The sequence below is a fragment of the Crocodylus siamensis genome, chromosome 2, assembly GCF_052110815.1.
Source record: "Crocodylus siamensis isolate JL-2025a chromosome 2, ASM5211081v1, whole genome shotgun sequence".
Lineage (NCBI taxonomy): Eukaryota > Metazoa > Chordata > Crocodylia > Crocodylidae > Crocodylus > Crocodylus siamensis.
Genome location: NC_143396.1, coordinates 168,605,084 through 168,749,262, shown reverse-complemented (window position 1 = coordinate 168,749,262; position 144,179 = coordinate 168,605,084). Strand labels below are relative to the sequence as shown.

The window sequence follows — 144,179 nt, the reverse complement described above, 5'->3', positions numbered from 1 at the left end:
TTGAAGAATTGAAAAAAAATAAAGGGGTAAATATTATGACTCGTGGAGTTGGGAGAGGCTAAATCCCAAATGGGGAAAATGCTTTTACATCCATGTCCTGTTTTTCATGCTATCATATTATTAAACATTTAGAAAGGATTATTGTGTGTAAACATTCTTTGACATGACCATAATAGTGTGTTTAACTGAAAGATAAGAAGATGTCAGTTTTAGATTAAATAGGGGAAAAGACGGAAGCATTTGAGATAACTACCAAGAACATGTTTCTCCAGATAGCAGAATCACATTACAACTCATCTCTGACTCTCAGATAGTCACAATAGTATGGCGTGTCTTAGAAAAGTCTATTTTTCAATGTAAAACCCCTCTATAAAGGGGAATACATATACATATACACATTCCTGGTTCTCATAAACTTATTTTTTTTATTTGTTTGGGGTTATTTGCATTCAGAGGGGGCTATACCCAAGGAATCCTTCCCTCTTACTCCCCATGCTTTTTGCTTGTTCTAAACTTCTTAGATGACAAGGATTGCTAATTCCTGACAGCCAAGAATAACTTCTATTGTGTTTTTGTTAAGTCAATCCAGCCTGCAGATATGTGGTTCATCATCTGCCTTTTGGCTGTCCCTTAAGGCTATACCTTATGAGCCAACAGAATCAGGAGCCTATCTGGATGAAAAAAGCTTAGTTTATGGAATGAGGAGTCAAACCCCACTTAACCTTTCCCACCAGTCATAATGTCAAGGCAAGTACTGGTCCTACTTCCACGCCTTCCAAGAAGGTCCATTGGCTGGAGCTGTCAAGGGACACCTTGGCAGTGAACAGGGCTGACACTATCCCCTCATCTGTAGTTCCTTGCATCTGAACAACTGTACCAAACCTCTGTACCTTTTATTTAATATTCATTGGATAAAACTAAACGAGGGAGCAGTAGGGATTTTTTTGGGGCATAATTTGGAAAAAGAGTCCAAGCTAAAACCCATTAGGCCAGGAGCCATTTCACTGGACCAGAAGCCTATACATGGACCTACCCCACAGGACCAGAGGAGGACTTTAGAAGGCTCAGGATAATGTCCAGTCTGTGACCTGTTGGTTAAATGACTCTGCTAGCAAGTGAGGGAAATTTAAGACCAAATATCCTCTGAATGAGGAGGGGTATAGCCAGTGGGCTGCATCCAGGCCATTCTGTCTGGCCCACAGGGTCTCTAAAAATTTCAGAAAATATTTATCTGCTTCTGGCTGCCTATCAAAGATGACAGGAACCAGAGGCAGTAGGACCCAGGGGAAGCTGGCAGCAGTCCAGCCTTGCCCCACCCCACCCCTAGCCATTTCCCTGCTTCCTTGCCCCTGCACTGCTCCAGCACCACATGGCTCCTGGCTGCATGGCCAGACCATGGGAGCACGTGGCCCACGCCTGTACCCTAGTGTGTGTGTGTTTGTAGGGTGAGTCCCAAATGCACACCCCACCATACACATGCACCCACACCCACCTCACATTGCCATACACAGGACCCCACACCCCGTCATACACTCCATCCACCCTCCCCCCAACACAGCCTCCCACATAACCACCCAAACCCCACATATCTGTCCACACACACACCAACATGCTCCCTCACCCCACCCCATCCATCCCCAGACACACCTACACCCTCCACCACACCCCACATACCCACACTTGCACAGCCCCCCCACAATATACAATAAGACTTCTTTTTCAGCAATTACATACAATCACCTCTATGTACACTGCACAAACACATGTAAACCAGGACAAAAATATTTTTAAAAATAAATTAATGAATGTTGTAGATGTTTGTTTTTTAGAATATAATTTGTATTTTATGGTTCTGAGAAGGAAAAAACCCTTGCTGAAAGGAGTACTTCCAGGGACAAAGGGAGGGACTTCTGGTGGCAAAGGTCAGGGGTTAGGGGGTGGGACTTCCAGTCACAAGATGACAACCAGAGGGAGGAGCATCCGTCAATGGGCAGGGCTTCTCATGAGGCCCTCAATAGCTTGCAAAAACTCAGTAAGTGGCCCTCCACCTGAATTAACTGCCCATCCCTGGGTTAGAGCCTGGCTCTCTCACTTCCTAGGCAAGTGCCTGGAATATTCAACATCGCTCATATAGGAGGTGATAGATATTCTTTTTCATACTCTTAAGTTTAGAATAGCCCAATGGCTATTCTAGTCTATTCATCAAACCCTTCTGGTGCGCTTTTAAAGAGGCTCATTAGGGATCATACATGAAGTCATAGAATCGTAGAATCAGAAAATTAGGGTTGGAAGGGAACTCACAAGGTCATCTAGTCCAACTCCCTGCTCAAAGCAGAACCATCCCCAACTTGATCATCCCAGCAAAGCTTTGTCTAGCCAGGCCTTAAAAACCTCCAAAGATGGAAAATCCACAAACTCTCTAGGTAACCCATTCCAATGCTACACCACACTCCTAGTCAGAATTTTTTTCCTAATATCTAACTTAAACTTCCCTTGATGCAACTTCAGACCATTGATCCTTGATCTGTCATCTGCCATCACTAAGAATGGTTTAGCTCAGGGGTGGGCAAAATAGAGCCCACAGGCCACATGTGGCCTACCAACAGATTCAATCTGGCTCATGGGTGGATGGCCACCAACTCACTGGATCTCACCTGTGGGTAGCCACAGCTTCGGCTGCCATGTGATGCTGGGTGGGAAGGCTGCCCAGCAGAATCAGGCATCAGCTGTGGGCCCCAGACAGGGTTTCTGCCACAGCAGATGGGTGGCAATATCAGCTGTGGATGCTGAGGGCAGTTTCAGGAGCTCATATGCAGCCCACAGTTGACCCACTGCCTTCTGGGTACAGTGGAAGCTTAAGCTCAGAGCCTGGCACAGACCCTGTCAGCAGTGTCAGATGTGGCCCAAGGCAGGAGCTTCTGCTGTACCAGGTGGGAGGCAGCATCTCTTCTCTTCTCTTCTCTTCTCTCTCCCTTCCCCTTCCTGTAGACCAGGAGCTCTGATGATCAGCTGTGAACCCAGGCAGGAGCTGCTGCCATGTCATGTGGGAATCACTGTCAGCATCAACTGTGACACTACCAGCAGGTTCTGACGCTGCAGCCTGCCTGGCATGGCAGCTTCTTTTGCCTGGGTTCACAGCTGAGCATCAGGGTTCCTGGGAAACTGCAGTTTTGGCTGGATTCTGGAGGGACGGGGAGAAGAGGAGGAGAGAGAGTGACAGGGAAGGAGATACAGAGGGAGCATGACAGAGATGGATCTGGCCCTTGATAGGTCCCCAAAATTCATTAATTGGCCTTCCAACTGAAATAATTGCTCATCCCTGCTATAGCTCCATCCCATTTGGAACCCCTTTCAGTTAGCTAAAGGCTGCAATCAAATCCCCCTTCATCCCTCTCTTCTTCAGACTAAATAAGCCCAGTTCCCTCAGTCTCTCCTCATAAGTCATGTGCCCCAGCCCTCTAACCATTTTTGTTGCCATATGCTACAATCTCTTCAATTTGCCCACGTCTTTTTTTATAGTGGAGGCCCCAAAACTGGACACAGTACTGCAGATGTGTCCTCACCAGTACAGAATAGAGGGGAATAATTACTTCTCTCAATCTGCTGGCAACACTCCTACCAATGCAGTCTAATATACTGTTAGCCTTTGTGGCAACAAAAACATGCTGTTGGCTCATATCCATCTTATTGTCCACTGTAACCACTAGGTCATTTTATGCAGAGCTGCTGCTTAGCTGGTTGGTCCCAAGCCTGTAGTGGTGCATAAGATTCTTTTGCCCTAAATACAGGACTTTGCACTTGTCCTTGTTAAACCTCATGAGATTTATTTTGGCCCAATCCTCCAATCTGTCTAGGTCACTCTGAATCCTAGCCCTATCCTCCCATGTATCTACTATGCCCCCCAGCTTGGTGTAATCTGCAAACTTGCTGAGGGTGCACTGCATCCCATCTTCTAGATTGTTAATGAAGATATTGAACAAAACTGGCCCTAGGATCAATACCTGGGCCAGTCCATTTGATAACAGCTGCCAACTAGACATCAAGCCATTGGTCATTACCTGTTGAGCACAATGATCCAGCCAGTTTCCTATCCACCTTAAAGTCCATTCATCAAAATCATATGAATTTAGCTTGCTTGCAAGAATGCTGTGGGAGGCTGTATCAAAAGCCTTGCTAATGTTAAGTTATATCACATCCATTGCTTTCCCTGCATCCACAGAGCCAGTCATCTCATCATAGAAGGCAATCAGGTTGGTCAGGCATGACTTGCCTTGGTGAATCCATGCTGACTGCTCCTGATCAGATTCTTCTTCTCCAAGTGCTTAGAAATGGATTCCTTGAGGCCTTGCTTCCTGGTTTTTTTGGAGACTGAGGTGAAGCTGACTCGTCTGTAGTTTGCTGGATCTTCCTTCTTCTCTTTCTTAAAGATGGACACTATGTCGTTCTTTTCCTATCATCCAGGACCTCCCCCGATCACTACGAGTCTTCAAAGATAATGGCCAATGGATCAGTAATCACATCAGCCAAGTCCCTCAACACTGTCAGATGCATTACATTTGGCCCCATGGACTTCTACATGTCCAGCTTTTCTAAAGTTTCTAACCTGTTCTTTCATCACTGAGGGTTCCTCACTTCTTTTCCAAACTGTGCTGGCCAGTGTAGTAGTCTGGGAGCTGACCTTGCCTATGAAGACCCAGTTAAGAAAGACATTGAGTACTTCAGCCTTTACCTCATCATCTGTCACTAGGTTGCCTCCCCTATAAGGCAAGGGACCCACACTTTCCCCGACCTTTTTCTTGTTGCTAACATACTTTTAGAAACCCTTCTTGTTACCTTTTATGTCCCTTACTAGCTGCAACTCTAATTGCACTTTGGCCTTCCTAATTTCATCCATGCTGGAGCAATAGCTTTATACTCATCCCTAGTCATCTGTCCAAGCTTCCATTTCTTGCAAGCTTTCTTTTTGTGTTTAAGCTTACTGAAGCACACTCTGCTAAGCCAACCTGGTTGCCTGTGATATTTTCTATTCTTCCAGCACATCAGGGTCATATTTATATATGCTAGCATCACAGAACTGGGTGCTTTGAAAAGCGCCCTTGTGCTGTGATGCTTGCAGTTGTATAAGTGGCAAAATGCATGTCAGCACTCAGAAAATGGCAGTAGCATGCTTTTGAACTAAAACACCTTGGAGTTGGAGGTGCTTTAGTTCAAAAGTGCACGGCCTTAGGTGATGTGTAGGGAGGTTATGGGGGGGCACGAGCCCCCCCCGAGATCATCCCTTGCCAGCCTGGGAGAGGGGAGTGCCGGTGCTCCCCCTCCTCCCCCCAAGAAGCTCTGGTGGCACTTCTGGTTCTGCTGGCAGCACTTCCAGTTTTGCTGCCAGTGCTTCTGGGGTCAGCGGTTGGCCACTGGGAGATGCCCTCCCCAGTTAGTAATTGGGTGCTGGGGACCTTCCCGCTGGTCAGCAATCAGCCGCTGGTGTGCCCCCAGAGTCAGGAGGCACCAGTCTCCCATGTGCACTGCTGCCATTTTCTTAGCGCTGACACACATTTTATCACTTATACAACTGCACTCAGCGCAGCGTAGTTCACCTCATGCAGAGTAGACCTCTGGCACATTGTGGGACAGAAAAGTATGTGTATAAATGCCCCAGGATAATTAGTTCCTGCACCCTCAGAAAGGTTATTTTAAAATACAGCCAGCTCTCCTGGATTCCTTTCCCCCTCAGATTCACCTCCCAGGCAATGCTGCCCATAAGTTCACTGAGGCAGTCAAAATCCTCCAGGGAGGGCAGGCAAGATTATGCTTTGATAGACAGATGATGGCTTTTGCTAATGAAATTCAAGGTTAATTGGCAATGTCCAAGTCTCAGCAGGGGAAATGTGTCTGTGACAGACTATGGCATTGTTTGTCATATTTCTGGGTTGAATGTTATCATGACAGTGTTGCATAGCTTAGTTTTCCTGATACACAAGGAAAGAATGGGTTAATGGCATTTCAAGGAGACCTGCAATGTTGGCCTAAGTGCTCTTTTAGAGAAGAATGGGCCATGAAGCAAAAATGAAACAATTTACCTATGTTAACACACCAAGTGAAATCCACTCCCTGTATCTGAAAAGAATACTCACATATTCTTTTGATTCCAAGAATCACTTTAGAGAAGTGCTATGCAACAAAGCTTTATTGAAGTGGGGGACTCCCTGACAGAGGCCAGGCAGAAGAGAAAGGCAGAAGGAGAAGACACAGAGCTGTTGAATACAGAAAAGCAAGGGTGTTGTTCATGACAGAGACTGCCTGGAGTACGGGGCCCAAGGACTCTGTTTACTGTACTGCTCTGGACTAATACATATTGTTTGCGTTTTGGCATAGCTGTTGGAATGCTTGCACATAACTTTGGGTTCACTCTGTCTCCTTGAAGATATAAAGTCCATCTCCAGGAGCCAGAAAGTATCTGTCTGGGGAAGGCACAGTTATCAGGGAGCAACAAAAACTAGGTCCTAGAGCCCAAGGAGATAGGAGATCACCATGTCTAGATACTATATTTGAGTTTCCAGGGGTATTCCAAGAGGCTATAAATGGCCGGGGTTCCAAAAAAGTGTTCCCCTGGTCAATCTGTGACAGTGACCATATCTAAAGAATTATCTAGAATCCCAGCTGAATCCACCTGAGATACTTGCAACCTCTGGTAACTTCCTTTTTCTTCACATAGGTGTATTTCAGGGACCAATTACACTGTATAGAACCAGAACAAGAGGAAGGGATGGCTATCCAGCCACACTGCCTATACCTTTAGTGTCTATCTGTCACTATTAATATTGTCTAATGATTACACTCAGTAGGAAGCTGGGAAGGTTTTTTGTTTTGTTTTGTTTTTAATTACATAGAAACACAACAAATACAGGGATACATATATCCATGTTTATGATTATTTTTTTCTATTCTGTAATTCAGGGGTTGTCAATCAGGGGTATGCATACCCCTGGGGGTACTTTGAAAGATCCCAGGAGATATGTGGTGGTGGGTGGGAATGGAGCATTGCCATCCCATGCCACTGCCTCACAGAAGCAAGGCTGGGGTGGGGCAAGAGCAGGGCCACACAGATGCTACACTGCCACCACTTGGTTGCTCACTCTGCCACTCATCACGCCACTGCTTGGTGTCTGGCTTCCGCTCACTCCCCCCCACCCCACTTAGCGTCTGGAAGCTCATGACACTTCCCCCCTGGGGTTACACTTACTAAAAAGGGGGCCGCCAGACTTACACTTATTAAAAAAGCTTGAAAACCCCTGTTTTAGGTAGTTAGGCTTGTAATATTTTTCACCACCTTAATGTAAAACATATCTATAAGAAAGAACTATATATATATGGTGAATACATGTCTGGGGCTCGGGTTAGGGATATCACAGAGAGGATCCCAGCCTACATCTGACCTGCAGACCAGTTGATGATCTTTTCAAAGAGTTTCCCTAGGATTGAGGTATGGTTGTCATCCATGTGGGAATGAATGCCGCAGCCAGGGGCAACCCTGACTGCATTATGAAGGAATGTGGGGCTCTGGGGGACAAACTTGTCTTCTCTTCCAGGTTGGATGCATGGCAAGGTCTGGTTAGCTCTGCCAACCGTGACCTCGCATTGTCGGCCCATGTTCATCTTGGAGTCAATAATGAGGAGATTAGTGGAGGACCCAGGCAACTATAGGCCCATCAGTCTTACCTCAATCCTAGCGAAACTCTTTGAAAAGATCATCAAGGAGCACATCTGTGATGGGCTGGCTTCAGGGATGATGCTCAAGGGCAACCAGCACAGTTTCATTAGAGGTAGGTCATGTCAGACCAACCTGATTGCATCTCAAGTAAGGCCAAGGAGGTGATCCTCCCCCTCTACGCGACACTAGTCAGGCTACAGCTGGAGTACTGCATCCAGTTCTGTGCGCCCCACTTCAGAAGGGATGTGAACAACATTGAAAGGGTCCAGAGAAGGGCCGCCTCATGATCCAGGGACAACCGGGCAGACCCTACAACGAGAGACTGTGGGACCTGAACCTGTTCAGCCTTCACAAAAGAAGGCTGAGGGGGGACCTGGTGACTGTTTATAAACTCACTGGGGGGACCAGAAGGGTTTGGGAGAGACCTTGTTTCCCCTAGCGCCCTCTGGCATAACAAGGAATAACGGCCACAAGTTGTTGGAGAGTAGGTTTAGATTAGACATCCATAAGAACTACTTCATAGTCAGGGTGGCTAGGATCTGGAACCAGCTTCCAAGGGAAGTGGTGCTGGCTCCTACCCTGGGGGTCTTTAAGAAGAGGCTTGATGCCTACCTGGCTGCAGTCATTTAAGCTCAGTTTTTCTCCTGCCCAGGTGGAGGGTTGGACTTGAGGATCTACAAGGTCCCTTCTGACCCTACTTCTATGATTCTATGTCAAAGGTCTGGAAAACTCATTTTTTTGCACCAGATTTTTAAGGGAGACATAACACTGTAATCAAATATTATGGAGATAAGTGTTAATTGGGAAAAAAAGGAGAAAAAATAAGCAATTAAGAGGGAAGTTAGTTAATATGCTGGATTTCTCTTTTAAAATCAGCAGGAAGTTTTTACAGATAAATGGGCCTTTCTCTGATATCTATCACAAGATGCATCATCTTTGTCAAATAACTTCTTTTATACAGCATCAACCAGCAGAAATAAAACAGTGCTGTGATGCTGCAGATGGAAATACTTTTCTTTTATGGAAGAGAAGCCCTGCCTCTGTGACCTCTAGTTTGGAATTGTGACGCTTGTGGATTCCATTGCAAGCCGTTTCTGGACTGGCATTCCTATATGCTTGGTTGAGGGTGAAGGAAGGTAAGTGTTTGTTGTATGGATTGTAGTTGTTTGCTATCACCAATGATACCAAGAAAATATTTTGTTTCTCTCACTCTCGTTTCCTTACCAATTCACACAAGTTGTCTATTCCTCACGCCACTCCCTGTCTTCTAATGTAATTTTGTTTTATTTCACAACCTAGTGACCTTCTGAATCCAACTCATCAGTGATTTTATTGACTTACATTATTGGCATATATATCCCAACAGCCATCCACAAGTGACCTGCTTTCTATGACTAGGTCGCTAAATGCTTAGATGCAGGAGTTGAGGTAGATATCACCTACTTTGACTTTAAGAAGGCCTTTGACATGGTATCCCAAACTATTGCCATAAATGAATTGAAGGGCTGTGCCATAGACAATTACACAGTCATGAGGGTGGCAAATTGGGTCATAACCAGAGAGTGGTGGTGGATGGGTCGGTATTGACGTGGAAAGATGTGGGCTTTGGGTCCCCCAAGGCTCGGTCCTTGGGCCAGTTCTGTTTAATATCTTCATCAGGGACCTGGATGAGGATGTGGAAAGCACTCTGTCCAGATTTGCAGATGACACAAAACTATGGGGCCAAGTAAACACACTGATGGGAAGAAATTGAATCTAGGTGGACCTGGACAGGTTAGAGAAATGGGCAGGGAACAATAGGATGCAATTCAACAAGGACAAGTGCAAGGTGCCGCAGGAGAGGGAATTCCCAGTGCATCTATAGGCTGGGGAATGACCTCCTCAGCAGCACTGCAGCGTAAAGAGATCTTGGAGTCATTGTTGACTCCAAGATGTATATGAGTTGTCAACATGACAAAGTAATTAGCAGAGCTAGCCACACTTTGTCATGCATTAGTAGGTGCATCACGAACAGGTCCAGGGAGGTGACGCTTCCCCTTTATGTGGCACTGGTCAGACTGCAACTGGAGTACTGTGTCCAGTTCTGTGTGCCGCAATTCAAGAGGGATGTGGACAACCATGAGAGGGTCGAGAGGAGGGCCATTTGTATGGTTAGAGGCCTGAAGGAAAGGTCCTATGAGGAAAGACTGAGGGACCTGGACCTTTTCAGCATCTGCAAGAGAAGGCTGAGGGGGGGATCTTGTGGAAGTATGCAAATTCACCAGGTGGGGGCAACATGGAATAGGAGATGCTCTGTTTACCAGGGCACCCCTTGGAATAACCAGGAACAATGGCCATAAGCTGATAGAGAGCAGATTTAGGCTGGACATTAGAAAGAACTTCTTCACAGTTAGGGTTGCCAGAATCTGGAACAGGCTGCCAAGGGAGGTGGTGCTCTCTTCTACCTTGGGGGTATTCAAGAGGAAACTAGACAAACACCTGGCTGGGGTGACATCACCCGAGCACTTTTTCCTGCCTAGGCAGGGGGTCAGACTCAATGATTCATTAAGGTCCCTTCTGACCCTAGCATCTATGAATTTATGAACACTGAGGGTGCCTGTCCATCCTAAGCCTAATCAGGCACTGACTCTACTACCCAAAGCACTTGTCTGCCATGGTATTTGCATTGCTCTGGGCTCTCTGTTGTCTGTGGACTAGACTAGAGTTTTTTCTGTTTTCTTTCCCCACAAGAATCTTAACTTTGTAACAATCTTAAAATTGTTCTGTTATTTTTTTTAAAATGTACTCATTGTGGTGGTTCCCAATCCAGTTCTGTTCACCAAAAGTAACTGTGACTGATAGATCTGTCAGCCAGCTCAGCGCTACATTGTTAATATGCTAAGTGCCCTCTTTCTCCTCTTTCCATAAGTACCCAGGCCTGTCTCAATATTTTTTATTTTTTAACTACAAGAGACACATCTCCTAATGGTCTCTGTAAAGAATAGCATTAATTGCAGTTTGTATTTCCTAGTTGGAAGATACAGGGAGCAGTACTTCAAGGTCTCAGACAAGGATGCTTTTCAGAATGCCTGTGAAAAGAAGGCAGATACCAACAAAATTTTTGCCAAAAAAAAATAAATTCTTTAATTGCAAGTTTTTGGGCACAAACACCCTTCAGCCGGCATCAGAGAAAAGATTGTAAAAGTTCTCCTGGGTAGAAATGAAAGTTGATATTTCATAGGATTTCACAGAGGAGTCAATAGATGGAAAACTCTGGGCAGACAGTTCTTAGCTGGTCAGGAATCTCAGGTCTCCTGTGAGGCTGTGGTGATGCAAATTACCTTAGACAAAGGCAGCATCAGGATGTGGTTTCAGGTGGTCAAAGTTGTTTCCTGCTTGGGAGAATATGAAGATTTCATGCATTTTCTATATTATTATGCATATCAATATGGATATATGAAATAAGTATGTATTAATGTGATGTGTATAATTTTATGTTTATAATCATATTATATACTATTAATATTACATTGATAATTAATATTGTATTGATGATATATATATATATATTTATATATATAAAAAAATCATCAATACAATATTAATTGTATATAATTATAAACATACAATTTTATATTATATATATATAAATAAAATTGTATATAAAAAATTGGGCTGTTAAGGCCCTTAATATTCCCAGTTATCTACTCAATAAGAGTGGCCATTCTCAGAGACTTTGCCATTTATGTTGAATTTTGTATATAGTGGGCGATTTGTCAGTTTCGTTACAAATCAGATGAATAAAATTTATATTTATACTGCTACAGTTCACAATACTGACACTCTCCCACATTTCTAGAGTTCATTAGAACATACGCTTTCAAGCACACTTCTAAAAAGACAGGGAAGAGGAAAAGAAAGGAAAAAAGAAAATTAAAAAAAAAAGGAGCAAATACAAGAAAGCACCAGAAAGGTTCAGGTATATGTATTCCAAAGGTATTGTGACAATAATGAATGAAAATAATTGGTAAGCTGTGACTGACCAATGAAAAATCCCTACTCTCCCCCCCACCATTTTAAAAAAAATTCTTCTGTTAAATAAGTCTAAAAAATATTTAAGTAATTTTGGGAGTAAACCTCAAGTAACAGCCATAAATTACAATCTATATAGCATTCAAATATATTTAAAGTTTCCAAAAGCAAATTTATATCAATTGTATTAAGATTGTGGAGGAATATAAGAAATCTAAATGATTGTGCCCTTCTGAGAAAGTATTCCTACAAAAGTTTTCACATAGTTAAATCCATAGCTGCAGCTTCCCCAGAAAAGTCTGTGTCATATGGAGTGGGTGCAGGGGCGGCCGTGATCCCGCTAGCGCCCCCTGCTGTGTCAATTCAGGTGATCCAGCACCCTCTTCTCACCCGCCATGTTCTTGATCTTACAAAGTTCAGTAAGGGAGGCTGCCTACTCTCACCTTGACACCGCTCTGGTATTGCCTCCGTTCCAAGTGGGGTGCACCAACACCCCCAGCCTTATGGGCAATGCGTGCCTCCTACCTCCCCTTTAGCATGCCCCAAGCCTTGCAGCTCTTCATGGACGATATCTGGTCCTTCTGTCTCCCTGCGCCCTGCCTGGGGCCTCTGGGTTAGCCTCACAACCAGCGCCCCCTTGTCTGGCGGCTCTGGGCTTGCCTCGCCCAGGCTACGCCCCACTGGAGCTTGTCTTACTCTTTCTACACACCTCGCCCCCTCAGGTGGCCTCTTGCCCACCTCTAGGCTTTCCCACCCCTCTCGCATTTGCCGCCCTCTCTGGGGCCCTCGCCACCCTCTCTGGGGCTCTACTCCCACGCTTCCCGCAGTCATTGCTTGCTCTGGGGCCACGCTCATGCGTTTCCCACACTTGGGGCTCAGGTGGCCGCAGCTGTCCCTGGCCCCTTGACCCTTTCCTGGGTTGCTTGCCCCACCAGGCAAAATACCGCCCTCACGGGCTGGGGTCCGAAACCCCACACACCACGCCTCTCTGGTGCAAACAGCTGTGCCCCACTGGCACCCCTCACTGTGCCACTACTGGGCACCCGGGACCCCCAGGTTATTAGGGAGCTCCCATGAGGCCTCCTCACACCCCTACAGCCTCACCCGGTCCTCCGGTGTAACAATAACAAAACATAAGCCAAGCAGCTGCAACATAAACAAGAAGGCTACCAGCTCATCAGACAACCATAAGCCCCCGAGCTCATAAACCCAGCTCCGCTCTATACTGACTCTCTCTTATGTTTCTCAGGGCTCTCTCTCCCCTCGCATCATTGCAGCCAGTCAAACCACCACCATTGACTCTGCTGCTCAGCTCTCCCACAGAGCTCCAGCTCCTGCAGCTGCCAGAGGGGAACTACCACCTAGCCTTTGGCCTAGCTGTTTATAAAGGCCTGGCCCTGCCCCTTTTTGGTCATGTGACCAGCCTGGTTGCCCCAGCAACCCACATCTGTGCTGCTTCAGGGAGCTTCAGCAGCCCTATTCCTCCTGCTAGTAGCAGGCACCCTGGTGCCCTGCTACAGGCTGATTTACTGCAAACATGGGCAAATCTGGACTTTTGACAAGAGGATGCTGACAGTGTGGCACATCATCACATACAACAAAACATATTTTTCTCCAGTTAAAGAGAAACTAGAAACATTACTAATATGCTAGAAGTGTAGCCCAATATTATTCCATTTAAGATCAAAGCAAAAACAAATATAACTTCATTGGAATTTGCGCTGATTTGCTAGATTATGCATTTATTATAAAAAAATCAGAAATTAGGCAAAATAGTCAAGAGATATTGTTCATTAGTCCTGTAGTTATTATAATTAAAATAACTTCTCTTATTCAGATTCATAAAACAAAGTGTAGCTTTGAGTTTCTTGATAGTGCATCCAATACTTCACTGACACAGTTCTACACCTGAACTAGATATGGTAATATTAACTTGGGTGAACACTTAGCTAGGACTGAAAAAAGAAGTCTTCAGGGCTGTGAAACAGAAGATAGAAATTGCCAGGAATGGTTCCTGACAGGAAAATTACAGAAGAAAGAATAGTTTGAATGGTGGAACATCAAGACTATTAAGAAGGAGACAGAAGGTTGTTAAAACCTGTGTTGTGCACGGAGATTAGCAGGAATCAGATTGATAATACTGCACCATAAAGTCAATTGATTTCCTCAGTGCTGCCTGAATGGAAAATTCTGCTGTACCTCTCAGTCAGTTGGTTTTAAAGTTTGGGTGAAGCAGGAATCAAATGGGGGTGGAATTGCACCACTGCACCACTTGGATATTAGGGCTGTGCAAAACAGCAGCCTTCCACTTCAACGTCCGTTTTGACATTTCGAAAGAAAAGTGTTTCATTTCGAGTTTTGTTTTGATTTGAAAACACTGTTCCATTCTGATTTGTTGAAACAGATTTGCTGTTTTGATACTGTTTCAACATTTTGATCAGGCTAGGGAAGGGAACTCAGCTCAGCTGAACTTGTGTTCCCTTCCCCAGCCGGATCCTAGGACTGGGGAGGGGAACTCAGTTGGGCTGCTTTGAAACTCTCAAAATGTTTTGACTGCCCTTGCTTTGTTTTGAGGCTGTTTTGAAGCCCTTCTTTTCATTTTGATTTAGCTGTTTTGAGCTTGAAATGAGTTCGAAATGAAACAGCCGGAGAAATTTTGCACAGTCCTACTGGATATGTCCCTGCTGAAAGGGTCTTGCTTCTTTAGGGTTAAGAGAGTCTGACATCTTCCTCTAATATTTCACTCAAATTAGACACAGTATTACTCAGATTATTTCATAATGTTGCCCTCTCCTGATGGTATCAATGTAACAAAGGTTCTTGCTTTTTTAGGGTCAAATATACTTTAGATTTTCCCTTTGCAAAGCAGATTCAGGATGGCAGGGTAATTCACAAAGTCCATGGGGCTGCTTGACTCTAGCCTATTGTACTGCTGGTTTGAAAAGAGCCTGTTTTTCGACTGCCTCACAGGGAAGATCAGCATTATATAAATGCCAGGCTCACCCCATTTCAGCTTTCCTAGATGTATGACAGCTTTGAGCAATCCCTCTTTGGTAGAAAACCTCAGAAACTTAGCTATGAAGGCCAGGCTTCCTCCAGTGGGCTCCTCTATATCTAAATCAGTGTCTGAGGAGAGTTTTAAAACAATGAGATGCAGTTCTGTCACAAAGTCAATGGGATTCATTTTTTTGGGACCCCTCAGGCACTTGAGCAACATGGATGTTGTATCTCCTGGATCTTCTCTCCAAGTCCAGCACTTTGTCTCTCAAAGTCTGCAGCTCCCTGCTGCAAGAGCCCATGTGCCTGGTCATTTCCATAGTCTGATCCTCGTAGGCAGATGGGACATCCCATCCTGTATTCCTTAAATCCACTTCACCAGGGCATCTAACAAAGCCTGAATATTCCTTATAAATTCCTGAGTCTTATCCACTGTAATTTTGATGCTAGATATCCCTCTAGCTATGCTGTGCATCAAAGAAGCCGAGTCCTTCATTTCCCCCCTCATCTTATCAGAGAAGCCTCAATCTTGGAAACCGTGGGTCTCCTTGATTACCCATATTTTTGATGGCCTCCGGTAATGGAGGGTGTGAGGGTTTTTTCAAGCCATAGATGAAGATCAAATATTTACCTAAATATATTTTTGTAAGGGTTTGAAGAGTTTTAACAACTAAAAGTGTCAGTAAACACCACAAAATAGCACAAGCATGTTAGATGTATGTCTGCTTCACACCACAGTACACCCTGACTCCTCATAGTCAGCTGTTCTTAAACAAAAACAAGATTAATTTTGCAACAGCAGCACAGCAGTCAGAGGGCACATCTACATGTTTATTAATGCACTTTTGCTACTACACATTAAATTTAGTACCACTAATGTTGTGGTACTAAGCGAATGTACTTTGGGCTGTCCTAATGTGTAGTAGTGAAAGCACACATTTTTTAGTGACACTTAATGTGCAATAGCCTATTTTTACTGTGCATTAGTGTATTAGCACATTTTTGATGTGATGCTTTAGTACACAGTAAAATTGGCTACTGTGCATTAAAGTGCATGTGTGGACACATCTAGAGTCATTCTGCCCTGAAGCCCAAGCAGTGACTAGCAGAGAAAACCCCAAACTGTTATCTAGCAGCCCTCTCAGGTTCTTCTAGTTATGCCCATCTCTTTCCTCCTTGTCTCTGGCTATCCCCCTTTTCAGGACCTTCTCTCAGGTGTAGTCATTGCCTTACTCCATCTCTGCCTTTCCCCTAGAAGGTGTATCCTTGCCCACCTTCTGAGATTCTCCACTTTTCCAGAGTAGGGCAGGTAGCCAGCGAGGAATGTTGCCTCCAGCTAGCCCCAGAGGCCAAGGCCCAGATCCACTCCTTCTATGCATTTGCTCTGCTTCTCAGCTCCATGCATGGCTGAGGACCCAAGAACCCCTTCTTTTTTTTTAATTTTGCCCCCATCACTTTCTGTATTTACCTCTGTTTCTCCTCCCTCTCTGTCCAGGTTGCCTCTTCATGCCCCTTTCTTCACATCCCTCATGCCCCTTTCTTCACATCTCTTTCTTCACTTCCCTGCCATGGGGTGACAAGCTCCGCCCAATTTCTATTCTCTCCCTACCCTCTCCTCCTCGTCCTCCTTCTGCCCCTCTGTTAAACTCTCTCTCTCACTTTGTGCAGGCTTGTTCCAACTTACATGCTTTTCTCCATTTGTCTCTAGCATCTTTCCACAGTCATGATCTCCCTTTGTATTCCTTATTCACTCTTACTGAGATCCAGGAGTTTCAGGCCATGAGATTGGGAAGAGCAGGAATTACCAGGCATACACAGTGGTGTGGATATCAGTCACTAAGTCCCACTGGCTCCTTTTTTGCTCACAAGTGTGTGTACAGCAAAGACTCTCTATGCCTGAAGAAGGGTGACTGCACCCGAAAGCTTGCCAAGAACTTGCCTCCAACTGCTCAGTTGGTCTAATAAAAGATATTACATCTACACCATTGGCTCCTTAGGGCCAGGGGCCTGCCCTCCTCATGGTGTAATTATTTCCAGCTGCTCCTCCTTTTCCTTAACAACAGGGTCTCAATGAGAACCCTGTTACAGTCTCCATCATGAATTAATCTGTCACTGGCCTTTCGTTCCTGCTCTGCCTGGTACTATCATCATTCCTATGATTGAATATTGGGTTTTATTTTAATTTAAATTAGTCATCAGCAGAAAGACCACCATTGTGGTTATGTCCATATCTTTTCCATGGACCAGCTGAATGTCCTAATGAAAAGTAGACTTGCTTATTTGTCCTCACTCTGCATATGCTAAATTTGGAAAAGAGGTGCCCCATTTGGCTCTCAAAGGTTGAAAAGAGGAGCCCCATCTGACTTCCCCCTCCCATCCCGGTTTTGCTCAAGCATGTCAGAGCCTTTTGTGCAAAACAACAGGCAAATACTGAGCATACTTAGGGACAAGCAAAGTTATATACTATGGATCATGCCCATAGTGTATATCTCCAACCATCTGTCTCCTATTTATGCACTCATCCATCTACTCGGTCATATATCCAGTGTACTCACCTATTCACCCACTTCCCCATCCCTGCCTTTCTATCAACCTATCTGTTCAGTGTGAAGACCCAGGTGCGTTTGAGCACTTTCTAACCAGTGCCCAGGGCAATGGTTGCCGTTTCTACATAAGCCAATGAGATCATGTGTGGACACTGGTTAAACTTGTGCCACCTGAGTCAGGCACATTTCTAGCCCCACCAGAACAGCAGACACTAGCTGGACAAATGCGAACATCCTGCACTTGCTTCTGGAATTTCCTGTTCAGCCACTATCGCTTTGGCCACTGCCAAATTAAAATCCCTCCTTGGCCCTAGAAACAGCAGGGTTCTTCAGATGCTGCGACCTGGTGTTTTAATATATGCAGGTTGATTAATTTCTTGCTTTATGCCCCATTACCAATAGTAGAGCACTCAAACAGATCCTCTAGATCTACTTCAAATAACCTTAACCCGTTCTTTCCTGGCATAACACCCAGGCTGGGAAATTTGAGATTCACATCATTGTAACATAAGCACATTTAACCTAGGGGTATTAAGTACAATATCATGCTTTGTCACACTTTGACCTGGCTGATTGCTGAGGAGAGGTTGGAATCAGCAAGGAACTACAAAACAGAGGTTACCAAGCTCATGATTTCTCCTGTCTCACTTCTTGTTTAACAGGTCTCTGTAAAGGAGGCTGAAGGGAGAGCCCATCATTCTACAGTAGAAATTTTATAATGAAAGAGCTGGGAACAACACAGCTGTCTCCTATAGAAACTAGTTTGGACTACAGGGATGGATGCAACTGGACTACAGACAGAGCACAGACTTTAGACGAATTAAGCCTGAGCATTGTCACTATGGTCATTTGCCTGTTTGGCTTGGTGGGGAATGGGATTATTCTGTGCTTCCTTGGCTGCCACATAAAGAGGAACCCCTTCACCATTTACATCCTGAACTTGGCCGTTACTGACTTTGGTTTCCTGCTAATACTATTTGCTGTCCTCATAATTCATATCACTAGCAATGAAGCTTGTTTTGATTTACTCTATTTATTCATAAAGGAGACCTTTATCCTAGTTTCTTTCTATCCATACACCACTAGCTTATGTCTCCTGACTGCCATCAGTGTTGAGAGGTGTCTGTCTGTCCTCTTCCCAATCTGGTACCGAACACGTCGCTCAAAGCACTTGTCTTGTTATGTTTGTACTCTGCTCTGGATCTTTTCAACCCTTTTAAATGCAGTTAAGTTTTTTAATTCACATATATTTATCTGGATCATCTCTTTAATTTTGAATGTCATAATTATTCCTTGCATCATGGTTGTTTCCAATCTGATCCTGTTCATTAGGCTCCAGTGTGGCTCCCAGAGACATCAGACAGGAAGACTCTACATTGTTATCCTGTTTACTGTACTATTCTTCCTTCTTTTTGCTGTTCCCTTCAATTTCTTCATATTTGTCCATTTTAATAATATGGTGTATGGCAATATATTTCTCATTTTGGCTTCAGTTAATAGCAGCATCAACCCTGTTATCTATTTCCTAGTTGGGAGCTACAGGAAGCGGAAGCTCAGGGTCTCTGTGAAAGTTGCCCTCCAGAGGGTCTTTGAAGACAAAGTAGAGAAGTAGAAACCTCCAGGGATGAGTCAATGGAGACAACCACTTAAATAACTGCAGGAGCAAACATGACAGAAACATTTTTGGGAGTAGAAGTTTCCCGGAATCACAGAGTGCAAGAAATCAGTAATGTAAAGATCCTAGCAAGGTAGTTCCTACATTCCTCTGTCCCCAGCCAGAACAACTTCCATTCCTTGGGTGTATCAGGGGATGCTTTCCCGTTGTAATGTAAACTTATGCAAATGTTATAGGCCTGAATCTGTTTGCTTTGGATTCATAGAAAATTCCTACCAACTTCCCTAGCAGCAAGAGTAGCTCCATAAGAGTCTGATATAGCTTGTGAGACAAAAGCCACCAACATATAAATGCAGATTTTGTGTCAACTTTCACCCTGTAAAGACCTAATTATTATTCTAGACACTACTCTAAATTACTACATGTCCATGTGTCCTTGTAGCCTGGGGTTGTCCTTTTCAACTCTTGGTCCCACCATTGTTGCTCCATTCCTGCCTTTCTATGGCTCAGTCAAGGGTTTAGTTGGCAAGTTCCACTCAGCTGAGTGCTCTATTGAAAACTTTTCAAAAAGCAAATGTTGCAGCTAGAGAATGTACATAGGCCTCTTTGTCTTTTCCCAGCTGGAACATTTCTGTACACTGCAGCTTCCTCTAACACATGCAGGTATATTCTCAAGATTTTCTTTCTACTTTTCTGTCCCCTCAGAGGGATGGGTGATATGTTTGTGTGCATTTGTGATGGGGTGGAAAAACAGAAAACACAGAACAGAGTGCCACAATTCCCTCTTCTCATCTCCCCACTCTCAGCTTAGTAGAGAAATATTGCTAAATGGAGAAAATGCTGTCCTGTGGTAGAGATTTTATGACAGAGCTGAAAAACAATATCCCTATTTCTTACACATGCCAGCCTGGGGCACATGAATGGATACAAAAGCAGCCAATGCCAAATACACCATTTAACCAGAATGGCTATCAGCAACATTACTATACTTATTTGTCTGTTCAGGTTGCTGGGAAATGGAATTGACTTGGGGTACGTTGGCTTCCACATCCTGTTCACATACAGAACTGGTCTTTATTTTCTGATAACCATTAGTACTGAGAGGTGTCTGTCTGCCCTCTATTCCATCTGGCATGGGCTTTGTCCAAAGCACTTGCATAGTTGTTTGTGTGCCCTGCTGTGGACTCTCTCTTCCATTATGAATTGTAGAAGTAATTGGCTTACTTGACTAGGAAAAACAGAAAAAGACCAGACGTGCTGATACTGCTTAATTCAAATGTTCTGAGATAAGGAATCTGCATTCCTGCATGCCTTGGGATAGCCCTATGCATAGATAATTGTTTAAGTAAATGTTTTAAGTTTCTGTGTAATTTACTATTGTTTTGTTTCTCCAAGGTGTATTTTTTATCTCTTTCTCTGTCTTTAGTATAAATACGCTTGTAACCTTAGAGAGTCTGAGAAATCCTTTGAAACAGACAAGGGTGATTCCCCTTGCTGTGTGGAATTCTCCCTGTGATCACAGTATAGTCCTAAATAAAGAAAAGCTGGCTTTGTCAGTTCTGGTTCAACCACAATGCAAAGTTTGATTTTTTCCACAATTTGGTGCCGTGACTCGGATAGAGACGCCCGGAGTGATCAGTTGGGACACAGACATCTCTTCACTGAAGCCCTGGTGCCAAACCAAGGTAAAAGACCTTTTGAAATCTCTATTGGGGCTTTTCAGTGAGAGGCTGTCTCTGTGTCTTCCTGATTCACTACTTGAGGCTCACTCTATCTGAACTTTTGCTGCCAGAACTGTCAGACCCACTGTGTAAGTATTAACTGTGAATAGAAAGAGTCAAGGTTAAGAGTTAAGAGTTAAGACTCTGTGTTGCTGTTGTCAGTGAAAGTATTTCCCTGTATGAATTAAGTTCTGTAAAGAACTGTGAGGTCTTTCTGAGGCCAGAAGTAGAAACCTTGTGCAGCCGCCCCGAAGACATCAGATTTGTTCTGTGTGCTCTTTGAAAGCAAGGGTGCAAGGTGGAAACTCTTAGAGTGTGAATGTTTTTCCACGGTAAGTGTTGACCAAGGCTGAGACTAAAGAAATGCTCTTGAACCTCATGCCTCAACACAGAAATTCCCTTGTGTGAATTGAGAGTATGAATTGAGAAATATGAGCCACTGACCAGGTCTGAGACTAAGGTTGGGTTCAGCTGCCCCAAGGCTGTCCGGAAGGGCAGTTTTGAATGAAAGGGGGCCCAACTGGAACCTCGTGACCCAGTGGACAGATTTACCTTTTCCCCACCCTCATAAATGAGCCGTGTCTAACCGTGAGTAACTGCATTGTGTGCTGTTATTGCAGTGGAGTCTTGTCTTTGGACATTAGCCACAGCATCTCTGTGCCACTAGCAAATCTCACAACCTGACCGGACACCCTGAATAAGCCATGCCTGTATGAAGGACCTGTGTGAATTGAGTTTAAAGATATGCGGAATGGAGAGTCTAAAAGACATACCGGCTCTGCCAAAAGGGACTCCAGCATTGTACATGTACACACACTGTGGCCATAAAAGTTGTAAGTTTCTAGACAAATGGAATTGGTATACCAGAGATGATTTTAGCTGGCAGTTTCCCCTGGAGGGAACATTTGATTTAAGTAAAATTGTTCATCTCTGCAGAGACCTTGAGTTAAGAGGTAGAAATATACCACAGACTCAGTGGGACACATTTTTTTGATTAATATAAAGAAGCTTCCAAAATAAAATAAATAAATAAAATAGGGAAAAAAAAATCTCAAGTTCGGAGTCTTAAAGACTCCCAAGAGAAACTGAAATCTCAGATAAAGGAATTAAACAGAAAGGTGCACCAAAAGGGGGACCCCCATCAATAGTACCATCAGCACCAAAACAACTTTATCCACAAATAACTGAGAATGAATCTGCAGAAGATATAACTGATTTTCTTAATGTGCCACTCCCATATCAGTTCCAGGCACAATCTGAACCTGAAGAAGTCCAAAGTAACCAAATAGACTCTTCTGGCAGGAATAGCCCACCTCACCAAGAAACTATCACTCAACAATCGTCACCTGCCCCCAGGGCATGCCCATGTCCACCGAAGACATGGTGTCTGTCTCCTGAAATCTCAACTCCCTTCTCTTGTTTAAGGTCTGGTACCCAGTATGGTTCAGCCCCCTCTTTAAAATCTAAGAAGGCTCAGCATATGCCTTTACGCCAACTTCCAGGGCAAGGTCCAAATGAGGAAACTCAGGGAATCACAGTTCCTGTCCCCTGAACCCCAGGAGATCTCCTAAACCTTGTTAAACAATTTCCCAACATCAGAGAGGAGCCCCAGAAATTTAAAGATGAATTGGAAACTGTAATCCATTGTTATGATCCAACATGGGCAGATTTGAACCAATTAATGAGAAGTGTTCTGCCCTCTGAGGTCCACAACCGCCTCATCGCACAGGCTACTTGGCCTACTCAAGACCCCAGAATTGGAGATCACTTAGCAGATGCCCAAAGACGCCTCCTTGAGGCTGTGCTTAAAATTTGCCCCAGGAAAACTGACTGGGTCAAAATACATAACTGTAAACAAAATAAAGGAGAATCCCCAGCAGACTACATGGACTGCTTGAAACTAGTATTTGAAAGACATTCTGGTATTGAAAATGCAGCTGAAACTGCCCCAGAAGCAGTTGCTTCTGCTTTTGTCCATGGACTTCTTTCTAAAGTCCAGGAACAGTTGTGCACAATTGCTGTAGGTTGGCAGACTAAGCCACTTGCAGAACTAGTCACCATTGCAAATCATTGTACAACCTGCCCAGAAAAGAAAAAGGAATCCACAGAAACTAAGTTAATGTCATTGCAATTACAGACTTTAGACAGGGGCAGAAGCTGAGGTTTCCATCGAGGACAGTTCAGAGGCAGGGGACGTGGTCGTGGGATGGGACGAGGAGGATTTCAGTCCCAAAATAATGACAGTTGTCATTATTGTGGCCAACCAGGACACTGGAAGGCTCAATGTCCTCACCGGCCTGGCCAGCCGGGGATGATGTTTAAACCTCCACCACCTCCTCTCACTCAATTCTCTGTCCCGAATCAGGGAGCCTCCTGTTAGGCCAGCCAGAGAAATAGTAACATCATCACAGCCCCACTTCTCCCACTTAATCTTGTGCAATATGTTGATGATTTGCTCTTGGCATCTACCTCCTTAAAGCCTGTAAAAACAAAGAAGGCAGCACATCCCCCATGTTTGTAAATTTACAATTAGACTTTATTCAAATGCAGAAATGTTGTTCTTATGAATATATTCTTGTTATTGTATGTATGTTTAGAAGCCTACCTATGTGCAAAAGCTGACACCATAACTGTAAGCAAAAAGTTGCTCAGAGACTTTATTTCAAGGTTTGGTATTCCTTTATCCCTAAACTCTGATAGAGGAACTCATTTTACTGGACAGATAATGAAAGAAGCCTGCAAAGTCCTGCAGATCCAACAGAACTTTCATTGCCCATACCATCCGCAGGCCGCGGGTCAAGTAGAACGCCAAAATGGCATTCTGAAAAATAAACTGGCCAAAATTTGTGCTGAGACTCACCTAAAACGGCCAGATGCACTTCCCATAGCCCTTATGAGTATGAGATCTACTGCCAACCGAAGACTGGGCTTAGCCCACATGAAATTCTAATGGGAAGACCCATGAGGCTCCCTGCCTCACCACCTGTTGCCTCCCACTTTTGCGATATACATTCACTTGATGATACCATTCTAGACTATTGTAAAGCACTAATGAAGTGTGTTAAGGCTTTTCATTCACAGGTACAGGCAGCTCTCCCCAAAGAACCAGATGAGCTGTGCCATTCTATCCTGCCTGGAGATTGGGTCCATGTAAAAGTCCATCAACAAAAGTCATCGCTGGAACCTTGCTGGAAAGGCCCATTCCAGATACCCCTGACCACCAACACTGCAATAAAGTGTCAAGGACTCCAGACATGGGTCCATGCTTCACACAGTAAGAAAACATCAGCCCCATTAGACCTAGAGTCTCCTCTATATCAATCTTGTAATCAGCCTCCACAGACTGGTAGTGAGCCTAGTGCCTGCCAGCAGGAGAGCTCAAGGCCAGTGGTGAGCCAAGCGCCTACTGGTGAAGAGGATTTGCCACTACAGAGCAAAGAGGATGTGCCCCAACGACACCACTATGCCCTTCGGGACAGGAAGAAGGCCTCTACCTAGTTCCTGGTTCCCGAGGTGAAGTTGGTTAGTCATGATTTGGATAGTTCTCAGTATTTCTTTTTGGGCCATCTTATATGAATTTGACTCATCAGTTATAAGAAACTCTGTAAACCAAACTACATGTCTGCACCGACAAAGAAGATCACTTCATGAAAATGTGTTCTTGTTTTTAGTTAATCAAATTGGAATAGATTTAAATGTCTCTCATTGTTGGATATGTAGTCATGTCCCTATCTATTCTACTGGAGGAATACTCATGATACCGGTACCCTTGAATGCAACTCAGATGTTAGCCCCTTACTATTCAAATTTTCATGGGAACGAAACCTGGCAGAATGTAAGTTGCAACTGGTCTGAATATGTACGATTAGGTTATGCCACCCCTGGAAAGTTCTGTTGGACCTGTAATGGATCTCGTGTTGCAGTAGGAGTCAGTAAATGTGAGGTAGAATTTAAAATAAATGATGCTTGGTTTTCTAATAATTTCTGGATATCTAACTACTCCCTGCAGGTCAATTTTCAGGCTATTATTCGCAATGGATGATGTCCCCACACTGTAATACAGGTGGATATACTGCATTAGCTGGTCACTATTTTGTATGTGGAGATAAGGTCTGTAAAAATCTTTCCTCTGGTTGGAGAGGAACGTGCTATGTCTGCGCAGCGTATCCTGCTTTTACTATGAGATCTCGTTTACCTAAAGGGAGAATTCGCAATGTTCGTGAAATTACAGAAAATCAAAGATTTTGGAGTATAATGTTCCCCAGCTATGGCACAAGCTTAGCTATGTCCGAGATAAAGAAAGTTGCAGCATCTCTGGAAAAGATTGCTAATGCTACTGCTGATAGTTTTGATAAAATAAATACAGAAATGAAGGAAATAAGGCAAATGACATTGCAAAACCAACTTGCGTTAGATTATATACTAGCCAGCAAAGGAAGAGTCTGTGCTTTAATAGGTAAAGAATGCTGTACTTATATTCCCGATAATTCAAAAGAAATCCAGGATTTAAGTAAACATATTTGAAAAGAAGCAGCTAAATTGCATAAGTCAGATAACTGGAATTTGAATTCTTGGTTTAGCTCTATTTTTAGTTCCTTAGGCTCTACTGTCATTCATAGTTTGTTGATATTGTTTGTTGTTTTTATTGGAGTATACCTAGTGTTTATGATAATACAATGTTGCATAAGCCATGCTGCTAAGCCAATGAAGAATAGACCATCAACCAGAAATGAGGTATATAATTTGTATGTTGAAATAGCAGAAAGTAAAGAGAAAGAAAAACTAGAAGTTGAAAGGCTAATGGCTATAAATATCTAACTTGTAGAAAAAAAAAATTAGGGAATGTAGAAGTAATTGGCTTACTTGACTAGAAAAAACAGACAAAGACCAGACGTGCTGATACTGCTTAATTCAAATGTTCTGAGGTAAGGAATCCGCATTCCTGCATGCCTTGGGATAGTAGCCCTATGCATAGATAATTGTTTAAGTAAATGTTCTAAGTTTCTGTGTAATTTACTATTGTTTTGTGTCTCCAAGGTGTATTTTTTATCTCTTTCTCTGTCTTTAGTATAAATACGCTTGTAAACTTAGAGAGTCTGAGAAATCCTTTGAAACAGACAAGTGGGTGATTCCCCTTGCTGTATGGAATTCTCCCTGTGATCACAGTATAGCCTTAAATAAAGAAAAGCTGGCTCTGTCAGTTCTGATTCAACCACAACGTGAAGTTTGATTTCTTCCACAGAATGAATCAAGGATTTTTCTCCTGTTCCTGTCATTTAGTAAAAAGCTGTTTGGTGGCCATATTGAGTATGAATTTCTTGCTTTTTTTGTTTTTTTCCCCCTTCCCCCATGATTGTTTCCAGTCTGATCTTGATCTTTAAGGCCCAGTGTGTTTCACACAAACATCGACCATCAAGTTTCTGCATTGTTATTCTGCACACCATCTGCTTCTTACTTTTAGCTGATCCCATTTGTGCCTAGACATGATGAAGAATGGTTTACTTGTCTAAATCTATCCCAACTATGCAGTTGATCCAAGTAAAAATGTCACCCTAAGCTGTCGTCTGTCTAGAGCAGGGCCCTCCTCTCAAATGTGTCCACAGTGCTCTGGAAAATTATTATAAAACAAATATATTATGCTGAAGTTAAATTTGCTCCCTTTAGAAACAACAGAGAAGCTACTTATTTCCTTCACTGGTAAAAGAATCAGGTCTGTACTGGAACTGTACTAGATCCATTTCTGCCTCTGTGCTAACAAGAATGCACACCAGCACTGCTGGTGCCTGTGTTCCTGCATGGGGCCCACAAGGGCCTCATAGATTTGGGAGTTGGAGTGCCTACCCCAGGCAAATTGGCTCTGCACCTCAGCATAGCTCAACAGCGCAATCAGGTCCACAGTCTTGCCCTAGGACCAGCTGGGACCCTGGGATGCTGTGTGTGGCATCAGGGAGGATGCTGTCGTGTTCTTGGGGGCTCTGTCTGAGATTCTGGGTGCTGTTGGGCCTGGGCACGTGCCTGCAGCACAGGGATGTGGCATGTGGGAGGAAGCCAGGTAGTGGGGCTGTCCCTGGCAGCCACTGCAGGCTTCATGAACCTGCTGTGGCTGGCATGGGGCCACTGCTGTGGGACCATATGGCCAGAGGCAGGCAGCAGGTGGCACAGACCCCAGGGTCATGCCAGGGTTATTAGAGGACTTTAAGGCCCATGCTGTGGCAGGAAGAGAGCCATCCAAGCCCTTGTGCTGGAGAAATTCCAAGTCCCATGCCTCTGAAGCAAGCCTGAGGGTGCTCCCGATCAGCATCTACAAAGGCACTACTGTGCAGTAGACTAATTTACTGTGCAGTAGCTGCCTGCATGTGTAGACAGTGATAATTTACTGCACACTAAATTAATCTACTAAACAGTAAAATGTCTTGTGTAGATGTGCCCCTTCTCTCTCTTAGAAGGGAGCTTTAGTCAAAACCCTGTTTTATTATTTTATGCCTAATGTTCCCAGAATGCTTTGTATTCTTGCTAAGCTTCCAAATCTATTAGTTGGATGAACTACTGAAGGCTCTACACTGGTTGCAGTGTCATGACTGTGGTACCCAAAGAACATACTGCTAAGTCAAAGGCAAGATGTATGGATGCTTTTCGCAATGTGCTCATCATTTGCTGTACTAAATAAGGACAGAAATGTACAGAATCCAGATAGAAGTTTCCAGATGTTGTAAATAAGTGGAGTATAAATGCCAGTCTTAAGGTACAGATAAACCTCATTCTGTCCCATGAGGTTCTGACAATCGCAGCAGCAGGCCACTCCTTTATGTCTTTCTGCTTGGTGTTGGTTTTGATAGTTCTAACCAATAAGCCAATTGATCTTTCAGTTTGGTCACTCAAGCTATTATTTAAAGCAACACAGAGCTCACAAAGGATTGGTCAAGGTCAGTGTGTAAGTAATGCCTATCACCGGTTTATAAACATAAGCACTCCCTGTTAAGAATGGATATAAGCACTATGGGTATACAGGAACTTGGGAATTATTTCAGAAATGGATGCTTCTATTTTGCCTCCCAGTGAGTAGCTGAATCAGAGTGTAACAGGAAACCATTTTTTGCCTGCTCCCCCTCCAATGTGAAGCCCCTCCATATGGCAAAAAGCCCCTTTTGCGGTCTTTGCCACCTTTTGGGGATGGTTTCTCTTTTCCACCTTTTCTTCCTTCCTCCCTCTTCTTCTTTTCTTATATCATTATTATTTTTATAGAATATAAGGTGTACTTGTAATAAAAATACAGTTTGTAGATCATTTTATGGGTATAAAATAGTATTCTGCATCAGTATGTGTCGTCCCCCCTCCATTGTATGTGGTCTATTTGTTGCAGGTGCCATGGCATTTCACCCTTTTATGTTTTATATTCTGTGCTTTTTAACTTTGTAACAAATGTACTTTAAGTTTAAAAATAAGGTGTACCATGTAACACTGTTAGCAAGGGCAGGAATCAAACCACAGCTTCTCTGTATGGACCGGATCCCTGAATGAATCTTGATTGATTGAATAATACAGTAGCTAGACAGGATAACAAGCTAATGACTGGCAATTAACACCTGCAAAACCACAGACTAAGGAGAGGAAAGAATCAATACAGAGCCAGGAACTCCCTGAAACTTCACTGTTAAATGTACAAAAGCCCCAGTTTGAACTAATCACAGCAGTGAATGAATCAAACTTCAACAGACTCCCAAGCCTGCACGTACCTGTGGATGTGACCCATGGGGCTGACAGCTGCCATCCAGCAACCATTAAGGGGATGTCCCACGAGGTCAATGACCGTTGGATTGGGTAAGCCTGAAAATTGGGGAGTTACCAAAGTCTGCCAGAGAGGGATAAAAGGCAGCGAAGAATGACCCCCAATGGCACCCTCTTTGACCTGATCAGCACCCTGCCTGCCCAGCCAGAAGGACCAGCTGGCAACCCCCTTCTGAAGCAACACTGCACTGAAAGAAGCCATGACTGGCCATCAACGGTGGACTCCAGCACTTGGGGATAGGTATATCTTGACATCGGTGCTAAGTGTTCTTAGCTAGCTACTGTGAGTGTGTGTATGTGCATGAATGTGTGTCTGTTTGAGGGGAACAGCCCCAAGGTTTATGATCTGACTTTTGCATCCATCTAATAAACTAGAATTTTATGATGATTCTGTGAGTTGGTCCTCTGTAGCCAACAACAGTCCAATGTTGTATATGAGCTACAGAATAAAAAGACCATCCATACTCAACACAGACTAAGAACACAGATGGAAAGACTAGTGGGACAGCACAAAAAAATCAAGAGGCAGGCTGCCTCTTCAGGCCCCTCAATAAATCTCATCCTCCCTCTATAGCCAGGCTAGTTCTACAGTGACTAATCACGGTCTCCCTTTGCCACGTTTCTTTGCCCAGTCAGTCCCAGTCCTCTCCCATGCCTCTGATCTGTCTCATGATTCTTTGGGATCTAATTGAGTTTTGACTTTTGCAAGATGGGAGTACTGAAATTTCAAGAGCAGTGGGTGCAGCAAATTTACATAGCCTGGGGAACACAGACACATACATAAACCAGTTACCTCTGGGGGAAACAGAGCACTTTAAATGTAATTCTACACTGAAGTGGCAGCATGCTGAATTATGGGAGGCTCAGACTTTCCCCACCTACCTGGTCCTGCTTATACACGCTAAACCTGGAAATACACCACAGAGCCCATAGTGACAATTGTCTGTGGTTATTCTTGAGACCTTGAATGCCAGTATACTGATGAATCTGGAACCTGGAACAGTTTCACTGGAATATTCTGGGTTTGGAGTTTCTGAGTGCAAGCAGCTGGGTAGGGTTTTCTCTGCAGTATCCTCTCTAGGGCACCAGTGTATGTGGGAAGTGCTTTTCTGGAGGGGACTGATCTCATAGAAAGATTTCATAGGATTTCACAGGAAAAAATTCTGATTTCACAAGAGATGTTCCAGTGGCTGTTGCATAGCTTGGTGTCCAGCCATTTGGGTGAAGTGCTGTTTGAGTTATTTTTCTATGTTTGGGTCATTCTTGTAGCTGATTTGCCAGGGCACCCTACTTTTTTCATAGGTGTGGGGAGGTGGAGGGAGCTTTTCCCACTGCTCCAGGTTTTTTCCCTTTATTTTTCCCTAATATTTTGGGAAAGTTCAAGATATTCATCCTTCAATGTTAATATCAAGTGATATTTCCTCTTATGCAGACACTGAGAAAATGCATTGAAAAAAACCCCTTTCTTTAGAGTGATGTTTACAGCAAGAAAAAAAAAGATGTATTGCTATGTAAATGTTTATTGAATGAAACCTTTTTTAGAGGATACATGAAATACATTTCCTTAACTCTCATAAAGATAAGAGTTTTTAAGATAGATTTGTAACCACATGTTCTAGAGCTATCCTATGAGTGTAATATGTCAAAATTAAGAAGGGTACTAATTTGGGGTGGAAAGAAGTATTTAACTTATTCAGTTTACATGTAGAGTACACCTGGAATTTTCCATAGTTGAGAACAGTTGTCTCTCATGTCAATTCTGGGAGACTTAAATATATAATAAATTATTTCCTTTGCATTTAGAAGTTCAGAAACAATGACAGCCTGGATGCTGCCAGATATGGAAAATTGTTCAGTACTCATGAGAGGCCCTGAGCCCTGCCCTCTGAACTTGGCTCCACCTTGTCATGGAAGGAGATTGGCAGGGATTACTTATTTTCTGGTTGAAAAATAGTACATTTCTAACAGTAATGTCAATTTCAGTGGGAATAGCTGTTAGAGATGGGGATTATGTTGCAGAATTATTCGAGCCCAACTCTGCTCAATGCTTGGATCAAACACCTGGGATGCAAGTGATGGGATGTAAGTGTCTGTGTTAAGGGCTTCCTCCCTTCCCAGCAGGGGTAGGTGAGTAACCCACATGTCACACGCCAGGTAAAAACCAAGTGTTACTCTATATTTTGAAGAAAAAATCAATAACACACTTAGAAATCATTATAACAAGCCTCTGAGCTGCAAGCGCGTTGGGCTGGAGGAAAGGCACTCCACACCCTATCCCCTGTTATTACCTGATAGGTCTTGAGAACCCCATCCTGTGTTCAGGGTGGCAAGACTACCTTCTTTATTGGGTCCTCAGCCTTGTCTTCCCCAAAGTAGTTTCACTTGGGACCTGTCTCTTCTCATCTTATGTACTTTTCCTCCCCCGTTATCTTCCCCAGGAGGGGGAGTTCACTTTTAGCCTTACTGCCTTTTCTGGGATCAAAGCCAAACCATTATCTCATTTTGCAAGCTGTTATTTTCTAATTTAGAATTGCTATCTTTGCACTCTGCTAGGCCCGGGACTTTCCAGGGCAGAGGGTTGGTTTAGGGCAGTTCCCCTTTTCTCTTCTTTATTACCTAGCGGCAGCAGATGTATTAAGTCATGGCCTCTGGGTTGTGTGAAACTGATCTCCCCTTCAGGCCTCCTCCCAGGAGCCTCTCCAGGTTAGGCCTGGTTTGGGCCTGAGAGTCTGCTGGATGTTGCTTTGTTCTTTGCATTAGTTATATATAAAGCTTTCCCCTCTCTGACTCTCTTTTCTTTTTCCCTCTCCCTTCATCTCTCATTTTACACTTCCAGTTACCAGATACGTTTTCCCTGACATTCCCTGTGTCCCTCTCCATATATAGCAGATGATACAAATTATCCCAAATTATCCCCTTCCCTCTCTTTCACTCTAAGCTTGTCTCTGGCTGTCAATTGATCCCTGTGTCTGTTCTCTGTTTTTGGCATTACCCTTGGCTTGTGCCTCCTTTGGTATTTTTCACTGAGGTCAAGAGACTTGAGAAGCTCTGTAATACCGAAGGACACACAGAACTTCTGGATGTCAGTCACTAATTCAGAGGTAGGCAATTATTTGGGCTGGAGGGCCACTTAGGGAGTTTTGGTGAGCTGTCATGGGCTGGGTAGGCATCCCACCCTCCCCACCAGCAGCTCACCAGAACTCCTTAAGTAGCTCTGCTCCACACTTGGCTGGGCAGCTGGGATGGGGCTGCAGATAGGCAGGGAGTGTCATCCAGGACAGGGATGGGCAGATGGGTTTGGAGCTGGGATCATGGGGCCATGACAACATAGGGCAGAGCCATGATCTGCTGCCTGCTTGCTCCTGTTATGGGCGCCAGTTCCCTGGGCAGGGGCATGCTGGAAGTGATTGCAGTTCTTCCCCAGGCCCTGGCCCCACACTGTCATTGCCCTGTGATCCTGGGGTCCCCATGGAGACTGGCTGGGACCCATGTGGGCAGGGCGCATGGCCAGGTGGATGGGATGGGCCCATGTGCATATGGGGAGCTGCGTCTGGGAGTGGGACAAATGAGCAGGGCTGGGGCTGAGATCCTGGGGTGGCTGCAGTGTGTGGCCAGAGCCTGGGCAGAGCTGCGATCCACTCCTCATGTTCCCCTTCCTAAAGAACTGGCACTCATCACAGAGGCAGGTGGGCAGCAGATTGTGGCTCTGCCCTAGGCCCCAGCCCTCCACTGTCACTGTCCTGTGATCCCAGCATTGCCCATCTGTCCTGCTCCCAGATGCCACTCCCCGCTCATCTGCAGCCCCATCCTATCTGCCTGGTCAGGCACCCTGCCCATGTGGGTTCCACTCCTGGTGGTGGGGGGTGAACAGGTTGGGTGCCTGGGAAGTGGGGCCAGGCCCAGTGGTGGTGACAGGAGGAAAGAGCTGCAGCCACTAAGCGGAAAGCAAGTCCAGCCACTGTGCTGCCCCAGCTCTGCTGAATGCCTGAGAATAGCAGGACTGGCCACATGCATCATGGCCCAAGCTGCCCTCTGAAACTGGGCTGGGCAGGGCTGATGGACCTGCCACAGGCTGGACAAAATCCTGTGACTGGCTAGATCTGGCCCACAGGCTGTATTTTGCCCACCCCTGCACTAATTCTTATTCATCTTGCTTTTATTGCTAGGATTTCATGTGACCAGGAGAGGACAAGACGGAAAGTCCAGGATTTATCCCAAAGCTTTGCAATGACAGAAGTGAACACAGTCTCCCTGCGTCCTACAAAGACCAGCCTGAACAGCAGTCAGAATCAGACAGAATGCCAGATGGATGATTTAGCTGAAGTGGTCCTGGATAGCATCACTCTGCTGATCTGCCTGTTTGGACTGGTGGGGAATGGGATCATCCTCTGGATTCTTGGCTGCCACATCAAGAGGAGTCCCTTTTCTGTCTACATCCTGAATTTGGCCATTGCTGACTTTGGTTTCCTGCTCTGTCTGCCTGTTTTCATCGCAATGTATTATATTTATTGTTTTACTTTACATTTTCCCATCATACTAGACACATTTTTCCTACTTTCACTACTGACATATAACACCAGCCTGTTTCTTCTGACAGCCATAAGCACTGAGAGATGTCTGTCTGTCCTCTGCCCAATCTGGCAACATACTCACCGCCCAAAGTATCTGTCTGCCACAGTGTGTGCCCTGCTCTGGGGTCTTTCCTGTCTCACAACTGGACTAATATCATTTTTCTGTCTGTTTGAAGAATCTGACTATTGTACTGTTACACTCAAGGTCATGTGCATTTTAAGTTTCTTAATTTTCCCTCCTGTTATGATTATTTTCAATCTGATCCTTTTCATCAGGATTCAATGTGGCTCACAGCGACATCACCCCAGAAGGCTCTATGTTGTTATCCTGCTCACCATCATCTTCTTCCTCCTCTTTGCTGTTCCCTTCAGTGCCCAGATTTTTCTTAATATTTTTCAATATTTTGATTTGAAATTTGAGACATGTACTATGCTGGCCTCTGTAAACAGCAGCATCAACCCTGTTATTTACTTCTTGGTGGGAAACTATAGGAAGCGCTTGTTTAGGGGTTCTGTCAAACTTGCACTCCAGAGAGTTTTTCAAGAGACGATAGATCCCAGGGGCATAAATGAGATTCCTACAGCAGACATAATGGATACAACCATTTAAATCCCTATGGGAACAAGTCTGGGAGAAGCAGTTCTGAGCCTAGATGTTTTCATTAGTCATAGATTTCATAGACATTAGGGCTGGAAGGGACCTTGGAAGATCATCGAGTCCAGCCCCCCCGGCCCAAAGGGCAGAAAGTCAGCTGGGGTCATAGGATCCCAGCAAGATAAGCATCAAAATTGCTCTTGAAGGTGTTCAGTGTAGGTGCTTGAACCACCTCTGATGCAGGATGTTCCAGACCTTGGGGGTTCAGACAGTAAAGAAATTCTTAGAAGAACAGTCTCAACACTTGTCCTTACCCACCCACATGGAGCAGACCCACTCCCTACTGCATAACCCTAAGGTTCTAAGCATGTACAAAGAGTCAAATGAGTCATACAAGGTCTAAATCTGATCCCTTTGGACCCAATGGAGAAGTTGTATTGGCTTTACTGAGAGCAGAAGTGGATCCAAAATGGTCCAATTGATTTGTTGTATAAGAAAGCAGGTAAATCTCATTTCAAGAGGAGATTTTCTCTCCAGGTCAAGCTATTTCCTGTTCCTGTCTTTTACTTAAGTACCACTGTCAGGCAGTACATGAACCTATATACCAAGGGACACAATGCCAAAATACCACTGAGCATTTGGTGAGTTTGATCTCAGCTATTAATTATGACTTTCAGCGATTTGCAAAAGTCACTACAGTAACTGGATGTTATTCCTCTGTAAAGCTCTTTTGTTCTGTGATTTTATTTGCATATGTTCATTTTACATTTTTCTGAATGGGAGGCTTTTTAAATTGGAAAGGCGGGACACATGCCTGCCTTTCCTCCCCAACACTGGAAGCATAGCCGGAGCAGAGCCAAGCAGGATGTGGGTGGGTGCAGACTCCCCACCCTGCTGCCTTTCCCCTGGGACCCCACACCAGCCATATGCCCCCTGCCTACCTGGCAGCAGTAGAGGACACAATTCCACACCACTGCCACTACCCTGACAGCTGCAGGCAGACAGGGGGTGCATCACCAAGGTGGTGCCAGAGAAAATGCAGCAGGGCAGGGAACCCAGAGCCCATAGTGGGCAGCCAGCATATGCCCCCACCCCATGCACAAATACGGGGGGCATGTGCCCACCAATGCCCCCCTTCCTGGCGGGGGGTGCATGCAGTGGCAGGAAGCTGACCCCCTGGATGAGTTGTCTGTGGATCTGTCTCACTCCTTTCCATGGCCCCAGGGCCTTATTCACCACCCTGGCTGGGCAGCACCCCTAGGACCTCCCCCACTCCCTCCCTCACTGTGTGGGCTTTGTTCCCCCCTTACCTCCTCCCTCCCAAAGGCATATCTGCAAGGAGTTGCTTTCCATGCTGCCCAGGTCTTTCCTGGCCATGTGCATGTGTGCAAGTGTGCACATACACTTGCTACCCTCTGCATCCTGCTCCCAGCAGCCCCAAGCAGCTCCTTGTAGGCTGGAACACAGCCAGCCTCCAAGGGGAGAACCAGATCCCTGCAGGATTCTGTGCAACCAGACAAATGCTGTCCTGGAGTTGTGCAGCCTGGGAGTGAAACTTGATCTGATTCTGGGACTAACCCACCCAATTAGGGACCGGTGGTCACCCAACACATGTGGCCCTATTAGGCCACAGGAAACTAATAAACTCTGCAGCAGGTTAGTACTTGTATATGCAAGTACTATCCTCCTGAGGAGTTTTTGTATGCCGCAACATATGTGTAGATGCTGATCTGGCTGGCTGGGGCATGAAGGTGCTTCAGTGCGAGGACTGCCTGCCAACTAGCCCCACACTGGAGCACCCTTATGCCCCAGCCAGCTTCCCCTCACCCCCCGCAGTACATTGTGTTGGGTTGGATGAGCCCTGGGTTGGCAGGCTGACCCTTCGAGTCCCCTGCTAGCCGTTCTTGCTCCAACCCAGCTCAATGTTCTGCTGTTCTGGGCACTCATTCAAATACTGCATCTGGGAGCAATGAACTCTGGCGTGATCTGTGCTGCAGTTTCTTGCTACATGTTAATAGCATGTGTAGATGCACCAGTGAGACTAAAGTAATCCACAGGAAATAATCTGATACTACCTAAAAACTGTGTTATGGTTATCTGTAGCAAACAGAAAAAGAATGGCCACAGTAATTTATGGACCAAGTTTCCTACATCTGAAAATAACAGTGTCGTTACATGTTATGATCAGGACATGCTGAAGCTAGGTGGCATTAAAATTATAATGTTGTCCAAGCAGTCACTTAATAAGGGTTATTTTTTTCTTTCCTCTGTATTGCTTACACCAGCTGTTAGAAGGCTGGTGAGCAGGGCTATAGCTAAAAACTGCCAAGCTTCCCTTGTTAGCTAAATCTCCAGCAGCACTACTCTGTCTCTCCCTGACCCTTGAGGCTTATCCCTTACCCCAGGTTTCCTCTCATTCCCTGGGGATCACTGCTGACACCTCCCTTGGGGCTCACCTTTGTCTCCTGCATCATTGCTCACCTGCAGCTGGTGGTGTTGTCCTGGAGGTGAGGAAAGCTTCTGTCCCAATCCAGGGCCTGGCCTCAGCCTAGAGAACAAAAGCAGTGTTTGTGGCCAGATGGATTCCTCCTCCCTGCCTACTCCATGGCTGGGGAGAAATAGGGGATTCAGGTAGGGAGACCCTTCAATCAGTGCCTCAAACCTGGAGGAGGAGAACTCCCAGATGAAATGGAGCCCTGAGTGAGGACAGACCAATCAGTCCAGGACATGCCGGAGGCAGTGTTTATCATACAGTGGGTGTATCTACACAAGACTTTTAACTTTGCATTAGCATAGTTTATTGTGAAATAAGTATGTGTGTCTACATGTGCACATGCTTACTTTGTCGTAAACTTCACTAAGACTGAGTAAATTTTCTACCTGCAAATGCAAGTAGCAAATTTACTTAGCATTAGTAATGGTACAAGAGTACTCGTGTAGACACCTGACCATGAGCAAAATCTGCTCCTGGTCAGCCATCCATCAGTGAATGGGAGATTGCTCCCTGCCCCTGGCAGCTACCTGCTGCCAGGGTAGGCGCCGCCATAGGATCCTGGTTGGGGACTATGTCCCCCTGCTCTGGCAGCAGGGAGCTCCAAGTCCCCTGCTCCAAGATTGTGATTGGGGAGTGGGGGCTGTGAGACCCTTATCTCTCAGTCTGAGCTCTGTGATCACAGGTTTTGGGCTGGGAGATTCTTATCCCTCAGCAGCAATTCCACAACTGTGGGGCCAGTGCTCTGTGGTCATAGGGCTCTGACTGGGAGACCCTTGTCTCCCAGCAGTGGCTCTATGACTGTGGAGCTGCTTCTGGGATATGCTTATCTCCTAGCCCAAGCCCCATGGTCATGGGACTCAAGCTGAGAGATAAGGGTCTCCCAGCTGAGTCCCATGACCACAGAGCTCAAGCTGGGAGATAAACATCTCCCAGTAGTGTCCCCGTGGTTGTGGACCCACTGCTAGGAGATATGTGTTTCCCAGCCTGAGCCCTGCAACCATGGAGCCAGTGCAGGCAGCCAGCTGCTGGTGGGGACAGGGGTGCCTATTCCCCTGTTGGATGAAAGACTAACACACAGGTACAGCAACCAAGGTCTTTATTGAGTAACACACATAGATTAAGTGGGGAAAAGCAATGCTCTATCTAAAATCATTCATACTTACACACACACATACACAAGCCAATCCACTGGTGTTCAGGTTGAGTCACAATGGCTACTTGTCACAGGAGCACCGAGGTGTCCTGTGCCAGGTAATGTAACTTGGGGTGGGGGTGTGTCACAGGAGCACCAAGGTGTCCTGTGCCACGTAAGTGAAAGTATCAGAGCTGTCAATCAGCAGGGCAGCTCAGCTGTTGGTTGCCATCACAACCAAGCAGGTCAGGTGGCCAGAAGGGGGCAGGGCTGGGCCTTTATAAACAGCCCAGGCTGGAGCCTGAGCAGCAGTTCTTCTGCGGTAGCTGCAGTTCTGTGGGAGGGCTGAGCAGCAGAGTCAATGGTGGTGGTTTGACCAGCTGCAATGATGCAAGGGGAGAGCAAACCCTAAAGGGTGTATGGTTTGAGAGCCAGCAGGGCACGGAGGGTATGTTATGAGCCAGGAGGCTCCTTGGTGTTTGGGTATAGCCGTTTGGCTTGAGCTTGAGTTATAGTTACGCCGGAGGACTGGGTGAGGCTGTAGGGCATGAGGCGGCCTCACAGGAGCGCTCCAGTGGCTTGGGGGGCTCCTGGTGCCCAGCGGGGGGCATGGAGTGTGTGACGCAGTCGGCACAGTGGATGAGTGTTTGGAGAGGCGCTCGGTGAGTGGGGGTTGTAGCCTCAGCGCGCGAGGCGCGGCACAGGCCCCAGAAGGGGGCAGCAGGCGCGCGAGGCGCGGCACAGGCCCCGGAAGGGGGCAGCGGGCTTTGTGGTAAGCCCAGGGGTGCCAGAGAGGGGCACCAGGGTGTGATAGGCCCAGGGGCACCAGAGAGGGTGCCAGAGGGCAAGGGACCAAACAACATCCAGAGAACAGCTGCGAGGCTTGGGGCGTGCTAAAGGGGAGGTAGGAGGCATGCATAGCCCTTAAGGCAGGGGTGTGCAGAGGCACCCCATATGGAGTAGGGTTAGGAACACACGCACCGTTCACCAGGGGATAAAGGCAGCCTCCCATACAAAACTTATTACCAGCAAAGATGTGGCGGGCGAGAAACAGAGGGTGCTGAGTCCACCTTAAGTGACGGTAGGGGGGCGCTAGGGAGTTCATGGCCGCTCCTAGGCCCCACTCTCCCTCACACTACTCATGGTGCCTTTGGACATGATGATCTTATGGGAAGGATGTCAGCAGTTTTCTCCTGATGGGATGTGGATGGCATATAGTGTCATTGGGGCCTGGTCTTCACTGTCCTCTTATCAGACTTTTGTGGTGCCCCTGACAACCCACTCAGCCAATCACTTTGTTGTTGTTGTTGAGTTGAGTCGCTCAGTTGCTGAGATGGCTTTATCAAAACTCACAGTCCTTCAGTCATATACACCATGGCTTAGGCATACAGATGGCATAAAATCCTGAGACAGGGTGTTTATTCTTGCTCCTTATCTTGTAGGTTGTTTGTTGTTTTTCTAATATTCCTGTTCTCAAGGCTGCTTCTTCAGCAGACATTATATGCTTGAAAAACATATTCACTGACTCGTTCATGCATTTATAGTACAAAATTAACTTTAAATATTCTTAACACCTTGCCCAGCTCTGCAAGTGTGCAGCTGGGTGGGGAATAGGCTGGGGAGCTTGTCCCCTCCCCCCCAGCTGCACTGTCAGGGAGCTGGATGGGGATTAAGCTCCCCAGCCCCTGCCTTGCATGCCCAGGTGGGGGCAATGTCCCCCTGCCCCAGCAGCAGGGAGCTTCCAGCTCTCACTCCCCACTCTCCAATCATGAAGCTGTTGCTGGCAAGAGGCTAGGAGCTTGCTCCCAGACCCCACTGTGATCATGGGACAGTTCCCTGCCTAACCTAGCACTGGCTGGGACCTGCCCTTGGTTGGGACGGTTCCCAGTCAGCCCCAGGCTGCTTAGGGGAGCATGCGCAGCCTGGAGGTATCTGGGGACTGTCCCATTTTGGGCAGTCCCCAGCCAGTTCTGGGCTGCCCATGCAGACTTCCCTTTCCAGCTCAGGGATGTTCAGGAACTGTCCTAGTTAGGGGAAGGTCCTAGCCCCCAGCCCTGTGCCCTGATTGGGTGCTTGGCAAGAGCCCATTGCAGGGCTGCAGGTGCTTGGGAGCAAATTTTCTCCCTCAACCCGCATGTGTGCCAAAACCAACCAAAACCCCTTACTGGGTATGTCTACACATGTATTTTTGCATGCCTAAACTTAATGTACCTTTCCTTAAGGTGCTTTAAGATGATTTAGACATGCATCTACATGTGGACACACTAATGCACATTAAGGCACATTAAATTTAGGCACTGTCACTGAGTCGCAGTCACTGCCTGTGAAAGATTAATAAGTCTCGGTGACTGGGTAGTTCCAGGTCTCTGACCAGGGCAAAGTTTGACTCACTCTGTCCTCCAAGACAAACTGCTTCTGCCTTTCCTCTAATGTCACCCGCCACAACTTTGATGTAAAATTAATAGGCGGTGATGTTAGGTTTGAGACTAGTCAATCCACAGGCAAGGTCAGAGTACCAAGAATGATCCTAACTTTGTGACGTATTGTGTTCTTTGGGACAAGCCGACTGGCCTTAAGGTCCATGTTCTGGGAGCTCTACCAAGCCCTACCCTCCTGCCTTGTACCTTTAAATACTTAAAGTCCTATCTGCCTCCAGCCTTGTTGCTGTAGGCACCATACTTAGCTCCTGGGATGCCTGACAGTCCATCCTTTATAAGGATTAAAAAAAAGGTGAGCAGCTCAGCTGCTCCTCAGTTGTCCAGTGCTTGGCTCACTCTGATATCCGCTCATGGCTGAGCCTGAGTTCCTGGGGATTTTTGGGCTCTCCCACCAGCTCTGTGCTCCAAGCAGTTTCGATCTTGACTGCACAGCTGAGGCTCATGATCCTTGTGGAAGAAACAGCCGAGCTTTGATCAGTTGGCTCCTGGCTCAACTGCAGAGCCAGTGTGGGGCTCTGGCATCAGCCTTGCTGCCCATGAGGCTTCCCATTTCAGCTGGGGCTGGGTAAGGTACTCACCTCAACCATCCCAACTCCACACCAGTCCGAGCATCTAGGTAAGTCCCAGGTGCTTACAGGATTTAGGTCGGGGTGCAAGCCAGGTTTCATTTTTTTTCATTTCTTTTCATTTCCAGTTCTGCTATAGGCACAAATAGCTAAGTTGCATTACTGCATGTGCAGACATGTTAATGTGCATTAACGTGATGTGTGTCCTTGGCCGCACACTGCATTAATGTGCATTAGCGCATCTACACATATGCTGATATGACTTGGCTATTGACATCTAAATTTGATACCTGCTTTATGCAGGTATCATATTTAGGCTCCCATAGCCTTAAATTGCCTTTTTAAAGGAACCTTACAAGTGCACACATGTAGACACATGCCCTTAATGTGCCTTAATATGTAACAGTTGCATGTGTGAGTGAGATGGAGACAAAGAGACCAAATCTCAACCCAAAACTTTCAGAAGTACTGAGATGAACACACTAACCTTGACTTCTACTGAGACTAGCTGGGACTATGGGAACAAATATAATTGGGCAGAAACAGAAACAAATAATTTTAAAGAGGTATTGACAGTGTTCCTCTGATCACCCCTGTGTGCTTGCAGAAAATGCGTTAAATCTGGTATTTTTCAGTTTCCATAATCAGAAGAACTCACCTGTTGGGTAGAATGATGTTTTCAGAACTCTTATGTATCAAAGGCCAGCGCTGAATGGAACAGACCAAACATATGTAGATAGCTATAACCTAAGGAGAAAGAATGGATGTTAGAACAGGGAAGATCCCAGGTTTCTGAAAGGACACTGAGGAAAGTATGCATTGTTTAGCACTGGAAAGAAAAGTGAGCTACATACCCTCCCCTCCACCCATACCAATTATAATTCTTATAGACCCTATAGCTAAGGGTCTGACCCCAAATACTCAGATTGCTCTTTTGATTCTTTATGGCCTAATTTATGATTTTTGGAGATGAAAATACTGTAATCCTTTGAGCAGATCCTCCCTACATATACCTGCAGAGTAAATAGAAGAGCTAAGAGGTATGAACAGAGAACCGCAACTTTGGAGGAGGGACAGTCACTCTAAAAGTCACTTCCCTGAAGGAACATATGGCCATGGCTCAACTTATCCACTAATACCTCTAAGTTTTGTTTATGAAAGCTCAGTTAATCAACATTCTGGATTTCCTGATGACCCTCAGAACTCTTTCACCCTTTTTTCTTCTTGAGTCCATAGCCTTTATCATGGCTTTTACCCTGGGGAGACCTCAGAAGTCTCTGTTTTTATAATTTGGGTCCTTCTTTCCTCCTCTGGATAAGACATGGAAACAGACACCAAGTACCCACCTCAGAAAGAAAAGGGTATTCATTACTCTGGTATGACACGTATTCATTAGGGCTGTGTGAAACGGCACTGTTCCATTCTGACTTCAGTTTTGAGGTCTGGACGAAACAGTGTTTTATACTGAATTTCATTTTGAGTTGAAACAGCCTCACTGTTTCGCTTCATCAAAACACTGAGCCTGTTTTGTCGCTGTTTCAATGTTTTGCCTGACCATGGGGCTGGTAAAAGGAACTCAGCCCAGCTGGGCTGACTGCCCCCCATGATAGATCACGCTAGAAGTGGGAAGGCAGCTCAGCTGGGCTGAGTCCTGGATATTGCGCTGGGGATGGGAAGTCAGCCCAGCTGGACTGACTTCCCATCCCCAGCACTATGGTTGAAATGTTTTGACTTTCAAAATGTTTTGAATAGCCTCATTTTATTTCAAGGCTATTTTGATGCCCTTTGTTTCACTTTGATATTGCTGTTTTGACCTCAAAATAATTCAAAACAGTGTCAAAATGATACAGCCAGCGAAATTTCTCACAGCCCTTGTATTCATCATGAATATGATATTTGTGATGCATGCACAGATATTAACTTTAGTCCCATATTACCTTTAGTGCCTCTAATTAACTTACAATAACTACATGTGGCTTAGTCCTAGTGGCTTTCTGAGCCTCCATTCTGTCTCCAACCTCTCCTATCCTTGCACACAACAGGCTCTAATAACTTTGATTCCTACTCCATAGTTCCTGCTATATTATAGTGATCTGCTTCTTGCCACTTTCTCCCTCCTCCATCAATGAAGAGACTTGGGTGAGGTTGATATGTGAGACTTCTCTCTAAGCAGCTAACAAGGAAAACATTTCCTCCACTCTAGAGGGAAAACACTCACCAGCAGGCAGTATTGGCTTGCAGAAACCTTGGAATCACCATAGACACCAACAGCTCTTCTCTTTGGTCTGAATAAGTATCACTTCCCTGTGACTGCAGCTTCTGTTTTATTGGGCGCCTATACATGAGCAGTGAGGCTGCTCTGAAGAGCTGTAATTAAAGCATATCAGAGCAGACTCACTCTTAAATCTGGAGCATGGTTATTTTTGTGCTCCAGTGGACTCCAGTGTCTCGTGTATCAGCATCTCTGCACTGAAAAATCATGGCAAGGGCACTTTAACTAAAGCTTGTTTGACAAGCTTTAGTTAAAGCACTCTTTCTGCCATTGTTCAGTGCAGGGATGCTGATACATGAGACACTGGAGTCTTTTGGTGCATAGTAATTACCACACTCCCACAGACTCGATTAATCGAGTCTGCTATGATGTGCTGTAATTACAGTGCATCAGAGCAGCCTCGCTCTACATGTATAGGTACTGTCAGAGCTGCTCTAATTAAAGTGCTCCCCCCCCACTCCCAGAGCATGTGTATAAATGCTCATTATCATTTTCAGGACTCCTGCATTAACCCCCTCTGTTCCTGCACAGGATGCCTCCTTGGTCTGCACTTGCTGGGTGCGTCACTCCACTAATGGCACAAACAATTGTAAGGAACCTCACAGGCCTTACTCTTTTGACTTCTTTTAATTTTCTTTGTTACTCTATATTAACATTAACACTGTTCTGTGTTCAGCAAGGAGGCATCTGCAACCACAAGTGGTAAAATGTTATGGAAACCATTATCCATTGTAATAATATTTGTAGAATTCAATGTGGTCCAGGTTTTCCTCTCAATTTTGTGTCCTCTCTAGTCTCTCTCTTTTGCTCTCCTGCATCTCTTTCACCAATTTTCACTCCTCATGATTGCCCTTTGCTATTTTTTGTTCTTCCAAGTTCTCTGTATCCCTTAGCCCCCTCTCTCACGATCTCTCTCTGTTTATCTCCTTCTGTCCAGGCTGATCCTCACCTATCTGCTTTATTCTATGTCTCTGTGTTCCTAGCTTTCTCCACAGCCACTCTCTCCCTATTTCTTACTCAAATTCATTGGAATCTGGTGGTTCTAGGCTGTCTGACTGGGGAGGGTCTGGAATTATTGGGACAATGCAGCACTGTGTATACAAGTCTATTTACCCTTTACACCACAATACTAATTATCCTACTGCAGCACTATAAAAAGGGAAGTAATCTGCTTCATAGAATCATAGAAGCAGGGTTGGAAGGGACCTTGTAGCTCTTCAAGTCCGACCCCCTGCTTGGGCAGGAGAAAAACTGGGCTCAAATGACTCCAGCCAGGTAGGCATCAAGCCTCCTCTTAAAGACCCCCAGGATAGGAGCCAGCACCACTTCCCTTGGAAGTTGGTTCCAGATCCTAACCACCCTGACTGTGAAGTAGTTCTTATGGATGTCTAATCTAAACCTACTCTCCAACAACTTGTGGCTGTTATTCCTTGTTATGCCAGGGGGTGCTAGGGGAAACAAGGTCTCTCCCAAACCCTGCTCATCCCTGCTAGTGAGTTTATAGACCAGATTCCCCCTCAGCCTTCCCTTGTGAAGGCTGAACAGGTTCAGGTCCCGCAGTTTCTCATGGTGGGGTCTGCCCTGTTGTCCCCGGATCATGCGAGTGGCCCTCCTCTGGACAATTTAGGACAGTAATTCTCAACCAAGATGCCATGACACCTTGGGTGTCATGAGATCTGTTCAAAGGTGCCACAGGGTGTCCCACAATTTCAGCACTGTCAGGTGTGTAAACACCTACACATTATTCACAAGTTAAAGCCAGAGATTTCAAACAGGAATCCACAATGTTAAAAACTTTCCCCCATGTTGTCTTTTTGAGTTCCTTGCAACAGACAAATTGCTCTATTTTTTTTTTACCACTGTCAAAAAATGAGTGAAAACCATGAATTGACATTTTGTATGGGTGCCTTAATTTTAAGAAGTTTGAGAATTATTGGTTAAAGAGAGAGCACTTGCAGAACAGTGCACAATACCATTTCAATACATAGCATAAAAATTTTGAGGTTTAGAGACATCCTCTGAGTCACTGTTTCACTTCTCTCTCTTTTCTATTAACAGGAATGTGTGTGAGAGACCAACTTTCACAGCAAAGGATGCATGGTGAGTGAGCTGGGCACAATGTCTCTTCCTTTTACAGAGTCCAGCTGGGATACTGGAAATAGATACAACAGGACTGAATGACAAATATAAGATCTAACTGACATGGCATTATCAGGGTTATTCTCATCATATGTCTGCTTGAAATGGGAGGGTAACAGGATCATTCTGTTTCCTTGGCTTCTGCATAAAGAGGCACTTTTTCACTATCCTGGATGTGGCCATCATTGATTTTCATTTCCTGCTCCTCACAGCGGTTTCTTCACAGTATTTAATCTCCTAATATACAGGTTTCAGGTTTACATGTTTTTCCTCCCTTAGGAGGAAATATGCTTCTCACATATTTCCTGGATCATCCTAGCTACAACTATTCATTCCTTTTTTAAAACAGCCCCTTTGCATGGAAATCTCACCCTCTACATCCTGAACTTGGCTGTAGTTGATGCTGGATTCTAGTTGTGTCTGTTCGCTTGCACTACAGCACACACTGTCCAAATGTATTTTGTTTTTATATCACATTTTTTGCAACACAATCCAAACTTTACTGTTAATGCCAAGTTCACATTTAGGACCAGCCTGTGTCTCCTGACAGCTGCAAGCATTGAGAGGTGTCTGTCTGTATTCTGGCTGATTTGGCACTGACTCCATCACCAAAATCACTTATCTGCTGTTGTGTGTGCCCTGCTTTGGGGTCTCTCCTGCCTGATGATGAGACTAAAATGCTTTTCTGGTGTATTTGTAGTACCTGTCAATTGTATGGCAATACTCATGGCCGCTGTTGCTCTAAATTTCCTGATTTTCCCTCTAATCGTGTTAGTTTCCAATCTGATACTGTTTATCAAGGTTCGATGTGATTCACAATGATGTAAGCCAGGAAGACTCTTAAGTATCCTCTTCTTCCTCCTCTTTGCTGCTCCCTTTGTTGTCCAGAGCCTTCCTTCTTTTTCTCCATCTTGATTTTTCCCTTCAAGTGTGTCTCATGCTGGCCACTGTGAACAGTAGCATGAATCCTTGTTTACTTCCTAGTTGGGAGATACAGGAAATGACAGTTTAGGCAATCAGTCAAGGTTGCAATCCAGAAGGTTTTTGAAGAGGAGGAAGACCCTAGAGAGGAAGGAGAAGCCCCCAGGGTTGAGGCAATGGAGACAGCCACTGAAATCCCTATAGGCTGTTCTGTGGGAAGAGTTTTTCTTAGAAGATAGAGTCAAAGAAATCAGAAATGAAAAGGGCTGACTGGAGGTGAGTCCCTATGAGGTCAGTCCTCTATTTTTGCACCCTACCATGCAGGATTGTTCTTTAGAATCTGTCCCGCCGGAACTGGGTGTTCTCAAAGAAAATGCATGGGTCACATTAGTCCTGAACTTGTTCCATTAGGAATCAGTGAGCAAAGTCCTAGTGACTTCAATGAAAGAAGAATAGAGCCATAGTGACCTAAAGGATTCCATTTTTATAAAATCCATAGCAAATTGAAGCTTTTGTTTGGTAATTTTATCTTTGTGTCAACTTAGTTACCAGGATTTTCCATAAAAATATGTTGAGTAAAAGGTTTGTAGTCAGGAAAAATAATGATGGAAAACTATTTCTGTGCAAGTCATTTATTCTTATGCATGCAAAAGGCTATTCTTTATATGACTTTCATTCATGTAAGTCTGTGTTTGAGTCATCCTCCCCTTCCCCCCACAACCAAAAAATACAACACAATTAGTAAGAAACTGTTGTGTTTGGACTCTTCTATGGAAGATAATCACCACAATGATTCTTTGTACCTACTTTCCTTTGTGTTTTCTTAAAAGTCACCATGAATGAAAAGTCTCACAATTGCTGTCTTGTGTGTTTGTGTGCCCTTACCCTAAACAGGAGCCATGAATGCCCCAAGTTCTAGGAGGACAAGACAAAATGGGTTTTCCACTCCTTTGGGTCCCCATGACATCTCAAGAACATCGGTGTCATTAGTCCAAGACATGCAGAATGCCCAGGGTGGAGACAGGAGATGAACTACTCATAGGCCAATATATGAGGAAGGCCAAAGGACTGGTGGCTGATTTTTCAAAAGCGTATTCACATTTTATTCCCATTTGCCTGTGCAGTTGGTAGTAGCATAATAGAGGGAGGGAGAAGTGTGACCAGGACCACCACTGTGAATAGCCCAGAACAGAAGTGACAATTTTCACCTGATCTGGCCACAGAAAGTGGTTTACAAACCTAACCAAACACAAACGCATGACTGCAGACAGCTTTAAAAAATGGCTTATTGGATTAAAATCAAAACCTTTATTGCATGAGGGGTCAGGTGAAGATGTTTCAAAATACAGCATCTTCTGTAACTTTGGTCTGTGCTGCCTCCCAGCCTGACACTGCTTTTATAATGGGAGTGGGGAAAGGGAGTAGAGGGAGTTTGGTTTGGGGGTTTTTCAGCTCCTGCTGGAGGGTGATATGGGTGTACTAGAGCCCTACCCCGAGGTGGTGGTGAGGGGCCCCAATTCACCTATCCCTACCTTCTATCACTGGCTGGGGGGCCCTAGAATGTGCTCCCTTTGCACTCTTTCCCTGCTCCCATTCTGAAATCTTTGCAGATTCACAGGAAGGAGGGGCCATTGCTAGGAGAAACCAACTCTAGGTTGCAGCCAGAAGCTAAATTCCCCTCTCCCCTGGAGCCAATGGTGAACATCTATTTGTTCCAAGGGACTGTTGTAATTCAGAATGCTTCCTGCAAAGCATTCTTAGTTACAGTGAGGAGCTCCACTTCTATCTGTACCCTATGTTTTCTGTGAATTTCATCAAGTACTGTTCTCCTTCAGTGGAGGTAACCTACAATATTGAAGGGCAGAACTGTTTAGCAGCTAAATGTATAGTGTCTGTATATAGAGACCTCACCTGTGATGGCACTCTTCCAAATAGCTGTTGTACTTTACAGGCATGAAGCATTACTAGTTCAACAGACATCATGACCCAATTCCCTCTACTCCTTAGGTGAGTGATGTCTGTGTAGGGCTTTGGGACAAACAAGGCTAAGAGCGTCTTCCACCTAGTGAAGATATCCTACTGGATAGCCAAAAAGATAAGATATGTGGAGGCAGAAGAAATGGCACACAACAAATCAAGGGTGGCTCAGTGAATGAGACACTGCCCTAGAAGAAAGGTGCCCTAGGTTTTTCACCTATTGGGGCTGAATTCCTACACCTACACCTATTTCTACCGCTGTCTATTTAGTCCAAGGACTATTAAATGTAAAATGAAGAGCACCATTGTGGGCAGAAGCAGGGACAGAGGCCAAAGCCCCCTTACTTCCAGAACACTGCCCAACAACCTGAGCCCATGTTGCACATACACCTAACACTGAAAGGGAAAACTCTAGATTACACTGGGTCATCACCATAGATACCCAAAGTCCCATTTTTAATTAAAAACAAGCCACATCAGTGGCTGGAGTGTGTGTTTCATTTTTGCTCCATCTCTGCTTTCACTGTGTATCCAAATAAGTTTGTGGCTTAAATCTGTTCCTTGTCACTACTCATTGGGTGATTCACTCTGACTCAATAAAGCTAATTTGAAGGAACCCCAGAGAACTCCTCTTTTAGCTCCCCTAATCTCTTTCCTTGAATTATCAAAAATGAAAAGCTGGAGTCATTCAAAATTTTGTGGTCTTAAGAAGGAGGGGGCTGGAGATGGGGTTAAAACAGATTTAATTTAATGCCCACAGTTGCACTTATAAAGAGTTCAAGGAGGCTCAGGGTTTTACATGAGTTTATTAGGGGTGGCAGAAACACCATTAGAAATCTCCTAGACATTTTTGTTAAAGACACAAAAATGGAAGGAAGACCAGCATTAACAAGGCAAAAGGATATATCAGCATGATATATGATGCACTTTATTTCCTTTTCTTGAGATGTATAGAGGTGAAAAGACATTTTGGACAATGAAGCCTCTGCACTAATTCCCATGCCATAGAGGTGATCTATATCAGTATTTACAAATTATCAGGGATCCTGGTTTTCTCTGATTAAAAACCCCCAACAAACCCAATTTTTGGATTCAAAAAAGTAACCCAGAATCCACATTTTCCATAGTTAAAATGAAACACCACATACAAACACACATACATATGTCTGTCTGTCTGTATGTGTGCGTGTGTCTATACACACACACATCTATCTATCTATCTATGTGATGTTTCATTTTAACTATGGAAAATATATATATTAGGCCTGTGTGAATCAGCTAGTATTCGCTTCAGATTCTGCCAATTCAGGGGACAGTGAATTGATTTGGTGATTTGAATTACTGTTCTGAATCGATTCTGAATCAGGCAAGCCCATCCCCTGCCCATTCCTCCAGGCTAGCAATGGCTGCCCTGCCTGCACCACCTCCTGGCACTTGAAAAAAAAAACCCTAGCTCACCAGGTGCTGCTGGGCAAGGGGGCAATCCCTACTGCCCCCCACTGTGTGGGGGGCTTTGCACAAGCCCCCCGACTCCCTCCTTGCCCCCCCAGCCCTTCCACGGCTGCCCTGCCAACCGCAGCTCCAGCCCTTTAGGAAAAAAACCCCGAGAAAACCCCCCAACTCACCGTTCCTGCTGGGTGTGGGGTTCTTGCTGCCCCCCACTGCCCCATGCTGCCTGGGGATCTCTGTATGAGCCCCCTGAAGCCTTCAGGCCGCTGTAGGAGCCATGAATCCTGAGGTTTTCTCAGCTTTTTTTTTTTTCATAAAGAGCCAGAGATAGGGCAGCTGGGGCAGCAGTGGGGGACTTGGGGGAGTGAAGGGGGGTCAAGGGGCTCATGGAAGAGCCCCCGCATGGGGCAGTGGGGGGGCAGCAGGGATCGCCATCCTTCCACCCAACAGCACCCGGTGAGTGGGGCTTTTTTTCAAGTTGCGGTAGGGGAAGTTCAGGTTAGATAGGAAGAACTTTCTCATGAGAAGGGTAGTAAAACACTGGAACAGGTTACCCAGTGACATTGCTGAATCTCCATCTTTGGAGGTTTTTAAGTCCTGCCTAGACAAAGCTTTGGCTGGGATGATCTAGTTGTGGATGGTCCTACTTTGAACAGCAGGATGGACTAGATGACATCCTGAGATCCCTTCCAATTCTAATTTTCTACATTGCTATGATTCTATAATCTTATTATCAACTCCTTGATTAAGTAATGTCATGAAATTGCAAAGATATGTACAGCAAAAGCTGTGCTATCCAGGACTTTATTAATTGGCATGTTCTATTAACTGGCATGCCAATCAATGAGACAAAAGCAAAACTGGAAGTCCCACTGTGACATTTCCAGTTTCGCTGAGTCCCACTTTGTCACTACCCAGGGCAAAGAAGCCTGCACAGGGCCCCCCTCCCTGTGCCTTGGCACACTGACACTAGAAAGTGAAAGTCCTGGTGCACTGGAGGCAACAGATGTGGCAGCCTGAACAGGCAAAGATACCTCTCAGGTAACTGGCATATTTGATTAACCGGCACTCCCCATTCCCCAAGGATGCCAGTTAACACAGCTTTTACTGTACATCAGAATAAAATGATCCACACCCCAATAAAAGTGATAAAAATGAACTTAACTTATCATGAGCTTTTGAAAAACACCAAACAAGAAGGTGGTTAAATCAACTTGAAAGAACATCTATGCATGGGGAAATAATGCTCCCTGAAATTAATTCTATGAATAATTGTGACAGTTCATATAATGTATCTTCTTTCCAGGAAGATTATAATTATGCTTTGTGGTAACCCCAGAACTGAAAGCACCATCTGTAAACTTGAGCAACATTGGTACAGAATAAGGAGAGTCAAGATAGTCAGTCAGTCCCCTGGGAACACTGCAACTAGACAAAAAAGGCTGGAAGGAATCCAGTAGCAACAGTGGGTGGATAAGCACCAGAATAGGGAACAGGGTATAATTCTTGAGGGAGATGTGGGTATGAGGTGTCCGAAAATCTTAACACACATACCCTTGTAGAGCCACTCTTGGCTTCTGCTCAGGTCATGTCTTAACTGTGGATAAAGCCAGAGCAGCCTCATCAGGTTTGGAGGAAGCCTATTGATATGAGTGGATGGAGTGTGGATGGCCCATCCTGGCTGGAACACATCACTGCTGCAGTGCAGATAATCCCTGGGGAAGCCCAGACCCTCATAAGAATGTAAGAACTGTCATTTACTGTGTCAGACCATAGGTCAGGGCTGGGCAACTATTTTGTCTGAAGGGCCACTTAACACATTTTGGTGAGCTGCTGAGGGTTGCAAAAGTACACCTCTTGTCAAACTGTTAAGCCCCACCCCCGACAGGTGCCTTGCCCCCTGGCTGCCATCTTGGGACTGGAAGTCCCACTCCTAACCCCTCACTTTTGCTGCTGGAAGGGTCTAGGAAGAGGCTCTCTTGGCTTTTTCCTAGACCCTCCTGGGCTCTGTTCCAGCTCCTTCTCCACAGGAAACCAGTGCTGGGCTGGCTCCAGATGCCTAGTTTTCTTACAGATCTCCAGTTCTATGGCTCTTGGGCTTTTATCATAATTTCCTCCAGGCAGGAACACACCCTGGGCTTGCTGAATTATGAGCTTCATTCCTTTCCCAGCATTATTTTCTCCTTAGTCTCAGAATACATTCAGAATGTAAGGCCTTAATAGGGCCAAGACCTGATCATGTGGATACTGGCCATGCTTTGATTGTTTCCCAGGTTTCCCAGGGGGGCATTTTCTTGGAAACCTAGCCTTGTACACTCTTTTTAACTCCCTGAAGCCAGCTGAGGAATATTTTCTAGAGTATTATAGAATCACAGAATCATAGAAAGGGTTGGAAAGGAACTCAGGAGGTCATATAGTCCAACCCCTTGATCAAAGCAGGGCCATCCCCAACTAAATCATTCCAGGTAGGGCTTTGAGATGAGTCTTAAACAGGGGTGGGCAAAATTGTGGATCAGGACAGCAGCCGGACTCCATTTCCCTGCAGCTCCTGCCTGTATCATTGTGGCTGATTTCCATTGAGACCACAGAAGCAGCAGGGTAGTGGCAGTGTGGGGCTAGGATTTCCATGGAGACTGGCCCAAAGAGTAATGGTAGGGCATGCATCTGGGTGAAGAGCTGCTCCAGAGCTGGGGCTGGGATCTTGTGGTGGTTACAATGTGGTCTGGAGCCAGGGCAGAGCCATGATCTGCTGCCTGCATGCCCCTGCCTGGGGCATATGGGCAGCAGATCACAGCTCTGCCCTGGCTCTGGACCACATTGTCACTATCACAAGATCCCAGCCCCAGAGCAGTTCCTTGCCCAGCCATGCACCCTGCCAATACTGGTGGGGCCTGTCCCCATGGAAACTCTGCCCCCTGCACTGTCACATCACAGCTGCTGCTGGGGTCTCCATAGAAATAGGCCACAGAAATGTGGGCAGGGGTTGCTGGGAAATGGAGTCCACATGGGCCTGATACAGCCCATGGACTGGACTTTGCCTGCCCTTGGCCTTAAAAACCTTCAAGGATGGAGATTCCACAACATCTCTAGGTAACCCATTCCAGTGCTTCAGCAGCCTCCTACTGAAAAAGTTTCTTTCTAATATCCAACCTAAACTTTCTTTGCTTCAACTTGAGACCATTGCTCCTTGTTCTGTCACATGCTACCACTGAGAACAGTCTAGCTCCATCCTCTTTATAACTCCTCTTAAGGTAGTTAAAGGCTGCTATGAAATCCCAGCTTAGTCTTCTCTTCTGCAGACTAAATAAGCCCAGTTCCCTCAGCTTCTCCTCATAAGTCATATACCAACCCCCTAACCATTGTTGTTGCCCTCTGCTGGACTCTCTCCAATTTATCCACATCCTTTCTGTAGAGGGGTGCCCAAAACTCAACACAGTATTCCAAGTGTAGCCTTACCAGTGTAGAGTAGGTAACCCCCTGGCTCATTGGACTTCTAGACCTGGTATTTTGGTTCCTCAGACCCTCTCTCCTACCCCTTGCAGGAGTATACATAATAATCTGGAGTTATACATAGCTCTTCCTTAAACAGCTATCTTCTGGTTCAGCTCCTGTAAAAGGAGTTTCCTTCTTCAAGGGGATGGAGTACACCTGAAGCCCCAAACAATAAAGGAGGTGGCTCTTCTTAAAACAAAACAACCTTTATCAGTGGACAGCAATACAAGAGGCAGAGTCCTTCTACACTGAAGCCCACACAGTCTCTATCAGGAAAAACATACAGCTTTTTTCTCTTAAACTGCTTACATCTAACCTTTCTCTTCCCTCTCCTTTGTTTCTGGGAACCTATCCTTCTGGGCAATTGGCTAGTTACGTCAGATGTCTATATAAAAATGCATGGAGCCTGAGAAACAAGCAGCAAGAATTGGAAGTTCGTGCACAGTCATGGAACTATGATGTGATTGGAATAACAGAGACTTGGTGGGATAGCTCACATGACTGGAGCACTGTCATAGATGGGTACAAACTGTTCAGGTAGGGCAGGCAGAAGACAAGAGAAGGAGTTGTGCTGTATGTAAAAGAGCAGTATGATTATTCAGAGATTTGTTATGAAATTGGAGATAGGTCTGTTGAAATGCTCTGATTTATGGTCAGAAGGAGAGTGACAAGGGTGATGTGACAGGTTTTTGCTATAGACTACCAGGACAGGAGAATGAGGTAGATGAGTCTGTCTTCAAGAAGCTAGCCAAATTTTCCAGATCAGAGGCCCTTGTTCTCATGGGGCACTTCAATCATCCTGACAGCTGTTGGGAGATCAATACAGCAGTGTGCAAGCAATCCAGGAAGTTTTTGGAGAGTACTGGGGACACCTTCCCGGTGCAAGTACTGAAGCGGCCAACGAGGGGCCATGCTTTTCTTGACCTCCTGCTCACAAAGGAGGAAGAATTGATAGGGAATGTAGTAGTGGATGGCAATTTGGGAATCAGTGACCACGAGATGATTGAGTTCAGGATCCCAAGGACAGGAAAGAAGGAGAGCATTAAAGACTCTGCATTTCAGAAAAGCAGACTTTAATTTATTCAGGGAACTGATGGTCAGGATATCCTAGAAGGCCAGTCTGAGGAGGAAAGGAGTCCAGGAAAGCTGGTTTCAAGAAACCTTACTGAGGGCACAGGATGCACAGAAAGAATAGCAAGTATGGTAGAAGACCCTCTTGGCTTAGCAGAGAACTATTTGGTGAGATAAAACACAAAAAGGAAGCTTGAAAGAATGTAAACTTGGACAAATGACTGTGGAGTAGTATAAAAATATTGCTCAGGCATGCGGGGTGAAATGAGGAAGGCTAAAATGCAATTGCAGTTGCAGCTAGCAAGGGATATGAAGGGCAACAAGAAGGGTTTCTACAAGTGTCAGCAACAAGTGGATCAGGAAAAGTGTGGGTCCCTTAATGAATGGGAAAGGTAACCTAGTGGAGGCTTGAAGTACTCAATGTCTTTTTCACCTTGGTCTTTATAGGTTAGGGGCTGACCCTCTCAGCAGCACAGAGGCAGAGAGGGATCTTGGAGTCAGGATTGACTCCAGGATGAATATGAGTCGCCAATGTGACGAAGCCATAGGCAGAGCCAACCACACCCTGTCATACATCAACAGGGGCATCACTAACAGGTCCAGAGAGGTCTCCACTAGCTTGATGAGCAGACCCCACTGGATTTTTGCGTGTTATAGGAATCTTTGGCTTCAGTAAGAGGAGCACTGCTGCAGAGCAAATGGGGAAGTCGAGGAAAAGAAAGAGTAAACAAGGTTCAGAGAGAGTATGGCAACCAGTGCGACCAGAACAGTTACTTTATTGCCAGGTATATGAAACTTACAATGATACTAGTAGCAATAGCTATACAAGGAGAGATAACCAAAGGAAACATTTACAATATTACATGGTTTCAATTGGGTATTTGGGAAATCTAGCTGAAGTTTGATCAATAAGAGTCAGGTTTAGAACTCTGTGCCTGGAATAAGAGAGAAATGGGGAGAGAGCTTAAATCAGGTCTGAGGTTTAGAAAGTGGGCTTAAACAGAGAGAGAGAGAGAGTTAGGGTCTCACCACTCAGTGAAGCTTGAACCGGTTGAGGTTTATTAGAGCTCATAGACATGCTGTTCAGTTTAGGGTCTGAGGTGCTTGAGACAGGCAGAGCCCCAAGCACGATCAGTGAAGGTATTCCAGGCAGAAAAAAGAGATGGTGAAGTCCTGGAGGAACTGGTGCAGTTTTTGGATCCAAGCACCAGAACCGTCACTCCAGCTTGGTTTTGGTAGGGAAATGACAATGGTTCAAGGGTGAACATGATGGTTGTTTATGGGTAAATGATGCCTCAAGGGAGTATACCAGAGTTGTTCTGTTTATGCTGAACAAGAGGAACTGATCATTCCTGGCTATGGGCGGTGTAACTCCGAAGGACCTCACAATGCAATCAGCCAAATTCAGTATTTTGGATACCAATAAAGGATTAATCACTAGAATCGGTCTGATAAATGCTGAGCTGGGTGTGTGCAGGCATGGGCTGATAAACATCTGGAGCAAAGATCCCCCATCATGCAGTGCTCCCCTGCTTCTCTGGTTCCAGAGTTCAGTATGGTCCTTGCCCTGGAATTTCTGTCTTCCACTCTGATTGCTAATGGAGATGCCTCCCTGTCCCATCTTTGATGTAAATGAGACTAGGGGAGTTGCCTTAATCCTGTCACCCTTGTCCAGAGGGGCTTAGGTGTGTTTCCCACAGCATCTTCATTGCCTTTTGTAAGTCCTTCTTCTGAACTTCAGGCAGAAGTTGGGGGGTGGTGGTGGAGGGGGAGTCCTTTATGAGTCAGACAGGCTGGGTACTACTCCAGGCTTCCCCAGGAATACAGAGGTTACAGGTAAAAAGTCTCCCCCATTGATGGGGTGCTTGCCTTGAGTAAGTTCCCCATCACATCCTTACTCTGTGGTACAGGGTCAGATCTTCAATCCATTGCAGCTGCCACATCAGTTGCCAATCCAGTACCTCTCCTACTGTCACCGCTCCTACTGTCCCAGCCTTGGCCAGAAGACAGTTGTCTCCTGGTGTGGTGCTCTCTGCCAGCCCCTGGACTACTACCCTGGGGGAGCCTAGAGATCTTGACATATGTGTTAAGCCCCTCCTTTCATTCCACTAAATCATATACTGGGTGCATGTGCACAAGTGGGAGACTGTGCAATTGTTACTGTGCAGTTATTTAGTACTTGCATAAGCAAGTACTACATGACTGTGCAGTAACTAGCATTACTGCATAGTACCATCCCCACACATTATTTTTCCTATGCTGCTGTGCAGTAGCAGTGAGCTACTGTGCAGTGGCTTGTTCCTACTGCACAGTAGCATTGCATCACAGTTAGTACCCAGCAACACTGCTGTGTGGTAGCAATTAACCACTGTGCAGTAGCTTCTTGCTATTGCACAGTAGTGTCTTATGTAGACCACCCATCGATGAACAAGGGACAAGTGTCTTGAATGATTGAGTTACGCTGAGGGTTTTCCTCTCCATGTTTAAATCTGACATGCATTGTTGACCGAGATTTTGTGATAACTTAACATAAAAATCATTGACCTGTTTCCACATGCACAAAAAGGTCTCTCTCAGAAAGAACCTTCTCTATCTCCACCAATTTTATCCTGCAGGGGATGTTCATACTTGCAGAGTCTGTCAGAGTGAGTCAATGAACAGACAGACAAAATGAGACATTTAACCTGAAGGAAAGTAAGGGCCCTAGATGGAATCTCCCCTCCTCCCACCCCCTTTCCTTGCTTTGATATAAACACTGTGTTTGTGTCACAATTCCTAGCACTCAGGAGACCTGAACAACATTTTAATGATCTCCTTTGGGATAACTTCAAGAATCAGGGCTCCTAATGACCTTCCAAGATGTCTATAAGCCTAGTTAATCCAAGCGTGATTCTTTGGACCGAGGAAGGAAAGATGTCTCCAATGCAAATGTAAGTCTGAGAAGGCAGTTTCCTTTGGGTAAAAGACATAATGTGAATTTTGATCCTGAAATCCCCATGCATCTGGGACCTTTGAAAGTGCAGAGTAAGTCTTTCTTGCCGTCTATCATTTCTCTACTTGATCTAGGAAATTTAATTACCTACAGGCAAGAATTTATTATAGGGGATATTTTTTATTGGACTGGCTATGTAGTTGGGTAAAGTTAGACAGGTTTTGAATGCAAAAGACTCTTCTTCAGGTCTTGGATCATAGGTAGGCAGGGACACACATAGTGAAAAATGGAAGATGGAGAAATTATCAAGGGTAGCAGGTGTGGTGGGCCAGTAGAAGGTGGTCCCACATTTAGCCACCCACCTCACTGTGCCTGACCACCTTCCAGGCTCTGAGTGCTTCTCTGGGGGTGCCTCACATCTGGCCACCCCCTTCCTGGAGCATACCTGCAAGCCTGGGGGTAATGCAACCACCACCCAGAGTCTAGACTGATCTTGGACCTGTGCCATCTGGGAAACACAGGCATAGTAGTCCTCAAGGGTACCTGACCCACTGCAAGAACTTGGGGTGCTTCCTTCAGTCTGAAGCACAAATAGTGGTGTCCCTTAGTCAGGCAAACCAAGGAGACCTCAAGGCATAATCTAAGTCCTTCTCCCAATAAGTCTCCCATGCTAAGTGAATAGGAAAACTTTATTGGTTACAAGGAATATGTTTGGAATATGGTACAGTGTAGAGTAATATCAGAGAAATACCTTAGAGCAAACAGTGGCATGTAGCCTTTGATGACACATCTGAGTTACTGCAAGCTATGTATTTAGTTAGATCTCAGGTAGTTTACTCACGAGTATCATCCAGAGAAAGGTAGAGATTTCCTCTGGAGGCAGGCAGTTTTTTGTTCATGAGTTTCGAGAGAGAGAGAGAGCTTCAGATGGTTTAGCTTCTCTGTAAGTTTTCATCATAGCTATTGCCCCCTCCCCCTCCCCGCAGCCCTTCACTTATATAGCCTTTATGACTAGGCCTGTGTGAGTTAGCAGCAATCTGATCAGGCTTCAGATCCGGCTGTTTTGGATGGCAGTGATCCAATCCAGAGCTCCAGATCAGGTTTCCGCCTCGATCTGGCTGAAACAGCTCCGAAGCTGCCTTGGAGATCCGGCCATGGGGTATAATGGGGAAATCAATGAAATATCTATAACTTTGTTGTTTTTGAACAATTTGGATAAAACTTACAGGGATGGTAGCCTCTGCTGAGAGCATGAGACCTACCAATCTTCAAGAAGATCGGTGCAGGGGTTTGGGAGGAACTGTACCCCAAATTCTTGAAAGCCAAACTCATGTCATGTCTAAGTGTTACAACACAGGGGGGTCAAAACTGGAGTAGTAGCTCTTACTGAGGCTACAAAACCTGCCAAGTTTCAAGGAGATCGGTGCAGGGATTTGGGGGCAACTGAACCTCAAGCTGTGGACAAGCAAAACTCGTGCCATGGGTGACCCTGCATGTGTTCAGGCGCAGGGGGGTGACAGCTGCAGGGATGGTGGCCCCTGCTGTGACACCTGCCAGCTGTGAAGGAGATCGGCGCAGGGGGGCTCTGGGGCCCTGCACCCCTGGCTGCTGACAGACAAAACCCGTGCCAAGACTGCGTCTGTCTTGGGACAGTTGATTGCCTGTATTGATTGTTTCCTCTCCTTAGCCTGGTTTTGTAGGTGCTAATTGATGATCATTAAGTCCTTATGAAGTAGCCAGGTCCTGTGTATTGAGCGGGTACCTGAGTCCTTGACTCCTGAGTGAATCAGGATTGATTGATTGGTAACTGGGAACCCAGCAGCTTAGCAGCCAGGCCTGCAGCAGTGTCTCCCCTCTCTGCCCCAAGACAGACACAGTCCCACAAGCACCCATGACACCAGTTTTGCTTGTCCACAGCTTGCTGGGCACTTCCCCTTAAACACCTGCACCGATCTTCTTGAAACTTGGTAGACTTTGTGGCCACAGTAAGAGCTACCAGCCCTGCAGTTTTGACCCCCCTGTGTTGTAACACATAGATGTGATAGGAGTTTTACTTTCAAGAATTTGAGGTACAGTTGCCCCAAAACCCCTACACCAATCTTCTTGAAACTTGGCAGGCTTTGTGATCTTGTCATAAGCTATCATTCCTACAGTTTTTAGCCTGCTATATTGTAACACCTAGATGTGACATGAGTTTTGCTTTCAAGAATTTGGGGTGCCATTTCCCTCCAAGCCCCTGCACTGATCTTCTTGAAACTTGGCAGAATTCATCCTCTCTGCAGAGTCTACCATTCCTGAAAATTTCATCCAAATCAGACAAAAAAACCAAAGTTATAGGTATTTTATTGTTTCCTCATTACACCCTGTGGCTGGATCTCGGAGGTGGCTCCCAGGTGGCTCTGAACCACTTCAGGAAGCCAAACAAGGTCAGTGCTCCAACCTGGATGTGCTGTTTTGGACCTTGAAGTGTCTGAAGCTTCTCTGGATCCTAAGCTCTGTCCGAAGCCTCAAACAGCCTTACTTATGACCTCAGTTACCTGATCCAATGAAGCCCAGCATCTGTTGGCTGCCAGCCAACCAATTTGAAATGCATCACTGGTTTCTGGGTATACTGGCAGGGTCTTTAGCCCCCTCCCAGTCATGTTGGAATTTTCTAGAACAATAGAGAGCTTAAACCCCCCACCCAGGTGTGTGAGGCCAATCATGTAGACAGGCAGAGGGAGTAGGTTTCCCTCTCCCACCAGCTCAGGTTACTTGGAGCTGATGGGGTCAGAGGTGTCTGCCCTCTGCAGTGACCATGGCAACCAAATTGTCTTTGACAATGTCAGAGATGGTATTCTGCCATAGCAGGCACACAATTATCACAAAAAAGTTTATTACTCGGAGATCGAGGCCTATCAAAAGCGTGGAGGGTCATTCTCGCCATCCTTCTGTGGAAAGAATTCAGGAGTTGGGTAAAATATACTGTACAACTAAAAAATCAAGCTATAATTCTTATTTTTAGTGTCTTAACAGCTTTTAAAGAGGTTAGGTGGATTTCTTTTGAGCACAAGGACAGTGAGGTCAGAGTGGGAGTGGTTGTCCTGTCAGAAGTGTGCTCCAAAGCATGTGCTTCTGTTTTCATCCTGATTTTTCTCTGAGAGTTCATTATAGCACATAGTTACTGTGTCGTTTTAGCTACATAGTGTCTAAGTGAAGGCACTTAGTGAACTGGATTAGGTATATTATGTTTTGGGAAAGGCATGTCCAGGAACCGTGCATGTGGATTTTTTTTTCACAGAAGTTGATCATAGTGGTAGTAGATAGGCTGACGGGTTTAGCATTTCTTGTCAAGGCAGGAAACTTGTGTTCCAGAATGCTTAACCTTTCAGCACATATCTGTATCTAAGGAACAAGGGACAAGACATTGATATTGGGTGTCTGCAAAGGGAGTTGCCCCAGTGTGGCTGCATTGTAATTGTAACATTGATACATTTGGCAGTGGAGGCAACTAGTAACTGCCTTGTCTTGGTTTCAAATTAAGCCTTCTTCCATACTGAGAATTCTCAGTCATCTTGCACACATTGAGCAGCTGATAAGCAGAGATCCAGGTTTCCCATTTGCCATGGAAAAACAAAGTAAAACTCAGATTTTATCATTTTAAAGAGAAAAATGTGGGAAACAGTAGGCTGGCAGAATTCCAGCCTGCAAGGGGCTGGGTGGAGCAGGAGGAGTGCGATTGGGCAGGGGGCACCATATGCATGTGCATGTGTAGACATGCACATGGAGAGCAGCTCTCTGCATGTACATTCTGTAGGAAGGCAAGACTGAGGACCCCATAGGAAGGGAGGGAGAGAGAGAGTAGGGCAGGGCTGAGGCTGCTGCCCAGCTGGGGTGGGGCTTGGGGCTTGAGGCTGGAGTGCACCCTGCAAGACCCAGGCAGAGAGTGGGACAGAGCTGCAGTTTCCAGGGGAAGGTAGTGGGGGCTGGATGCCAGTCACCACATACACTCCTGGGGTGGGGCACAAGGGTCACGTGCCCCCCAGATTTGTGCACGGGCAGGACTGGATGTAGGCTGGTGGCTGCAAGCTCATGGCTCCCTGCCTACTTCTCCCCTCCAAGGGTCTCCCTGGCCAAGCAGGAGGCACCCAGCATGGCAGGGTAGAGCAGGGTGGGGATGCTCAGTGCCAGGAGCCTGTGCTACCATGGCAAAGTGCCCGCTGCCTGCCTGGCAGCTACAGAAGGCACAACTTGCACCACCACCCTGCTACTGCCTGGTGGGCAGGGAGCATCTTGCCTTCCTGCCATGCCCCAGTCTGCCCTACCACACTGGGTCTTGCCTGCTGGGCCACAGAGGCTCCTGGGGGGGAGGGCAGTAGGGAAAGGATCTCCAAGCCAAGAGCAGAGAACCCACAACTGCCCCCACCTCAGCTTCACTCTGTGTTGCCTGTGGGAGAGGTGGAGCCAGACTCCATGCTTCACTGTGCCGCAGCAGCCACCACCTCCCACTGGTGGCAGCTGGGGCTTGGGTGCTGTTGGTGGGACAGGGGTTTGCAGACATGGGTTCCTGGCCTCATAGCCCTAGCAGCTGTGGGCCCCTCCACCAGGGCTGGAGGGAGTGGGGGGCTGTAGATATGGAGTGAGGGCCACCAGCAGGACTGTGGGGCTGTGGGTGAGGACTGGGGGCAATAGCATGGGTGGGGCACTGGCATATCAGGGCTGCTTGGCACCACAGAGCTATAGGAGGTGGGAGTGGGGCAGGGACAGCCACAGCTAGATCTGCATGCCAGTGAGCAAAGGAGTCAGGGGGAGACCTGATTTTCCATGATAAAAAACCAAAAATCAAACACCAAAATGTATAGGTATTTAGAATTTATGTTAGTAATTTATTATAGGGATTAAGGCACTGGCAGGCTTCCAAATTGCTTAAAAATTGTAAATACATCAATCCCCACTGACATCCTGCCACACTTTTAGCTTCTCTCATTCCTTGGAGTCTCAGAACAGTAAAGACTCTCTGTGCCTGAAGAAGGGTGATTGTACCCAAAAGCTTGCTAAGAACTTTTTTTCAACTATTCAGCTGGTCTAGTAAAAGATATCAGATCTATTCAAAAAACCTTGCCTGCCTATGTCCTTAGACCAACACGGCTACAACCAAAAACCCATGACAGTAAATTTGTTTTGTTTTTTTATCTTTAAGCATCTTTTCTCTAGATGAAAGTGAACCTCCATTTACAACAATTTAAGTGTTCTCACCAAGAAAACAATTTGAAGGAAGGCTATGACTTCATTGCTTGTGAATAAAAGGAGTGTACATTTTGTAAATATTTCTTTTAAATCTGGTGCAACAATATTCTCTGAAAGGGAAAGAGGTCCCCTATTTTCCCAATTTTCTTGAATAAGAGAGTCAGAAAACAAAGATAAGCTCTTTCATGTAACAACACCACAGTGTGCAGGAACATAGGTGTTGCTGCAGTGGTTCAGGCCAGTCATCGGTGGAGGAGAGGCTCCTGTCTGACATTGTCCAGGAACACATGCATTAGAGGAAAGAGTAAAGGCCCTTAAGCAATCAGATGTGGGAATTGCCCCCATCCCTGTGCAGCAGTTCATTCTAACCCCTAAGGTCACCTATACATGTGCCAGATGCTTGCTCCAATGCATGCTAATTAGCACACATTGGAACAGATTCAATTAATCAAGTCTGCATCCTCGACATCATGGGTGTTCAGCATCCTGGAGCTTCAAAGTAGCAGTGGGCATGCTTTAATCAATGCTCAGCAAATGAGCTTTAGTTAAAGCTCCACCCCCACACCATTTTGAAGGGTGGGATGTTGAATACATGAGACACTCTCTAATTAAAGCCTCTCCTTCCTACCTCTTACCCCACCCCAGAGCATGTGTAAAGACTCCTTAAGAGACTTTGGCTAATTTTAAGCCTGGAAACATGAGGATTCATTTTCATTCCAATATTTGCTTGATTGGAATTCATTCTCATTAATTGACTACTTTTTTGTCAGTTGCTTGTGGGTATAGTGTTTAATAATTTGCCTTTAATCAAATAATTTATTTCAGGGAACTATTTTGTTTTCATCCAAGGACAGCAAGCCTACCAGTTCTCTTGGCTGCCATTAATTCCCATGTTAGTTCACTACACTGAAGAGTTTATGCCTAATTTTTGCTCAAATTGCAAGGCTTCATTCTTCTGATTAAACCTTTCTTTTTTTAATACTAGAGAGTCCTTCAGTATTATTTCATCATAACTTAAAAAGAGTGCTTTACATGAAGAGCACATCAGTTTGACCCAGATCCCCAGCATCTCTATTGATCAGGCACTTTAGCAGGGTTTTTTGGTACTTGTATCCAAAGCTGATTCAATCTGCTATTAGAATAAAGCACCAAAACCCCCCACTGAAGCATATAATCTATACAGATTTTGGGCAAGCCAGGTCAAACTACTGTGATGCCTCTTCTGGGCATGTGCTGCACTCTGGGTGGGGGTACACCAAGCTGAAAGTAAAGCACTGTTTTTCCCCCCACATCTGTACACAGCCTATGGCTTAAGTCTTGCAATTCATAGGTTTAGCCGGGTTCTAACTAAAATGGACTTCAGAGAGCTAATATATGAAGAAAACTATGTAGACTTTGTATTTCTGTTGACCTAATTAAGTGGATAACTGGTTTATCAATATTATTGCAGCATATATATATATCAACTGATTAAATGCCTGGCAAAAATCAAAGCACAGTGACTGAATTTTTTTTTGTTGGATTCACTGATGTTCCAGACCTTCAATATGTCCTCTTCCTGGTGTTCCTGGTGATTTATGTGGCCACTGCAATGGGGAATCTCGGGCTGATCATATTAATCAGGTCTGAATCTTGCCTCCACACTCCCATGTACTTCTTCCTCAGCCACTTGGCTTTCATGGACTTCTGCTATTCTTCAGTGACTGCTCCAAAGATCCTGAGAGACTTGGTGGAGAAGACATCCATTCCGTATGAGGCCTGCATTGCTCAATATTTTTTCTTCACCATGTTTTTAGCAGGAGAGTTCCTTCTTCTGGTTGTGATGGCCTATGATCGTTACATTGCAATTAGTAACCCTTTGCTTTATACAGTAGTCATGACCAAGAGGCTGTCCTTCTCACTGATGGTGGGAGTATATATTTGGGGCATTGTGAACTCCTTGGTTCAGACAGGTGGCTTGCTCCGATTGTCCTTCTGTGGTCCAAATCTTGTCAACCATTACTTCTGTGACCTCCCTGCACTTCTTTTGCTGTCCTGTACTGACACCTTTATCAGTGAGATGCTACTTTTCACCGTGGGGACCGTGTTTGAAATCTCCATCCTGCTCCTCCTCATCACCAACTATGTTTTCATCATTGTAGCCGTGCTGAGGATTCCATCCACTGAGGGCAGACGCAAAGCCTTCAGCACCTGTGCCTCCCATCTAACCTCCATTGCCCTATTACATGGCACAATTATATTCATGTATTTCAGACCTACCTCCAGTTATTCCTTAGATACAGATAAATTTTCTTCTGTCTTCTATACATCCATCATCCCCATGCTGAACCCTGTGATCTATAGCCTGAGGAACAAGGATGTGAAATACGCCTTTTCTAAAGTGATGGCGAAGAAATTTCTTTTTTACTAAGACCAGATCACACCAGCCATTATCCTTCAACAAGTGACAGCATGCTGAATGCGATGTGTGCTTTCTACTCTGTTTGCCAATTTGAACCATTGCCTGTCCTAAAGTCCCATTTTAACTTTTGTAAGGAAATTATAGTCTCTTGTCCTGCAGGAACCCTCAGCTGAAATGTAGAGCTGGATTTCTGACACTCCAATGAAAGAAGAAGCATTTAGAGTGACTGATGAAGATGTGAATCAAAGGGACAGAGAAGACTACATTTTTTACAAAGGACTTTCTTCACTCTCTCTTTTGGGCTATCTTTGCCATAGGAAGGGAAGAAAAAATCCTCTGCATGAGAATATCTCTGTGTATATTTCAAGTGGTTTCACTTGCAGGTTACCTTATGCATTGTGCCCCTACAGCTCTCTTGATTAGGTTGGGCAATAATGTAGGAAAGGTGCCCTGACACAAAGCTGCTAACTTGGCATTATTTAAGGAGCACTGGATACTGTTGCAGGAGCTGCCATGCTGAACATGCCTGGTATGCTCCAGAGGGTTGGAAGAAAGCCTTGGCAGTAATTCTAAGGGTTCCAAATTATCACATATGAGGCTTCATGCCAACCAAACTGGAGAGTTTTAAAGCACTGTGTTGGGAGACATGCACCTGGACTGTCTACATTCAAATCACCTCTAGTCACCACTGAGAAATGGACAAAAAAGTTCAGAAGAGGTCCCAACTCTCAGCCATATGATCTTATACCTTTGTCAGCCTATGTATAAAAATAATTATTATTCTGCCCTTGTGTTGTGAAGGAGGATTTGAAAACATTATTTGAAGGTAACTCATGCAGAGGCATCTGCTTGGGCTTGCCAGCAAACTGAAACATTGCTTCTAGTAGTCATATAGTACCTCATTCCATTCCAGAGTTTCCTGCTTCAAAGCCTACCAGGGTGAGACTATCAAGGAACTTATATAAACCAGAGTGTAAGGAGAATGGAAAATAAATTGTACCTAATATATGCAGAACAGCGCAGGAGCCATTTTGTGGTACTTAGCTTTCTGCCAGTGATCCTGAGGTTGCCTAGAGATTTTTTAGAATCATAGAAAATTAGGGTTGGAGGGGACATCAAGAAGTCATTTAGTCTAACTCCCTGCTCAAAGCAGGAGCATCCCCAACTAGATCACTCCAGCCAAAGCTTTTTCTAGCCAGTTCTTAAAAACATTCAAGGATGGAGATACCACCACCTCTCTAGGTAACTTGTTCCAGTGCTCCACCACTGTCCTAATCAGAAAGTTTTTCTCAATATTGAAACAAAGCCTCCCTTGCTGCAACTTGAGACCATTGCTCCTTGTTCTGTCATGTGTCACCATTAAGAACAATCTAGCTTTATGCTCTTTGGAACCACCCTTCAGGTAGTTAAGGCTGTTATGAAATCCTCTCTTTGCTTTCTCTTCAGCAGACTAAATAAGGCCAGTTCCTTCAGCCTCTTCATACAACTCATGTACCCCAGCCCTCGAACCATTTCCATTGCCCCCCACTGCACTCTTTCTAACTTGTCCATGTCCTTTCTATAGTGTGAGGCCCAAAACTGGACACAGTACTCCAGATGTGGTCTCACCAGTGTAGAATAGAGCTGAATAATTACTTCCCATGATCTGCTAGTAACACTCCTACTAATGCAGCCCAGAATGCTGTTAGCCTCCTTGGCCACAAGGGCACGGGGCTCGCTCATATTCAACTTATTGTCCACGGTGACCCCAAGGTCCTTTTCTGCAGAGCTATTTCCCAGCCCATGAGTCCCCAGGCTGTAGGGTGTGTGGGATTGCTCTGTACTAAGTGCAGGATTTTGCACTTGTCCTTGTTGAACCTCATGACATTTCTTTTGACTCAATCTTCCAATTTGTCTAGGGAACTCTGAATTGTATTCCTACCTTCCAGCATATCTACTACACCTCCAATCTTTTGTCATCTGTGAACTTGCTCTGAGGGTGCACTTCATCCCATCTTCCAGATTGTTAACGAAAATTTTGAACAAAACTGAGTCCAGGACCGACCCTTGGGGCACTCCACTTGATATGGGCTGCGAGCTAGACGTTGAGTCATAGATTTCTATCCATTGAGCCCAACAATCCAGCCACCTTTCTATCCACCTTAAAGTCCATTCATCCAACCCCTACTCCCTCAGCTTGCTTGCAAGAATTCTGTGTAAGATGGTATCAAAAGCCTTGCTAAAATCAGGATATATTATGTCCATGGATTTCCCTGCATACACAGATCCAGTTATCTCACTACAGAATTTCTCTAAACCTGTGTTGTTTTTTATGGTTTATGTTACAGCTTATACCCATTTCTCAGATGGACAGGCTATCTGTAAAAAAGTAACCAAACTAAAATGCCAGAAAGTATAGCTTTTTAAAGGAAAATAAGCTATGGGTATGTTTTGATTTTTTGTGAAACATTTTTGTGACTTCCTTGTTACATCTGCCCAAATGAGACACTTGGAGAAATCACTATAAAACTATTAAAATAAAATGGATGAATTCAAAATTAGGTAAAATGTATAGGATGGAAGAAAAAGATAAAAGCACTAATAAATCTTATGCCACCAGATGGAGTGCCTTGAAAGCAGCACATTGTAAGTGTAGGATGGGTCCTCCTCCTTACTATGCAGTGGAATAGGATCTGGCCACAACTTAGTCCCTGATTTTGATAACTGGAGTGTGGGAAGTGATAAGTGCTGTAGTGCTGACCATAACTTGCCTTCTGGCATTTGATTTGCCAGAACATAAGCTCTGGCAAAATGAATGTAAAACCATACATAGTAAGACAAGCTAAGAAAGAATTTAAGGAAAAACTGAGAAACACAAGAGGCATGAAAGACCTGCCAGGGAGTCAGTTGGGCTTTTGAATGACCAGGGTAAAAAGTATGCTGCAGGCTGACTGGAACATTGCCAAGAAACTAAATGAATTCTTTACATTTGTTCTGACTGTGGAAGATTTTAGGGAGATTCCCTCACCAGATTCACTTCACAAGTAACTAAGTTAGATATCCCTTTAATAGCAGTGCACCACCACTACATGAGCTCCAGCACATTGTGAAACAGCACATTAACTTGGAACAGTCTCTATGTTCATGTGACATTGAGTTGCTCCAAATCAAAGCATTTGTAATGGGGGCTGAATTTCTAGTGTTTCACATATACATTTATCCACACCTATAGAGGTGTACCTCTGTGACTCTTAAATATTTTGAGTGATCACACTGCACAGCACATACCTTCTTGTTTTGTTCTTTTAGGGGACGAGTGTGTCAATTTTTACATCAAACAAGTACAACAGATGCAGATAAATGCACTCATGTATTTCTGCTTATCTTTTCCTTACCACTGTGTAAACAAGTCCCCATAAAATGGTAATTGCTATATGCATGATAATATCCTAAGTAAATGGGCTTGTAGCATATAAGGATAATGTTTTGAAATGTCTACATTTGACCACGTCATGCAAGGAGGGTTCAGATTTTCACTCGATTGGCCATTTTTGAAGATATCTGCATCTGTACACTTCAGTTTGCTCATGGCTATAGACTGCTCCTGAGGCCAGATCAGGTGAAAACTATCACTTCTGTCTGGGCCCTTCACCACCATCATCTTGAACTTTGTAATTGCTTGTTTGGTTTCTTGTTTTGCCTACTTGTTGTGGAAGTGTACTTGCAGTGCCTACCACTTTAAGGGCTGAGTCAGGCAGACAGCAGGTGCTTGATTGCAGCAGCCATTTTAACACTGGCTGCCTATATAAACATAGCAGTTTGCTGCTGCTGTTAATCTAGATAGAAGCATTGTTTGGTTGAGCTGCATGGACTATCTAGATGGTCGGAACTAAAGGTTTATGGATTACATAAAATTGCACCCTGCTGGGGAAGGGTGGTATAGGAGTCCCCAGGAAATACCAGGCCAGTTACCTTCCTGGGGCAAGGAGAGGATGGGTATCTTAACCCCAGCCCCCCATCTTTGGAGGGTGTAGTGGGGCTGGGCATAGCAAGCAGAGTGCTACCTGAACCCAGCAGGGATGTGAAATCCTGGATAACCCAGAGGGGGGGAGCATGGGGAATGTAGTTGTGTGGACTTGCATAGAGTAGAGCTGAATGGGCGTAGGCCTGAAGGACAGTACAAGGGTCAGCCCTGTGAATAGTTAATCGTGGAGATGAGAAGACCCCAGGGTAGGGTATGGTGTGAAGGCCCTAGAGGGGGCATAGTAGGACCCCCATGTGTGCCAAAGAGACCAAAGTACAGTTGTGGATGCCTGAGGCCATGGTTTGGGTCACAGGCAGAGTAGGGGGCTCAGCCAGTGAGTTAGGGGTGAGTCCTGACCCTAGTAAGTCCTCAGCTGCAAGGAGTCTGAGTGTGGGATGAAAGTAAGACTGGAAGTTTGAGCACAATGACCTACTGTTCCAGGTGGGGAATGAGTCCCTGTGAGACCTAGGAGCGCCAGTCATGGTGTGGGTTTCAAACATGTGGATGCCATCTGAGAGGCATGGGCTGTAGGGGAGATCTAGGCTGCAGATGGATGTCCCTGGCATTAGGGCAGTTTCCTGCATTGACCACCAGTTCATGGAAACAACAGTTGTGGCAGATGAGACTGGGCAGACAGCCCCATAGGGACAGGTGGGTGGGCTGGCATGAGATGTGGCCCAGTGTGCCCGTTGTCACACCTGTTCTCTGTGTATGTCTCTCTCTCACTTTGATTAATGATCAAGTAGATTTCTGAATCTCTTTTTCATCTCTTCCTGTTCATGTACAGAACCAGTATATTTTTCTTGATGGTCATCAACACTGAGTGGTATACACCTGTACACTGCCCCATATGGTACTGACTCCACTACCCAAAGTACTCATTTGCCATTGAGCGTGGTCTAGTTTGGTCTTTCTCCTACAGGATAAATGGTCTACTTTTTCCTTTGTATTTGATAGATGTAAACATTCTTGAAATAATCACTGCTGTTTTATTTTAATGTAATGGCCTTACTTTCTTTAATGCTTATTTCCAGTAGGATCCTGTCCATCAGGGTCTGATGTGGTTCATGGCAAGATCAGTCCAGAAGACCATATGTTGTCATTCTGCTCACTATCCTCCCTCTTCTTTCTCTTCCATCCAGTTCCCTGAGCCTCCTTAAGAAAATGGATGTGTTTTTCATTTTAGATTTGTGGTATGCCTCTTGCTCATCCCACTAAAAAGCTCTGACAACCCCAGTATTTACTTTGTAGTTGGGAGCTTCCGGAAGTGGTGCTTCAGGAGCTCTGGCAAAATTGCCCTGCAGAGGGTCTTTGAAGAGAAGGAATGTTGGGGCTAGAAGGGACCTCAAAGATTATCATCTATGACTTTACAAGTCCTGCCCCAGTTTCTTTTGATCAGATGCAAAAAAACCAACCAAAAAATCAGAAATTTAAAAGATGTAGTAGTCCAATTCTTATCTTCCCCTCCCCAGAGGCTCAGAGGAGGCTATTTTTCCTCTAGTGTGTTCCCAGGATTATGAAGAATCACCTAGGAAACACAAGTCCCAACCTGGTCCCTTTAGCACTTGTAGGGAAAGCCCTGTTCCCCTTTTTGGAAAAGGGGAAACATTAGATTAGATTATAACATGACTAGTTTAGGAGTCCTGTTCCATATCCCTGGCAACTATCTAAAGCCTTACTCTCAGGAATTGGTTACAGCCTCACGACTTCCTCTGGAAACAAACCAAGTAGAAGTTACAGAATCAGCCAGTGGTGTTGGGAAGACCATAACAAGACTAGTGCAATATCTTTTCCTGTACAAATAACTGTAGTAGTCTGTCCTTTGCCTAGAAAATGCAGTAGAATATGCAGGGTCATTTTCTTTTCCAATTCTAGGTATGGGAATGAGAGACCCCTAACCCCATTCCTAGAAAGTGAGTGAGGGTCTTTAAGGCCAGACTGCTTTGTCTGGAAAGGTTGTTCTCTGGATTTATATAAAGCTTGGCTGGGGGAGGCTAGGCTGGGCTGATGCTGGGGAGAACTGTGTCTTGTCATAAGCTGCAGAAGCCCAAACAGGACTTGGAGAAGTCTGGGGAGGGCCTGGAGGGAAAGCACCCAGGAAAGGCACAGGACCCTAAGCAGGAAAGCTTGAGGTAGCTGAATGGACATCAGAAAAGCCAGTGACAGCAAGTCCATTAAGGGTTTGTCTGGTGTAGTGGTAACAAGCCATAAGTTGACTGAGTAGACTTAGGCTAGATATCAGGAGGCACTACTTCACAGTCAGGATAGCTAGGATCTGGAACCAACTTCCAAGGGAAGTGGTGCTCACTCCCACCCTGGGGGTCTTCAAAAGGAGGCTAGATGTATACCTTGCCAAGGGTGTTTGACCCCAGCATCAAGTCCAACCTCCTGCCATGGGAAGGAAAGGATCTGCTCGGGTCCCTTCTGACCCTACCAGTTATGACCCAGTGGCCAGTTATGACCCAGGTTAGGTTGACTCAAGAATGGAAGGGCAGGTTCTGTTAGGTAGAAGCTATTGGTCTGAATACTCCAACATATCCAAAGTCCATACCTTCCCAGTCAAAATACAGTTTTGGAACCAGTATAAATAGAAGTGGACTGAATTAGGCCAACAAAATTTTACTGAAGTCACCTAAAAATTTTTTTAAAACCAGGGTGTTGACCAAAAGGAAAATGTTAATATTAGGCCTAATTTGCAGTCAAAGAAGTGTTGGGAAATAAAGTAAAAATAGAACTGGGAAAATAAAGAAGGAATATGGCTCAAGCAGTTTGTAGAATTTGTTTACCTATTTCAGCTTAAGGCCATCTATATATATTTCTTGATGTATATGTCTCTTGAAGGCGTACACATCTGGATGTTTATCTTGCTGGGATCCTATGATCCCTGCTGACTTCCTGCCCCTGGGGCAGGGGCTGGACTCCATGATCATTTAGAGTCTTTTCCAGCCCTAATGTCTATGAAATTTATAATGTGCAGTAGCAATGGCGTGCATTCTTTTTGTGATGCTTAATGCACAGTAGATTAATTCTACAGTTCATTAGTGCATTAGCACGCTTTTTTGTTGCGACTGCCAATGCACAGTAGAATTAGTCATCTGCACATCAAGCATCTTGTGTAGATACATCCACTGGGCGCACACATGCCTCTTGCAGTGTCTCAAACCCCTTTGAGACACTGCAAGAAGCACATGTGGGAACAAAAAAAAAAAAGTGCAGTGACAAAATTAGATCCCTGGCTATCCAGGGATCAAAAAATACCCCAGGGGAAACGAGCAAGGTAGGGCACAGTCCCAGACAAACATGGGGAAGGGCATGGTCCCTGAGGCACCCAGAGGATCAGCCCCCCAGGAAGATGCTCTGGTAACCATCCAGGGAGTCTATGGGTGGTCCTTGCCCTGATACTGAAGCACACTGCCTGCCCATGTGGGGCAAGCAGTGGAGCAGGCTGCAGAGACCTGGACGTGGCTTCCTGACAGGTAAGTAGAAGGTTGGTGGAGCTGGAGAAGGGGTGCCTGGCCCCAGTCCCCCATCCATTCCCCCAACTTCCCATGCACTCCCTCTGCTCATCCTGCCCCTTGTGGAGACAAGCCCCTGGAGATGAGCTGGAGCCATTTCCCTGCTCATTTTCATCCTCAGGAGGCTGGAGACCAGCCAGGGAATGTGCAGGAGGCTGGAGACAAGCAGGGGAACATCTCCAGGGGCTTGTCTCCAGCCCCCTGCCTGTTCCCCTGCTCTCCTTGTCTTCCCTGCTCCCCAGCTGTTTCCCCTGCTGTCTCCTCCTTCCCCTGTTTTTCCCTGCATCCCCCCCCAGCTCTCCGATCACTTCACTGCCTGGCTTCACCCCGCTGCGTGGCATAGGGCAAGTAGTTTGGAGAAGTTGTTTGATACTGGTTTACCTATTTCAACTTAAGACGAGCCATATTTTACATATTTTATATAAAAATATGGCTGGTCTTAAGTTGAAATGGGTAAGCCAGTATCAAACAACATCTCCAAAGTGAGTGTGAGTGTGTGATATTTGTTCTCGAGAACAGTATATTCAGTTGAAGGTTTGGGAGAAGATAACAGCTTTAGACTGAAAAGTCAAGAGAAGAGAGAGAACGATGTGAGATGACTATTGGGGTCACATTTCTTCAGATAGCATAGACAGATTGTAGACCTTTATCTCTGTCACACAGTTACAAGTTTACAAAGTGTCTTTTAAAAGTTTAGTATTTTTGTTGTAGAAACTGTCTGTAAAATGGACAGAAATGGATGGCTGATGTTTGGACAACAAAGGGGGGTGTGTGTGTGTGTGTGTGTGGAATATACATTCTGTAAGTATTCCTTATCTGAGTAAACACAAGATACTCTTAATGAGGTTAAGTTGTGTTTTTTCCTGTTTGTTCATTTGTTTGTTTGGGGATTTGTATTTTATAGTAATACTTTGATGGGGGGAAAAGAAAATGGTACATACAAGCCAATAGTATTCTTTCCAGGTAGGGCTCTATTTTGTTTTTAGTTTTACTAAACCTCTTAATCTTTCACAGGGAGAAAAACAAAATGATTATAATTTATGAGGGAGAGAGAGAGAGGGCCATACTCAAAGAATTCTTCCTCAATTTCCACATGATCCTTTAATCGTTATATAAACTTTTTGAATTTAATAGCTGATGGGCCCACTGGTTCCCCTCTGAAAACATTAAGACTCCCCACATTGCCTTCTCTTTCTTGGCTCTCTTTCCTAGTCCCCCATCTTTTAATATTGGCTTTTTTCTCTGTATCTCTGAGGCTTGTTTAAAACCTGTCACTAAGTCAGCAAGCCTATATATGAAGATACTTTTCCCTTGCTTGATAAGGTAGCCCTCATCTCTGCCCGGGAGTCCTCCTTCTGAAACTGTACCACATGGTAAAGGAATTTCAACTTCTGTGAAAAGTGACCTCTAAATGGCCAAATCTTTTGTCTACAAACTCCATATTATCCTGTTAATTTTGGATATCTAGGTTGCTGTGTATTGCATTTCCATTTTGTATCTTTCTGTATGCTATAGTCAATTAAAGGACAAAAGATTGCCTGCTAAAATATTTAAGATGTATTGACCCTTCAGAAGAACATTTTAGTGGTGCCTCCTTGTCTTGGAGAAGTAGAATGTCCCATCACCCATTACAGCGTGCCTCTGCAGTCATAAGTGTCACTATATTTCAAATCTGGTGCAGAAATTAACTTCTCCACTTAAGATGTATCCCAATTTTGGAAGGCTGATTTACTGGTGAAAAGGTCTGTGTGCTATGTAAGCACATACACTATTATGAAGAATGGCACTTTTGCTGCAACCTTAACGGAAACAATAACTGAAGGAAAAATATCTGGCGAATTTTAGATAATTCAGGTTTTTCTGATCTCTTTCAGAGAGCCTACTCTCATATCCAAATGTTACAGTGACAGACACTTATTAGAAAAAAAAGAAAAATAAATGGTTATTACAGGAATTGTTAATTTCATGCAAGTTAACCTGGTGTATTTATTACCTAGGGTCAGTGGGAACTTTTCAGAGAAGTAAGCCTTTCTCTGATGTCTATCACATGATGCGTGATCTTCAAAAATCCATTTATTCTTCTGATTAGTGATGCATAGAGGAAAAGAGAGGTTCTGGCGCAGTGTATGTTAAAATACTTTCCCCATACTGAGAAGTCCCAGGTCAGTCATCTCTGGGTTCAGGCCTCTTCATGAGAAGACCTTCCTCTCATGGAACTGGCAAGGCTGCAGCGGTCAGGCACTGCTCAGGAATCAGCAGCAAATAGTTTGGGGATGAGAGATTTAAAATGCAGAATACTTTTCTTTATGGAAATCCTATGATAAATACTGAACTCTGCAAATGTAGGTATTGGGAATGGAGTGAGAAATCAGTTCAAGCCTGGCTTTCCTAACTATTAAGTTCCAAAATGCTAAGTCTGTGGGGTGAGAAGAGTAACTTTCTGTCTCCTTCAACAAAGGAACTGTTTGGGTGGATGAAGAGAATGTGGATATCATGCATCTGATCTTCAAAAAGACTTCTGACAAAGTTCTACATGACCCTCTTATAATGAAACTAGAGAAATCGGTGAATCGCAGATTCCATATAATTTTGCAGTTTAATACAGCTGCACAAGAGCAGAATGTAATTTTGGGTTGCATCATTAGTGTAACAGGGAATCCTAGCCCTGTTACTAGAAAGCAATGCCAGCTCCTTTAAGAGTAGAACCTTCAGGGCACAGCCTGCTGGCATAGCAGGGGTTAAAAGATAAGCCCAGCAGGGTACATCAGCTGACTGGGGGCTCACAGGTGACTGTGAGAGGGCTCAGATCAGAACTATATAAGCCCTGGTCTGAGCTAGCCAGAGGGCCCAGGTTGGAGAGAAGTTGGCCTCCTAGTGAATCTGCAGCAGCCCTGCAAGAGAGACTGCACCAGGTGTGGGGACCCAGAGATGTGGAGCCAATGGACAGAGTAAGCAGGCTAACTGCCTTTGTTCACCTTCCTTTGTTCATAGCCTAGGGGCTTATGGTTTATGTTCTAGTTTTACTCTGGTGGTTTGTGGATGAGGCTGTAGGAGAGGTGGAGATCTCATTAGCAGGGATCCTGGCTTTGTGATAATAAAATAAATAAATAGTCAAAAATTCTCTGAAAAATTGAAAATTCTCTGATAAAACTTCCCAAATCCATGGTTAAAATAAAATGTTCCCCCACAGCCCTGCAGAGGGGCACCTAGCTGCCAGGGCTATGGGGACAGGGACCCAGGTCCACAGGCCCCTGCCCACAACAGAAGGCAGTGCCTGTTGCAGCAGTGGCATGAGTTGGCTTTCCCCCCCTCCCCGCCTGTTTCCTGCCTGCTGTGGGTTTGGGTGGAGCTGGCTCCTAGAAGCAGCGTGCACGCTCAGGAGGCGGGGCGGGGGGGAACCTGTGTGCCCCCCCCCCGATCTATGTGGGGGGCAGAGGCAGGGCGGGTGTGTGCTGTGGGCTCATGCTCCATGCCTTGCCACCCTCCCCCAGGCCATCTGGAGTGCAGCATGTTCAACCTGGCATGGCAGAACACAGAGGGGGGGGATGTGCATGAAAGCTGCCTGTTACTGCAAGCTCCATGCTGCCCTGACCACTCTTCCCCTGCAGGCAGGGGCACCAGTGTGGGGTGCAACCCTGCACTGACCCTGTGCACACAGTGGAAGCATAGCCAAGCAGTGCGGAACTTGCAGTGGCTTTCCTGCATGGCCCTGCTGTGCCATGCCAGTCACATATGCTGCACTCCGGAAAGCCTGGGGGAGGTTGGCAGGGTGGGGAGCAGAGTGTTTGTGACCCATGGCTTGCAGGAGTCTGGGCACTCTGGCATAGCATGGAGGGTGTTTCCAGCCTCCCTGCTCCTGGCTAGACTGCCTGGCCATCTGCAAACACCTCCCCTTTCTCTCTTTTCCCCACCCCCCCAGCCAGAGTGCCCAAGCTGGCTGAGGACTGAGAGAGCAGGGGAAGGCGGGGGGGGGGGGGGGGAGGTTTGCAGCTGGCTGGGCACTCTGACCAAGAGTGGGGAGGCTGAAAACCCATCTGCCTCCTGGCTGGAGTGCCCAGATGGCTGCAAAAATCCCTGCTCCCTCGGTCCCAAGCCCCACTTACCTCTAGCAAGAAGACTGAGCCTGAAGCATCGTCCAGTAAGTGCAAGTGTTGGGACCTGCCCTTCCCCCTCTCTGTTTCCCTCTAGGCAGGGCTGGGGGTTTCCCTGCCCCTTTTGCAAACAGCTTTTGCAGGCTGGAGCTCAGCCAGGCTGCAGTGCTTTTTGCAAAAAGGGGGAAATCCATGCGTTTCTCTTCTAAAAGGGAAAATCATGTTTTCCCTAATTTTAAAAATGATCCATGTTTGTGGTTCTCCCCCCCCTCCTCCCCCCACAAGCAAAATGGAAAATCTGGATCCCTGCTCATTAGCACCCATGGGGTGCAGCTATAGGGGCCAGAGACCCAACTCATAGTGGGCAGAGCTATACAGGGCCAGGGGCTCAGAGCAGAGGGAGTGAAGCTAGTACCTCAAAGCTGGGTCCAATCCAGTGGGCCTAGGTTGGCAGGCCTAGCTAGAGTGAAGGGGCATGGGCTGAGGAGGCTGAGGCCCCAAAGTGACACCATACAGAAAACACCTGCGAGGCATGGGACATGGTAAGGGAAGGTCAAAGCATGCAAACAGCCCTTAAGGCAGAGGTTTCTCAGTGTCAGGTGTTTGTGAGCATAGACCATACCTGGGAAGCCCTGGGCCAGTCTCCTTTTTGAGAACTAAAGAAATATCAAGACATGGCAGGATAGTGAAAGGGAGTCGCTTTCCAGCAGAAAAGTAAAAGGTAAAGGGACTTGAGAGTGTACTCGGGCATTTCCAAAATGTCACTGGGGATGGCACCCTATTACAACTAGAACTGTTCAGTTCAAGACATAGTATGTGAGTGACTCATTACTGGGTACTAGTTAGGCCTCATTTAGAGTACTTGTGCATTTTCTAGATGCCAAAAGTGAGGCAGGCTGAAGGGACCTGGACTTGGCTCTGTGAAAAGTAAGCAGGGAGGGGAGGGTCCTCTGCCCACCCTTAGACCGCTCCTCACATGCCTGCCTGAGCCCAGCCCCTGGTCTCTCCCCCACTTGTTCAGCTGCCCAGCTCAACCCCCCCCAGTTGCTCCCCAGCCACTGATCTCACCTCAGCCCTTTCACTTACTGTGAGCTCTAAGGCCCACCCAGCTAACTAGTAGTGAATGAAAGGGAAAACCAAATTCTTGGGACAATTAAAGCAAAAACTGGATAGGAATGATGAGGGAGTCAAAGGGTCAAAATGCACAAATAAGTGCTTTGGAGGAGAACACTGAGCAGAGCCCCCCAGGCTGCAACCACTGGTCCACAAAGGAGCTGAGGAATGCTGCCCACTGGTGCTTTGCTGGAAACATGTATGGACAAGGGAGAGGAAAGCAGCCTCACTGTCTCTGGGTGCCTTCCTGGCCAGAGCCTCCTTCCTGGTCTAATACAGGAGAAGGCTGATGAGGAGGTCCTGGGGCTTGGTGGGGCCATGGATGAGGTGATCAAAAGCAAAAAGTTTGGGGGGGTGAAATTCAACCAGAACCTCAAGAGGAGCTCTGGAGGTGGAGGGGCTGCAGCATGGTGCACTTGAAGGTCATGTGCGCCAGGGTCTCCCTCTGCCCATAGAAGGGGCAGGAGACCAGGGTGTCCATGAAGCTGTAGTAAACTAATTGAGAAATTTGAAAAATTAATTGACAAATTGAGTTGGAGTAAACTAATCCTGACTTTCATCCCTTCCTCATATGTTTAAGCACAGTAATTTACTACATCTGTGTCTGACAGGACTATCCTACACCAAAGTAAACTAATCTACTGCAGTGTAATTGGGGTGGACATGTAGGCAGTGACTCTTTTTACTGCATAGTAAATTAGCCCACTGAGCAGTAAACCACATGCATAGATGGCCCTCAAGGATACCTTCTGACTCAGCTCCTAGAGAAGAGGATGTGATGGAATGCACCTGATGTCACAAGCAGCATAGAAAGACACTCTTTTTGAAGCAAATGAACTTTCACTGATCCAGTGAAACATGCTATTCAGAGTACTTCTTCCCTGGGGCCTAAGCAATCTGTCAAGGACCATAGCATTGGCTGTTTTCTTTTAAGCTTCTCAGGCTCCTCTTGTCTAGTTTCTCTCTCTCCTCCTTTGCCCACCTACCCCTGTTTTGTCTTTGGGTTGCTCCCATTTCAGGACCTTCTCCCAAGAGCACAGTTCTTCTCTGAAATGCCATCTGGATTCCAGAAACACCAGGACCTGAGAATACCTCCTCCTTCTAGATGTCAAATGTAGACAACTTCAGAAGGAACCCTGGAGTGTGCATTGGTTATCATCTGACCAGTAGTGTGGTGGTTAAAAGATTTGGCTGGAAAATCAGAGAGGTGCACAATAATAACTCCTTTGCATGAGGGAAGGCAGTGGAATAGATTACTGTATTGTTGCTCAATAATCATAGAAGTTATACCAGAGCTTAATAGCATGCAAGAGTCCAACTCCTATATCTTTATGCACCTAAGTGCCTTTTACAGTCACACAAGTAATGTTTTTGGCAATTACGCAAGTTTTCAATTCCATTACCACTAGCATAGTTATGCTTGCCCTGTGCAACCCTTCAGAGAATATAGAGAATGATCCAGTGTGACTCCAAGTTGGAAGAGAAAAATTGTGATTAGAGACTGTTTGACATGGGGGGTGGAGGGAAGGAAGAGGAAGGATGTGGCCTTTCTGCCTTTTGCCCCAATAGCTTGATTATTAAGATACTTACCAAGGGAGCAGGAGACCCAGCTTCTAATTCCCTATCCATCCAAAAATCCAGTGGTGTTTTAAACTGCTGTATTAACTTTAAAATATTACTGCTTGATGTATAGGGAAGATATTTGAGGGCAGAGGGGAAGCATAGAAGTGGTTATTCTGTATATCAGTTTACTATTTCTTGGATAAAGTGAATAAACTGCAGTAGGTAACTTCTGCCTAATTGGAAGGAAGGATAAGGACCAAGACCTTTTCCATGGCAGTGCTACTTTATCTAAACAACACTCCCTTTCCCTTGCTCTCTTCCAGTCTGCACATACCTCCCTCTCGAGTGTACAGTGGATGGTTCATAAGCTGGATAAATGACCTAACTAGTGGTATTCAGGAGCCCCATCACTGCCCATTCCTCCTTCCTTGTTTAGTCAAATAGGGCATGTCCACACAAGCCTGTGCATGCCTCATGCAGAATCTCAAACTCCTTTGAGATGCTGCAAGAAGCACATGCAGAAACGAAACAAAAAAATGTTCCCCATGCTGCAAATTTGCAGTGCAGAGGCAAAATTAGACCCCTGGCTATCCAGGGGTCAAAAAATACCCCAGGGGGAAAAAGTGGGGCAGGGCATGATCCTGGACCATGCCCTGAGGCAACCGGAGGCTTGGTTATCCACAGACATGCTCTGGTAGCCAGCCAGAGCATCTCTATGGCTGGCCCTTGCCCTGATGCTGAAGCATGCTGCCTGCCTGTGTGGGGCAAGCAGCAATGCAGGCTGCAGGAACCTGGACCTGGCTTTGTGGCAGGTAAGTAGTGGGTTGGGAAGGCTGGAGAGGGGAGGGACCATGGGAGGGCCTCACCTGGCCCCAGTCCCCTGATCATTCCTCCCATCCCTGTTTGTTCCTCCAACTCATGAGGTCTACTGCCTGCCTGGAGCAAAGATTCACGACGTGAAAGGGATGCTCCAAACCGTGATCCAGCCCACTGATTACTACCGCATGGTCCTAGTCCATGTGGGTACTAATGATGTGGCCAGGAGAAGCCCTGTCGCCTGACGGAGGACTACCATGCTCTGGGGTGCGTGCTGAAGGAGATGGGCGCACAGCTGGTTTTCTCTTCTATCCTACCAGTGAGTGGACATGGAAGACGGCATGCAACATGCATTGCGGAGACCAACTGGAGGCTTCAGGAATGGTGTCTCGAGGCAGGCTTTGGCTTTCTCAACCGTGACCAGCACATCATGATGAAGAGACATGTGTGGATGGGATGGGCTCCACCTTTCCCCTAAAGGTAAGCGTGTGTTTTTCTTCTAGGTTAGCGGACCTCCTCCAGTGGGCTTTAAACTAGGCTTGTCAGGGGGGAAGGGGAAGATGAGGGTGGAGGAATCATCGGACTGCCAGACCAAGCAACGTCCACAAGTACAGCCCAGCCTAGATGAATGAGCAAAATGTATACACAGGTAAGCAACAGGGGCCAGGGCAATGCTGTGATTAGGGGGTTAGTACACACATCCACAGGAGGCCTCAAATGCCTCTACACAAATGCTCGTAGTATGGGAAACGAGCAGGAGGAACTCACCCTCCTGCTAGCTGACACCAACCCGGATATAGTGGGGGATCACTGAAACATGGTGGGACTCAACACGTGACTGGGTGGTGAATATCAAGGGCTATAGGCTGTACAGGAGGGACAGGATAGGAAGGAAAGGTGGGGGCATAGCACTCTACATTAAGGAGGAATACCCATCCTCATCAATTAATAAGGAATCAGAGGAAGGGCACTCTGAAGTGCTTTGGGTTGGATTATAAGGCAGTCAAGGGGAAAGAGACTTAACAGTGGGGGTCTACTACAGACCTCCCAACCAAGGGGAAGAGCTTGACCAGGAATTCTTAGGTCAGCTCACGGAGGTAGTGAAATCTAAGGATGCGGTAGTCATGGGGGACCTGAACTTCCTGGACATCTGCTGGGAAGAGCAGTCAGCAAGAACTGACCGCTCACGTAGGTTCTTAGTCAGAATGCAGGATCTCCATCTAACCCAGGAGGTGCACAGGCCCCACCAGGGGAGATGCCTTGTTGAACCTGGTGTTGGCCACAGGAGATGACCTGGTGAGGGGGCTATGGGTGCTCGACCACCTGGGTTACAGTGATCATCACCTGCTGGAATTCACCATCCAGGGCAAGGTGGCAAAGGCCTGCAGCAAGGCAGCAACCCTAGATTTCAGGAGTGCAAACTTCAATGAGCTAAGGAGAATAGTCAGGGAAGCACTGAGGTCCCAGAGGGGATGGGAGCCAGGGGTCCAAGAAGAGTGGTTGGTCCTCAAGGAGACGATCCTCCAAATCCAAAGGGAGGTAATCCCAACGAGGATCAAAGGGAGCAGGAGGGCATAAAAGCCCCCATAGCTCACCAAAAGCATCCGGGAATGTCTCCTAGCTAAAAGGCGTACACCCAGTGGAAAGGAGGGGACATCACCAGGGATGACTATACTGCAGTTGCTCAAGGATGTAGTGGGGCAGTCAGGAAGGCCAAGGCAGAGATGGAACTGGGACTAGCTTCCTGGATTAAGGACAATAAGAAGTCCTGCTTTAAATACATAGGGGGTAAAAAGAAGGTTCCAGGTAATGTGGGGCCCCTGCAGGACACATTAGGAAATTTGGTCGTCACACCAGATGACAAAGCCAACATATTTAACTATTTCTTTGCCTCCATCTTCTGAAGCAGGGACAGGAACAGCTGCCCCTCTCAGGCCCCAGGGGAGACGCACCTAGGCCAAGGGTTAGTGAGGAACTAGTTAGGGAGCTTCTGGAGGGACTGGACGTATTCAAGTCAGCTGGTCCAGACGATCTCCACCCTAGAGTACTAAAGGAATTGGCTGAGGTCATTGCAGGACCCCTGGCACAGCTTTATGAGCACTCGTGGTGCTCTGGTGAGGTGCCAGAGGACTGGAAGAGGGCCAACATGGTTCCCATCTTCAAAAAGGGTAAGAAGGAGGACCCGGGAAACTATAGGCCAGTTAGTCTTATGTCAATCCTAAGCAAGCTGTTCGAGAAAATTATGCTGGCACACATCCACGAGGGCGCAGCAGGGGATTTCATGCTTAGGGACAACAAACACGGGTTCATCAGTGGCAGGTCCTGTCAGACCAACCTGGTGGCCTTCTATGATCAGATCACCAAATCCATTAGATGCAGAGGTAGCAGTGGACATAGTTTTCCTGGACTTTTGGAAGGCCTTTGAATACTGTCTCTCACCCTGTTCTCATTAAGAAACTGGGGGACTGTGGTGTTGACACCTGCACAGTCAATTGGGTTGCCAACTGGTGGGAGGGCAGCACCCAGAGAGTGGTGATGGATGGGTCATTTTCAACCTGGAGGGATGTGGGCAGTGGGGTCCCCCAGGGTTTGGTCCTCGGGCCCGCACTGTTCAACATCTTCATCAGTGACTTGGACGAGGGGGGAAAAAAGCACCCTGTTCAAATTTGCTGATGACACTAAGATGTGGGGGGATGTGGGCATGCTAGAGTGGAGGAATAGACTACAATTGGACCTAGACAGGCTACAAGGGTGGGTGGATGACAGTGTTGAATCCTATCCTGTTCTCAAGTGCAAAGTGATGCACCTGGGGAGGAACAACTGGCACCATACCTACAGGTTGGGGAACTCCCTTCTTGTCAGTGCAGAGGCAGAAAAAGATCTTGGAGTCATCCTTGATGCCAAGATGAACATGGGTCGGCAGTGTAGGGATGCAGCCAGGAAGGCCAATGGTACCTTGTCATGCATCCACAGATGCATCTCAAGCAGGTCCAAGGAGGTGATCCTCCCCCTCTATGCGGCACTGGTCAGGCCGCAGTTGGAGTACTTCAAGAGGGATGTGGACAACATGGAGAGGGTTCAGAGGAGGGCCACACATATGATCAGGGAGCAGCAGGGCAGGCCTTATGAGGAGAGGCTACAGGACCTGAACCTGTTCAGTCCCCACAAGAGAAGGCTGAGGGGGGATCTAGTGGCCTGTTACAAACTAGTCAGGGGGGATCAGCAGGCACTGGGGAAGTCCCTGTTCCCCCAAGCACTGCCAGGAGTGACTAGGAATAACGGTCACAAGCTGGTAGAGGGAAGATTTAGGCTAGATATCAGGAGGCGCTACTTCATGGTCAGGGCGGCTAGTATCTGGAACCAACTTCCAAGAGAAGTGGTGCTGGCTCCTACCCTGGGGGTCTTTAAGAGGAGGCTAGATGTACACCTTGCTGGGGTCCATCCCACCATCGGGCCAAAGCTCTTGACCCAGTGAACCCAGGCAGAGGAGGCCACTGAGTAGAATGCCCAGCAAGTCTGTACCTGTGCCAGGTCACCTGAGTCCTGGACCATGAGGAGTACATCATCAGCATACGCTGACAGGACCAGCTGCACCATCAGCTCCTGGAACATCAACCCTGCCACTCGCTTCCACAGGAGAACGAGTAAAGGCTCTAGGGCCATGGCGTATAGGTAGCCCTACAGAGGGCAGCCTTGATGCACCCCTCTCCTGAATGGGATGTGCTCCATCAGGGTCCAGTTGAGCTTGACCAACTATTCTGCAGAAGTGTACAGCACCTGGAGAGCCCGTATGAAGTGAGGCCCAAAGCCAAAGGCCCAAAGCATGCCTGTGAGTTACCCATGATCCACTCTGTCACACGCTTTCTCTTGGTCCAAGGATAGGAAGGTGAAAGACAGGCCCTCCATGTGCACTAGCTCTAGAAGTTCCTGAACCAGATACAGGTTGTTGAAGATGGAACATCTGGGAACCAGGTATGTCTAATCGGGATAGATCACATCTGCGTGCATGGACCACAGGCACAGTGAGATGGCCCTTGCTACAACCTGGTAAAGGAGGGACACGGGACGCCAACTCCTTAGGTCATGGGGATCTCCTGTCTTTGGCAGGTGGGTCAGCATGGCACAACAGGGGAAGCTCCCCACTTCCCTTGGATTTGGCTCAGACCAAAGCAAGTTCTGGGCTGAGGATGTCCCAGAAAGTCCTGTAGAACTCCAAGGTCATCCCATCAATGCCTGGGAAGAAGGCACCAGGCATCAGGTGGAGGGTTGCCAAAAAATCAACCAGAGTGTGAGGAGCTTTCAGCTGGTCTTGGTCACCCATGCTGACCTGTGGGAGTCCCTCCTACAGGGTCTGACAGGCCTTGGCATCGGTGAGATCCAGGGAGAAGAGCTCTTCATAGAAGGCATGCTGGTGCATCTCACCTGGATCTGTGAGGGGGGTGTCGTCATCCACCAGAAGGCAGGTGATGCATTTCTTGGCCCTCCGCCTCTTCTCCAGGGCATAGAAGAAGCGGGCGTGGTGGTCATCTAGAACACAAAGCTGTTCCTGCCTCTCCCAACACTCTCTGCAGAGGGAGATGTTGGTTGGGTTGTCAGCCAGGTGCCTCTCCAGCTCTAGCACTTCATGCTTAAGCTGATCCCAGTCTGCCTCTCTCTGCTGGGTGTGCTCCCGAGTGTAGCTGTGGCAAAAAAGCTGGATGTGAACCATCCCCACATCCTACCATCTCCTGAGACACAGGGAAAAGTTGCCCGTTGCTTCTGCCAGGTCAGAACTCCCAGAAAGCCTCCCTGAAGCCTACATTCTTCAGCAGGCTGGCATTGAAATGCCAGTAGGTTGACCCCAGATGTCTGGGCCTAGGCCATGCTGGGGCCTGGGCAAGGTGGTGATTGCTGAAGGGGTCAGCTGGATGCCAGAGGAGTGGGCCTGGGCAAAGTACAGCAAAGAGATATAAATCTGGTCTAACCAGGAGTAGCATGCCTGTTCCTCTCCCACCCTCAGACAGGTGAAGGTACAGGGTTCAGTGGGGTGACAGGCATGCCAGACATCCACCAGGAAGTAGTCCATCAGGATCTCCCTGAGGACACCAACGGTTCTGGTTCCACTCATTGCCTGACTAGTCTCGCACCAAGGACCAGGCACTCATGAGGGTTGAGGGTCCTGATGTATGCAGCTGTCTGGCAGAAGAAATCTGCCCCGGCGAAGGACCTGGAGTAGGAATACACATTCAGAAGGTTCAGGACCAGCACCCACACCTGGACCCAAAGGTGCAGCAGGCGGCCTGGCACCACCTCAACAGCCTGGAGAACCTCTGGCTGAATGCCTGGGAAGAACAGGGTGGCCACCCCGCATGAGGTGGCTGAAAGGTGACTAAAAAAGACCCTGCCTTCCACCAATTTGGTTCATTGGCTGGAGGCATAGAGGCCTCCTGCAAGAATACCATGAGGTACCCTCCCTCCTAAAGAAAGGAGAGCACCTGGCACCTCTGGAGACCCTTCCTGCAGCCATGGACACTGAGGGTCGTGAGCTTAAATGACCACAGGATTTGGGGAGGGTGGAGTAAATGGTTCAGCAGGGGCCTCATGCATCACAACGCCTCATGTGGGGCCTGCCAGTTTATACGTATGGGAAGGTGCTATGCAGAGGGCATCTATGAAACTGCAAGCCCACCTATAGATCTGGGTGTTGCGGCTTTTGGGCCCCTTACCTTCTCCCGCCAGTGCCCTTGCAGTGGCGAGGACACTGTCATAATCTCCCCAGTGGTCCAAGGCTAGCTGTACCTTACTGGTAGAGTGGTGGGTATAGTCATGGTCAAGAAATGCAAGTAGCTCATCCCTGGGGACTGCTGGGACTGAGAGGTCTGCAGGCTCCATGGAGCCTGCTGGTTTTCAGGCATCCTCCTCATGGTCCTGGAGCTTAGAATGCTCCTTTGGAACCATCTGAACCCCCTGGTTTGCTAAGATCCTGGACTCTGGTTGGGATTGGGAGAGCTCTGCAGCCCTCTAGGAGAGGGGTGGGGGTAAGGGTTGGGTGGGGCTCCTTCACAAAATGGTGGGAAAGAGCTGGAGCCCTGGGGAGTCTGTGCAGGGTCCCCAGTGAAATTGGCCCATTGATTAGGGGACCCCACTGTGACCCCCTCTGGTGCAGGACTATGGGGCAGGCTGGAGGTGAGAGGTAAGAGACCCATCAGGCATCAGGTTGGCTCTGGTATCTGCCTCAGGGTCCTGGGATAGGGGACCTCCTCCCTCAGGACTCACTGGGGTGAGCCCCAGGGCCTGTGTATCCTCGAGATCAGAGGGAGGAGGCTCTGCCAGCAGGCCTTCCTTTGGGCAGGCCTCAGCCTAGGTGCCTGGTTTCGGGAGTAGGCCTTGGTCAGCAGAATGAAGGGTTCCACCCATTGGCTCCTGTCTGGGACTATCCAGCATCCCTGAAACCTCCTCCATGGAGGCCCATTTGATCTTTCCTAGGGGTGGGGTGCCAGGCACAGCTGGGGAGGCCCCTTCCCATGATACAGGTGTTCTGGAGCATGGCACTGGAAGCACTGCAGGTCCCCAGCATATATAAAATCCTCACCAGGGCTCCCTGATAAGGAATTACCAGGTACCCGTCGTCTCCAGCCATGCTTCGACCACCAGCTGAATCATGACCCTGTGACAGAAAGAGTGCATGTGGCAGAGGCTAGGGTCTCAGCACACCAGTAAGAGGGCCACCACTGGGGAGATAACACTTCTCAGTGTTTGGAGCTGGGGGAGCAAGGCCCAATGAGGGATATAGGGATAGATGGAGCTGAGGACCACCCTGGTCCCTAGCTCTTCTAGAGGCTCAAGGGGGACCTACTTGCCCCCTACCATGAGCCCCCTTTCCACTGCCTTTTGTGCAGTGGCCTCTGAGGCAAGGAAAAAGACCCCCTTGCCATGAAAGCAGGAGACCACCACAATCTTGGGGGCCCTCACTACCCAAGGCAGGGCCTGTACCCAGGTCTCAAAGTGCAGGTTCTCCCATTTGGGTAGACTGACAGCCAAGTTTGCTGATGACACCAAACTTCGGGGCAAAACATCCACACCAGAAGACAGGCAGGTGATTCAGGCTGACCTGGACAGGCTCAGCAAATGGGTGGATGAGAACATGACGGTGTTTAACACTGAAAAATGCAAGGTTTTCCACCTTGGGAGGAAAAACCTGCAGCATCCTTATAGACTTGGCAGTGGTACATTGGCTAGCACTACGGAAGAAAGAGACTTGGGGGTCATCATTGACCACAAGATGAACATGAGCCTGCAATGCAATGTTGCAGCTACTAAAGCAACCAAAATGCTGGCTTGCATCCAGAGATGCTTCTCAAGCACATCCTGGGATGTCATTCTCCCCTTGTACTCAGCCTTGGTGAGGCCGCAGCTGGAGAAGGCAGGGAAGACAATAAAGAAAAACAAAATATCCCATGGGGATGGTGAATCTAGTAGGGGCAGGCTGGGGTTGTGGGGAAGAAGGGGCATAGGGAGGAAGGGGGCTGAAGCTCACTGAGCCACAGCCCCACAGGAAAAGAAACAGAGGCCTATGCTTTGAGAATTTTTGGTGCAGAGGTAGAGCACACACACAAGGGCTGGGGACATCCCCAAGTCCAATAAGGCATTCCCCCTAGTGGGACCGTATACCTCCTGTGTTAGGTGAAGGTCCTGCATGCAGGTTATGAACCTATGTGAATGGTTGGATTTGGCTGACTGCTCCTCCCAGCAGATGCCAGGATAGTTTAGGTCCCCCATGATGGCCATGTCTCTAAACTGTACAGACTCTGAGAGCTGCCTCAAGAATTCCAGATTGTGGTGGCTGTGGGGCTTGGTGGCATTGGCCGTGGTGGAGGAGGAAGATGAGGAGGGCTTGGTCACTGCTGCTTTCCTTGTCACTGCACTCATGATGACACTTGCTGGGCTGCTTGTGGGAGCAATTGCTGCCACCACGGTGCTCCCACCACACTCAGCTGCTGTGCTCTGCCTCCCTGTGCAGCTGCCACTGCTAGCCCTTCACCCACGTCTGCAGTTGCTGCCACTGTTGCTGCAATTACTGTTGTTGTGGCCACCTTGGACTGCTGTGGAGATGGCACTGAGTGCAAGGGGTGCTCAGCCATGGAGTCAGGGGTGCAGCAGCAGTCCAGAATTGTTGCCCAGTAGCAGTTGCCTGCTCCGATAGCAGCAGCCACACAGAGGTCAGAGTGCAGCACCACAAGCACAGCAACAAGGAAAAGGCAGCAGTGGCCGATTCCACCTTGTCCTTCACCTCCACTGCAACTGCCACAACCACACTGGTGGCCCTGAGGGGTGCTAAAAGGGCCTTGATGCCTCTGGCATGCCCTTTCTGCCATGGCCCTGCTGTCTCAGCTGAGCACCACTTGCACTTGGTGCCATCCCTGCAGCAGACCAAGGTGTCTGTGGTAGTCAGAATAACATCAATTGTGGCTGTAGTGGCTGCAGAAGTGGGTGAGGGGCTGGCAGCGGCAGCTGCATGGGGAGATGGAACACAGCTGCTGGATGCAGTGGGAGCTCTGTGGTGGAAGTGGATGTTTCTGCGAGTGGCCCTGGGAGCAGTGCTGTGAGTGTGGCAACAAGGAGAAGGCCGCAGCAGCCAAGCCTGCCTCATCCTCCTCTTCCTCCACTTCTGCCGCCAAGTTCTGCAGCTGCTACAACCGCAGTGGCAGCCCTGAGGGGTGCCACAAGGGCTATTCCATCTTGCATGAGAGGCCAAGGCGTACCACAGCTGGCTCAAAGCCACTGACCAACTCCCCTCTCTCTCTGCTGGTAGCCCAGCCCAGTTCCATGGGCCTCTGCCAGCCCCCGCCTGGTTCTGGTCCCTGGCACACTGGCATTGGCCCTATACTCTCGCAAGCCACTTGCTTTCACTCCCCTTGCCTCCTGCCACCGCTTTCTCTACTTTGCTGCCCACTTTCTAGTTGCCCTGCACCATGTGGCTCCCAGCTGCATGGCTGAACCGTGGAACTCGGCAGGTCTGGGGTGATCATTGTGGTCCTCCCTCCCCCTCCTTCTTACCTGAATTTTCCACACCAGTGCAGGCATGAACAGCCCCATGGTCCCGTGCCAGAAGCCTCTGCTAGGCAGGGGCTTCTGGGTGGCAGGGGGAAGGGGTGGGTGGGCCCTGATGTTGCAGGAGCCTGCCGTGGCTTCCCTTGGGTCCTACTGCCCCTGACTCCTGTCATCTATGACAGGAGCCAGGGGAAGATAAATAATAATTTTATAAATTTTTTAGGGGCCACACAGGCCATATAGACTGTCCTGGTGGGCCAGATCTGGCCCATGGGACATATTTTGTCCATCCCTGCCTTAGGCTCTATGATTACCATTTTCTATGTTACTGGGCTTCATTGGATGCCACATGGGGACAGGAAAGAAGTTTCTTCCTTTCTGTTATTATACATGCCAGGGGAAGGAGATTGGGGACAGCGGGTCACCTTTCTCTGAAGCTTTGGGTTTTGGCTGCAGCCAAGGCTGGGGATATTGACTATGGTGTGCCAGTGTTTAAACCAAGAAGTTTCTGGCTAGAAGAACTTTCTGCTCCACTTAAGTCGGACTGATTGCAATAGTTAGGGTCAGGAAAGAATTTTATATCAAGTTTAGAATGCTATGGACTGTAGGGATTCTTCCCTTCTTCTGTAGGCAAGGGCATGGTTCTCTTCCTTGGATCTCTTTAGCATATTTTAACTACCTCACAGCAGCAGGACATTAGCCACCGTAGTCTCTGGGATTTAGCTGGGGCAGGTTAGGGTGTTATGCTTTGTGTTCTGTCAAGGTTGATTGTGTAGTTTTGTTAAGTGGTTAGACAGTGGTTTTGCATAGGAAGGCATGTACAATGATGATCCTGTGTCTGGAACTAGGTTGGACTAGATGACCTTTTGAAGGTCTCTTCCAGCCCTACTTTTCTATAATTTTCTGGATGGAATGTAGTTCTTACTTATCACTATGCAAGGAGTCATCATTTATGTTTCTCTCCCTCTCCCCTCCCTTCCCTTTCCCTCTCAGCTTCAATAAATAATCTTTTCCTCTTCCCACTCCCTGTCCATACCTGATGGATAGTACATCCTAATTTATCCCTTCCTTTGGCTCACTCAGAATACTTTTTTTTTTTTGCATCAGGCTGGTCCTAGCACCTCTCTGCCTTTTTCTATAGCTTCTCTGTCCCAAGTAACTGCCAGACTCATTCTTCATTCTTACTCACTAGGATCTGCCTGCTCCAAACCATGAAGCTGAAATAACTGGGGAGGGAAAAGTTTGGGATAATGACACCATTAGTTCTTCTTGTCTCCTCTCTTTTGACAGGTGTGAATGAGAAAGTGAAAGAAAGACATGGCATCGAGTCCCATTGAAGGATTCAGAATCACAGACATCAGCTCTGGATGTCTTACGGAGTCTCTTAATGAACTTGTGATTATCTGTATCACTCTCCTCATCTGCTTGTTTGGACATGTGGAGAATGGAATTGTCACATGGCTCCTTGGCTTTCATATCAAGAAGAGCACTTTCACCATCTATATCCTGAACCTGGCCATTGCTGACTGTGGGTTCCTTCTCGGCCTGATAATTTTGCTCATTCTATTAATTCTGGAAATGTACAACTGTTTTATTTCAGATTTTCCAATGCATCTGCATATATTTGAGGCACTTGTTATATTGACATACAGCACCAGCCTGTATCTTCTGACAGCTGTCAGTGCTGAAAGGTATTTATCTGTCCTCTGTCCCATCTGGTATCGACTTCACTGGCCAACATATTTGTCTGCCTTGATGTGTGCCCTGCTCTGGGCTGTCTCAGTCCTCCTGACAGGACTAACTTTTTCTTACTGCTTTCCTTCTACATATAGTTGTATGTGTTATTACATGATCATAAGTTTCTGCATTGTGAATTTTGGTATTTTCCCACTCATCATGATTATTTCCAGTCTGACCTTGCTCATCAAGGTCCATTACAGATCACAGAGACATCAGCCACAAAGGTTCTACATCGCTATCTTGCTTAGTATCCTTTTCTTCCTTGGCTTGGCTGGTCCTATAAGTGCCCAGTACATGTTCAGTTTTTTAAACTTTACTTCTTTTGCAGGATTTTTTGAATGGTGTGTATGTCTCATGCTGGCCTCTGTCAACAGCAGTATTAATCCCATGATTTACTTCCTAGTTGTGAACTACAGGAAGCAGTGGCTCAGGGGCTCTGTCAAGCTTGCACTCCAGAGGGTCTTTGAAGAGAAGACAGATCCCCTTGAGGGAAATGAGAGCCTCAGGTCTGAGGCAGTGGAGACAACTGCTTCAGTCTCAGCAGGACTCATTCTGGGAAAGGCTGCCCTGGAGACACAGGTTTCCCTTGATCACAGAGCCCCTTGATCCAAGTTATAGGATCATAGGAAAGTAGGGTTGGAAGGCAGAAAGGCCTGACTTTTTATTTTTTTATATATAAATCATTCAAAAGTAAGTTTAGTTTTGTTGACATGCTTCTCCCGTGGTTGAGCCAATTAGCATTCTTGCCTCATACATACCTTACTGCATTTAGCTCTGGACTCTCATTCATGCAAATTTGTGTTTGTAACCTTCCCCTGTGTTTCAGAGGAAACATAACAGAATTACTAACATAAATAAATCACATCTTCCCATGATACATCTAAGGCCTCTGTCTATTCATGGGTGCTAGGGTTGGAAGGGACCTCAACAGATCATCAAGTCTGACCCCCTGCCTAGGCAGGAAACAGTGCTGGGGACAGATGACCCCAGCCAGATGCCTGTCCAGCCTTCTCTTAAAGACCCCCAAGGTAGGGGAGAGCACCACCTCCCCTGGAAGCCTGTTCCAAATTTTGGCCACCTTTACCATGAAGAAGTTTTTCCTGATATCCAGCCTAAATCTGCTCTCTGTCAGTTTGTGAGCATTGTTACTTGTTACCCCAAGAGGCGCCCTGGTGAACAGAACATCTCCAGTTCCTTGCTGTACGCCCTCTAATGAATTTGTAGGCAGCCACAAGATCACCTCTCAGCCTTCTGTTGCGAAGCCTGAAGAGGTCCAGGTCCCCCAGTCTCTCCCCATAGGGCTTGTTCTGTAAGCCCCTAACCACATGAGTGGCCCCCCTTTGGACCCTCTTAAGTCTATTAACATCCTTCTTGAAGTACAGTGCCCAAAACTGGATGCAATCCTCCAACTGTGGTCTGCCCAATGGCACATAGAGAGGAAGTATCACCTCTTCGGTTCTATTTGTCATGCATCTGCTGATGTCATGTATGCCCCATGCTGGCCTCTGTCAACAGCAGTATTAATCCCATGATTTACTTCCTAGCTGGGAACTACAGGAAGCAGTGGCTCAGGGGCTCTGTCAAGCTTGCACTCCAGAGGGTCTTTGAAGAGACCTTTCCTTTCCTTTGATGATAAGATTCCTTTTCCTTTGCTTTGTGTAAGAAGGGATATGCCCAGTTACTGATAGTAGAGCTGGCCAGTAGAGTTATCAAGCTCCAGAGCCCCAGATAATAAGCAGCTGAGAGCTTAGTAAGTAATGGCATATAGAGGAGACCAAGATGAGACCCCTGCTTCCTTGTGAGATCCCAAGTTAGGTGATGACTAGGGATCCTGATTTTCCCTGATAAAAAAAAAAAATGCCAATTTTCTGATAAAACCCCTCACAAGTTATGTGATTAAAAACCCAAAATTCATGATTAAAATGAAATGCCACTATATGTATAGGTATCAGTTCAACAGAATATTTTCTTGGTATAATTTGAAAGCTATTTTGAAGCCTACCAGTGCCTTAACCACAATAATAAAGTAAATTCTAAATAACTACACATTTTGGTATTAGATTTTGGTGTTTTTATCATGGAGAATCAGAGCTCCCCCTGCTCCCTTCAGTCACAAAACACAGGTACAGGCCCCTCACTCCCAAACCCCAGCCTTGCAGCCCTGCTGGTGCCCTCACTCCCCACCCACAGCTGTGTGGCCCTGCTGGTACCCCTCACTCCCTGCCCATTCCCCCATCCCTGCTGATGCCCTTTGACCCCACCCACAGCCTTTTGTCCCCCCCCCAGCCCTGCTGCCATGGCTACAGGCTAGGTATCCAGCTCTGCAGCCCCCTGCCCCCCACAGTAGTGCCTGATCCCAACTGCTACTTGCAGGAGATGGCAGCTGCTGCAGTGTAGCAGAGTGTGGAGCCTGGGTCCTCCCCTGCTGCTGCCTGCCTGCTGTGGGCTTGGAGTCCCCACCCTCCTACCATCCCCCAGGGTCTCTGCAGGGCAGTAGGTGCAACTCAGCATTGCAGGGCAGAATAAAACCATGTGGGGGAAGCTTCTTGCTTCTGGGAGCTCTGTACTTCCCTGGTGACATGAACACTGCATGCCCTTAGAGGAAGGGGGGAACCGTGAGCTCCCGCAGGTGGCACTATCAGCACTGGGAGGGGGAGTGGTGAGTGACAACCAGTAGTTGGCAACCACCCACAGATGCTGCCAGCAGCATTGGCGGTGGCCAGTGGTGATCAGGGACCACCCTCAGATGCCCCTGGCGATGCTGGCAGTGGGAGGTGGGGGGGTGCCGACTGCCTGCAGGCACCTCTGGTAGCATCGGCAGCACTTTTTCCAGGGGGTTCACTGCCAAGCTCAGGGGGTGCACATGCACTCCCTATGCTTCACCAATGCCTGGCGAGTTTCCTCTGCTGAAGAGATCTAAGCTGGGGAACTGGAGTATGTACATGCCTCTGTGAATGCTGGCCAATCTTCAGCCTGCTAGTGTGAAGCCCCAGAGAGTGGAGACACAGGGAGTGTGCTCCATGGAGACAGCAGCTGAAAAGAGTGGGGCAATGTAGCAGAAGCAATGTGCTGAGGGCTAGCAGAAAATCTGAGACTTCTGGAGGCAAGGAGGAGTTCACTGCAGACAGTGAGAAATCCTGCCCGACACTGGAACCAGCTGTGGACTGTTAAGCAAGCTGTAGCCATGGGTGGTGGTGAAAAGTGTTAGGAGACAGAAAACAAAATGTTTAAATCACACTGGCTGCATCTACATGTGATGCTGACTGTGCAGTAGCCCAGCACTACCGAGCAGCAGCATCACATGGCACCAACCATGTTGTGACACTACTGTGCAATAGTTTTATTCTTCTGCACAGTATCATCACAAAAAAGGCAGACACCTGGGCCATCCTGTGCATGGGTTTGGCAGCATAGCCCCCCCAATCCAGCCATCTGGTAGAGGAGGGAGCCCTACAGCTCACTTCAGTGATCCCTAATGGGGAAGAGCCCCTTTCCTAAAGCTGCAGGGACAGCACTAAAGCCACCACTGCACCTGGTGGATCTCATCCAGTGTTCCTGAAAACCACCCTTGAAATAAACTGAGACCTACGCTGTGGTCCCAACAAAGATGGAGTTGAAGAAGGGTACCCCAACAATGAAAAGAACCATAAGGTGGATGCCACACAGATCCCACTGTATTCTATGCTGCCACCCCCTAAGCCATGCCCACTTCTGCCCCAAGGGCCTGCACTGCTCCCTTGGGTAGATCTGGGAGAAGTAGCAGACTGGGTTCTTCAGATGATGCTCCACTGGCCTCCACCCTCATGGAGGTGGAGAAGGGAAAACAACCACCCCCACCACCAGGCAGCAAAGAGAACCCCTCCTGAAACACAAGACCAAGAGGAGGATGATTGGGAGTCCGTGCACTCTGTGGAACCCATGTATTTCTCAGCTTTGGTGTTATACAGGTAGTAGCTGCTCCAGTTCCTAGAGAGCATGTAGTACTTCAAGAACAAGGTGGAGCTCACCTCACATCACTTGGGGGACTTCCACCTTGTCCTAAATGTTGTGAGGGTGCTGGTCAGGGAAGACAAGGGTCCAAAGCAACACAAAGCCAGGAACTACACATGGGCTGACAGCTTCCACAACACCCTCTATGTGTACAGTAGGCTGATGGGGTTGCTGCAGGGCCCTGCATCTGGTGTTGCCACCCACAAGGCTCCTGCTAATCCAGCCAACACCTCTAACACTGAGGTCACTTGCCATCCTGACCCTCAACATCTGCAGCTGCAAGACAGGTCTTCTCTCATGCCAGGTACTCTCCTTCCTTATGGAGGTATGGTACTTTGTGCTCTTCCTACAGGAGAACCATATGACCGGCCACCGAAGCCAGCTGGTGGATGGAGGGGGGTGACAAAGTGTACTTCAGCCACCTCACAGAGGAATTTTGTGAGGTGGTCACCCCATTCTCCCCATGCCTACAGCCAGAAATCCACCAGGCTGTTTAGGTGGTAGGCCAACTGAAAAATCTCTGGGTCTAGGCACAGGGGCTTGTCCTGAACCTCCTAAACACCCTTGTGCATGACTTGGAGATGGCCCAGTTCTACCAGCCAGCAGCCAGCTACCTTGGCACTCCCAAACCTCACAAATACCTGGTCCTCAGTGGTACTTTAATGTCACCCTTGAGATGTGGGACTGTATGAGCAAGGAGTGGAGCCAGGCTACCACCAACGTTCTTCAGGGTCCTCTGAAACCACCCCCTGATGGATGTCTGGTGTGCCTGCCACCATGGTGACACCACCATCTTCACCTTCATCAGGGTGGAGTAGGATCAGCTACATCACTCCCAGATGGACCACATTGACATCTATGGGCTGAGTACTTCCCAAGTCCATGCCTCCAGCATTAGGCCAGCCCCTTCAGTGACCACCATCTCATCTGTGTTTGGGTCATGCTGTTGCTTGATCATCCAGGGCCAACTTACTGGCACTTCAACGACAGCCTGATGGAAGATGTGAACTTCATGGCAACCTTCCAGGAGTTTTGGCTGGCCTAGCACAAGCAATGGCCAGCCATCTCCTCAGCTCAGAGATGTTGGGACATGGGGAGGGTGCGTTTCCAGTTCTTTTGCTACAGCTACACTGGGTCACACTAAGCAGAGTGTTACCAGATTTGCCCATCACTTTGGGGTGTGCTCATTTATTAGGGGTATGTTTCTGGGGTCTCTGTAATTCTATCAATGTGCTGCTTGTGTCAGTTATGTTTCTATATGGAGCTGTATCTCTCCCTTCTGCAAGTCCTCACTCCCAATGGAGCTATCTTGCAAGACTTGGTTTCAACGGGGCTCGGTTCCTCCAACCACCAAATCAGTCAAACACATATAGACACATACACACACAGATTAACAGGGCATGCCTGAGCCAGTCAAGGTTATTCAGCACTGATAGGCTAACACCCTCATATGCCTTGAACTCAGTTTATCAGGGTAACAATAAAATGCAGTCAGACACAAGCACATGGGTTAACAGAGTGCATCCGAGTCAGGCTGGATTATTCAGCATTGACAGGCTGACACCCTCATGTGCATTGAACTCAGTTCATCCCTTATTTCAGTAGAACAATAATAAATGCAGTTAGACACATGTATGCATACTAACAGAGTACATATGAGCAGGCTGGGCCCAATCAGCACTTTCAGCTGATACCCTCATGCGCCTCAAAACTCAGCACGTCTCAATCTCTTGTCACAATGGTCCTAGTAGTAACTCCCTTGATGAGCGGACCTCACTGTAGTTTTGGGCATTACAGGGATCTTTGGTTTAGGTAAAAGAAGCGTTGCTGCAGGGCAAATGGGGAGGTCAAGGGGAAGGAAGAATAAGTGAGGTTCAGAGAGACAGTATAGCAACAGCTTGACCATAAAAGTTATTTATTACCAGATATGAACTTATCATGATATCAGTAGTAATAGCCATGCAAAAGAGACAAATAACACAGTTATAATATTACAGTTTCAATTAGGTATTTGGGGAAGTCTAGCTCAAATTTGATCAGCAAAAGTCAGGTTTAGAAAGCTGTTCCTTGAGTAAGAGAAAGAGAGAGTGATCATCAGGAAAAATCTGGTTTAGAAAGCTGTGCCTGGAGTAAGGAAGCAAAAGTCAGGTTCCTAGAGTCAGAGAGAGAGAGAGAAAGAGAAAGAGTTGGGATTTCACCCCGCAGCAAAGCTTGAATCAGTCGAAGTTCCCAGGTGTTTGTTGGAGCTTGCAGACAGGCAGAGCCCTCAGCCTGACTAGTGAAGATATTCCAGGCAGAAAAGTGGAACTGGTGAAGTTTTTGGATCCAAGCATCAGGACAGAAACTTGACCTTAGGCAGGGTTTTTTGTAGAGAACTAGCAATGGCTCAAGGGAGAACATTAGGCTTGTTTCTGGGTAAATGATGGCTCATATGCTGGATAATAGGAACTGATCACTCCTGGTTATGGGTGGCATTACTCTGAGGGAGCTCACAATACAGACAGACAGATTCAGTGTTTTGGGTACCAATAAAGGAGCATTACTAGAATTGGTCTGATAAATGCTGAGCTGGGTGTGTATAGATGTGGGGTGATTAGAATTTGGAGCAGGCATCTATCATCATGCAGTGCTCCTCTGCTTCTCTGGTCCCAGAGTTCAGTGCAGTCCTTGCCTTGGAATTTCTGTTCTCCATCCTGAATGCTAATGAAGGTGCTTTCCTGTCCCATCTCCCATGTAAAAGAGACCAGGGGAGTTGCTTCACTCCTATCACCTTTGTCTGGAGGCCTTTAGATGCATCTCCTACTGCATATCCATTGTCTTTTGTAATTTCTTCCTCTAATCAGTTCTTGTTCAGAAAGAGGTGGGGAAGGGGTGAGTCCTTTGTAAGTCAGACAGGCTATGTATTGTGCCAGGGTTCTTCAAGACCACAGAGCTGAGAGGTAACAAGAGGGAAGCAGTCAGGAAGCAGCTCAAGATGGAGGTGCTGGAGCTGCAGAGGTGCTGCCACTGTCCTGCACAACCCATCCCTCTGTGGAGATTATTGGGAGATGTGGGAGGAGCTCTGAATGACTGCTGCAGGGGTAGTGCATTTGTCTGCTTGTGGATCCAGCTCCTCCAGAAGGTGGACCACAGCTTGCACTTCTTCTACACCCAGAAGAAGAGAATGGGTGCCAAGAAGTAAATTTCCTTCCTCCTGGCAGACAATGGCATTCCCCTCAATGATCCTGGTAAGCTGTGAGAAAGGGCTTTCTATGCAGAGCTCTTTTCACTCAGTCCAACCAACCCCAATGCCTGTCAGGTCATTTGGAAGGGACAGCCACAGGTTACGCAGTCTGGTTTCACTCTGAAGTGGACAGGGGGCTCCCCTTTCAAGCAGGAGGGTAATTCTGATCCTCATTCCCAAGAAGGGGGACTTCCAGGACCTGAGGAACTCATGTCCCATCTGCCTCTAGATGGCCTACAAAGTGGTAGTGAAGGCCATCTCATGGTACCTGAAGTCCATGCTGGAGAATGTTGTCCATCCCAACCTGACATACATAGTGCCAGGGAGAATCATCTTCAACAACCTCTGTCTGGTGTGTGACCTCCTCGAGCTCACTCACCAGGTGGGCCTATCATTCACTTTCCTGTCTCTCAACCAGAAGAAGTTTGACAGGGTGGGACGTGGGACTTCACTGGAACTCTGGGTACCTCACAGGCTTCAGTCCCTACTTTGTGCAGTTTCTCTGGGTGCTATACATCACTGCAGAGTTCATGGTCAAACTCAACTGCGTGCTGACATAGCCCATCCTGTTTGGACAGGGAGTGCATCAAGGTTGACCATTGTCAGGCAAACTCTATACCATCATCCTTGAGCCCTTTCTGTTCCTCCTGCACAAGCAGATGGTGGGACTGGTGCTCTGAGAAGCAGTCATGAGGGTGGTCCTGTCAACATTTGCTGACGAGGTACTTCTCACTATCCAGGACCCAGGCAACCTGATACAGGTGGAGGCCTGCCAGTCCATCTACTCAGTGGCCTCCTTTGCCTTGGTCAGCTGGGTCAAGAGCTGTCACCTGATGATGGGGGATGGATGGCAGGTGGGCTCTCTCCTACCTGTGCTTCAGGGCATCCACTGGGGCATGGGCTCACTGACATTCTTGGGAGTTCACCTATCCTCAAGACACCCATCCCTTCCTGAAAACTGGCACCAGCTAAACGTCAGGGTCTTGGAGCAGCAGCAGGCATGGCCAAGTTTGCTGCAGTGCCTCTACCTCTGCAGGAGGGCACTGGTCATCAGCCAGCTAATCCTATCTAATCTCTGGCATTGCTTCAACACCCTGCATTGTTCCTGGCCAGTTCCTGGCTCCTAGAGATCCTGGCTAAGTTCCAGAAATAGGCATTGGGTGTCTTTTGGCTAGAACAGCACTAGATTTATGCAGAGGTCTTGAGAATCCCCTTGTGGGGGAGTGGTAGGGTCTGGTCTACACCTTCTGCCTTCAGGTCCTGCAGAGACTCCTGTATGCTGTTGGTAGTGATGTGGCATAGAGTTACTAAGAACAGACCTTTTGCCAGCTCTGAGGGTTCTAGTATGACTGGCAGCAGTTTTGCCTGTGAGATATCCCCAGTCAGGATCTGGAGGAGCTGCCAGATTTCTACCAGGACCTCTTCAGGGCCTGGAGGATGGTCTCCACCTCCAACATGGTCACGCAGGGCACCACCTCCTCACTCCTCTCCTCTGCTTAAGAATTCACAGCTGGTGGTGCTGGAAATGGAGATGCCCTGGTTGTGCTGGAGGATGGTCCTGGCCAAAATCACACACATAAGAAACCTCCTGGAGTATGCCAGGCAGGGATGAGCAGATCCCACTTTGCTGGCCCAGTGCATAGAGCTGTCCACATTGTGTGTGCCCTGTCACCTTCTCCAGGAGGTCAAGGCCACCATGCTAGACGCTATCCTGGCCTATATTGACCAGGTCTTGTGTGAGGGCAGTCCCTGACCTCTCCAGTATCCTCCAGCCCTCTGGAACTCACTGTGGGGCCCTTGCCTCAGCAGGTCTATGGCATTTCCCACCACACCAGCTTGGGGACACTAAGCTGGTTCACTTCCAGATCACCTAACACTGCCAGATATATGTGCTTATGGTCTGCAGCTCCACCATCCTGTTTTTGCATCCCACCTGGACACCAGGTGTTAGAACATGCTTGGTTAGGATGAGGGTTCCTGGTGGATAAGCATTTCACCTGATCCCGTGGGCCACTGAGGACCTCAGCTGATTTCTCCTCCACAGAGGTGTCACCATGGGCATGTATCTAGTGCAGTTTATGGATGACCCTGACACCCGCTCCTTTTGAGAACAGAAGGAGGCCCCAGGGCATGCCTCCTCAGAATGTACCAAGCTGCAGACTCTTCACTGTGTTCATGGAAAACCCTCTTGCACACCCAAAAACCAGATCTCCAGCAGGGACTAGACATTGATTTGGGGTGCCTGCAAAGGGAGTTGACCCAGTGTGATTGGGGTCTATGCAGGATTGCACTGTTACTGTAATGCTGATAAATTTGGCAGTGGGGACGGCTCAAAATGGCTCTCTCTCAGCTGCAGCAGTAGAATGCCTTCACATTAAGAATTTTCACTCATCTTACACACATTTAGGAGCCAATAAGAAATCAATGTTTCCTTAGATATCCAAATCCCTTTGGAAAGCACTCACTGGGTACATCTACTCTAAGTGCTGACAGTACTCTAGTAAAAAAAACCTGTGCAGTAGCATATCACACCATGGACAGTGCTGATATGCTACTGTGCAGTATTATTAGGCTACTGCACAGTAGCATCACCTAAAAGACATTCACTGGTGCTACTACTTCACTGGTGCTACTGCTCAGTAACTCTGCTTATTGCACATTTTCATATTTGCTAATACAAGTACTAAATAAATGTTCAGTAACGACTGCACAGTATCATCTTATGTACAAAGCCAGTGAGATATCTATCACTTGAATAATTAAAATAGCAGCCTCATGTAAGGAATTATGTATGCCAATACATGATGCATAATGTAAAACCATACCAGACTATATGGCAGAGGCATTAACCAGAGCAAAGCTTAAAGGGAAAAAGCATGTCACACAATATTAACTGTTACAGGTTATTGTATTAAACTTAAGATTAAAGTTATTGTTCTTTATTAAAAGAAGCTAAAAAGACCACACTGGGCATGTCTACAAGACACTATGTCTATGTAGCAATGAGCTAAGTCCCTGTAGCATGGGAAAAGAATCATGTGACATCCAGAGTATGCAGTTACGTCAGTTACTGCACAGTCATTTAGTACTTTTTAAAGCAAGTGCTAAATGACACACATGTAGCTGCACCTACAATGTATTATCAAGTTACAAGACCATGTTCAATATAAGGCACTGATTAAGAAAAACAGAAAATAAAGCTTGTAAAAAAGCAGTGCATTACAGAATGCTGCCACCAACAAATAACAAAATGCCAGTTACACAACCCAGTAATTAAATGCTGCTGTTCATCTAATCACCTGCTCTGAGGTCCAGATGGCAAATGAGGTTCTAAGGCAAAGAAAGATGTAAGTGGACTTCTCTCTCTCTCTTTCCCTTCCTTCTCTCTCTCTCTCTTTCCCTTCTTTAGACATCTTTTCTTTAAATGGAAGTGAATTTCCAGTTACAACAATTTCACTGTTTTCATTAATAAAACAATTTGAAGGAAGTGAGTGACTCCATTATGATTAAAAGGTATTTACATTTTGTACGGATTCCTTTTAAATCTGGTTCAGCAGTGTTCTAAGTGGAAAGAGAACTCCTGTCATCCCAATTGTGGTTCAATAAAAAAAGTCATAAAACAATGATAAAGGTGTTTCACATAGCACCATGATGTGCAGGAACATAGGAACTGCCACAGTGCTTCAGGCCAGTCATTGATGGAAGTCAGTCTCCTGTTTGGCACTGTGCAGGAAAACATGCATTGGAGGAAGGGGTGAGGGTCCTTCAGCAGGCAGATGTGGGAACTTCCCCCATCCCAATATTACAGTTCATTCTAAACCCTAAGGCTAAGTACAGACAGTCAAAAAGCATAAGGCTGAATTGATTCAGTCTTTCCAGGTTAGTTTAAGATGCGCAGATTCAATTGAAACACAAGTGAACAGACTTTGATTCAGGAAATACAGCCACATGCCTGCAGTGGCTCAAGCCATAAGCCTGGGGGTGCTAGAGCACAGCTCTCTGGCATGTAGCTAGCATGGGCTGTGTGTCAGCTTCCCTTCCTGCTGCCCCTAAGTTCTCTGGGATTTGCAGTCCAAAATCACAGCAACAGGACTCTCCAGGGTAGTTTATCACTTCCTCTTCCTTCTATCAGGTACCTCTGGGATTTCTAGTCCACAGGCACAGCCAGCAGTAAGTCTGAGCAGGGAAGGGGTATTTAACCCTCCTTCCTGGTTCCAGAACCTGACTGGGGTTTTCTGGGAGGGGGGGGAAGTCCCTCCCCCGACACGGGCTGCATCCCCAACCAGGCTTCTTCCTCCCCACACCCCATTGTCAGCCAACCCTCACTACTCCAGCTAGAGAGCAGAGAGGTGGGACCATCCCTGTTCTCTGGAGCAGATGGCATAGTCCAGCTTAAGGCTGCAAAGCATGCTGGGGGACTGTGATTTAACTTGAAACAGGAAGGAGCCTGGGACAGAAGTTTCATAAACCAGTTTGACCCAAATCAGTTAAGTCTGATGCTATATTTAACCAGATTTATCTTAAACCAGTTCCAGCCATTTTGAAACTGGTTTATGTGCCCTAACCTTCTGTTCTGCTACAGGTTTAAAAAGTTTCTGATCACTTAAACCAGTTTTTGTGTAACTTCTTCCCTGAGCCCAAAAGACTTGGCTAAATTTAAACCAAATGACACAGGGATTTATTCCCATTCCAAGACTTGCTTAGTTGGGACTCCTTCAAGTGGTTTTGGGAATAATAGGTAGTAATTTGTACTTAATCAAATATTTTATATCATGGAAATAAGCTATCAAAATAGCAAGCCTACTAATTCTCTTGGTCATCTATTCCAGTGATTAATCCACTTCACTAAAAAATTGTGCTTAATTTTTCTTTGACTTTTAAGGCTTCTTATGATTAAATGTTTCTATTTTAAGACTAAAGAATCTTTCAGGATTATTTAATTGCAATTTAGGCTGAGATATATCAGTTTCGGTCACCAATTTTGAAAAAAAAATATATCCAGGCCACTGCAATTTATCCATTAAAAATCTTCCCTCTGCCTTCTATGATTTCAGTCTTGCAATTTATAGGATTAACTGGGGTCAAAGTAAAATGGACTTCAGGGGGAGGTAATGCATGGAGTTAGCTGTATAGGTTTTGTATTTCTGTTGATCTAAAGGCTTGTAAAGCTCTGGACAAATATTCTGTAAATCAAAAGGAGCAAGAAGAATCTATACTGCTTACAAAGAACATTCCTTTCTCTCTCTCTCTCTCCCTCTCTCTCCCTCTCTCCCGTTGGCTATCTTTTCCATAGGGAAGGGAAGAGAAATCCCTCTGCATGTGTATACCTCGGTGTATGTCTCAAGTAGTTTCACTAAGGTTACCAATGCCATCTGCCCCTACAGCACCCTTGATTAGGTGGAGTATGGCAATGAAACAATAGTGTAGGGAAGGTACTTTTAATATATGAATTGTTAACTTGGCATACCTCAGGGAACACTAAATATCACTGCAGGAGTTGCCATGCTATGTCTACCTGGGATGTTCTGGAAGTTGGAAAAAAAGACCTGGCAGTCATTTTAAAGGGTTACAAATTGTTCCATATAAGGATTCTTGAAATTAAATTGTAGCGTTTTAGAGCTGTGGTGGGAGACGTGCACCTGGACTGTCTCCTAATCACCTCTAGTCACCACTGAGATATGGACAGAGTAAGTCCAGAAGGAGTCTGTGATGGTGGCGCTTAGGATGCCTCTTCATACCCTCTTATAATCTCTCAATGAATTATAGGTACCCCGACCTTCCCACCTGCCACGTCTTGGATGTTATCATTATAAGTTATACAAAAAACTAGAACTCTTGGTTCCCAAATGATACCTTTTATTCATTTTGGAACCAAGAGTTCTAGTTTTTTGCATGTCTTTTTGTCTCAGACCAACACGGCTACCAAGTATACCCCTGAAACATTATTATATGTTCTAATTTATGATGTCACTAGTTGGGAGGGTTGTTATGTATAGTTTGGGTTTTTGCTTCATTTTTGGTTTTGGTCTTTTTTTTTCTTGTGCCTCTATTAGGGGTCCCGGTATTATGGAGAAATACCTCACTCGCCTTCTCGAATATCAACACGCATTCGCTGATATATATATATATTCACAGTCTGATTCAGATTCACACTTGTCTTTATTTTTATCTTTTATCACTCTGTACAAACTTTCTTTACTTCTAGGCAGAAGCTGTCCTTTTGTATCCTTTTCCTTTTTTTTCTCTTTAGCCAATATCAACTTTGTAACTCTGCCTATATAATGTTCTTATGTAGTCGCTATCAATTTGGTTGAACTGAACTTAGTATTAGAAAACAAAGTCTCCTTGTATCTTGTTCGTCTGTTTTTCTTTTTGTACGGGCTTTTATCTTCCAACTCTGATGTATACTTTCTCTCTATTTTGTTGCTATATATGTCTACCTTTTATCTTGTGTGTGACTGAAGCCTTGAATCCTCTTGATGGACAACCAGATGCCGTCTCCAAGCTTGAGAGAGTGGGTCAAAATTCACTCTCTTCTTTTCTTTATTTACTTTCCAGGTCAGCAGCCAGATGTGTCCCGTGGTTTGTCTCCTTGGGGATCCACCCCTCTTCCTCGGAGCTCCACTCTCTCCGGTGTTGTGAGAAGCCTTGAGGTAAGCTTCTTATCCCCTGGGGATCTTCTTTCTCCCTCTTTTTCTCTTTTAGCCCCTCTTCCTTTTTGCTGAAGTTCCCATCTCCTCTCCTCTCCTTGTTCTGCTCTGGGAGTTTTCATGCTAATATGGTAATGGCTCCAAAAGTGGCATTCTCTGGCTCTTTTCACTGTGTCTGCATTTACTCTTTTACAGAGTCCAAGTCTCAGTTATATGGTCATATACTTATTTCAGGCTACATGTAAAAATCATAATCTTCTAGCCATTGTTTTGTGAAGGGTGATTTGAAAACATGATTTGAAGGTAACTTATGCAGAGGCACCTGCTTGAGCTGGCCAGAACTGAGACATTACTTCCAGTAGGCATGAAGGGCCTCAATTCATTCCAGGTCTTCTTGCTTCAAAGCCTGTTGGGGTGAGACTATCAAGCCCCTTCCATAAACCATAATGTAAGGACAGCTGAAAATAAATTGTATTTTTTATCAAACACAGAACAGCACAGGTGGTGTTCTATGGTGTGTAGAGCTTCCTGCCAGTATGAAGGCTGTGGAGATGCTGAGGCTGCCTAGAGGATGGGTTTTTTTTAAATAATCTATTAAGTATGTTAAAACCTTGTTATTGCCAAAACTGTTTGAAGCTGGCACAGACTCTTCTTAGTATGCTCTGGATCCTAACCAAACATTTTAAAACATTAAAATAAAATGCCTTGGGGACATTTCTCTGAACCTCTTTGTGCTGTTTTTATGGATTCTTTTAAAGTTTAGACCCATTTTTCAGATGAAAAGGTTATCTGTCAATAAGCAACCAAACTAAAACGTCAGAAATGAAAGCTTTTTAAAAGAAAAGCAAGCTATGGTGATGTTTTGAACTTTTGTGAAACATTTTTGTCAATTCCTCATTACATTTCCCAAATAAGACACCTGGAGAAATCACTGTAAAATATTAGATGAAAATGGGCAAATCTAAAAGTGATTTTTAAAAGATTCATAAATGATCTGGAAAGGGGGATACATAGTAAGGTGGCCAGATTTTTGGAGCATGCAAAAATATTCGAAGTGGTAAAGAGCAAGACAAAGTGTAAGGAACTACACAAGGATCTGTCACTTCTGAGTGAATGGGCAACCAAATTGCGGATGAAATTCAATGTAGATAAATGTACTTCTCCTATTTGGTAAGATATCCTGTTTGTTTCAAGAGAAGAGAGCACAACATTTGCCTGTTTAACGTGTTTAACATAGAACTATTTGGGTTTAAAGATAAATTAACAAAATGTCCTTTTCATTTGTTGGGCTCCACCTAGTGGTGCCTTCCTCACGTCTCTCAAGAAACCACCAGTAGAAGCAGTTTCTGGGGAGTTCCTCACAAGAACACTCTGATGGGTAATTGTCAAGAGGCTCAATTTCTGGTTTTATCTGGAGAGACCCTGAACCTCTACTAATCAGACCTCTAGGAAGGTCTTGTCCCTGGATTGATAGATATGGAGCATACAGACCACAATAACCTTTCAGAGCAGGTAATGTTCAGGAGCATCTAGAAACAGTCCCGGTACTACCCACTGTTCCAAGAGGTGCCCAGGCAAACATTGCACAGTCATTCAGCAGCTGCTCAGCCAATAGCTGATGACTTCTCTTCGTTTTCTGTTTTGATGTAGAGATTTGTGAGTCACAAATTGCCCCCTGCTCCCTACATTGTCTGGGGCACCAGGTTGGATTTCCTGCGGACACCGGTTGGTGGTGTGGACCTTCAATGACCACCAAAAGGTGACAGGCATGACTTGCACCCAGTGGTCTACATTGCCCTGAAGCATAATTGAAAAGTAGCCTTTTGGCTGATGTAGTCCAAAGTTGCGGTGTGCTGGGCTCAGGATGGGAATATTGGTGCCATCTGTAAACTTGGTGTAGTATGAAATATGGCTGTGACTCCCTGTAAGTTGGAGAGGCAGAGGAAGTACAGCTTCAGAATGCGTTGGCTGTTGTGACAAAGCTTATGAATGGCTGATACAGCTGTGGCCATGCCCAACACACAAGGATTGGTGATGGACCAGAGGCTATCAGAGACGGTAAGCTTATGAAAGTCAACTGTAACCCACTTCCCCAAGCACACTGATAGGCTCATATCCATGGCCTGCTTCTGAAGAGATAGAGCCAGCTCAGCTGAGTTTCCCATGAATGTGTCCTGGCTAAGAATGAAGCCTTATTACCAGGATGAATCTTTGTGTGTCTCCAGGACCCTTCAGACTTAACAGCTGATGCACAGAAGTCACAGTTCATGGATTACAGATGGTCCCAGAAAAGGCTAGCTTCCCCGTCTGTGATATTGCTTTCTGTTGTGCAGAGCACATAGCACACCTTGAGCATGCCTCATTTGAGTGCAGGGTCATGGAGCCCAGCTGGAAGAAATTCAAGAAGAGAAAAGAAAGCACAGCAAGTAAGACAACCTCTCTGCCATGAGATGGAAAATGGATAGCAGAGAGGAAGGAGATAGAAACAGAAAAATAAATAGTAGATGTCTTTTCTCTTCTGTACCTGGAAATGCAGCCCACATGAAAGTGAACAGCTTTGCAGTGGCAGGAAGCCTTAGGTAGAAGCCTGTGAGGTCAACTATCCATAAGGTTGTGTTGCTAAGACACCTCCAGGGGATCGTAAGTGAGAACTGAAGATGCATATTGGAATGCCTGCTAACCACCCCCTCAATGTAGTGCACCATCATTACATGAGGTCCAGCACATTGTGAAGGCCATTAGCTAGGAGCAGCCTCTATGTTTATGTGATATTGATGTGCTCCAGTTCAGAAGCACTTCTATAATGACTGGATTTCTAGTGTTTCACATGTACATTTGTCCATACCTATACATTTTTGAGTGATCATACTGCAAAATGCATATGTTCTTGTTGTGGTGGTTTTGTGGTGGAGGGGTTTGTTGTTTTTAAATTAAATAAACAAAATAAATGCAGACACATGAATCCACACATTTCTGCTTATTTTTGCTTTATCCCTGGGTACAAAAATTCCCATGCAATGGTAATGGTTACATGCATACCAATCTTTTAAGGACATGGGTTTGTAGTATGTAGGGGTGATATTTTTATCATGATCTTAGGGTAAAAAAAATCTGAGAAGGTAATGTGTCTGTGAAAATTTGGGAAATGCATGTCAGATGGCCATATATTTCAGCTCGAAGCCAACATTTATAAAGCAAACATTAGTAACGTATGAACTAATTGAGGAATACTAAGCATTTAAGAGGGAGTGATCATTTCTATGTAAGTGACCCTGGTGAGTTGTTCTCTCCATGGCTGGGGTGCTGACATTTGATGGCCTGGCCCAGTCAAACCACGTTTTGGGCTGGGCAAGTCTCTGGTCAGTCTCTGGTCCGTTGATGGCACAGAAGCATGGTGAGGGGTGGCCCAAGAAGGATTTCTAGCTATAATCCCAGCCCAAAATCCAGTTCCTTATTTGGTTCCATATACTTAGCACAATGGGCATGAGGGCTGTCAGTTGGCAGTCTGGCATGGCCAAACCATGCTTTGGGCTGGGCAAGTCTCTGATCAGAGATGTTCAGGAGAGTCCCAAGGTAGCACAGAGGTATGCCATGGCATGGCCCAAGAAGGATTTCTAGCTATAATCCCAGCCCCAAATCCAGTTCCTTATATTCAAGTCCATATACTTAGCACAGTGGCTGGGTTGCTGTCAGATGGCAGTGTGGCACAGCTAACCATGCTTTGGGCTGGGCAAGTCTCTGGCCAGAGATGTCTGGGAGAGTCCCCCAGTGGTACAGAGGTGTGGTGTGGGCTGTCCCAAAAAGAATTTCCAATCATAATTTTAAACCCAAAAGCCAGTTCCTTATTCAAGCCTTATACTTAGTACACTAGGCATGGGAGGCTGCCAGTTAGCAGCGTGGCATGAACAAACTGTGCTCTGGACAAGGCAAGACTCCAGTCAGATGTGTCTGGCAGAGTCCCCCAGTGCCACAGAGGTAAACTGTGGGGTGGACCAAGCAGGACTTCTAGCCATAACCCCAGCCCAAAAGCCAGTTCCTTATTCGAGCCATTATACTTAGTACAGTAAGAATAGGGGCTGTCAGTTGGCAGCCTGGCACGGCAAAACCATGCTTTGGGGCAGGCAGTACTGTGGTCAGGGTTCTTTGGGACAGTCTCTCAGTGGCATTGACAGGAAGTCTGGGGTGGCCCAAGGAGTATTTTGCCCCATATGCCATCCTAAACTGACCTTCATTTAGGTCTCTGTGCTTGACGCAGGATAGTATTTTACATATTAATTAGTACATATGCATAGCTAATGAAATTCTCTCTCTTTAGGATGGGTAGTTCATTAATAACAAGCTTTTATTGGGTCTAGATTAGCTTTGAAAAAGGAACCGGCAACAAGGAAAAAGGAATAAGGAATTGGGAATAAGCAACCAACTTCAGCCTCATTTCTCTTTCTCTCTTTTTCTTCAAGTATGCTAAAACTTCAAAAATGCCGTGGATAAATAGCAGGAATAGTATGTAAAACCTATTTCAAAACAACGTGTTAACTTCTGCAATTGTTTGAGATGTTGTTGCATAGGTTCTATAAGTTGTTGCATTAGGCTTTATTGCTTAAGACCCAAGAGCAAGACTTGAGCAACACTGCAGTTTTGCATGTGAGGTGGGCAGGGAATAGGTGTAAATAAAAGTAGAGTAAGGGACTAAATAGAAGGGTGTGACTACTGTGTTGTTGTACTGTTTGATGTTGAAAGTGTCTTCTTTCTCTTTTTTGCATGGGTTTTGTTCTGGCAGGGAAAGGCTTATTGGCTGAATTGCAGAGGGATTGAATGAAGGCCTGGTTAATGTCACTCTGCCCTATGGATGGAGCTGGAAGTATTCCTTTCCTGAGGACTCTGACTCTTTCTAGATACTGGGGAGGGAGTGTGGGAGAAGAGCTAAATTGGGGAACTGGAATGTGCACATGCTTCTGTGAGTCCTGACCAGCCTTCAGCCTGATGGACTCTACTGAAGTCTGCTGGTGTGAAGCCCCAGAGAGTGGAGATGGAGGGGGTCTCCAGGGCATCTGTCTTCTATCCCACATCCCTGCCCTGGGCAACTGCCTGCTGCCTGGCCCCCACTGTGTTTTTGGGCAGCTCCTAGCTTTGGCACTGTGATTGGAGAGGATGCTGGGAGATTGCTCCTGGTAGTTCCTTGCTGCCAGGATGGACTCTGATCATGGATCCCAGGCTGGGACAATGTCCTGTTGCCCAAGAAGCAGGCAGCTCCTGGCCCTGGCTCTGCACTACCCCTAACTGCAATATGCAACTTATCATTAAAAACATCATTGGTACCAGAAGACTAGAAGGTTGCCAATGGGACTCCCATATTTTAAAAAGGCTCTAGGGGGGATGCAGGGAAATATAGTCTGGTGAGCCTAGCATTTGTCCCAGGAAAAGTGTTGTGAACAATTATTTTTATTTATTATTGTTTTTATGGTTGAGCTTGCTGGGAAGGAGTAAACATGTTTTTTTCAAAGGGAAATCATGCCTCACCAACCTACTAGAGTTTTTTGAGGGTATCAGTTAACAAGTGGATCGAGGCTATTCATTTGTTATAGCACATTTGGACTTCCAAAAAGCCTTTGACAAGGCTCACCAACATAGTCTCATAACTGAACTAGGTAGGGCCCTAACTGTAGTGAACCACCCCTACATTGGCTCCAGCTCATTGTGAAGCACATTAACTAGAAGCTGCTTCTATGTTCACATGATATCGATGTTCTCCAAATCAGAAGCACTTGTAATGAGGGTTGGATTTCTAGTGTTTTACGTGTACAGTTGTCCATACCTATAGAGTTGTCACTGTGTGACTTCTAAAATTCTTCAGCGGTCACACTGCACAGTGAATATGTTCTTGTCATTGTGGTTTTTGGGGGAAGGAGTTTGATTTTTTTTGTAATTAAACAAACACAACTGGTGCAGACACATGCATGCACACACTTATGCTCCCCCTCCCCCCACCTTATCACTGGGTAAAAAAGTTCCAATACAATTGTAATGGTTACATAAATGTTATTCTCTTAAGGACATGGGCTTGTAACATGTAAGGATGACACTTTTATTATTATCTTAATATAAAAAATATTTGAGAGGGAAAGGTACATGTTGGGATTTGGGAAATGCATGTCAGAAATCCATATATCTTTGCTTTTCAGTCCAGGTTTAAGAATGCCACAATCTCAAAAGCAAACATATGTGATATATGTACAAATTGGAAACAAAGGGGAAATACTGAGCATTAAAAGGAGTGATCATATTCATACAGCCGACCCTGGTGGGTTTATCATCTAAGTACAACAGGAAAGTTTTCAGAGAAGTGCACCTGTTCCTGATATCTATGCCATATATGAGAGATGATGTGTGATCTTTGGCTAAATTTGTTGAGACTAGCAGGGCCACAGAGGTCAGATAGTACTCAGGGATCAGAAGGATTTACTCAATGGGGTCTGAGAGATGAAATTGTGGAACACTTTTTACATGAAACACCTCAGGTGAAAATTGAACCTTATGAATAGAGGAGACATTGAGATTGTAGTGAAAATCTCTTCTGGCATGATTTTCCTAATCACTTGGATCAAAACTTCACAACCAAAACTTTACACTTCAGGGGTGCAAGTGAAGAAAGGGGAAGGGGAATGGATTGTGATTCTTTGCTTTCACAAAGAACATTGTTTTCCTCTCCCTCCCTCTTCCACCCCTTCCCTCCACAGTGGTAATACCTTTTCTTGCCACATACTGTCCATATATGGCAGGTAGTCTACATTATTTTCTTTCACCCATTCATCCTGCTGTCTCCTAGTATTTCTTTCCTTCTTTTTTTTATCTTTTTCCTCACAGTAGACTGTTTCCACTAGCTTTCTGCATCCCCCTCTATTTTTTTACCATTCCAAGTATACTCCAATGCCATTATCCCTCTGGGTATGAGCAACAATAATTTTTGAAGCCATTTCAAAAAGGGAATATTTCAAAAGGGGAGATGCTGTTTGGGATGAAGCAGCGGCTGTGATGTTCTAACAGTCCCATGTGGACAAGTGTGCAAGGATACAAAAATAGCCACATTCCTTCATGGAACCCTGCATGAATTGGTGTTAAAACTGGACCTCTTTTGCTGTATTTGTATTATTGTCCATATGGAACTGTCAAGATGTAACAGCTGCTGCAAGGTTCCCATGAAACGCCCCTTTTCCCTTGTGAAATGGCTCCAAAAAGGGGTGGATCTGAGGGGGGCGGGAGTTGGTGCAATTGCACCTATCACTGATGCTGATGGAAATGGGTTGGGGGGACAGCCCCAGCCAGAGTTGCTGCTTTCACACTCTAGCTATGGGCTGCTGGGAATGGTTTCACAGGCTACCAAGCTCATTTGGGGACATCAGCAATCTGGGGTGGGATCCCCTCTGCCACCACCATCCCCACCTGATGTAGCCATGGGTCAGGGGCACCACAGAGCCACCCATGCACTGTATTAAATAAGGGCTGCAAGGAGCAGCTGCATGGGGTGCTGGATCAGCCAGGCATGGCGGATGTGGTGCACAGATTTTTCATTCCAGTGCCTTGATGGCAGGGAGCAGGCACTAGGAAGAGTAGCCTGGGTGCCACAGCCTCTGCCCTTAGCCAAGGCTGGCACCTGGTGCAGCTGAAGGTACCTGGCAGCCTCCTCCATGCCCAGTTCAGTCAGGGACCACTGGCAATGAATGGATCCCTTCCTCCTTGAACCTGTTCCCTGCCTAGCTTCCCCTATATTCCCTGCCTGCCTCAGGATCTGGCCACACTTTACCCCTATCCCCACAGGGTGTGAGAGGTAGAGTTCTTCTCTCTTCTTTAGTATTTCCTAGATGTGCCCATTGCTCCACATGTATGTTTTTCTATGAGGTCTGTATATTCCTGGCTCATGCTCGCTAGCAGTTGGCTATTCCAGGCCATGAAGCTTGGCAGGGATGGAATTACTAGGGATTGAAGTTCTGGGGATACTCATGTCATTAGTGGCCGTCTCTGCCTGTCTTCTCTCTGCCAACAGGTAGTCATGAAACAGTAGGAGAGGGAGAGATTAGTAGCCTATCCTTCGGGATATTGTATAATGAAAGAGCTAAGCCCTGTCTACTTGTCTCTAAGAGAGATCAGCTCATTTATTGAGATGACTATAACAATTTTGAATATTAAATAGAGGATGTATCTGAAGTTGCCATTAGCAACATAATGGCTCATAACCTATGTTAGACTGCTGTGGAATGTGATCATCCTTTGTTCCCTCAGCTTTTACATCGGGGAAACCTCATTCTCATTCTAAATCTTGATCTTGGCCACCACTTTGGTTCCCTGCTTCACCTTCTCTTTTCTCCTAATGGTTAGTCTCTTAATATACTTTTTGTTTTATGTCAAAGGTTAATAATGCTCTGAATTCATTTTGCCTACCAATTCTATTGAAATACAGCACCAGCCTGAATCTCCTGAAGGCCATTTCCAAGAAGTGTCTATCCAACCTCTGCCCCATGTAGCACAGACTTCATCATCCAAAACACTTGTCTACCATAGTGTGTGCCCAGCTCGGGGCACTCCTGTATTACCATCCTTTTTTACTGTGTATTTTGTAGATCTGAATATTGCATCAAGGCCTTTAGGGTTTTGTATGTTGGGAATTTCCCTTTCATCCTGGCAAAGTTGTGAGCTGGGAGAAGAGAAAAACTCTTTGAGTCTTCTGTCCAGACAGGGCTCTAGAGCAAAATTGGAAGAGTTCCCCTACCTCATCAGTCCTTACTGGTGAAAACTGAAATTCAAGCCTGGAGGATGTTTTCAGTGACTGGGTCCCCCTTTTCCCCCTCCTGCCTGTCCTCGGTCAAGACTGAGGAAATAATAAAGTGGGGTTGGAGTTGGGGGGGGGGGGGGGGGGAGGGGGAAGGGGCGGGGAACAGGCAGGGGAATAAATTGATTGTGTCCAAGACTGAAAATGCTATATCTGGTGATAGAACCAGCTAAAGTGACGTAAAAGGCTGAAGAACAAAGCTGGAAGGGGTAACCTAGGTCAAATTGAATGCAGAGAGGAAAAACAAGGTGCTTATGGCATAGAGACCAAACTGGATTTTTGATAACCTTTTGTAAGGGTGGGCCTGGAATTCAGTGGTCTTCCTGAGTGATTCATGCTAAGTCATTGGTTTACCAGAGTGGAAGCCAGGTCAAAACTCGGTATCAGTCCTAGTTCCAGAATGTCAAGCGAAGGGTCAAGACAGCATTGTGGTCAGAGCAGGCAGTCAACCTAGGGTAGGAGATCCAAAGCAACAAGACTTAACTAGAGTCCAAGTGGGCAGTTCCTAACCAGGTGCACCAGGCAATTTTGGTACTGGAACAAGTCTCTGTAGGGAGTAGCAGGGTATTGTTTCTCTTGAAACAGACAGCCTATGGCTTCTGTTACTTATGGAAAGGAAATAAGGGCAAACTTTTATCAGGAAGTCAAGAGTGGCGTCATCTGTAAAGAAATAGACAGTCATAGCTGGTAAGTGGGTATTGCCTATTGCTGTGCTAGTTGCAGAGCAATAGTACAATACTAGAATAACCTGTGGAAGCAATAAGAAGCCTCTTGCAGTACTCACAGATTCCTGGCATTAGTATAAGACAGAGGCTTGTGTGGGAGAGGAGGAAAAGCTACCATTGCTAGGTCTATTGCTAAAGGCTAACCCAAAGCCAGTAAGCAAAGCGCACTAGAAGACACCTGCTGACTGCCCAGGAAGTCACCTGACCTGAAGGAGGAAGTGTTTTGCTGGTATGCAAGGCAGGACCAGAGCCTGAGGAGTCAGCAGTGTTGCCAACTCTGCTTATAATAATCAGAATTGGGCTGTTTGTTTTTTTTTAAGTCACTTTAATTTTGTTGAGAGTCATGGATTGATAAGTACCCCCACTCCCCTATCTTTGAAATGGGTTGGGCTTCTTTTGGGCTTGTTTTTAAAGGCAGTGCTGCTTTTTTTTCTCATGAGACTTGGCAACACTGGAAGTCAGTTCGTCTCCGGAGGTTGAAGGGGAAGGAGTTCTTCAGGAAGATGCCTGCTGAGGAGAAGCTGAGATAGATCCTGTTATGCCTAAGAGATGCAAATAAGGAGCAGAGGGGTGGATGGAGATTAGACCCAGTATGGATGGTGATTTCACTAGACAGCCAGTAGACTTAGGGAATTAAGTTATAGCCAGTGCATTTGTGTTTGGGTTTGCGTTTTAACTAGTGGATGGGGTTTGGGACTATAGGCAAGGTCAGGGGGGTCCTAGTAGTGCCAGCAAGACACATAGTGCTTGAGTCTGCTGGGGGCAGGGCAAGTAGTAGTACAGCAGCCCAGGGGGGGCAGCAATGAGGGACAGGGCCCAAAGCCCAGAGAGGGCAGAGATGTGGGCCAGGGTCCCATAGCACGGAGGGGGAGAGAAGAGGGCAAGGGTAACACAGCCCAGAAGGGGCAAAGACAGAGCCAGTGAGAGTCCACCACCCAAAGGAGGGCAGACGCAGGGCTAGAGAAAGCCCAGCCCCAGGAGAGATTAACAAAAGCCTTAAATGTCAGAGAAGTTTGAATGTTATATTGGGGCCTAGGACCAACTGGACTGTTTGGCTGTTACACCTGTGAGTCTTGGGCACAGCTACAGGGGTGGTTGGAAGCTGTGCTTAGCCCATAAGGAAACGGGTGCCCTCTGGGACATGGGCGAGGTAAGAGTGCCCACCTAGCCAGGAGAATTGATTGAAAGCAGCAAGGTCTGAGAGTGATCCATGGGTAAGAAGACACTCTATGCTCATTGTAAGGCTCACTCCAAGTCCCTTGGGCAGCCTCCCTTTCCAAGTTTGTTAATAAGACCAGGCCAGAGCAGATGAGAGCAAAGAGGTTGTACCTTAGAGACAGCTATGCAGAAGCCAAGTTGCCACCAGAGGGTATGAGGACAGGTGCCCCAGGGTGGCCTGGGGCACCAGTCCTGTTATGCCCTTAAGTTCATCCCTCCAAGTCACCTTAAGGCAAGGCCCAGGCTCAGCTGAGGCTTGTGATTGGTCAATTGCCTGGCGGTGCTGTGGCCTAGGCCTCTGCCTGCCTGAAACAAGTTCCAGGTTCAAACCTGAGGGGTCCTGGTCTTCTTGCACCTTCATCTTACCCTTGCAGAAGTTTTTCTCATTGGATTAGTGAGCTGAGAATGTAAGAGGTTCACAGAAGCACAGTGTGTTGGTGCTCAAAGGGCTGGCTGAGCTTTGATTACAGTGGCTTCTCCCAGCTATTTTATAAGGTTCTGATGACTTACTTGGGTTTCAGGAATGGTGGAATCAAGGGGAATAAACTAAGCGAATCAAATAACAGGATCCTGGTTGCAAAGCTAGAGCCAGCAGTGAATTCCCTCAGCGTTCTCTTGCCAGCTCCATATAAAGAAAGAATTTTACTAGTAATACAGGATGCATCTACAAGTGCATTAAGGCCCTTTTTCTAATGCACATTTAATTTAGGACCTCCAGTGTGAGGTACTAAATTAAATGTGCATTAGGCTGCCTTAATGCACAGTAACAAATGTGTGCAGTTTAAGGGACGCTTAATACTCAGTGGCCTATTTTACTGCACATTAAATTGTCATGTAAAAACCATGCAATTATGCTAATACACAGTAAAATAGTCTGCTGCACATTAAAGCACATGGGTACACATGCCCACAGGGTGATAGGGAGAGCAGAGCATTAATGGATAAATAAATGAGTACTCAGGACCTGATCCAAAACTAGACTTTGACATATATGTTGTTCATTGCACTCCTAGGACAGGACCTCTAAGAAGCTCCCTCAATAAGTTGGGACATGTACAGGGACTCCAGGGAACATCTCTGCCCCACCTAGGGAGACCTCTGCCCATGGTATCACACAAACAAGTTGAAGGCTTTGATGCTAATGCAGGGTGCCCAGCATGCTCTTAGAAGTTAAACCTCCCACCTGGAACACTAATAGATCCATGTTTTTCTCAGCAATACAAGGTGGAGTACCCAACTTCCAGAAGCTGGGGAGAGTGTTGCTGGGCAGTAGACATGAATTGCTGCCACCTACATGAGCTACTAAAGCTCAGGTCTCCCTCCACAGGCATGGTATGATTGGAGAGCCCCATCCCCCTTTATTATCAGGAAAGTCCTCCTGCATCTTGTTGTAGAGCATATAAAAATTGCTCTCTCATTGTCATGGCTGAAGGTTAATGCTGCAGCTGTACAAGAGGCTTTTGGTGCCTCATATCCTCAGGGAGTGGAAATGAAATGTGTCCTTACTTAAGGGAAGGTGACAGGGTGAAACAGGGCCACCTCCCAGTAGGGATTATGCAGTTCCTGCAAGACCTGTTTCTGGATCCAGAGCAGTCCTAGAAGCAGGCTATATTTGCTGTTAAAGAATGTTATGTTCTGAACTACACACATTCCTCCTTCCTGTGGGCATGCCACACACTCACAAGGGGAGACCAGGCTGCTCCCTAATCCTAACCCTGGACCTTGCCTCTAGTCTTTTTCCTATCACCCAACTATCTTCCTCACCCCAAAGCATCCCTCTGCCCACTCAGGGAACACTCATCCAGCCACACACACTCTGAAAAAATGAGTCATATTTAGGGGGCACAGTACAGAGATAGTTTCTGTATCCATGGGTCACATACTGCAAGTGACACACAGCCTCCCAGAGCCCTGCACCCCACCACTCAACATATGGGTCTCAGGGCAACAGGGGGATGTAAAAAGATAGTGGAAGGGGGAGGACAGAGCCAGCAAAAACATGTAACCCCGGGGTCACAAAAAATTGTGTGTGGCAATCTCTGAAAGCTTCATGTTCTCAGCCTCTTTGCATGTAGCCATGCAGCTGCTCCTATGTTTGATTAGGTTGTGGTGCAGATGTCAAATTTGGTATAGAAACAAGCTTAGAAGTTCTGCTGATTAAAATTAACTTTTGCTGTGCACATTTAGAACTGAAAAATGACTTCTCCTTTACTCCAGTACTGATATATTAGCTGTACACCAAGGGACACAGATCTTCAGGTGCTCTGAGAATGGCTTTCCTTCTTTTTTTTTATGTTCTTGGGTGCTTGTACACATCACGGAGTTTAATCCTAATTCACTTAAATAGGTTTATAAAATGTAAAATAGTTTATTTTGGAGCATCACATCAGTGTTTGCAAGCACTGGGCTTTTGAATGAATTAAGCTCTATGTGCAATTCCCTGTAAATTCCAGCAGGGGAACCAAATACCAATCTACTCTGGTGTTGTTTTCCTACCCTGTGCCCCAGCCAGGCCCCTTTGCACCACATGCACCACATAAGCAGGGGTGTGCACTACGGTCCAAAGTAGTGGCATCAATTTGTGCTACTACTCTTTGTGCTTCTGGAAATGCATGTCCCAGCTCATGTGGATGTGGCCAAAGAGAGTAGAGTTGATATCAGATGTCATGCCTTTATGCTTCCCTTGTATGATTGTTTCTGCTGACTTAATTAGATAGGAAATGGCTGACATTTGGTTATTTCATATCTATCTGAAACTTCCATTAGCAGACCATGTGTTCCCATTTTTCAAAACCTGGATTTCCTGGGAATATTGTTTTTAAAATAATGGTCAGTTGATTACTGCCTTTTTCTAAGACAGATACATTCACTGAAAACATTCTATAGAAAGAAAAAAAAAAGGAGAGGAAATAATGTCCTGACTAATATTGGTTGGGGAGGGGGGAGGCAAAAGGGGGAGGGGAGGGGAAGGGGGAGGAATGGAGCCTGTGGGAGGGAGTGGGGAGGAAATGGAAAAAAAATATATTAACCACACACAAGGCTTCCCAGGCATAGGGAAGGCACACAATAGCAAGAAGCACTCTATGATTAACCTCATTTATGCCAGAATGTTATGTGAAAGGCAGTTTGATTGTGTGTATTACCAACAGCTCAATGATAATGGGGAACTCTCTGCTATTCTCAGGGCTTATCAAAGGTGGGAAAGAGTAACCCACATTAGGACAAGAGCGAATCTACTGTATTCCCTACCTTCTGCTGAGCTTGTGGGAAACAGGCAAGTCAATCCAAGAAATAGCATGTATGTTCAATGGCCAGCACCTGAATTGTTTGTGAAGGTGTAATACTTAGAATTCCACCCAAAGAATGGAATCAATTTCCAAAAGCCACTTAAGGAGTATATAGATGACAATTAGCTAGACATGTAAATGTAGCTGTTATCTGCTTCTTCTGAACTTAATCTCCCTTAGACATGTAAGTGAGCAATCCCATCAGGATTTGGTAAAGGGAGTACAGGAGAAGCAACCCTAGCTGTACGTCCCCCTCGAGCCTCTAGAAGAGCTGGGGACCATGGTGGTCCTCAGCTCCATCCCTGTCCTATACCCACCCCCCGAATTGTGCCCTGCTCCTCCAGCTCCAAGCCCTGAGGAGTGTTATCTCCCTGGTGATATCCCTCTCACTGGGTGATATCTCTCAGCCTCTACCATGTGTGCCCTTTCCATCATCAGGTCATGATCCAGCTGGGAGCGTGGCTGGAGGCTGAGGGGTGGCTGGTAGTTCCTTATCAGGGGGTCCTGGTGAGGATTTTCTATATACTGGAGATCTGCAGTGCTTCCAGTGCTATGCTCCAGGGCACTTGAATCATGAGTGCCCCATGTGCCAGGCAGGGAGGGCATCTGCAGGTCCCACTGGAAAGATGGGTGCCCCTACCACCAGTGCTCCAACCACTTCAGGCCCCCCTGGCACTCCAGCCACAACTACAAGTCCCGCTCCCATGAGCTCAAAGGACCCCGCCCCTCCAACCAAGTTTAGCAGAGTCCCTGGAAGGGCACCAGCAACTGGGGGGAGAGAAGGGGCAGGGCCCCCTTGCCCCTAGTCATACCCCTGTCAAGGCTGCCCCCCCAACTGTAACCTATTGCTGGAGTCTGTCCACCTGAGGACCATCCCATGGCTGAGTGGGTGCAGGTCCCCTCTGGGCGTAAGGGCAAGAGAAAGGCCTGGGCAAAGCTGGAGTCTTCTGATGTGGAAGACTCCTCCCTGTCCCAAGACCACCACCTGGGGGGAAGGAGCAGCCCAGCCTCCAGGGGCCTCTTGAGCTGTGCCTGAAACCCCACCCCTGGGATAGATCAAATGGGTGATCCCCATGGAGGAAGTTTTGGGGCTGCTAGGTAGTCCTGAACAGGAGCTGATGGAGGAAGCCCCTCATTCTGCTGACCAGGGCCTACCACCTGAAACCACGGGTGCTGAGGCTGAGGCCTACCCAAAGGAAGACCTGGCAGCAAAGCCTCCTCCCTCTGATTTGGGGGAAATGGAGGCCCTGGGGCTCACCCCAGTGAGTCCTGAGGGAGGAGGTCCCCTTTCCCAGGACCCTGAGGCAGGTTCCTGAGCCACCCTGGTGGGTCTCTTCCCTCCCCCTCCCAGGAAAACCTCACCTCCAGCCTGCCCCATAGTCCCGCACCAGAGGGGTTTATGGTCAGGTCCCTTAATCAATGGGCCAATCTTGTTGGGGACCCTGCACAGAACTCCCAGGGCTCCAGCTCTACCCCACCACTTTGTAAAGGAGCCCCACCCCCACCCCTGCTCCGGGGGCTGCAGAGCTCTCCCAATCCCAGCCAGAGTCCGGGATCTTAATGGACTGGGGGGTTTGGATGGTGCCAAAGGAGCCCTCTGAGCTCCAGAACCATGAGCAGGATGAGTGAGAACCAGCACGCTCCATGAAGCCTGCAGACCTCTTGCTCCCAGCTGTCCCCAGGGATGAGCTACTTGCATTTCTTGACTGTGACTACACCTGCTGGCCTGCCAGCAAAGGGGAGATTCTGGGGAGATTTTGGCAGTGTCCTTGCCACTGCAAGAGTGCTGGTGGGGGAAGGTGAGGGGTCCAAAAGCTGCAACGCCTGGATCTATAGGCAGGCCTGCAGTTTCATAGATGCCCTCTAAACATATGGAAGGGTGCTACATGAACCGTTGGGCCCCACACTGGGTGTTGAGATGTGCACAGCTCCTTCTGAACCATCAACTCCACCCCTCAGCCATGAGGTTATTTAAGATTGTGACCCTCAACGTCCACGGCTGCAGGAAGGGTCTCCGGAAGTGCTGGGTGCTCTCCTGCCTTCAGGAGGGGGGGTACCCCATGGTATTCTTGCAGGACATCCTGATGACTAGGCCTATGCTAGTCAGCAGTGATCAGATCCAGCCACCTTGGATGGCAGTGGTCTGATCTGGAGCTCCGAACTGGGTTTCTGTCTCGATTCAGCTGAAGCAGTTCCAAAGCTTCAGAGCCATCTCAGAGATCCAGCCATAGGGTATAATCGGGGAATCAATGAAATAACTATAACTTTGTTGTTTTTTGTCCGATTTGGATGAAATTTTCAGGAGTGGTAGACTCTGCAGAGAGCATGAAGCTTGCCAAATTTCAAGAAGATCAGTATAGGGGTTTGGGAGGGAATTGCCCCTCAAGCTGTGGACAAGCAAAACCTGTGCCATGGGTGACACTGCATGTTAAGGCGCTCATGTCTTGAGTTTTGCCTGTCAGCAGCCAGGGGTGCAGGCTTCGGAACCCCCCTGCACTGATCTCAACAGCTGGCAGGGGCTACCATCCTTGCAGCTGTCACCCTGTTGTGCCTTAACAGATGCATGGGGTGATTGCGGGGGGAATTGTGGGTGTGGGGGGATCTTGTGGGGGGACTGCTCAGGAGGGGTGGGTCCACTGACACCATATAGCATGGAGAAGGGGGGAATAGGGAAAGGAGAGGGAGGCAGGAGTAGAGGATGGCACAGGGGTGGAGTGGTGGGTGGGAGGGGATCTGCTGGGCTGCCTCCCCCAAAACTCACAGGATGACTGCCCCTACCTTCCAGGTTGCATCCGCAATTGCCTTTGGAATTGTCCCCTGATTGCTCCTTCCACCCTCCATCAGCCCATCCACTCATATTGCTGCCCTGCTGCCCTGATAAGCCCAACAGTGGCAGTGGCAGCACCAGGGTGGGGGAGGCCCCTCCCTGTTCCTGGTTTCCCTGAAGTGCATACTACCACCATTCAACCCCAGTCAGGCCCCTTGGCTGCCTAGTAGCTCCCCACTGGGGAAGAGGGGGTAAGGGGGAGAAGCTACCAGGCATCTGCAGGGCCCAGCATAGAATGGGTAACTGTGCTTGGGGGCTGTGCAGGATTTGGGGAGTCTAAGAACAGGCAGGAAGGGACCTACCCACTGTCACTGCCACTGCTGCCGCTCTTGGGCTGATCAGGAGAGCAGGGTGGTGATCCAGAGGTGGAGAGGCCACTATAAAGAGAGGGGCGCAAACCAGGAGATAGTTGGGAGTAGTGGTGCAATTTGCAGGATGAAGAAGGCTGATGTGTGGTACAAGGGATGAACAAGGGCTGGGTGAGATGATCCCAGGGATGATGGAAAACAGTGGGGTGATTTGCAAGCAGAGGAGATCCAAACGGTACAGATGAGGCCTTCTCCCCCTCTTCCTCCCCCTTTGCCTACACTGCTGCTGGGGAGCAGGGAAGACACAGTAGACTTGCAGCCCCTAGCCACTAGGGCTGTGTGAGTCTTTCGATCCCGCTTTGGACCTGGGGCTGATTTGGCATCCGAAACAGCACGCCTGGATCGAAGTGGGGCCTCAGCAAAGATATCTGAAGTGGGTCAGAGTATCCAAAGAGGGTCAGATCTACTCTGAACCCACTTCAGACATCTTGATTGACAATTAGAAGAGGGAGGGGGAGTGGGGGAGGGCAGGAGAGTGGGTTGGGAGGGAGGGAGGGGCGGGGGTGAAGACTGATGTCTGTAGGTAGCCAGTGAGAAAGATTTCTCCCTGGCTACCTTTCCAATGGCAGCGTCTGTGGGGTGGGACTAGAAACAGCATAAAAGTCCCTGTTTGGAGCCCTTGTGTGCCTTTTCCAGCTTGTTCCCTGTCAGTAACTGTGTGAGAGAGGAACACTCAGACTGGGACTCGCCTGCTCCTTTTTCTTATTACAAAGGAATGGGTAGGATTTAGCTTAGCTATTCTATTCAATTATTATTAGTATTATGATTCAGTTTAGTTCTTTGAATTTATATTTGTTCTTTTCTTTTTTTTTTTTTGGAACCTTTACAAAAAAAAAGGTGTGTTTTCCCAGCCAGTGTGATCTGTCACTGTGCAGGGAGGCACAGATTGCTTGCATACATGCACACGCACATGCACACTATAGAAAAAAATCAGATATTCACAGCAGAAGAAGACAGACAGACAGCACACAATTTTTACATAACCCTTAACCCTGAAGCAAACATTCAAAGAAGAGGCCAGTGCATGCATGCAGCAGAGGGATTAAACATACAATACAAAAGGCTTCACACATAGACCTTTTGCAGCACAGGAAAGATCAATATGAAGTGTGCTGGAAAGGCAGGTGCCAGGTCTGGTAGGGGAGGGAGGGGGGTACGGGGAGAGCTAGAGCTGCAAGCCGCCCCGCTCCCAAACACAGACGCACTCTAATCCCGAGCAGCCATGACATCGGTGCTGCCAGTGGAAGCCAGGCGGTGGGAGCAGTATCTATACCTGATGTCCCTGACCTGCACCACCTTCGCTCAGTCCAGAAGCAGGCACCAGCTGTGGAATCACTGCCTCCTCCACCCCAATTTCAGCTCTCAGCATGAGCCTCTCACTGTGAGGAGCTGGAGCTGGAACCAGGGATGCTGAGCGTACTGGCTCAAGCAATTCTGGGGACTGAGGGGGAATCAGAGTTTGTGCTCCACATCCCTCAAGTTTCCCCTAGACCCAGGTCTCCTCTGGAAAGCAGCACCTTGGAGGAGGCTGAGATTGTGGAGGCAAGTGGCTCAGCTGAGGCAGCTCCTCCTGCTGTTCAGCCTCAGCCTGCTGAGAAGGGGGAAAAGGCAGGATCCTCACCCTCAACCCAGAAGCAGGGGAGTAATGTAGTGTGGGATCATTTTGAGGTGGCAGATGATCCCAGGTTTGCCATTTGCCAGCACTGCCAAAGGCACATGAGCCATGGCAAGGATGTGAGACACTTCTCCATCACAGCCATGCTGCTGCATCTGAGGAGGTACCACCCCCTTGTCCTTCTTCCTGCTGCTCAGCCTGGCACCAGTGCAAGTGTGTCAAAAGGGAAGTCCCCCGCTCACTCCAAAGCCTCTTTACCCCCAAAGCAGAGGCAGGCCACCCTGGACCAATGAGGGAAATGTGGACAGAAAGGGGGGCGCGTTCCCAAAGCACGCGAGATCACCCAAAGCATTGGAGAGATGCTTGCTCCGGATAGCCAGTCCTTCTCCCTAGTTGAGCGGCCAGGGTTCAGGTAGTTCATAGCACTTCTCGCCCCATTTTACGAAGTGCCCGCATGCACCACCTTTAGCAGGGTAGTGGTGCCCTCCCTGTATCAGGCATTCAGGGAGTACTTGAGGGAGGAACTGCATGAGGCAGGGCTGCAGGTAGCCTTGCACTTCACCTTGAACATCTGGAGCAGCTAGGGTGGTAATCACACCTACCTCTCCCTCACAGGGCACTGGTACGATCAGTCAGGCCATCGGTGGGCTCTACTGCAAGCCGAGGTGCTGGATGAATCCCACATGGCAAGGGAGATAATGGGGGCCATGAACCACATGGTGCAGGGGTGGCTCTCTGGGCAGGCTGAGCTCACCCGCGGGTTCATGGTCATCAACAATGGAGCCAATATGGTGAAGGCTGTCCATGATGCCAACTTCGTTGGCATCCGCTGTGTGGCATACAGCCTGCACCTAATAGTGAGGGATGCTTTGGAGGGGGATAGGGCTGCCAGGGACGGTGCCGCCACCAATATTGCTACAAGCCAGCTGATTTCGAAATGCAGGAAGGTGGCGGGCTACTTCCACCACAGCATTAAATGGGGCAGGATGCTGTGGGAGAAGCAGGTACAGCTCAGCATCCTGCAGCACAGAATCATACAGGATGTGGAGACTCAACATACCTGACGCTCGAGAGGCTGGCGGAGCAACAGAAGGCCATCCATGAGATGGCCTTGCTTGGGGAGATAGGGATCAGCGCCCCCCTAAACAGAGCTGAGTGGGGTGCCAACTTCCAGATCTTGGTGGTTCTCAAGCCCTTCCTTGAGGCCAGTAAGACCCTTAGCACTGGCAATGCCCTTCTCAGCCAGGTGATCCCCCTAGTGAGGGAACTGGAGAACCAAATGGAGAAGTTCCAGGGGATATATGTTCCTGGCTGGGGCAGGCTGCTGTCACCAGATGTGCAGGCACTGGTGAGGCGGCTGAAGGAGGGCATCAGGAGATGGCTGGATCCCTTGCAGTCCAGTATGGTCCAAGTGCTGGTGGGCATGTGCAACCCGAGAGTGAAGGGGAGCATGTGCACTGGCAGCACCAAACCCCTCAATCACTGGATGCAGGTGCTGGTGACCAAAGTCAGGGAGGCCGAAGTGCAGAGGCGAGGAGATGTGGAAGAGGGGGATCTGCTTTCCTGTGCCAGCACTCCTAGCCAGTGCCAGCACCAGTACCAGCATGGCTTCAATGCTGGGGCCAAACGCACCAGATCCCAGCCTCGGGCAGATAGCGCCGAGGCTTCAGTGGCTACCTATCATGCTGAGGATGTGGAGCCACTGGACTGTGACCCCTTGGCCTGTTGAGCAAGCCGCAGTCAGATGTGGCAGGATGTGGCCACGGTTGCCCGGCAACACCTGTCCTGTCCACGGACCAGTGTGCCAAGCGAGAAGGTGTTCAGCATTGTTGGGGATGTTGTGACACCCCACCGCAACTGCTTGGATCCTATTGTTAGAATTGCACAGCTTGCATCTTGCTCTTGATAAGAAAAGAATGCTGCCCAAGGTTTCTCCCTCTCCCTCCTTAGTCTTTCTCATGCTGATTAAAGAAACTGGAATTTAACTGCATAGCCTTGGGGAGTGAACTGTTGATGAACCCTTGTGGCATTGAGCATGCTTAATTAGCTGTTGCATATTTACCTCTCCGCCCTCCCTACTCAAATGACTAATTATACTATACATGCGATGTATGTGATGATGTAGTTACATGTATGTTTGTATGAAACAGAAGTAAGCTGCAAGAACTTCTGTGTCTGCGCACGCGCCCAGGAGATTTGAGAAGATAAATGCCGTTTGCAAACACAATCAGGGGTCAGAGTTAATTTGAGCATCTAGCTCTGCTGTGACCTTTGCTTGCAAGCAAATAGACCCTTAAGTGCCGACTGATGTCTGTGTGTCTGTGATCTCTGTGCGCCTCCAGAGAACGAACCGCTGTTTGTGCAACAATTTGGCGAGCCAGTCAGGAGCCTCCTGGACCACCCCGGGACCCAGTGACAAGATCGTCCCTGCTGCCACGGGAAGTGTGCACCGAGCCGCCTTTTTGGGCTCGCCCAGGGGGTTTGAGACATGAGTCGGGGTACCCAGGAGGTTAAAGGAAAATCCTTGGTTTCTGAGGACGCCAGACACACATTCCGGCATTCCGATCGAGATCTCTAGGATACTTAAGTGAGTATACGAATTCCCTTGCCCAATTTGGTTTTTGGATCTGGGGACAAAGAGACTTGTTCGATTTAGTTTTGTTCCGGGGATTCTTTTGGCCCGGAGTTTGGTGTGTGTTGGACGCACTGTTACGGACAGTCTTTGGCTCGGATCTTTTGGTGCATGCTTTCTGGTATTTAGTGTGTGTTGGACGCACTCTTGTGGGCATTAAAATGGGTGCGGGTAGCTCCCATGTAGAAAACTCAAGTACTCCTCTGGGTTCTGTTTTACGGAACTTTAGCAAATTTACAAAGCAGGCAGATTATGGGGTAAAAGATGAAAAAGGATGATTTAATTAAGTTTTGTCAACTCAAGTGGCCAACATTCGGGGTCCACTGGACCCCGAAAGGATCCTTTGTAGTAAAAGAAGTGAGAGCCGTCTATGGGGTAATTATGCAGGATGGACGCTGAAATTAGTTCCCTTACATAGACTGTTGGTTAGAAGTGGTCCGAGATCAGCCACCTTAGATTAAGAAATGCTTAGTAAAATCTCATGTGATGGTTGTTAAAGGAAAGACCCGAGGGGGACCGCCTGTACTCCCCGAGTCTAATGAGGGGGGTGGGATCCTGAATTAGCCGAGTATTGGGCTCGTTCTCCGGTCACCCTGACAGGTAGCGAGGATGAATCAAACACCTCCCCAGGACCCAGTCCTTCTGCACCACCACTCCCTCCCTCAGGGAAACCACCACCGGCGTATCAAAATATACCTAATGATTCAGAGCGAGTGCCTCAGCCAAGTGCCCCATCTGAATCAGGGAATAAGGGCTATAATTTGCGCAATACTGTAAAATCACGGCCGGTACTGAACTGCCCGATGCAAGAGGTTATCGGAGAGGGGGGCGATGCAACTTTTGTCTACACCCCATTTAGTACTTCAGCTCTATTCAATTGGAAGAATCAGAGCCCCTCTTTTCGTGAAGACCCTGAAAAGATGAGGGACTTGTTTCGATCCATTGGGCAAACCCATCGACCCACTTGGGCTGATGCCCAGATGATGCTCCAAACCCTCCTGACCCCTGAGGAGAGGAGATTAGTATTGGGGACGGCAGAGTGCATTGCAGCAGCCAGGGTAGAAGCGGAGGGAACCGCCGGTCGTACCTTGCATGATACCTGCCCTGTTGAGGAACCAGGATGGGATAATCATACTGCAGCAGGAAGACAGCTGAGTGCACAGTATCTGGGGATTATAGTGGAAGCAATGGGGAAGGCAGTGCCCCAGGTTACTAATCTGTCTAAATTGTATGAAGTGAGACAGGGAAAAGAAGAGGATCCCTCAGCCTTCCTCGGGAGGCTGTACGAGGCATTCCGCAAGTTTTCAGACCTAGATCCAGAAGCCCCAGATAATCAACGCATGGTAAAACTTATGTTTATTGGTCAATCCACTGCTAATATTCGTAGGAAGCTACAGAAAACTGAGGGAGGTCCCGGGAAACCGATTTCAGAGCTGGTGGAAATCGCATATAAGGTATATGGGAATCGTGAGCAAGCGCAGGAGCGCAAGGAGGATAAAAAGGCTCAGCGACAGATGGCAGCGCTGGTGGCTGCTATAACTGGAGGTAACCCTGGAAAGACTGGGATAGAGAAAAGGAAAGGAGGAAGAGTGGGAGCAGACGTTTGTGCTTACTGTAGGGAGAAAGGACACTGGAAGAGGGAATGCCCAAAGTTGAAGGAGAAGAGAGAGGGTGAACCAAGGGGTCACCTCATGCGGACAGAGGAAAAGGGTGAGGACACAGAATGAAGGGGACGGGGATCTAAGACCACTACCCTTCGGGTTGGAGCCCAAGGAGATCCCATGGTAACTATTAGGGTTGGTGACAGAGACTTTAAAGCCTTGGTTGATACTGAGGCTACATTTTCAATGATTCCAGAAAACCGCCCCCATACAGGAACTAGCGAACAGCATGTTCTTGTGGAAGGGATTGAGGGAACACAATCCTGACTCCCCGTTTGTAAGCCACTCCTCACCAAAGTGGGGGACCATTTGCTTGAGCACTCCTTTGTATACTCTCCAAGTTGCCCGGTTGTGCTACTTGGGCGAGACCTACTCACAAAACTACAAGCTGAGATGTTTTTCAGAGACGACCAGATGGTGGTCCAGTTACCTGTCGAGCAGAGCTCGAACTATCAGATGGCTCTCCTGAAGGACCGACGCCCTGTAGTAAGTTCTGAAGATCACATGACTGGAGTAGGCCCTTCGGTATGGGCTGATGGAACCCCTGCGCGAGCTAAGTCGGTCTCCCAAGTAAGGATCATACTCAAGGATGGGGAGGGGCCCGTTCGGGTAAAGCAGTATCCACAATTTGGCGAGCCAGTCAGGATGACACAGCCATCAGGCCCAACCTGGAGACCCGTGGGATATTACTCAAAGGTTCTAGATCCAGTTGCGCTCGAGTGGCCAGCCTGTCTTTGGACTGTGGCAGCCACAGCAGTTGTTGTCGAAGAAGCCCAGAAGATAGTCATGGGTGCGGACATAGAAATACACATCCCACATGGAGTTCCCCAGATTCTAGGGACTGAGGGAGGAAAGTTTCTCAACCCCTCCAGACAATCACGGTATGAGATATTTTTGCTCTCTAATCCAGGACTTATTTTCAAACATACTACAGCCTTGAACCCTGCAACCTTGCTGCCGGAGCCAGGGAAACCGACGCATGACTGCCTTGAGGTCCTGAATCAAACCACACAGGTGCGGCCTGATTTTGCTGAGGACCCAATTGAAGACCCAGATGCTGAATACTTCGTAGACGGCTCCAGCTCTGTCATGGATGAAAAAAGACGAACAGGATGTGCAGTGGTAACCTTGGATGAGGTAGTATGGAGGGAGTCATTGCCGAGTTCATGGTTGGCACAGGCCGCGGAACTCACTGCGCTCACCCGAGCATTACAGCTGGGGACAGGCCGGCGAGTTAATGTATATACTGATTCTCGCTATGCTTTTTCTATGGTTCATGCGCACAGACTATTGTGGAAAAAAAAGGGTTTCATTACGGCTTCTGAAAATAAAATTGCTAACGGCCCCTAGATTATCAAGCTACTAGATGCACTCCACCAGCCTAAAGAGGTAGCAGTCATTCATGTGCGAGCCCATGGGAAGGCTGCTGAGAAAAAGCATAAGCTTAGAAACGCAAGGGCTGATGTGGCAGCAAAGGAAGCCGCATTTATTGGTGGAGAGACGGAGGAAGTATCCAGGCAGGCCTTGTCCTATGCCGTATGGCCATACGTCCGGGATCTAGTCCCACAGTATTCCCCTGAAGAAGATAAATTTGCACAGGAGGCTTGCGCAGAAAAGAACTCCCACGGGTGGTGGATAGTACCAGGAGGGAAAGTCATGATACCCAGGCCATTGCTTTGGGAGGTGCTACACCAGTTCCATGCAAGTACCCATATGAGAGGCTTGGCTGTGGGTGATCTAGTGATCCGCCAAGCAGTAGCCCCAGGGCTATATGTAAAAGCTCAGCGTATTGCTACCAGGTGCATCACATGTCAGAAAGTAAACCCTCGAACAAAACCTCCTGTTCCAATGGGAGGTAGATCCTGGGCAGCGTACCCTGGACAAATGGCAGATTGATTTTGCCGAGCTCCCACGATCCGGACATCATAAGTTTTTACTTGTCATGGTAGACCAGCTCTCCGGTTGGGTTGAGGCATGGCCCACCAGGACTGCCACTGTGGCTACAGTAGTGAAGTATCTGTTGCAGGAGATCATTCCCCGGTATTCTCTGCCCGAATCCATCGAGTCAGATCAAGGACAACACTTTGTGGGAAAGGTAGTTCAAGAAGTCGCACAAGCTCTCAAGATCACTTGGAAACTACACACACCATGGAAACCACAGAGTTCCGGACAAGTGGAATGCATGAATAGGACCTTAAAAACTCTACTCACCAAGATCTGTATTGAAGCACACCTTAAGTGGCCTCAGGCATTGCCGCTAGCTCTTACTTCCATTCGAAACACTCCCTGACGAGGCATCAAATTAACCCCATATGAAATTATGTTTGGCATGCCTCCTCAGGTCTTACCTCCTGAGATGCGAGAAAATGTAACTTTTGAATTAGGTAATAGTGAGCTTCACATGTATGTTATTGCTTTGCAGTCTGTCTTGTCTTCTCTTCACAGGTATGCAGCCTCCTTTCAATGTCTGCCTTTAGACGTTCCGGTACATGAATTCTGCCTGGGAGACTGGGTCTTGGTGCAGCGGTGGAAAAAGGAACCTTTGACTAAGTAGTGGAGTGGCCCTTTTCAGGTACTTTTAACAACCCACTGTAAAGATTGCCGGCCATGACCGTTGGATACACCATACCCGTGTGAAACGACATCCACGAGCGTCAGAGGACACCAGCTCCCAGGACGAGCTCACTCCGGAGGCTGAGCCGTCCTCGGAACAAGAAGCCAGCAGGTGGAGCTGTGAACCAACTGGTGATCTCCAAGTGCACCTGAGGCGGCTTAGTCAGATTCCAGAAAATCAGATAAGAAAGTAACAAAGGAAAAGTTTAGGCTGTATTCAATCTCAAGAGAGGGAGGATATGGCGGGAGTCTTAATATGCCTTGTTGTTATCTATGTAATAAAGGAGGCAAGATTGAGCAGCCCTAGCTGCCACCCTATATCCCCGTTCCCCCCAATTGCTCCCCCAGAAGCAAATTTGTATGTTAACATGATGGAAAGAATTACAGGTACTTTCAATCTCACCAACTGCTGGGCCTGTGGGGGACTCCAAGAGGTCAGAGGACGGTGGCCTTAGAGGGCTTTTCCTTTGGCCCCAAAGTGGTTGGTGAGTAGTAAGACGGATGTTAAGAGTACTAGTCAAGAATGGGAAGCAGAAAGCATGTTGAGGGGGGATTATTGTTAGAATTGCACAGCTTGCATCTTGCTCTCGATAAGAAAAGAATGCTGCCCAAGGTTTCTCCCTCTCCCTCCTTAGTCTTTCTCATGCTGATTAAAGAAACTGGAATTTAACTGCATAGCCTTGGGGAGTGAACTGTTGATGAACCCTTGTGGCATTGAGCATGCTTAATTAGCTGTTGCATATTTACCTCTCCGCCCTCCCTACTCAAATGACTAATTATACTATACATGCGATGTATGCGATGATGTAGTTACATGTATGTTTGTATGAAACGGAAGTAAGCTGCAAGAACTTCTGTGTCTGCGCACGCGCCCAGGAGATTTGAGAAGATAAATGCCGTTTGCAAACACAATCAGGGGTCAGAGTTAATTTGAGCATCTAGCTCTGCTGTGACCTTTGCTTGCAAGCAAATAGACCCTTAAGTGCCGACTGATGTCTGTGTGTCTGTGATCTCTGTGCGCCTCCAGGGAACGAACCGCTGTTTGTGCAACACTAAGTTGGTGGAGCAGCTGGTGTTCCTAAAGGTGAACCTCCTGCTGCTGGGGTTCCCCAGGCTCCACCTGCAGATGGACTGAGTGCCACCCTCCTCACTCTGTCTGCACCAATTTCCCTTTCTGAAGTTTTGAAAAGCCGAGTAATGCCTTGCTCGCAGCTGGAGGAGGCACTAACTGCATCACCAGCCAGTAGGGGAAGAACACGTCCCTGCTGAGCTGATCCCAGGTTTTCCATTTGGATGTTCCTGGCTGGGGCAGGAACATCCAAATGGCAATATACACAGCGGAGTTTTGGCACACTGCAACCTGCTGGACATCTGACACCCCAGGCACCTCTGCAATTTTACCTGAGCTGCTACATCCCTCTTTCCCCCCTACCCCCAACCCCAGCCTGTCCCTCACCTCCTGACACCTCCATTTCCATTTTTACTGACTGGATTTCGTGCCTGCATTGCGGGCCAGGCCAGCCACTGGCTTCTGTACTATTGCTTCCTTCCAGCACCAACAGCACCAACAGCAGGTACTTCCTCAGCCTGACAAAGGGGTTTTCAACCGTAAAGCTTGCAAAGATACATTTTTTTAAGTACTCCTTTTTTTTCCATAATACACATATAGACATAAAAACAACACACCACACCTTTACTTCTTGCTGTCAATTCCTTTATAAAAAGAGAGGCTCTGTGACAGTTCGGTTTGGGTACCTTTGATGCTGCTGCTGATGCTACTGGTGTTGAGCCAGCTAAGTTATTTTACCTGTTGTCACATAAAGTGGAGGACCGGGTGTGAGGCTGTAGGGGAGGAGCAGGCCACACTGGGGCACACTGCCATGTTGTAACACACACACAGTGTCACCCACCCACATCACAAGTTTTGCCTGTCAGCAGCTTGGGACGCAGGGCCCAGGACAACAGACTCTCCCAGCGAGACACACACACAGCCGGCAGGCTTCATGGCCTGGCAGGGCCCAGTACTCAGGCCTGCACTAGATTTAACCCCCCGTGCCCCAAGACAGATGCAGTCGCCCAAGCACCCACCCACATGACGAGTTTTGCTTGTCAACAGCTTGGGGTGCAGTTCCCCCCAAACCCCTGCACCGATCTTCTTGAATCTTAGCAGGCTCTGTGGCCTCACCAGGGGCCACCACCCCTGCAGTTTTCAGCCCTGTGTGGTGTAACACACAGAAATGTAGCAAGTTGCACTGAAATCGGAGCTAAAATAACAAAGTTATAGATATTTCATTCACCCCCCGTTATAACCTGTAGCTGGATCTCCGAAGCAGCTCTGAAGCTTCGGCCGTGCTTCGGCGGAATTGAAGTGGGAAACCTATCTGGAGCTGTGGATTGTACTGCGGCTATCCAAAGTGGCTGGATCCGAAGCTGGATCGGATGGCTGTCAACTCGCAGAGGCCTGCTAGCCACACTTGCTCACCTGCCCTGTATTGGCAGGTCTGAGCAGTGCACATTAGAGAGGATACTAACCCTTAATGTGCCACTGATCACTAGCATGTATGATGTAAGAACCTTGTCTATGTGCTTAGACCAACAGTCTGCAACCTTGAGTATTACTAGCATTCCCTTCAATCAGACACGAGGGGGCACTGCTGTGCTCTGTCTGTCCACCAGCAGGTGCATCCAACCTCATTCCACAACCAAGCTCACTGTTTCTTAGGTTTTTACCTGAGAGCTCCATTACTTCATCAAATGGGCAAATCCAGGTTGCTGTGTACTGGCTCTTAAAAAAGAAAATCCAGATGTTACGTTGACAAGTGTGGGGAGGAGCTCCCATTTAGATTTGCCTTTCTTACCGAACATCTCTTGAATTGCCCTGGAGGGACAAAGTGGGTAGGGAGAATTTCCTAGGAAGACACAGACAAAGAAAGACCTGCGTAGCAGCTGGAGAAGTTTGCTAACAAGATGGGCTGTATCAGAAGGTATAAGGGAGATTTTCTGCAGGGTCAGAGATGAGAACTGGTTAAGTCTGGACATTGCTGAGGGCAAGTCCTCACTCAGTTGTATCATATGCCACTTCTGATTTATCTTCCTAACAATAAACCAGTATTGATGCTACTGGGAATTCCTTGTGGGATTTGCCCCTTCCCTGCTTTCCTATCTGGGCTTCCCTATCTATATGCAAAAGACACAAGTATACATTTGGAAGCAAAATCAAATGGAAAACAATTTTCTTATTCTGGTTACATCACATATTTCTGGCTGGGTGACACTTGCTTCAGTGTCACATGTGTGAGAGAGAGGGAGAAGTGGAGGTAAGGAGGGGGAAACAGCAACAACAAAAAGCAGCTTCTTATCCTAGCTAAGACTAAACTATACTGGTTTTTTTTACTAAACAAAATTGAATGACACAGTGATCAATTTAAGACTACAGATGGAATCAAAACAATTGATTGGTAGATTAACAGTGGCACATAGTGAACTCAGCAACTGATCCAGTGTTTGGATTAACACAAGCAGGATTTTTTTCATGAAGATACTGATCATCAGTTCTTACAGCTGATCAGCTCTTGGAAACCTAAAGAAAGTAGCTGGCTTCCCAGGTGTATGAAAAGGCAGAGAGAGACCCATTAGAGTTGTATATTGAATTTATATTGAAGTGATATGCCTAATCTATTTTACATCTAAACACACTACTTGATACATAAATGTTCAGTTTCATTTTACTGTCAGATTACTTGTGTACAAAAAGACCTTTATGTCCCAAGATGGAACAGAATGATTTAAATCAGTTTTCCTAGACAGCTGAAAACGCACATGCTGTCCTACCTAGAAGTACCCCACAGTTACAGAAAAGGTGCAGCAATAGTAAATACACCTGTGGTTGACAAAAGCCAAAGAGAGAAAAAGAAAATATTTAATCTGTAAGGTTGCATGCTGAACTGATACCCATATATATAGTAATATTTTATTTTAATCAAGGAAAAATGCAGTTTCGGTTTTTAAATCAGAGTTTGTTTTTCTTGGTTTCTTTTTATCAGAGAATTTGCAATTTTTAAACAGAGAAAACCAGATCCTGGGTAATCAGTGTGGTCTCTTTAAGGCATGGACTGTTGTAGCCTAGGGGAGAGAGTTGGCTACGAAAACACTGACAACCCAGCCAGAGGGGCTGAGACACCAGTGGCCAGAAATTGAACACGAAGTGGTGAGCTGGGAGTAGTGGCAACCTGCTGGCTGCAGGTAAGGGCAGGAACCCCTCAGAGAGGCATTGTGGGCTTGGAGCAGAGTTTCTCCTACACTTTTTTGTTCTGCAAAGCCCAGCTTGTTAGCTAGTTGGCTACAGAAAATACTAGCAGGAAGAGAAGATGGGGGATTGGCAGCACCTGGGCCAAGTAGGCAGAAGGCCTGGCCATCTGACTGAGGGGGAAGGGTTGACTAGGATATAAACCCTTCTTTGAGGTAGAAGTTGGAGAATTGGCCACTGCAATAGAGAAGGATTGAATCTAGAGAGTGATAAATTCAACAGGAGGACCTGTAGCCCAAGAGGAGGAGCCTCTGATGGTGGAAATGGAGTGAGTGCATGAGGAAAATATGAACATACTATGCTAATTCAGAAAGGATCCTAGAGGGAATGAGTGCATCTAGTACAGGGGTAGGCAAAATGCAGTCTGTGGGCTGCATGTGACCTGCCAGTCTATTCTATGCAGCCTGTGGGGCTCCTAAAAACTTTAGAAAATGAGTATTTATCTGCCCCTGGCTGCTGTCATGTGGACTTTGATGGCTTTCCAAAACTCAATAAGTGGCCCTCTGCCTGAAATAATTACCTGCCCCTGACCTAGTAGGCTTAAGGACTGTTTATGTTACTCCAGGAGGAGTATTGGGAAAGTGGGTATATGTGGAGGATTAGGACTGGTTATGCTAGCCTGGGGGAGTGGGTGCCTATAAAGAACTGTTTTTGTTCACCTTCTGCTTTTCTTTCTCTCATTTGCTTACTTGTTGGTAATGCCCTATGGACTAAAGTGGCTGTGAGGGAGGTACAGAGGTCACAGAACAGAGTGCTCAGCACCCCGTTAACTTCTTGTGTGTTTGTTTTCTTTGTTTGCTTGTGGTGGGGGGTTGCTTTTTTTGTGGATCTTTTTGTTTGCCTTTTTATAATATTTTTCTGGTGCTCTCGGAGAGGGAGGTAGGAGGCTGCATGTGTCAGGCAGAGGCCCAGGAGGGAGTTGAAGGCTCAGGTGGGTCAAAGGCCCTGATTGAAGTTAGGCAGGATGGAACTCGACAGGGTCTTATTTCCAGCCAAAGAAAGGGAGAGATTGAGGGCCAGAAAGCCATTCCCACATGACCCCTATCATGGAAGGAGAAGGGGAAACAAGGCATGCTCAGACTGGCAACCCAAAGACAGGCTTCTGAGCAACATGCTAACTCTAACATAAAGGTGTGGCAGGTGGGACAGAGGAACAAGGTTAGGGGGCTGGGGTAGGCAGCTGGTGCTGCACAACCCTCAGGGGGTAACATGACAACTCTTGAAAGTATACCCTACTACAGATGCATACAATACTACTCCCTTACAAGAACTCTGGATCTTCTTTTTTCCCTCTGGTCTTGCTGACCTGAGGGTCCCTTCACCTTAGACTTCCACACAAGTCATGATGAGCACAGACCTTCCTGCAACAACTAACCAACTTTCTCTTAGAGATTCAATCCTCTTGTCAACTCTACCATTTGAGAAGGGAGGACATGTGTACACAAGCCTGACTCTGTCTTTTATGTTCAAACTTCTAAAAAGAAATTTATAAAATCTGAAGGGGAGAAATTAATTACCTTCCTGGGATCCAACAGCAAGAAGGAGTTACTGATCTCAAAAAAGGGAGATTCTAAACTGGACCAACTCTTGGCTAGCGCAGTCATACAAAGAAGGAAAGGGGTGGGGGAAGAGGTGAGTGTCTGCTGGAAGCTTTTTATATGGTTATTAGCACAGAGAAGTTGTGGTGCTCTCCTATATTTTCATACCAATTCCCTCCTGTGGCTTTCCTACATCCCACATATGGCTTACAGTTTTTTAATAACTATTTGCTTCTTCCCATCTCTCTCTCCTTTTCTCTTTCTTTCTCCATGTCTCCCCATTCTCTTATCCAGATAGCGCACCAATGTTGACCAACCTCCCTCCATCCCAGACATCACCCATATCACTTACTCTTTGCAAACGCCCACATTCCCCTGAACTTTCTGTTAAGTATGTCCTACCCATTCTATTCACTCTAGCTCCCTTTCCTACCATGCCCTAACCCTTTTCTCACTGGGTCTTTCTTACTAATAGTCATTGGATTCTGGCCATCATGGACCCAAAGATTGAGAGGGGCTGGAATTACTAGGGAAACAGGGGAGGTCAGAGTCCCTAATTTCACTCTCTCCTTGCTGTTCACAGGGGTGTGTAAGGGGGGGGGGGGTTGGGACAGGAGGAGCGGAAGTAATAGGAAGGCAAGATCATGTTGCTGTAAGTTTCTTAATACTTGAATATTCCATGGCTGAGAATGAAACTATAGACCAGACTGTCCAATTGGCAACCTGTGAGCCATATAAGGCTCATGAGGGGTTAACATGCTGTCCCTGAGCTCCCGCACCACTGCCACTGACTGAAGCAGGAGTCAGGGCTTTGAGGTTCCTCCTATCTCTTCTGGTTTCTGCTACATGCCCCTGCCCTAGGAGTTTGGTAGGGTATTGCAGAGCTCACTGTGTTGGGGAAGCCAACAGCTTGGAGCACCCATTCCATGTTGTACAATAGGGAAGCTCATGTGCTGGGAGTTGAAAGTGAATCAGGGGGCTGTGTGAGGTGCAGTGGAGGGGTGCCTGCATGCCCAGCCATACACACAATGCAACTTGCAGTCTGGGGGTCTGTGATTCCTCATGGTGAGATCCTTACAGCATGTGACCCCTGACTTAATAAAGCCCCCAGATGCTTGGAAGTTGGACTGCCCTGCTGTAGATTATAATGTGATGGTACATGGCTAGACTGAAAGGGGGGGGGGGGGCGTTAAAGAGGTGTAATTTAGCCAAAGTGTCTATTGTAGACATCACTTTTCTCACCTGTTTGAGGCGATGGGTAATGGGATTACTTGTGAGGTCCTTGGCTTGGGCAGCTGAAAAACAATCCTTCGCTGTCTACATCCTGAATGTGGCAACTGACTATGACAACTTTTTCTGCATAGTGGGTTTCATCATTGCTTATGTTCTCAAACACATTTATTGCTGCAAGAAAACATCTATTACTTCAAGCTGTCATTTGGAATGACAAAACACAGTGTTGTTCTGCTTTGTATCTTTGTGTTTCCCCTGGGCTGTTCCTCTGAGGTCTGGAATTCAGGGGTGATGAGAAGGATGATGGTGATATAAATTCATGCTCCTTTCTCGTGACTGATACTGTAGTCACCCGGACACACCTAGTAGGCAGGGACAGTATGGGCAGATCTGTGAATTCTTAGATGGCACTTATGGGAAGTGGAGTAAGGCTTGAGGCCTGTTTCCTCAATTTGCAACACTTTGTTTACCCAGTTGCTCTGGTTTTAAGAGAGACCTTGTTCTCTTGCAGGAAGCAATTCTGTCTCAAGTTGCTGGGAAGATTGAGGAAGTGGGCAAGGAGTGATGAGGGTGTTTTGACTCTTCTGGCTCACACGTGCCTGAGTGTCCCCATCTTCCTTTTTTTTTTTTTTAAATCTCCTTCTATTTTCCATGGGAGCTACTTGGCAAAATAAAACCCCTCTGGCCATTAGTGTAAAGACATATCTTGGTGATGTCAGGTATCTAGGTTGTAGCCATATTGGTCTAGAGGCAAAAGGAATTAAAACTCATAGTAGAGGTGATATCTTATATAAGATCGACTAGATTTTTTGCAAACCCCCCTCCCCCCCGAAAAACAAAACCAAAAAACCCTTTCATTGCAAGCTTTCAGCATAAGCACCCTTCTTCAGGCATAAGAGGAAAATATTGTAAAAGTGCTCTTGGGTAGAAATGAAAGTTTAAATTTCATAGGAGAGTTGAAGGTGTTGTCAAAATCTCCTGTTTGGAACAGTTCATTTTATCTGCAAATTAAGCTCAGAGAAAAGTTGGAATAGTCCGTTTGCTTTGAAGTTGTTTGATGGTAAGCAGGATGTAGTCATATTTCCTTCTAGTTATGGTGTTTCATATTTCTCAGAGAAGTAAAAAAAAAAATCGAATGCTCTTCTGGACAGGCATTTCTTATGTGGTAAGGTTTCTCTGAGCTCTGTGGTAAGGCTCTGTGATGACGCAAATTACCTGGAAAAAAGGCAGGAGTAGGGTCTTGGGTTTCAGGTGGCCAAACTTGCTTCTTACTTGTAAAATTATGAAGATTTAATTTTATCCTGGTGATGTGGCTTTTATTCTTATTTTACTTTCTATGTCTGTCCTCTGGGTGTCATCCAGTCATTGATTCTCATCGAGGGCCCCATTTGCCTGTGACCCCAACAGAGTTATCACATTGAGGAGGGAGGGAATTTGCCTGTTCTGCAGGAACTGGGGAGACCTCCACTCTCACTTGGCCATGGAGCTACATTATCTCCCACAGACCTTTAGGTTAGTGAATGCTGGGAAGTTCTCACCAGAGGGATAACTACCTAAACACATGCCTGATCCAGTCCATCCTCTCTTTCCCCCTTTCTCTTTATCTCCAAAGGCTACTGAATGCAGGAACACCAGTATGTAGCAATGTATATCATAGTGCAGGGAACTTGGAGAATTAAAAACAAGAAAAATCTCCCCACAAAAGCAACTAAATCTGTTGTCACTCTAGTGAACTACAATTCCCAGAGTGCCCTGCATTCTTTGACGCATACTGCTGCACCTTCTCTGATGAGTTCTGCTCACCATCCCATTGGATACCACCCAAGTCATATGCTTTAGAGTCCCATGTTTAAGTCTTGTTCCTGACTCATGATGACCAAGACTCTTCATAGTAGGACTCAGGGGTCTGCCACTCCCACTCCTGCTGCCCCACTGTAGTTCAGTCTGCCTGCTGGCTCTTTCCTGCCTCCACCTCACTGCCTGGCTCTTACCTGCCATGACTTTGCTGTTATCTTTTGGGTTGTTGGGGAGGCCTTCTTAGTCTTTGGCTCAGTCCACCTGTGTGACAACTACTTGCTGTCACTTTGAGCCCTGAGATTCTTGTCCTTCCCCGACCTTCCTAGTGATAGGAGCCAGTGTTACCTGTTACACACCCCAGCCCCCAGTTAACCCTCCCTGTCTCACAGTCAATCAAGTTTTAAGTAAGCTGAGGCTGTGATGTCAGAAATGGTTGGATGTAATATAAGCCTATTGCACTCTTGTGCACAACTGGGCACAGAAACTTGCATGACTCTACCATACTGGCCTAAGAGTAGAGGTGGGCAAAATATGTCCCACCAGGCCCTTTTGTCGGGCCTGTCTGGAACCTACAAAGTTTAGAAAATTAATACTTATCTGCTTCAGGCTCCCTGTCAAAGATGACAGGAGCCGGCGGCAGTAGGACCCAGGTGAAGCCTGCAGGAGTTGGGAGAAAGGCCAGGCCCCCCACCCGGAAATGTCTGCCTGCAGCAGTTTTCCCTGCATGCAGCTGGCTGCTCCAGCACCATGTGGCCCCCAGCTGTATCACCTGACTATAGGGTCACACCAGTACCCCGATGCCTGGAGGTGTGAGTGTTTATAGAGTGAGTCCCACAAGCACCCCTCACCATACACATGCACCCCCACACCCCCTCACTTTGCCATACACACAGATGCCTACGTTCCCTCACCCAGCCTAGCCACCCTTCCCCCACACATCCCCCCCCAACCCTACATATATCCACACACACTCACATGCTTCCTCACCCCCCCTTAACTATACTCACCCCCTGGGCCCCACAATTTACAAGAGTAAGGCTTCATTTTAAGATATTGTGCAGTCACCTCTATGTACACTACAGAAATGCATGTAAATCAGGACAAAGATTTTTTTGAAATCAGATTAATGAATGTTGTAGATGTTTGATTTTTTTTTTTTAGAATATAATTTGGTATACTTCTGGTTCTAAGACGGAAAAACCCCTCGCTGAAAGAAATACTTCCAGGGGCAAGGGGAGGGACTTTTGATACCAAAGGTTGGGGTTGTGGGGTGGGGATTCCAGCTCCAAGATGGCAACCAGGAGGTGGGGCACCTGTTACAGGGTGGGGCTATGCATGCGGCCATCGGCAGATTGCCAAAACTCAAAGTGGCACTCCACCCAAAATAATTCCCTGCCCTTGCTCCACACTGTAGTTAAGTCTTGCAAATGGAACATGATGCCCATGGGAGATTTCTAAGCCTAAGCACTGGACATGAGTGGCAGACTCCAAGAGAACAGCTCTTTTATTTCCTCCATGAACTCCCATTTTCCTTTCTTTTTCCAACTTACTGCTTTTGTTTAATTAAATCTTAACTGACCCCAACTCTTTTGGGCACTGCCAGGCCCAGGTGTGAGCCCAGACATATTGATGCTATACATTGGATTCAACCTATGCAGGCTGGGGGCAGAAAAAGAGGAGGAGGAAGATTACAGATATGAATGAACATGATAGTCACTTAGGGTAAAATTTCCCCTATAAATGTACAAAAAAATTCCAGAGCCTAGCTAAGTCACTCTATCCCCAACTCTGGCAGGCAGCTCACAGGCTGGATATGCTTTCAGCAGGTTCAGAGAAAAGCATTTCTAAAAGCAAATACTCCTGTCTCACCCAGGCAGTGCTGCAGTCTGTCAACAATGCATTCTCTCCTACCCCAGATACCATTGATCATGTGCTCTGCTGCAGAGAAGCTATCCATGAGAAAAATGGCTGGTGGGGCAATGGGAGGCTGCTTGATATTCTGTAGAGGACGTGGAGGGTGCCTCCCTAGACAAGCCACTCTATACCTTGCTCTTTCTCTTGCTTCTCCTCAGGCACTGTGAGACTCTGGAAATCTGTCCACCTTCATTATGGAGGGTGTCTCCCCCTACCTCTCTCTCCTGATAGCCAATGACCTCCCCTGGGTCTCTACTGTATCTATTTAAGGGGTTTGTGGAAGCTTTCCTCCTCAGGGAGTGATAAAATGTCTTCTTTCAGCCCCTGCAAAAAGACCTTGTTGTGTCAGAGGTTGCCTGGAAATGCACCTTACCTACCCTCACTTATCATTTGCACCTAGACATACACTCAGATCCCCCACCCATGGCAGAGCCATTGGGGAGGAGGGGCCCTGCTTTCATTTCCCCTGTAACCTGGCAATGTCTCTACTATATTGGTACCAGAAAACCCCTGGTTACCCCCTCCTGATCTGAAGAAAGTACTCCCAGGGAGCCCTGAAAACTGTTGCATGGTGTGTGTGTATGTGTTTGCGGGGGGCGGGGGAGTGGAGACACAGAGCCACTCCTCTGGTACTGATGGTGAGCAAGAACCTGAAGCCAAGGGGATGGCCATTTCATGGTTATCTCCACGAGTGAAGGGAAAGGAGAACCATAGAATCACAGAAAATTAGTCTTGGAAGGGACTTCAGGAGGTCTAATCCTCTAATTTGCTTTGGGGCAAAGCATCCACGCCAGAAGATAGGCAGGTGATCCAGGCTGACCTGGACAAGCTCAGCAAATGGGCAGACGAAAACCTCATGGTGTTTAACACCGAAAAATGCAAGGTTCTCCACCTTGGGAGGAAAAACCTGCAGCACCCTTATAGGCTCGGCAGTGCTACGTTGGTTAGCACTACAGAAGAAAGAGACTTGGGGGTCATCATTGACCACAAGATGAACATGAGCCTGCAATGTGATGCTGTGGCTAATAAAGCAACCAAAACGCTGGCTTGCATCCATAGATGCTTCTTGAGCAAATCCCGGGACGTCATTCTCCCCTTGTACTCGGCCTTGGTGAGGCCGCAGCTGGAGTGCTGCGTCCAGTTTTGGGCTCCACAATTCAAAAAGGATGTGGAGAAGCTTGAGAGAGTCCAGAGGAGAGCCACGCGCATGATCAGAGGTCAGGAAAACAGATCTTACGATGACAGGCTGAGAGCCATGGGACTCTTTAGCCTGGAAAAGCGTAGGCTCAGGGGTGATCTGATGGCCACCTAGAAGTTTATCGGGGTGACCACCAGGATCTGGGGGAATGTTTGTTCACCAGAGCGTCCCAAGGGATGACGAGGTTGAACGGTCACAAACTCCTGCAAGACCGTTTCAGGCTGGACATAAGGAAGAATTTCTTTACTGTCCGAGCCCCCAAGGTCTGGAACAGTCTGCCAGCGGAGGTGGTTCAAGCACCTACACTGAACACCTTCAAGAGTAAATTGGATGCTTATCTTGCTGGGATCCTATGACCCCAGCTGACTTCCTGCCCTTTGGGCAGGGGGCTGGACTCGATGATCTCCTGAGGTCCCTTCCAGCCCTAATGTCTATGAAATCTATGAAATCCAACCTTCTGCTGAAAGCAGGACCAGCCCCAACTAGATCATCCCAGTCAAAGCTTTGTCTAGCCAGGTTTTGACAACCTCCAAGAATGGAGCTTCTGCCACCTCTCTGGATAACCTGTTCAAAGTGTTTTGCTACCCTTCGAGTGAGAAAATCCTTCCTAACATCTAACCTAAACTATCCTTCCTGCAACTTGAAAGTATTGATCTTTGTTCTGTCATCTGCAACCACTGAGAATAGCCTAGCTACATCCTTTTCCGAACCCCCTTCAGGTAGTTGAAGATTGCACTTGCATCTCCTCTTTGCTAGACTAAATAACCTCAGTTCCCCCAGTCTTTCCTTAAGTCATGTCCCCGAGCCCCCTCAGAATTTGTCACCCTCTACTGGACTCTATCTAATTTGTACACATCCTTTTTTGTAGTGGGGGGCCCAGAACTAAACACAGTACTCCAGATGTGGCCTCATCAGTGCTGAATAGAGGTGAATAATGACTTTCCTTGACCTACTGGCATCCTGGGCTGCATTGGTAGGAGTGTTGCCATTAGACTTCTTGGCAAATAGGGCACACTGCTGGCTCATATTCAGCTTACTGTCTGCTGTAACCCCCAGATCCTTTTCTGCAGAGCTTCTGCCCAGCCAGTCAGCCCCCACCCTATACCAGTGCATGAGATTGTTCTGTTCCGAGTGCAGGACTTTGCACTTGTCCTTGTTGAACATCATACGATTCTTTTTGGCTCAATCCTCCATTTTGTATAGGTCGCTTTGAATCCTAGCCTTACCCTCTAGCATATCTACTACTTCCCACAGCTTGGTGTCAGCTGCAAACTTGCTGAAGGTGTACTCTATGCCATCTTCTAGGTCACTGAAGACCTTGAACAAAACCAGCCCCAGGACTGACCCCTGAAGGATGCTGGCTGCCGACTTGACATCAAGCCATTGATTACTAGTCTCTGAAGCTGATGTTCCAACCAGTTCTCTATCCACCTTGCTGTTCATTCATCCAGCCCATACCTTGTTAGCTTGCCTGTGAGAATGCCTTTTATGACGAGGTGACTGGCTCTGCGGATGTGGGGACACTGATGCATGTGGTGTACCTTGAATTTAGCAATGGACCTTCTAACTGGTGCTGGAACTATGTGACAGACCTGAGCAGGGAAGGTTACCAAACTCCTTGCTTAAACAGAAAAGCAGGATGCTACATTTACATTTCAAGATAAAACCTGTAAGCAGTGGGAGACAGACTGCCATAATCAATATGCCTCTCAAAAGGGGTTGTTGTAACATATGACAAGCAGGAAATACATTTACATTTGGACAACTATATGTGGAAAAACAAGGGACCATCCAACCTCACTTATCTATTAACATTAGAGGAAAGGACCAAATGTTTTGACTACTAGAATTGTGCTAATAGTAGATGCTTACATATAAAAGGAAAGCAAATCAAGCCAAATCATCAACTGAAGTGAAGAAGTGACAGACCAGTCTTAATAAAGAAGGGTAGAAGATAAGAAACTTGTCTTCCTTCACATTTTTGCATTTGCAGGCTATGAATCCCAGTTACGTGAGAGGTTAAAGATTTGCAAGAAATCTAGTTCTGAAAGTTCCAGTGAAATGAAGAACTTGAAATAAAGCCAGTCAGATTTCATTCCTTTGAATACTGAGATCATCGTTACCACTATCAAAAATGGCCAAAATTGGTTTAAAATAAATCTGGATGGATGTAGTATCAGACCTAACTGATTTAAGTTAAATTGGTTTATTTACTTTCTGATCCCGGTTCCTTTCTAGATTCAAGTTAAGTTGCAGTCCCCTAACATTGCAAGGTGCTTTGCACCTCCCCCACAAGCCTCCACTCACAGAGTTGGAGGGCTAGCCTTCCACCCAAGCTGTCTGCTCCAGAGGATCAGGGAGGCATGCGTCTAGTGTTCTCTCCAGCTTCTGGCCTGGGCCACTGCAGGCACAAGCCTGCACTTCCAGAATCAAAAGTGAATGTCTATTCAGTTGCTTATTGGTTCAATCTACACAGTTTAAACTAACCTTCAAAGGCTGAATCAATTAATCCTCAGGCTTTATGGCTGTCTATATTTAGCTGAAACAGTATAACCCCCAACCACAAACAGTAAAAAGAGGCACAAATAGTCCCTCAAACCAACGCACTAATGAGGATGTGCAGGTAAGAAATATGT

The 144,179-nt window shown here is 46.7% G+C and overlaps 4 protein-coding genes and 1 pseudogene across 4 annotated transcripts; all 5 read left to right on the top strand.

Annotated features, from left to right (window-relative positions):
- Positions 1-17,977: 17,977 nt before the first annotated feature.
- Positions 17,978-18,871, top strand: LOC149871211 (mas-related G protein-coupled receptor member H-like). The gene has a single exon (XM_090034598.1). The coding sequence runs from the start codon at positions 17,978-17,980 to the stop codon at positions 18,869-18,871; it is 894 nt and encodes a 297-aa protein (XP_089890724.1).
- A 13,679-nt stretch (positions 18,872-32,550) lies between these two features.
- Positions 32,551-33,561, top strand: LOC149871210 (mas-related G protein-coupled receptor member H-like). Its single transcript, XM_090034882.1, has one exon. It carries the CDS (start codon positions 32,608-32,610, stop codon positions 33,559-33,561), a length of 954 nt encoding a protein of 317 aa, XP_089891008.1. The 5' UTR covers positions 32,551-32,607.
- An 11,479-nt stretch (positions 33,562-45,040) lies between these two features.
- On the top strand, positions 45,041-69,396 carry LOC149871208 (proto-oncogene Mas-like; annotated as a pseudogene).
- LOC149871209 (olfactory receptor 5AR1-like) lies at positions 63,130-64,065 on the top strand. Its single transcript, XM_090034881.1, has one exon. It carries the CDS (start codon positions 63,130-63,132, stop codon positions 64,063-64,065), a length of 936 nt encoding a protein of 311 aa, XP_089891007.1.
- A 10,117-nt stretch (positions 69,397-79,513) lies between the features above and the next one.
- LOC149871207 (mas-related G protein-coupled receptor member H-like) lies at positions 79,514-90,533 on the top strand. The gene is made up of 2 exons (XM_090034597.1): positions 79,514-79,637; positions 89,478-90,533. The coding sequence occupies exon 2, from the start codon at positions 89,505-89,507 to the stop codon at positions 90,531-90,533; it is 1,029 nt and encodes a 342-aa protein (XP_089890723.1). The 5' UTR covers positions 79,514-79,637; positions 89,478-89,504.
- Positions 90,534-144,179: the final 53,646 nt, after the last annotated feature.

Bases quoted from the DNA above. Each gene is read 5' to 3' on its own strand.
- LOC149871211 (XM_090034598.1), top strand. From the start codon at position 17,978: ATGAAAGAGCTGGGAACAACACAGCTGTCTCCTATAGAAACTAGTTTG.
- LOC149871210 (XM_090034882.1), top strand. From the start codon at position 32,608: ATGACAGAAGTGAACACAGTCTCCCTGCGTCCTACAAAGACCAGCCTG.
- LOC149871209 (XM_090034881.1), top strand. From the start codon at position 63,130: ATGCCTGGCAAAAATCAAAGCACAGTGACTGAATTTTTTTTTGTTGGA.
- LOC149871207 (XM_090034597.1), top strand. From the start codon at position 89,505: ATGGCATCGAGTCCCATTGAAGGATTCAGAATCACAGACATCAGCTCT.